At 46.4% G+C, this 128012-nt stretch overlaps 2 protein-coding genes across 3 annotated transcripts; both read left to right on the top strand.

Annotated features, from left to right (window-relative positions):
• Positions 1–8258: 8258 nt before the first annotated feature.
• sptlc1 (serine palmitoyltransferase, long chain base subunit 1) lies at positions 8259–24942 on the top strand. The gene is given in 15 exon segments (XM_064307766.1): positions 8259–8416; positions 10061–10168; positions 11197–11291; positions 11852–11945; positions 12215–12287; positions 12711–12843; positions 13598–13727; positions 15105–15194; positions 16101–16208; positions 16344–16449; positions 17343–17435; positions 18300–18357; positions 22419–22536; positions 22936–23009; positions 23475–24942. Coding segments are annotated over 15 exon segments (1428 nt in total). The 5' UTR covers positions 8259–8362; the 3' UTR covers positions 23569–24942.
• A 1429-nt stretch (positions 24943–26371) lies between these two features.
• ror2 (receptor tyrosine kinase-like orphan receptor 2) lies at positions 26372–127196 on the top strand. 2 transcript variants are annotated; one of them, XM_064308020.1, is made up of 10 exons: positions 26372–26506; positions 26829–26994; positions 90204–90275; positions 102580–102867; positions 105072–105102; positions 115664–115785; positions 119420–119737; positions 121788–122045; positions 123510–123715; positions 124296–127196. In XM_064308020.1, exons 2-10 carry the CDS (start codon positions 26904–26906, stop codon positions 125784–125786), a joined length of 2877 nt encoding a protein of 958 aa, XP_064164090.1. In that variant the 5' UTR covers positions 26372–26506; positions 26829–26903; the 3' UTR covers positions 125787–127196. The 2 variants fall into 2 exon arrangements, with proteins under 2 accessions (XP_064164090.1, XP_064164091.1); XM_064308021.1 differs by lacking the exon at positions 26372–26506 and having other exon boundaries at positions 26538–26994; positions 121800–122045.
• The last annotated feature ends 816 nt before the right edge of the window (positions 127197–128012 follow it).

Here is a 128012-nt window from a genome sequence, read left to right as displayed (position 1 = left end):
TGAAACTGTCCTTGATATGGTTTTTGGACATGTCAAACGATGTCTCTGTAATACGTCCCATAGAACCACGCAGGCAGGGAGATGTAAGATGCACACGGTTTATTTATTTGCTTGCAGCGCTGGCACCCTCGCTGCCGATGCTGTTAATACTGTCCGTAGCCGTGTGCATCCATCCTGACTTCCCCGGTCTCACTGCAGGCAGCACATATAAAGGTTAGAACTAATCACTAAACACAGCTGCGACTCCCGGCCGGCTAAACCTCTCTCCGCCTGCAGCCGGCACCACAACCACGCCACCCCTCACTCTCCGTTGATTATTATTCTTTTTTCTCCATTATGGTCTCAGACCGAAAGTAATTATCCTACCTATGTTGTTGTACAACGTAAGTGTTAACGAAAGTTATTACCGCACCTATTATGTTGTACTAAACTGTTTTTCAATTTGCCATTTGAAGTAAAGCGTAGGCTATCCTTAGGAGCGAGTGGGAGTCAAACAAGCAAAAAAAAGCGTAATCTCCTTTGAAAACGTAATACATTCTCTCTTTTTCCCCCATTCATGTGCGGATACAGCAGCTGAGCACCATCTAGGGTTTAGTAAGAATTAAGGTTTGTGTTTCCAGATGGCACACAATGAGGTCGGGTCCCGCTGCGTCCGCCGCGCCGTGTTTCCTGCCGTTGTTGTCGGCGCTTCGAGGCACGTGGTCCAGGGGAAGCGGAGGGTGTAATCTACTGAATGACCCCCTCTGTGAGTTGAAGATTATGGAGCTCCAGGCCCGGAGTTAGGTAATGTACACATGACACGCTGACCCAGCCGTACGATAGGCTCTGATATTCATTTACGAGCCAACTGCGGACAAGGACGGACATCGCATTCACGGACACACCGGCACTCACGGACAAACCGGCACTCACGAAAAACGGTGGAATGATGATGAAGTTAGGTGTAGCGCAGAGGCTGGATTATGACAAAAATGGACAAAACGGAACCTTTGTGAGTTCGTAATGAGTATACCGTCTGTCGACATGCCCACTAGAGATGTACCGCATGCTCAGTCTCGAGCCAGATTCAGTGGAGAGCTCCAACAATGAATCTTTGTTTACGACCCGCCCTGGTGTTTGTGACAGACATCTGTCAATTACCCTCTGCGGTAAAAGAATGCTACTGTTGCCTGGCAATAGGATGGACAATGCAGCAGGTGTCCTGAGCTGATGGCTGTGCGGTGACTAATGATGAGCTGTCCCTCTCTCACCCTCAACACCCCTCACAACCAAGAAAAAGCACTCCATCTTACACCATTACAGAACCACTATCACAACCCATCATTGTTGGAATACTATTATGATTCCATTTTTATCTTGTTCACAACCTATACATACAGAGGTTGGACAAAATAACAGAAAGTTCTTTACAGTGCATGGTCAATATGTTTGTATTACTCTGCATAAAACGCTATGGGAATTGTGTATGCTCACCCAGCTTGACTGGTGTTCTGATGCTGGACTTTTCAAGGTCATTCAGGCCATTCAAGGTCAATATTTACAAAATACCGTGTGACCTTGGTATTGTCGAACAGCATTACACACAGCATAATTCCACAAACTGTAAGAGACAGTACTGATTGAGTATGCAACAATTTGCAAAGAAAAGAAGACTTCTTGCCAAAAATGAGATTAAGATTTACTTTAATTCCTTTAACGAGGGGCCTCAAACTAATCCTGTAGGGCTGCTGTGTTCGCTGGTTCTTTATGTGCCCCTGCACTTAAGTGCTTGAATTAAGTCAGTGATTGGCTAAAGACTCCTGCACACCTTGCTTCCAAGGCCTCAACTGCCTGCTGATTGAAAGGAACTCACAAAAACTGGCGGACACCACGACCTTCCAGGATTGAGTTTCGAGTTTTTGTTCCTTAATGCAGCAAAAAAAAAAAAAGCGTTTTTGGAATTTCTCAAGGTGCACTCTCCCGCCCCCTGGTGGTATGAAATTGTCAAAGGTGCTACTGGCACAGATTGATATGAAATGTTCTCAGCATAAAATTGTCAAGAATTACAGCAAACTACAAAGAATAGTTTCTAATAATTTCTATAGCATTAAGTGCACAGGAAAAAAGGTAACCAGTGTAAAAGTGTATTAAAATCCACTTTTCCCTTAATTTTATTCTTCACACTTCAGCCAGATTTTAAATAGGGTCACCATTTTTTCTAAAGCCCCTGACTCACAGGAATCTAAACTTGCCCTACAATTGCTGGACACTGGATTTGCACAATCGGCTGACTAATCATACACCTAGCGATTAAATGTGACCCTCATGAACGCAGTTTGTTTTCCTAGCACATGGAGGGGAAGGATAGTAAACATGGACAGTCAGATGTCAAAAAGAAAAAAATCTGAGTGACCAAGTGCAACAGTATTGCATTCAGTATATTCTGTACCATCTCTAATTTGTCCATACTTGCACAAATAAATTTAAATCATTGTTGCAACTGATTTATTAAACTGGATGACTGGGGAGGTGTATCATGGTCATTTTAAAAACACCAAAGTGATCGAAGAAGGCTCTATGGACCACATGCTGAGGGATGACTGTAATGCAGGTTCGAAACCAGCTTGGGGAAAAATGTTGACCCCAACATAAACAAGGAATGCCAACCATCTTAGAACAACAGGCTGCCTGCATTGCGCATGCACACCGCATTTAACCTCTGCAGTTTGTTTAGTCTGACCTGTGTCCTTTTACTGATGGCTTCCCCAAAATGTATAATACATGCTGGCGTTTCCTGTAGTCAGGAAACTCAAGGGGGAGGGTATAAGCTAAATGACTGAAATGGATGAAGCGAGTTCTTCTTGTAATTTATGGCACCGCCTCCGCTGGGCAACACAGTGCCAAGAAATGCTGCTCTGAGTCATCTGCATGCCCTCTTCCTCTGCCAGCCTGCACTTTAATTAACCAGCTCCCATTATTTAACCCCTGGAAGAGTAGGTTTTACGGAATGTTTTTGCTTGTTTTTTTTTTTTTCAAAATTCTAAGTCAGTGTTCTAGAACTCCACTGCTTTCAATTACAAGTAAGGGATTGTTACATCGGCATTAGAATGTTCAGTTAAGAACATTCTAATCACATTTGTCATCTTACACATTAAAGGGTTAATGAGTAAGATGACAAATGTGATAAGAATGTTCTTAACTGAAAATTCTAATGCCGATGTAACAATAATCCCTTACTTGTAATTGAAAGCAATATGATAACACTAAGAATTCTGGTTTGATTTTGGATGGATCCTTCCTTTATGTATAACCTCAATTCTTAGTGTTTTCATTTTTGGAAAATGGTGACAACACTTCTTTGGGACTGGTGTCAACGATAGAAGATGATAATATGTCAGGCCAGTGACTTCCATATGTCAGTCACCTATAGTTACTATTTCACTGTCTGATTTCAAAAGTGTATTCCTCAACTGTCTTTAACATCTGCTGTGGATGTATGCGTGTGTATATTTAATATGTAAGTATGTCAGCTACATTAAGCTGTGGTACATTTATATTTGAAAGAATTAAATGGAATGGAATCACTCAGGTGACCCTGGTCCTGAAGTGCTGGAGATGGTTCTGGTTTTTGCTCCAATCAAAGACCTTTAACTGCACTATTAGATTAATTATTAAGCTTAATGACCACCAGTGACCATGTGCCGGAGGTGTTCAGCTGTCTCACCGGTCAGGCTCTGCATATTCTTCTCAGGCACAAAATAATCGATCAAACTCTTGTTCTTAAGCTTGGGTGGATGGGATGAAACACAGAAACATCACTGGCACTCCAGAATCAGGTTTGCTTGGTCCTGGAATCATTTCCTAACGCGATTTCCTGCCAAAACAAGTCCCCCTGCACCGTCCGATCAACACGAATCCCTCTCTGCTGAGATGTGACCGTGACTGATGTGTTCCGTCTGGAAGAACAGAAGCCGTTTAAGAGGTAAATTAATCAGAAGACGCTGCTCAGCCGTTCCCCAGTGTGCCTAAACGCTGTGCCTCTGGGAAATAAAAACAGTTATTCACGCAGAGAGGATGTTTAATTAGAAAGCTGTATTTTGTGCCTGTTAAATCCGTTTAAGAAGCATAAACTGGAAATCATGGAGGGCCGCTGTGTCTGTTGGTTTTGATGTGTTCTTGCACTTTAAATCATTGATTGGCTAAAAAGTCTGAAAACCTTGTTTCCAAGGTCTAGATTTTGGCCCTCCGGGACTGGAGTTTGACAACCCTGCTGTTAATTTTTTTTTTTTTTTTTTTTCTGCGAAAGGTGATCATTGGTTATAGCTTTTTTTCCGCCAAGCTGTGCGATAGGTCTTGTATATTCCTTTGAAATCTCACATCACTTAAAACTTCCCAGATGCCCGGACATTGAATGTCATCGGTGAGAGAGGAGAGGCGGAATGGAGTTCGTGGGAAGCCACCCACCTTGAATGCCGGCTCCAGAATGATCATTTTGGCTACGGAACTAAAGTCATTAGACTTAAGTGCAGTTCCAGCGAAACACGAACTTACCCGACCTCTATTCAGCGATGACTTTACGACTTTGTCGGAGCGTGACAACACTTGGTAGTATTTTACGGAAACAGGTTGTCCGTTGGCCACGGCTAAGCAGTCGCAGAAAAAAAAACTGACATCCAATCTCTTAGGGAACACTTGGGTCTGATATTCTGATGGCTATCAAAAGGTTTTGGCAGAAGCCTTTACTGCACAGCAGTGCACTTCCTTGGCCATGAGTCATGACCAATCAGGAGCACAAAATTAGCCGTTGTTGAGAAAACGGGTTTCTTAGTTGAACAACATGCGGAAATTATAAATATTGGCAATTTAAAAATGAATTGTCACAGATGTGAGATGCAACACTTCCACCTAGTGGCTAACCTTCTATTATACTCAGGACTGCAATCCAGCAGCAATGGTATTTTTTATTTATTTATTTATTTATTTATTCATGGAAATAGTATTGTTTATTACTCAATTGTAAAATACAATATTTTAACTAGAAAATGAAGAGGATGATGTCATCCTCACACTTCTGTAAAACAGATGAGAACATCCCACCATTAAGTTAACTTCTGAAAGGAATTGTGTGTTGACTTTTTTTGTTTTTACTTTTTGTATCACTGGCATCCTGTCTTTAAGGTAAAAAGAGTAGTTCCCATTCATCATTTAGAAATTAAATAATAATAATAATCACATATTATTATTATTATTATTATTATTATTATTATTATTATTGGTCACAGAAGAAATTACAATAAAATAAAGTTTTCATTATAACACCATAAGTTCATATATAAATGTATTTAAATTAGTTAACCAGCCAAAACAAAGTTGTTTAAATGGATTTGCAATTGTGTGGTTTTTCCTTGCAAAAAGTTAAGCAAACACAACTGTAGAATCGCACTACACAATGTACAACAGAATTCCAAATCCCTGAATACATTTTTAGCCAAGACATCTAATATCAGTGCGGTCAAAAAAGTATTGTGTTTAATGTTTTCAAGGGCCTGAATATAATTCTGCTTGACTATTAAGACTCGAAGTGCAACATGAGCATCTTATTTTTCTCTCTCTCTCTCTTTCCCTTAACTTGGAGGTTCATTGGATTTCAGAGACGATGATTGCCTTTGGCAAACTCAACCCACGTATATTTGGGAATTCTATATCTGCTTTTGTTGTGATTACATTAGATGATTTTGGTACTTGATACTGCTTATGTCTGTTCACAATGAAGCAAATAATCACAGTTTTTAAAACAAAATTACATTTTTGATTTATGAGAGGTAGGACGGATCATGTATTGGTCTCCTGTGAAACTACTACAGCGGGAAACCTTTTACCTAAATTCTGTCGACTCTCCAGTAAAATAACCCCAAACCTTCTGGATTTGTAAGGAAATCAGTCCATTTTTAAAAGTTGTCTACTGGGAAACCTGGATTGACTACAGCTTCTGGCAACAATCTGAAAACTCCACTCTCATGAACCACAGGCCTGACAGTTTAATTATGATTTAAAGGAAAAGGGAAGCTCGCAAATATTTCTTGTCTCTATTTTAATCACGTGACAGAATGTGTGTTAAAAAAAATGTCTTTGGACATCAAACCCCTTTTGAAAACAAAAACCACATTGCTATTCCTAATCAAGACTGCACACATTGTGCACATTAAGACTGAAAGGAATAATAAAGTGGGATAAATTATTATATCAGCGTTTTCCCAAACCAGAGGCACAGAAAAATGACTTAATAACAGCTCCATCAAAGACTTGTTCAAAGTATGAATGTTTTTCTTGGAAAAAAAGGGGGCTAGCATATTTGACCAACTCGGGGGGAAAAAAGAGCCATTTATTCAGAAAGGATTCATTGGTGCAACTGAAATTGCTGTTTTTTTCTTCTTTCAGATGAATCTTACCCCTATATCAAGGTGTCTTCGCATTTTGATGGATGTTTCAGAGGTTTCATCTGCTATTCTCTCAAGGGCTTTATTTTTTTCAATTACAGTGAGTGAATTTTACAGTGAGTGAAGAAAATTTTATTGGCTCAAGGTGCAGCTGATGTCTGTCGGACTACTGCAGCCTGAATGTTCTTCCTGAAAGAATACCGGTCTATCAAATTCTCCTTTACGGCTCAGCTGGACTTTAGTGGGATGAAGTGTGAGAATTTATCCCAACAGGAAAGTGAATCGGCAACAGCTTTTTCCCCTGTAGAAATGCAGCTACATTTCTGTGAGATGCCATGTTTTATATATATGTATATTTATATATATTTATATATATATATATATATATATATATGCACTCACCGCCCACTTCATTACATACACCTGTTGAACTGCAAACTGCATCCGTTAACGCAAATATCTAATCAGCCAATCACGTGGCAGCAACTCAATGCATTTAGGCATGTAGACATGGTCAAGAAAATCTGCTGAAGTTCAAACCAAGCATCAGAATGGGGAAGAAAGGTGATTTAAGTGACTTTGAACGTGGCATGGTTGTTGGTGCCAGATGGGCTGGTTTGAGTATTTCAGAAACTGCTGATCTACTGGGATTTTCACACACAACCATCTCTAGGGTTTACAGAGAATGGTCCAAAAAAGATAAAATATCCAGTGAACGGCAGTTCTCTGGGCGAAAATGCCTTGTTGATGGCAGAGGTCAGAGGAGAATGGCCAGACTGGTTCGAGCTGATAGAAAGGCAACAGTAACGCAAATAACTACTCGTTACAACCGAGGTATGCAGAAGAGCATCTCTGAATGCACACCACATCAAACCTTGAAGCAGATGGGCTACAGCAGCAGAAGACCACACCCGGTGCCACTCCTATCACCTAATGAAGTGGCCGGTGAGTGTGTGTATATATATATATATATATATATATATATATATATATATATATATATATATATATTATATATGTGTGTGTGTGTGTGTGTGTGTGTGTGTGTGTGTGTGTGTCTTTTTAAAGCCATTTTATGATTCTGTTTGGAAATTCTGCCTACCTAAATTCAGCAGCCCACATGGTTTGTGAATATTTTGCTTTATGTTATCATGCCAATAAACTGGTGAACTGAACCCCCTATGATGACTAGAATGTCTTATTTTGAACAATGGGGTGACTAAAATGATTATTACACTTTCACATGGTGAAAATAGTTAACTAATTCAAATGTGCCACAACACTCTTAATATGTAGACTCTTACAGAAAAAGTAGTACTTTAAAGTTTTTTTTTTTTAAGTATACTTAAGTCCATCCATTTTATTTTTAAGTATACAATACTCTATAAAACTAAATTGGGATATCATAAATATAATTAAAGCATTTCTTTGAATTATACTTTAAGTAGGCGTATATCATTTATTAGTTACTTCTAAACTCTATCCTAAATTCATATACTTTAGGGCACCCCCACGACGACAATCGAGCACAAGGTTTGTTGTCCTCAAATTTTCAGGTCACGGATTGTTTCATGAAAACCGAGCACTAAACCGACTTTTTTCGATGCTGCATAACCTTGCAAATTTCGTACAGCCACCTCCTTTCGTTATGATCCCAAATGATTTACATATAATATTCTTTGTTACCAGGTGGCTGTGGGTGCTATAACCGACAGAAAAATATTCTTCATAATTCCCTTCGTCAGTTGATTTCCATACTTCACAATTATATTGAGGGCGCGTGTTCTACGGACCACACATACACAAAACATGCGGGCATTAATGAAAACACTGCTGATATTATGAAGGCAGCTACGCAGCTACAAGCCTACTCATAGAGCATGCGTCGCACTTTTCATTCAGAAGAGATGACGTTACGTGAATGATCAGGTGGTCATGTGATCAAGATGGCGTCCGGGCAACAGTGGGTGTTAGTTGAGATGGTGCAGGCTTTCTACGAGGTAAATATACAATATATTGGTGTTTCTCGCATTATAACATGGGTTTGTTGCGATTGTAACGATAAGTAAAGTACTTTTCTGTTGACTATGCGGATATATTTGAGAAAAAGCAGAGAAAGGACAGCAAAACTCCTAGTTAATTTGCGAAACTCGTGCTATCAATCAGGAAGCCTTGCTGGTATTTCCAGACACAGATTGACACAGAAATAACCAATAGTCTTTCACGTAACGGAATAGACAGACTTAAAAGACCCTATCAAAGAAAAGTACTCTCGCATTCGACCAATAGTGAATCGAGAAATGTGTCCTTTTTAGCACACAGGAAGTTATTTCTCAATAGAAACGTTAACTGTTCAGTATAGAAATCAAGTTTATTTGAACAGACTAGTACCTGAATTTGACACTACACGCATAGAATATAGCATGCAAATGCCTGATTTGTATCGATCGTAAACTAGCTGGGTTTTACTTGTTATTACCATGGTAACGTCGGTACAGTTTGGCGTTTAGTATGCTAAATTACTTTGGTAGCTACTAAAGTTAGAAAAGCTGCCTCGTTTTGAATTGTCCGTTTTACCTGGCGTAACGTTACGGTTGCTGGCTTGCTAGCCAGGTGAATGTAAATTCCGTTAGCCTAGCTACGGCTGACGATTCTGGTTGTTGTCACCCGTTACGTTCGTTTCGCCGTTTGTCTGGCCTGTCAAAGTAGTTCACATAATTTTGTAACTATCCAGGTTTATTGTTAGCTAGCAACTTGAATATTACTAACACATGCTTTCAAAAGGTTATTAATTTTAGTGAGCAGGTAGCTGCGTCATTCTGAATCATAGACAGTGTATTTTTGTGTGGGTGTAGCTAGGTTGATTTGGATTACATTTATACGGATTAATCGTAGTTGGCAAAAAAAAAAAAATTCTTATTGAATTGAATGTACTTACTATTCATTCCCTGGGCATACGTTAAACGAAATTCTAATTCTTTTCCACTATTCTTCCATTCTTACTTATTTCATCAGCTCAATCATATCTTGTGCTGACATTTTTATGAACACCAGCTACAGTCGCAGACTGCAAGTGTATCCTAAAGATTTTACTTAGCTGAAGTACAGGAGTGAATCAGCGTAAGTTTATAGAGCTGTCAGAAAAGTACAACGGACGGAACAATATTTTCAAACTCAGTCCTGGGGTACCGCTGTAGTGTGTATGCTGGTTTTAGTTGTGACCACAATTGCAATCCCAGTGCTTTAACTAGTTAAGTTTTCTTTTACAGTACGTTACATTATAGGCATTTAGCAGACGATCTTGTCCAGAGCAACTTACACAAGTTTTACACTGCATTTAGATTGCATCCATTTATGCAGCTGAATATATACCGAAGCAATGCAGATTATGCACCTTGCTCAAAGGGTACAACGATAGTGTCGTACCCTGGTATCGAACCTCTCACCTTTAGGTTACAAGACCAGCTCCTTACCCATTATACTACACTTTAAAATTTTAAAGTTTGTATGTGTTTTTCATGTTTTGAGGGATTATTTACCCTCTTAAGGCACATTATGTCAGAAATAGCAATGGATGCCATAAAGAATAAAGTCCCATGTCCACATTTTTGTCTGCTTTAATTTTTATATTCACTGTCGCTCAGGCGCCTGCGTACCATTTGATCTTGGAGGGGATCCTGATTCTGTGGATCGTTCGGCTCCTGTTCTCCAAGACCTACAAGCTGCAGGACCGCTCTGACCTGACGGAGAAGGTAAAGGAGTGTGTTTTAAAAAAAGTACCCTAGCAGGGAAAAACCTCAAAAAACATGAATGGGGGCGACATAGCTCAGGAGGTAAGACCGATTGTCTGGCAGTCGGAGGGTTGCCGGTTCAAACCCTGCCCTGGGCGTGTCGAAGTGTCCTTGAGCAAGACACCTAACCCCTAACTGCTCTGGCCAATGAGAGGCATCAATTGTAAAGCGCTTTGGATAAAAGCGCTATATAAATGCAGTCCATTTACCATTACCATGAATGCTTAGTAACACCCAGGGCCAGACAGAAGCAATGCACGCATTAATAGAACATGGTGGCAACTAATGGACAACAGGTCAGAGGGGCGATGTCTAAAGGAAAGTAGCATCGCTCTGTGACACTTTTCATTGAGAAATTGTTGACGCTGACGAAGAAATATCTGACAGTACCATTTACGCAGACTTCACAAGAGAAATGTCAATGTAAAATTTTTTTTATTTTTTATTACAGTCTGTGACCCCAGGGGTCCACGCCCCTTTCTTATAAGTTAAGACTAAATAAACATAAGAAATGTTAATAAGAACAGTTGCTGTGGAAATTCCAGAGCTCAAGGGTGCTGGGTGTCTCATCCCGTTAAGGCCCTGTTCGAATGGGTGGATGGGCCAGTGTGGTCTGGTCTAGAAACCGAACCCAACCAATGCCAACTGTGGCCTGCAGGGATGGGGTGGTTTCAGTTGGCCTGAATGACAGCATCTCACTGCACACCAGCGACCACTGCTGGCTGGGTGGTTTTGTGCAAGTTTGTCATTCAGTGTAAAAAATGTATATTTTTTAAAACATGAAAAACGAAACATGTACTGACCTTCCACCAGCCCCCAAGTGAATATATTGCAAACTGCACATTCAGGAACAGCAGGTGGTAAGAATACTTGGTGAAGCTGTTTCATAAAGTACGAACAGCATTCTCTGTTCAGGGCTTTGAATGTGTTTGTTGGGATATAAAATGGCTCCTGTTATGAGCTCACCCCCTTATTGGTCTCTGTTGCAGGAGAAGGAGGAGCTTATTGAAGAGTGGCAACCAGAGCCCCTTGTCCCTCCTGTGTCGAAGGACCACCCGTCCCTCAATTATGACATCGTCACTGGGTGAGTGCGTGTGACCTTCAGGTTATAAGACCAGTTCCTTTCCCATCGTACTACACTGCTGCCCAGTGCCGGATGTGAATACGGAAGTAGAATGCGCAGATTACGATGTGGGAATATTGACAGAATTTGATTAAAGAACACGGAGAACAGAATGTTTGAATAAAAGGCCTAAGAACTGAGTCCCTGAAAATAATATGTATGGGTCAGAAAATATATGTTGAAAAAAATCAACATATCTTCTAAGATACAGGTTACAGGTTGAATTAATCCATTAATTATGGATATAAAATGACTTCAGTGTAGGCAGTAGGTTCAGATTATTCAAACCGATGTCTTTGCTAGTCACTTTCAAAGATGCAACCATTTAATTTTCGACCTCCTTTCCGTTCCCGAAGCGTTTGCACCACGGAGGTTCTGATGTTTTCGTTCCTTTAGTCCCATTGTAAAATCCGCCCATTTCCCGCTCCGTTACGATCCCCGCTCGTAAACGGAACATAAAATGAGGCGGAGCCTGCGAGCGGGGTTCGGCTTCTCGCTAATTCACCCTCTTGTTTTGGCAGCCCTCCAAGCCACAAGATCACAGTCAATGGGAAGGAGTGCATTAACTTCGCCTCATTTAACTTCCTGGGTCTCCTCGACAACGGGCGAGTGAAGGTTGGTGTTGACGCTTGTGCGTGCGCCGCGAAAGTTTTTTCCAAAGCTAATCTGCCGTAGAGATCGCGGGAGTGTAACTGTAGTGCGGCCCTTTCTTTGCTGTTGGCGTGCGGCGCAAGCTATCCTGCGCTAATGCGCGGTGAACCCGTCACTTCTGAACGCTTTTTTTTTTTTTTTTGCCGTTTAAATCGGAGTGACGGTTTTAGCAGAGAGGACTCTGATTAACTCTTTATCTAACGCTGATTTACCTTTCCCCCCTCCTTTGGCAGAAACAGGCTTTGGCGTCTCTGAAGAAGTACGGCGTGGGCACCTGTGGGCCGAGGGGGTTTTACGGAACCTTCGGTGAGTTCTGAGGCGGTATTTGGAGGGGGTGCGGTGTACTGCATAGTCCGGAGGACGGCTCACTCGAGCCGTATACAAACCGTCCTGCGTGGGCAGGGTTTGACCCCTCCTCTGTGGCACTTTTTGAGGTGCAATCTCTTTTTTTTCTATCTGTTACAATCTCTGCTTTCCCACTGTCTGAATGAAGCAAAAAAAATGCATTTGGTTTGCATTTCAACAAATGTGACAGTGGCTAGTTAATTGTTAATCCGTTATGTTCAGGCAGTTAATAAAAATGCTTAGTTTCGTAAGATTTAAGATCTTCAGATATGGAATGTGCGGCCTGGTTCTGTATATTTACATAACACAAACAGACTTAAGTGTTTGTTTTCCTTTCTGGAAAAATACACGACTCTGACCTCGAAGTGCGTATTCTTCCCCCAGATGTTCACTTGGAGCTGGAAGATCGCTTGGCGAAGTTCATGAGGACGGAAGAAGCCATTATCTATTCCTACGGCTTCGCCACGATAGCCAGCGCCATCCCCGCGTACTCCAAGAGGGGGGATATTGTGTTTGTGTGAGTACCGTGCTTTCCACCGTGTCTTTCAACCAGGGGCCACTGCCAAAGCGTTTTGGGCCCCACGAACAGATCCCATCCCCCCCATACGACACTGCTGCTTTCGCCTTGAACATTTAAACAGCCATCAGGCTGGGCATGGGGTGGGGGTGGGGGTGGGGGTTGCTGGGTGGCGCATCCTGCTAAGGTGGACAGCGGGACATAATTGGCAGTTGCAGCAAAGGGAACGTTCTGTCGGTGCGACATCCCATGTAGCTAGTGCTCTGATTACCTACAGGCTAGATGTTTCTAACACTGTATCGAGCCTGGAATTTACCTTTTGCTAATTTCCATTTATGTCCCCTCGTTCTACTAACAGAACTTAATCTGAAGAATCTCTTGCAGTTCACATTATTAGTTCCCTTTATGGATTTAAATGCCTCAATCAATTTGCCCCTAAATCTCCTGTTGCTAAGCTTGAAGAGATGAAGCATCTTTCCTCATAACTTTTATCTGTCATACCAGGAACCAATTTAGTTGCTCTTCTTTGAACTTTGCATATGCGGACGATTCAAAGATATCCTGTCTCATTACAGATCTGAGACCGAACCCATGTGTTTCGAGCCATGAATTTCACAGATGTTCAAGTCCGCCCTTTATGAATTTATCTGCGCTTCTCTGGCAGGAAATGCAGACGTGGCTAAATAATGTCACGGCGAGGGAAGAGCCTAGTCGAGGTTTCTGAGGAGCGTCTGCGTTTGTTTTTTCTCCTCAGAGACGAGGCGGCGTGCTTCGCCATCCAGAAGGGCCTGCAGGCGTCCCGCAGCTTCGTGAAGTACTTCAAGCACAACGACATGGAGGACCTGGAGAGGCTGCTCCGGGAGCAGGAGCAGGAGGACCTGAAGGTGCGGATAACGCGCCCTGATCCCGTTTCCGAAAGCTCGTCTGACATCCACGTTTAGTTTATCGGCCCAGCAACGCTCCTGATCTCAAAAAAATCATTTTGTGATCCAGGTGGCAGGGTGACCACCACATAATGCCCGTCCCTGTGGAGAGGCAGGGCTCTACAGTGCTGCCGTTTTAGGGGGCAGTTCGCTCCTGAAAAATGTACATGTGCCAACTGGGGAAAATGACTTTGGTGCACATCTACTAATTGGATTACACTAACGAATGCACTAGCGTGCTGCTAAGTGTTTCAGCTTGGGAGCACGTGTGCTTCTTGGGGAAAAAAACGTTAGCGTAGTTAGCCCTGGGAGGAGGCAACTCATTGACTGAAAATGCAAAAAATGCAGCACAACAAGAAAAACAGAGCCGGCCGCTGGCATAAACACTGAGCGGTCATTTAGGGCCACAACCGTCCCTGCACCGCACATTTCCCGTTTGTATTTATTTATGTATGTATTCATTTATTTTTATTTTTTTTGTTGGAGCACCTTGGGCCCACAACAACATTCTTGCTTTAGGCCAGCAAAACCCTAGGGCCAGCTCTGATGGAAAAAATTTTTTGGCGGGGGGGTTGGGTTAGTCTTTAAGTCTAGGGACACTGTTGGTGCTCATTTCAGTCCACACCCCACAGACTGATATGACTGCTCATGCACAGTGTAGTGATAAAGCTTCACAGAGCTCAGCAGAGGCAGCCCGATTGCTGAAAGACTTTTTAGATTTTTTGGTTGCACCTGGAGATGAGTGTGTTTGTTTTTGGATTTTCAGGATTCATTGTGTAGGGCTTCCCCACTAACATTATGTTTCAGTCCATGTCTGTCTCCATGGCTACTCTCCAGTACGTTTTCTGCAGATTAATGACATTTTAAGGCTGTTCTGGTGTCCATGTGTAATGCTCGGCAGCTTAACATTCAAAGCTCTGTCCCAGATGAAAAGTTCCAATAGGATACGTCCTAAGAACATTTAGTTGGGCGGTGACAAACGCCAGAATCTTGATATTCTGTTATTGGGCAAACGCCATATTCAACATTCGCAAGCTGTAATATAGCACCAGAAACTGCTATTTGGCAACCAGGGATGCCTATAATCAGGGCTGTTAAAATAGGGAGGACAGACCGTCATCTCTTCCTGCATCGGTGCCAAACCAGAACTCTCCAGCAGTTCTCCCGGAGCTCTTTGACTGTGTTTCAGGCAATGACGTAGAGAGGTTGGATGGAATGCTGGTGGTGGTGGTGGCGGAGCTGCCGCCGCCCCATCTGGTTACTATGGCGAATCTGCGGCCGTGGCAACCGTGGACAGATCTGGAATGCGGTGATTAACTTGTTCCCCTCGTGTTCCAGAATCCTCGGAAGGCTCGCGTGACCCGCAGGTTCATCGTCGTGGAGGGGCTGTACATCAACACTGGCGACGTGTGCCCTCTCCCAGAACTGGTGAGGCTCCGGATTTTTAACTTCCGTTAAGAGTGGTACATTCTTGGTACTCAGGGCTTTGCCAGATGGAATCATGGGAGGAGTTTATGGGGATTAATGTGTATCCCAGAATTCCATTCATCAAGCGTTGCCCCGGAACGCACGTTGTTTTTATTTTTTAGTTACCAGAAACACACGTTGCTTTAATTTTAGTCTGTAATTTTAGATTTTTCCCCACATGTCAAACAGTTCTCGACATTGGGAGCAGATATCATTTTGAAATAATAAAAATAATTGGGCTATTCATGTGTAACTGTTTAATTTGTTGTTCCTTATGAATTGCAAACCAGATTTTCTAGCAGTTTGCTTCATTCCTTATTTCCTTTCTTAACTGGATTCTATAACTCAACGAGATGCCTTCAGACAAATACATACCCAGTACTGAAAAATTATATATATATATATATATATATATATATATATATATATATATGATGGTTCAGCTTGCCTTCTGTGGTCACCAGTGTTTATCGTAATAAAGTTGTCCAACTGAAGCCTAGGATGACTATTTGCAGAAGCCTATTATGAACAATGTAGATGCATTAGAATTCAGAAAATGTATGGTCATGCCATATAGTTCTTAACACGCGTTTACCATATTAGCGGAATTCAGTACTTTTATACACTATATTTGAAAATGGAATTTTGTGTAAATGTGCCTTTCGTCAGTTGATCAGAGGAGAAAGTAGTAAATTAATTCTGGCTGAGTGTCACCAGTTGAATCACAAAGTCCGATATATTCGTAATGTTTCTTTTAAAAAAATTTTTTTAAAGGCCTCGTTCACATTATTTACATTCTCAGAAAACCGGGATTGGTCGTGTTCCAAAAAAAAATAAAATAAAAACACCTGTCCCATTTCCCCCCAGGTGAAGCTGAAGTACAGGTACAAGGTGCGGATCTTTCTGGAAGAGAGCATGTCCTTCGGCGTTCTCGGAGACCACGGACGGGGCGTCACAGAGCACTTTGGAGTCAACGTGCGTAGCCCACCCCAGCTCCGATATATCCAGCTGTTATGGTGTTCAATGCCAGTGTCAAAGCAGTGGGATAGAGCTCGCAAATGCCTGTAGTTTTAATGTAATGTTTGCTTCTGTGTTTCCCGCGTGTGACAGATCGATGACATCGACCTCATCAGCGCTAACATGGAGAACGCGGTGGCGTCCGTCGGCGGCTTCTGCTGCGGAAGATCCTTCGTTATCGACCATCAGGTATTTCCAAGTCCGGTCTGCACACGGTGTATATTTCTTAAATATTTACTAAATATTATTAAACAGTGTTTACATGTTAACATTAAATAAACACATGTAAATGCATATCCACATGATTAGTGATGGGGAGCGTGTTGTATTTACAGGTAGCTAGGCTGGGATCTTGTTAGGAAGTTCATTTATTTTTTTGTTTCTTCTAGTCAGCTTTCCGAAAGACGCAGTGTAATAGTGACCTGTCTGTAGATGACAGCTGCTAGAAAAATAAACTGCATTCTGAGAAACAAAAATTACATTGCAGGATTACGGACGTTACGTTTACGTCAAAGAATTTAGCTAGTGTGTGTGGATTACAGAGGAACTTAAAGCTATTAAACCGTGAAAAGGGCAATAAGGAAATGATCAGTAAATTCAAAGAGGTGTTGGGGATGGTTCTGGCGGTGTCACAATATGAGAGTGAATGCTAAGAGGGGAGGACCAATCAGAGGAGGGGGAGGCGGCTTCAGGCTGTCCAGCTAGCTCTGTTCGTTATTAATCACATCTGTTACGTGTATTAAAACATATTTTACCGAACATGAGAAGGATTTAATTTTGTTACAGTATGCTGCTATCTTGGAAAACTTGGTGTCCATCTAAAACTCCCTTTTAGGGCAATTAACTTTTTTGTGTTGTTGATAATCTATATATTGTATAATAAGCAGCTTGAAAAGGCCTAAGATTACAATGAACTAAGATTTCTTGGTGGCTGTTGGATGCCGGCTGTATTGATGTGAGTGTTAGTTTTACAAAGTGTGTGAGTGTCACACTGGTCAGGGCTGGATGCAGGGTGTATTGATGTTAGTGTGAGTTTTACAGAGTGTGTGAGTGTACCTGTGCCTTCCCACAGGTGTCCACTGTCGCGGTCAGGGTTTGGTTACTGTCTTCTTGCCTCCCTGCCCCCGATGCTGGCCTCAGCTGCCATAGAGGCCCTCATGATGCGATCATGGTAGGAAGACACACGGTAGCTGCTGTGAGAGGGACAGTTGACACACTCTACATTTTCATTGCCACGCACGATTAGCTACAACACACCACTTGTCTCTGTACAGAGAGCACACGCATCAACACATGATTACAGAGGCACACTCACTTATACTCACACGCACACACACTCACTCTCTCATATTCTCTGCTCCCGCCCCATTGCCTCACTGCATACCTACATCATGAACCGTACTTAGACACATAACACACTCACTCCTGCACCACACCACACCACTCTCTCCGTACACACACAGCACACACACACTCTACTATACTCACAGGCACACACTCTCACTCTCTCTTTCTCTCATATTCTCATACTCTCTCTTACACACACACACCCACACACACACCCGTTGTCTCTCACACATACACACACGCACACACACACACTCCCACTCTCTCTCTGTCATACTCTCATGCTCTCTCTCACACACACACAAGCACAAGCATGCGTGCATACACACATACCCTCTTTCTGCAGCGTACTGTGCAGGATTGGTTTGGACAGAATGGGGTTCGTAGACCTCAGAAGTACTGAAAGTGTTGACGCGGTGTTTCAGCGCAACTGGGCAGTGTGAGGCTGTTTATTCAGACCATACGCACTGATCCCAACCTCCACATTCCCTGTACTCTTTTTTTTTCCTTCTTAAACCTTTATAAATTTCTCAGAGGGATTCCTCTAGAAGTTTCTTGGAAAGATTTGTATCAATTTAAACTTTTAAAAAAATAACGATTTTATTATTTTCATCTTGCGCCAATCTGCACATGGGCTCTTAAAGCACGGGGGGCAGATGGCGGGAAAACGCCTTTTTTTACCGCTCTTCTCTTCTCTCTTTGCAGGGATCTTCGCCATCCTGAGGGAGAAATGCAGACGGGTCCACAGAGCTCTGCAAGGGTGAGTTTTTTTTTAATGGGTTTTTTCCATGGAAGGAGCCGCCATGTTGGCTCTGAGGCCTGTAATTTCCCCCCGCAGTCGCCGGCAGAACCAGCCAATGCGCGCTCAGCATAAAAGCTGCCTTTTCACATGTGCGCTCAATAAAAGGGGGAAAATGGCTCTTATTTCTCAGAGACCGAGGACTTTTGGAAACGCTTTGGCGTTACGGTGTAAATAACGACACCGTACTCTGCGGATAAGCGTTTATGGCGGTAACGCTGATTTGCCTCTGGTTTCCGTGGAGACGCTGTGGAAGCGCTCGGTCGGTTGTAGTCCTCGGCCATTTTCGAATAGTTTGGCAGCTTTGCCCATCAGCAGATTGGCCGCAAAGGGTTCTTGTCAGGACTCAGAAGGGGCCTGGAGTTGTTTTCTGTACGAAAATAAGACTCAGGACGTGTTTACGGGGGGGAATCATCCACTTCATTAAGTGTCTAGTTTGTCCGACTACTTTCATTGGATTTGATTTCCTCACTTTGCAAAAAACAAAAAAACAATGGGAATACCCTGGTGTAGAACATTCTGGGGGATGTAGTTTTGTAGACAAGTCAGTGAGTGGATTCACATGCCAAGCAGAACCTTACATATATAACACGCATTCATTGATGTCTTTTAGGCTGCCCAAGCGTGAGTTAAACAGGTTTTTTTAGATGTATGTACTTTCAATTACTGAAGCAGGCCTAAATACCCTTTAGATCTGGCTTTTAACATTTTTTGACCGTGTTTACTGTTTAGGCTCAGCAGAGCTTGCCATTTTTGTCTTCAGAGCAGATTAATCGGATTTCAGGTTAGACCTTAAACAGAAAATAATTAGAAATCCATCTTACATGGCGCAAAGCAGAAGGCTTTTCTTTGCAAAGACTAATTAGGACGGAGTGTGGCACAGTGGGTAAGGAACTGCGCTTGTAACCGAAAGGTCGTAGGTTCGAATCCCGGGTAAGGACACTGCCGTTGTACCCTTGAGCAAGGTACTTAACCTGCATTGCTTCAGTATATATCCAGCTGTATAAATGGATACAATGTAAAGTGCTAAGTAAAAGTGTGTAAGTCGCTCTGGATAAGAGCGTCTGCTAAATGCCTGTAATGTAATGTAATGTAATTAATAACGTTGGGGGTGGGGGGGGGAATACCCTGGCCCAAAGCACTATGGGAAATGTAGTGCCATTACTTTATCCAGTGAGTGGACTTGCATCCCAAGCAGGAGCTTTCGTACATGTGATGTATTCCTGGTACTCACTGTAACGACATGGATGAATCCCTGGGGGGTCTGGGGAATGTGTGTTATTGGTAGTGAGGCACTATTTTATACTCAATCAGCGTGTTCTCTCGAATGCTTAAGTACTTCTTGTTCCTCTCTTAGGGAAGAAAACTACTGCGGTTGTGTTCGTAGACTCACCTTCTCATGTTACTTCGTCTGTACGCGATGAAGCCTTCTGGAGTATTCGCAGAAACCTCGCTCCAATCCGTCTTATTTTTGCTGGCCGTTTGCGTGCTTGAGCGCAGTTGCCCTGAAATTGCCCTGGAAGAAGAACAAAAAAATGAGTGTTTTATTAATGGATCACAGACACCCAAAGCTTTTAATAACACAAAGGAGTCGGGCTTAGATTACCCACACGTCAGGCCCAATATTCTCCATACTGGAGCCTGACCGACTTAGCAGTGAAAAGTGGCGTAACTCTGCCTAACTTTGGGGACCTGCTTTGTTTGGAAAAATAAAAATAAAAACACCTCTGGAGATTTAATACTTCCGACGAAGCGTAATCTCGTGTGGGCTGGAGTCCTAAGCCAGAAAATTCCGGTGTCGCTCCTAACGTACAGCTAACTCCTCCTAGGGTCAATAAAGACAAAACACGACTCTCTCTGTCTGGTCAGATTTAGAGTCATGTGATTTGTGAAAAGCGTTTGTTCGTGCGATAAATACAACAGCTTCAGGGGGATTTGATTAAACAGACCCGGGGAGAACAGCTGTTCTGCTGGCTTGTGCGATTCCCAGGTAGCGGGCGACTCCGGGCTGGATCTGTCCCGATTCTGGCCTGAAGTCAGCACTGCTGGGCTGGATGCGGGGTGTAGATCCGGCCCAGAGTCGCTTGCTGTCTGAGTCGCTATGGATGGTTATCCACATCCACGTGTCCACTGTCACAACAGTGAGATTTTATTTGTTTTATTTTTTTTGCAACGTACCATTTTTACAGTCGATTCAGTAATTGCAAAAATAATTCCTCGGCTATCTTGATAGCTAGCTTGCAGAAATCGTTATGGTAGCCGTGTGACATGCGTTACTTCAGTGACAATGACAGGAAGGACACAGCAAGACCAGTTTGAAATGTTTTAGCTTTATCCTCATAACTGCTAGCCCTCTCACATCATGTGGAAGTCATTACTGCAAGTAGCCCATTGTAATCGACCGAAACAAAGCTAGGATGACAGAGGAGGAAGTACTGGAGGGGTGGGGGGGGGCATGGGGTGCTCGGGGGGGGGGGGGGGGATAGTTGTTGTGGGCACAGTGGGGTGGAGGGATGTTTGAAATGATAAATCACCCCAGCAAACCAAATCAAGCAGGACTTCTGCAGCCACCAATCAGATCACAGCAAGCCTCTGCCACACAAGCTTGACTCTGTTTTCCAGTAAGTCAGAGCTTCAGTGTCTGGAAATCTACACAAGGTTTTATATAGTCTACGGCATGCAAAACGCATCTCCTGTGTACAAGATAATGTCTTATCTGTACAAATCAGTTTTCAAGACTGTGTTTTACCTGCGTGTGCATAGGAAATAAGCCATGCCCATGAACAGGCTACAAATTGATATTAAAATAATAATGTATTAGGCAAGAGAAAATATAACATGATTAAATAATACATTTTACATTCAGGAAACCATGCTGACGAACTGCACCAGGTTATTAGTGCCTTGTGATATAGGCCACCGTACATGGGCGATGGTCAGTTCTGCATCCTGGGTTAGAAAGCACGGAATTAATCCTGATCAGTCACTCCCTGTTCTGAGGAGAGGTGCTGAAAATATGTTTTGTGTGTATGACACCAAAACCGATCCTTCAGGGACAGAAGAGCGTTATGGGATTGCGTGCCATGGAACAACCCCAAAATGTCCGCCGCGCCGTCAGATTTTCTGTTACAGTTTTGGGCGCCGCTGTGTTTGGGCTTCTTTGTGGTTCTTTGCTGTCAGTTTTAATGCATAACGTTTTGGGGGGGAAGGGGGAAGGGGGAGGGGGGATGGGGGGGATGCTTCGGTTGCAGCTTGGCTCTGTGGAAGATATCCTGCTCACGTCCAGTACTTGCACATTTGCAATTTTCCTTTCAGCACTCTGAAGTGGATTTATATATGAATAATAATTTGTATATGAACGCATGGATTCACTGTGGGATTCATGTTTGTAGTCTTACGCTGCGCTGTTTTGGTCTCATTCCAGTGACTTGCTGGTTTTTCCACCTTCATCAATCAAATTTTTGAGTTGGGTGTGGCTTGATTATTATTTAGGCCTGGCTTGCAGTTGGCTTTCCAACTGATTCCAAAAGTGTTGGATGGGGTTGATGTTCTATGCAGGCCAGTCAAGTTCTTCCACAGCGATCTCAACAAAACCATTAAGATTTGCTTCCAACTAAGGGGCCTAGCCCAAACCACATGTTGTCTACTTCTAAGTCACTCTGGATAAAAGTGTTTCCTAAATGTAAAAAAAATGGCATTTGCTTGAGATTTGAAAAAAAAACGATGAAACTTGCCAAACCATGGCTAAAACTCAGCAAGTATATTAGTCCTGTATTTAGACTTAACATCTTATTCCTATTACTTTTTTTGCTAAATAAGACAGAAATAAGATTTGTGGTAAGAAAATTTAGCTTGTCAGGCAAACAGTAACTGAAGACGAGTTCATACTTCCTACTTGAGAGGGGGGAAAAAAAAGTTTTAAAGTCTCATTACAAGACTAAAACACTTAAGCCAGTCTTGGTTTCAATTGTGTACCTGAATTATGTGTGTTTGAATGTGACTCCCTCGCCCCCCCCCCACAGAATTCCCGGCCTGAAGTTAGTGGGAGAGCCTTTCACCCCGGCTTTCCACCTGCAGCTGGAGAACGGCTCCGGGTCCCGGGACACGGACGTCAAGACACTGCGGAGCATCGTGGATTACGTGAGTCACCCCCCCCCCCCCCTTCGATTGGTTGAATTGGTTTGAACGCAGTTTGAAAACTAAAGTGATTCTCGTCACCTGGCAAAAAAATTTTAAAGTTCAGGGTGGTTATGACGCGATGCAGTACTTCCCTCTTTGAGGCGGTGGAGGGGTGTACATCTTCTGGCTGGAATGTTGTTGTAAATATATTGAGGGATGAGATTTTTTTTTTGGGGGGTGGGGGGGTATTCATGGTAGTAATGTGTCTGGAAGTCCAGCTGCCTGGGGGTTCTTGCTTGAGATCCACCCCAACGTTAGCTGACGCTCTAAAGTTTACAGTTGCCTATCTGCATGCGTCCTGGTGAGAAGTGCTGAAGTTGCATCTTCTCTTTTTTTGTGCTCTTGAATTGCCTCAACCAGTGTTTGGACCGAAAGATCGCACTCACCCAGGCTCGATACTTGGATAAAGAGGAAAGATTTCTCCCACCTCCAACGTAAGTTTGAATAAATGTATTTGATTTTAAACGACTAAAACCATGGAGGCATTTCCTCTGTCCCTTGCAATATTTGAACCAACAGAGTTATACAGTTTGCTATTTCCTATTGGTCTAAATTGTGAGTATACTTCAGTCTAGATGTGCACTCGAGGCATTTAATTTCCTAACATTGTCCCAGCAGTTTTTAAAAACAAAACATAACGTTTGAAAAGCATTGCCTTTATCCACATAACTATTTGCCATGGAACAGTGGTAATAATAGCTGTTTTAGAACGGTCCTTGATAAATGCCGTTCGTGCTTCGGATTCATTTGGTTGGGGATTCAATTCTGATGGTATCACGTGTCTCGCCGAGTGTCTCTGCATAATGTCTAAATGAATCCAGCTGCGTTGGGTTTGGAGTAAACAACGTGCGCTGTGTCTGTCGCTAACGGCCGAATGTCCCTCCCTCCCTCTCCGCTAGAATTCGGGTGGTGGTGACCGTTGAGCAGACCGAGGAGGACATCGAGAAAGCCGCTCTTTTGATCCGAGAAGCAGCGCTCGCCTTGCTGAAGTAGTTTATCGGGGTGCAGTGGAACGGAAGAAGAACCCACGAAAATCCACGGTTATTCACGAAAAGTCCTACGCTCGATATCACAGGTGGACCTGGCCATTCACTAAGGGGGTGGGACCGCGTGCCTCTCTGTAAACTGCCCAGCTCTGCATCGCCCATAAGCAAACGGGGGGGGAAACAAACGTTGTTTGATATTTGGCACAAGACGTCCGGTAGCCTGCTACAGCTAATGTAACAAGGGCAGCATAATTGTTGCAGTTGTTTTCATGTTCGCCCCCCCCCCCCGCCCGTTTGTTTTTTGTGTCTAATAACGGTATAACAATGACGACGAGGGGCTGCTGTTCTCTAATCCACATATAAATAAGCTGGGCTGTGTAAAAATGCGCAGGCTTCACTCACCGTGTGATTACGCGTCCTGACCCACTGCAAGTCGTCTGCTCCGTGTTACGTCCACTTTAAGTCCCCCTCGAATGGTTTGTTACGCGGTCGTATATATCACCTCGAACGTGTTCTAAACCCATAATTACTACTATTTTATATATAGAATTACTTTTATATATATATTGTTGGATCTGACATGCCTTTGCTAAGTTATTATTATTTTTTCTTATTTTGAACAGGAACCAAATTGCTTGTGTAAATTTTCTTTCTCCTCTTTTGACCAAAGTTTGGATTTTGTCTTAAAGTCATTTCAAAACATTCTTGCACTGTTCATGCACACATTGTGCTATTTTTCTAATAAATTACAGTTGTTAAGTCAAGGAGACACACTTTAAAATTATGCATAAAATATTTATGGTAGGATTTGTATTTTTATTCCCCTCTCCTTCACTCTGTACTCTTACTGTATTGTACGTGGAACCATTAAGTTTGAGGGGGGATTTTTCAAACATTACTTTTTCTATCATGGTCATAAATACATACTCAATATATTCCGCACAGCATTTTAACCGAACACTTTAATGCTTTGTAAATGGTGGGTGGCAGAACTATTTAACAGGTTATTTCAACGTGAAGTAGCTGTCCAAATATCGAATGTTACGTGTTTACATACACTTTTAAATCAACGTCAACACTCTAAATGTGATTCTCATTGTATTCTATTACAACTGAATATCGAAACTTTGAGAGAAGGTAGTACATTTGCACTAGCATTTATTACATCCTGCATATCCATCTCAATTGCCCATTGCATATCCTTGTTTTTTTTTTTAAACTTAATTGCAAATTGCTATTGTACAGAATGGTGTTTTCCATTTTTCTTCGACGCTTCTTGATATACAGTTCATGACGTGCCTTTATTTGTTGCTACTGAGTTGACTGTTCTGATTAAACAGCTGCTGTTTTAGATAATATTAATAAAATAAAATGGGGTGAATTTGTGTGTGTTCATGTGCATTCTAAAACACACACATTCATGCTCACACATATTTTACCTTCTTAGAAATGGGGATTGGAAGCAGGACAGTTCCACAGATTGCACACATTAACGTTCTTCCCCACCAAAGTCAGCAAGCCATTTCTTTATGGATTTTTCTTTGTGCAAGGGGACATTGTCATGCTGAAACAGAAAAGGGCCTTGCCCAAACTGTTGCCACAAAGTTGGATGTGCACAGTTCTCTAGAATGTAATTGTATGCTGCAGCATTAAGATTTCCCTTAACTGCAACTAAGGGTGCCTAGCCCAGAGCATGAAAAACAGCCCCAGACCATTATTCCTCAGAGTCCAATGGCGGTGTGCTTTACACCACTCCAGCCGACGCTTGGCATTGTGCATGGTGATCTTAGGCTTCTGTACGGCTGCTCAGCCATGGAAACCCAATAGTTCTTGTGCTGACATCGTAGCGGGTGTTGCAACCGAGGACAGACGATTTTCACGCGCTAGGCTACACGCTTCAGCTCTCTGCGGTCCCGTTCTGTGAGCTTGTGTTGCCTTCCGCTTCGCAGCTGAGCTGTTGTCGCTCCTATACGTTTCCACTTCACAATAACAGCACTTACAGTAAGACTGGGGCAGCTCTAGCGAGGCAGAAATTTGATGAACTTACTTGTTTGAAAGGGGGCATCCTATGACAGAATGCCCAGGCTAAGATGCTGCCTTCACCAAGTTCCACAGATGAGGTGGGTATGCTTGGGATCATGAGCAGTTATTAGGGGCGACATAGCTCAGGAGGTAAGACCGAGTGTCTGGCAGTCGGAGGGTTTCCGGTTCAAACCCCGCCCTGGGCGTGTCGAAGTGTCCTTGAGCAAGACACCTAACCCCTAACTGCTCTGGGAAATGAGAGGCATCAATTGTAAAGCGCTTTGGATAAAAGCGCTATATAAATGCAGTCCATTTACTATTTACCATCTTACTCCACACTTTCCTCTTTCTATCACGTTGGTACAGGTTACAGGTTTCACCCAGTATGGATGTAAATACCTTGAAATTAAAGCTGCCAGTCTGCACTTTAGCCTCATATTCATCGTTTCATTTCAAATACAATCCAATGGAGTACAGAGCCAAACCAACAAAATTTGTGTCATTGTCCAAACACTTGCATACCACATTGTGTGAGTTTGTGTCATTTTCCTAAATTTATCAGGCTGTTTCTCTAATCGTGTGTGTCACACCACAGTCTATCGTTAATCTTCACTATATTAGATGAAGATTGACGATATATAAAATACAAATACCTTTTCAGTTATAAGCTCACGCATCCCTGATCATTTCCTTCCAATCAGAGCTATAAAAGATCAGACCGGTAAATTAAAAAAACAAAAAGAACAGAATTGGGAGATGGATACACGTATCGATTGGCAGGCCTATCCAATGCATTAGCATGTATCGTAATTAATCTGGAGTTCTCGCCGCAGGTTCTCGCCCGTAGATGGCGCGTAAACCACAGTGCAAGTCGGCTTCTACAGCGCGGACCTCCCCCGGGAGAGTTCAGCGCTACGTCACAGGTGGTGGGAGAGTTTCTTGGTTAACTTTTCCTTTTTTTTTTTTTTTTTTGAAGTAGGTTAGATACTGCATGAAACAGTGGAAAGGGGGTACCGACAGCGGCTGGTCTCCCTTTTGATTTAAGGGGATGAAATGCGCCGTTATTTTGCAAACAAATTATCATAAACGGGAGATTCATTTATCGCACACCTGAGATTTAGAAGAAATTTCAATGCTCAATTCTTTATGAGTTGTCGTATAGGTCGTATAGCGTGTAAAGGGATTCCTATTTACAAAACGCTCAGCTAGCAAAGTTGGTGCCTTGAAGTTTTTTTTTTCTAACAGGCTCGGATGCGATTTCCATAGGATCGCTCATATTATATATACAGTCGTACCAAGGGAGTCTTCGGCTGTGGAGCGATGTATAAATCGAGGATAAAGTCTGCTGTTTTAACCAACTTCATAACTTTGATGCTGCTGGTTTCTTCGGATCCGAGTCTGAGATGCGCAGGTAAGTTTGCTTTGTTTGTTTGCGTTTATTGTGGAATCTGTCGTTTTTTTCCAAGCCGGGTAGCGAAAATATTTGTTTCATTTGGCGCCTCGACCCAACGCATTGTTTGGAATTAAATGTGCCACATGATTGATACCTGTATTAGCCTACACGCGTGGAGAAAGTCCGGTTCTTTACAATTTAATATATATCGGAAAATAATTGTTACACCATGACTCGTGTGAATTGTATGGTCATGATGGTGGAATTTTGAGTGCAGTCAAATAGTTTTTCCTGTGTGGGGATTTGCGCCGACGCTGCTTAATCAGTAATGAATATGCGCTTGCTTTAATGTTTATATAAGTGGGCTGTTTCTCGTGTTTGGACTGCACACAACTAAAACAACGTTCGTTCGGTATCCAGGAAACATTAAGATTCGGTTCAACAAGCACTACAGTTGTTCTTAGTGCTAGATAAACTTTGGTTGTTAACATCTGACCCGGGGCCATTTGAAAAAGCATCTCTGAAAAGGGTCCATAGACTCTGGAGGCAAGAGGGCGTTTTCCTGTCTATTATTTATAGCTAAAGGGTTTTGTCCAAAACTGGATGGCTGGATTACCAGGCTTGCACGCGCAATCTCCACGGACAACGCTGCCATTCACGCGCAGTACCATGGGCTATGTGCGCGTGCAATTCTCGCTCAAAATTAACCGACGCAGTGAAAGGCCGTTGTTTGAAAGGCTTTTGCGTGTCCGACCTGGAAGAAAGGAACTCCGTAGGGAAACTTCTGTGGAACGGTGGAGACGAAAACCTGTGGACGTGTTAATCAGATGCATATTTGAAAGTGATCTCTTGCCTTTGTCGGTCTTGGTAATTCATTTATCTCTCTATGGGGGGTGACAGATGTTGAGATTTCCTGTTTTCAACTTGGGGTGCAGGGTTTTGCCATTTGGCAACTGGATTTAGGGGGGTGGGGAAAGGGCAATTTTTAACCTTTCTACCTCACGTTCACTTCGTATTGGACGTATTTCTTCACAGGATAAAAGTTAAAATGAATAATTGTTTTTTTTTAAAGTGTTGACGAATGTAAATTAACGCATCCAGGCCGAATTATTTTGATGACTCCAAGGCATTTCTCTAGGATGTGCAAGATACCACGTGTTTTTTTTTTTGTTTTTTTTTGTAAGCAAGGTTTCATACACGTTTCGAGGTCAAGAAAAAAGTGGAAGGTTTGTTTTCCCTCGTTAAGCTTTTGGCTGCCCCTGGAGGTACATATCTTTAACTCCGCGATAGCCCTCTATCAAGTTGTTTCTGGTGTGGGGGTGGGTAGGCCTATTCAACAGAGCCATTGACATGGTAATTCATTCACTTGCTAATAACAGGCCTTGAAACTATAGTGCTTTGTGGCACAGGGCCAAACAAAGGAGTATTTCTAAGTACGCATTAATTTGAAAATGAAATTGTGCCGTAGAGAAAGCAGAGGTGGACCATTGCATCTGTCGTTGTATTGTACATATACTTTATTTGCGGTAATATTGTTGAAGAAAGTTGACAGTTAGGAGACCTGTTCCACTTGATATTATTGACTTCCATTTCCTTCGTTAAAATGGAGGGTTAGTTTGTGGATCTCTAAAATCTCTAATATATATTAGTTGTCTTTACACACATTCAGCAATATTAAGTTGGGAACTCGCTCACCTTTCACTGAATGGATAAACATGTTAATACACTAAGTGCAAAGGTGTAGAACTGATGTACAATTTTGCCAAATTGGTCTTGTCATCCGGAACTGTAACCCACCAAAATGAAAATAAAATGAGTTAATAAAGATGCTTGGCTTCAGAGCTGTAACATCCTTGCTCGTTTAGAATTGTCTTCTGATTGAAAGATCTTAAGTTGGATCAAGAGCTCAACAGCAGCTCTTGCGTGGATGCTCATGGATCTGACCGCTGCGGTTCACGCACCCATATACCCACAGTTGTGAAAATTCAGTTTGCACACAGTGAGAGGACCCCCGCCTGCTTTCAGCACGCTGTTTCAGCCCTGTCTGCAGGTCGGCCAGGATGATGATGAACTGCGTTAAAAAGAGATTAAGGAAAAAAAATGATCTGCGCATGAGAAGGGCTGTTAAATCCTTCCACCTCGTGCTGCAGAGCCGTTAAATGAAGCGAGCATAGTGTGGGTTGGACACGGTTGAAAAGTTAGCCAGAGTTCAGCCTGCTAATCGGGTGTTAACCTGGGCTGTGGGAATATTTTCGAAAGCCACCGGGTATTCCAGGGTTCAGCCAATCACATTTCTGTTTTTAAAAAAAATCCAACGAAAAGAAACCCTGATCCCACTTTATTATTTTTTTCGAACCCATGCCTTTTTTTACAAGGCTACGTTAAAGTCCTGTGTATTCCGTGCGTTTTGGTTTGGTGGGTTTTAATTCTGCTCAACCCTGCTCGCATCACTCTGGTCACATGTCAATCAAGAGCAAATATGACACGGGGGAAAAACACAGACCTCTCCCGATGGTCTCCCTCCTTGAACTTTTGTGTGTGAAAATGTTTCAATCCAGGCCAACGATAGTTGAGAGAGTTGACCCACTTGAGTTATAACACTGCGTTTCGACTGAAGTTCAGAGAGTAAAAACAGCTTGCCAGCCCTACTCTTTATCCAGCGTCTTTTAAAAAAAAAAGTTACATTAACATGCTGCCACATTTTAGTGTTAGGTATGGTCTTGTGTAGTTCTTTTGGCCTGCTGACACGTCCCTTGGAACTTACAGATGAACTTTGAACTTAACTCTTCAGGTGCTCTGAGGAGTTTGAGAGTGTGTGTGAGATGCAGCAAACATCAGCCAAACTTTTATTCTTCTTCGATTATGGTCGTGATTTTGAGCTGGTGACGATGTAGGCTGTTGCTTGTGAATTCAGTCTGTTGCACATGGAGGGGGGGTGGGGTTAGGGTTAGGGTTAGGGGGTTTGGGGGCTGCAGAAGGCAAGGGTGGGAAAAAAAGCACATGCACACTGCAGATGACTCACGTCTTAATGTGTTTGTTTATTGTTTGCTACACGGCTTTAATTCCGTCCGGGAGTAGCTTTGATCTCTTACGAGGTCCCCAGCGTGAAGCCCGTGGGGAGGGTTGTGGGGGGGGGGGAAAAACAGGTCTCATGTGTACAGGACTGTAATTCTTACACAAAAACACTGCTCTCTCCATGTTTGTCCAGTGCATGAAAAACCAGAACAAGGAAGCCTAAAACTAAGTATCATTTGGCAGATGAGGAAAATGGCTGTACTCCCATGCGCGCATGCGTATGTGTGTGTGTGTGTGTGTGCGTGTGCATGTTCATGTGCTAATGCCTGACTTTTCACCTTAAATCTGTTTTGACCTCCAAAGAATAGGCATTTATTCAGTCAAACAGCACTACACCTCATCCATACCTTTCAAGACCAAATTTAGATTTATTTTCTTATTATGGCATCATAACCAGAAACAAATGGGAAAGGTTGTGAATACTATTGGATGTGTTACTATTGACTTTCACAAAAATCAGAAACTTTTTTTTCCCAAAGAAATAAACAGATTTCTTGTCATTCGGTTTGAAAATAAGCCATTTGCTGTCAAAAATTGTGTTTTCTGTGCATGTCAACAAACTGTTGGAACGGTTTGAGATGGCAGTTGAAGGACGGGGGTCAAAAGGTTGGCGATTAGGAGCAAGTCGGTCGTGATGGAATTCCAGAATTTAAAAATATTTGAAAAAGGACGTAGCCTTGTCAGTCAACGACCACAAACGCCCCGGGTCCCGCCAGGACCTATTAACGCGAGAGTCTGCTTTCTCAGCCCCGCACGGTCTGGGATGAGAGCGAATCGGCCACTTCAGTTTCTTTAGTGTTGTCTGTCAGGACAGCGCTGGATCCAGGGGGGTACAGCTGCTGTTTTCATTGAGATCACCTCCCTCTGGCCTCTTTCACGCTGTGTCTATCTCACAGTGCGAGTTTACACCCCTTTCTGCTCAAGTTCACACACTTTAACTGCTGTTACATTTACAATACAGGCATTCGGCAGACGCTCATATCCTTACATAGCATTTACATTGCATCCGTTTATACAGCTGGATATATACTGAAGCGATGCAGGTTAAGTATCTTGCTCAAGGGTACAACGGTAGTGTACTACCGGGGGAATCGAACCTGCGACCTTTGGGTTACCAGACCAGTTCTTTACCCACTGCTGTCAATCCCACGAGTGGTGCACAGATGGAAACAGTTGATTGCAGGGCTTGGTAGGCTAATGAGCCTCATGTTGTGTGTCTGCGAGACCAGGTGATGCATTTGACTACCAGCAGTGTTGTAGGCCGCTGTGACGGGGGTATGATGTAGTCCTGGCTAGCTCCTGGCCCAAGGATGTTATTTCGTTTGAGGTCTGAGCTTGGAAAACCCAGTAAAAAAGTATCAGTCGCTGAGGTTTATCTGTGCCTGCGATCTTAATGTTGGACTTGAGCACGAAAGCAGACCTGGGACAAGTGATTATTTGGAAAAAACTTGAACCCTTTAGGTGCTTGTAAAACTTTGAAAACTTTAAAGATGGTTCCTGAATTCTTAAGGAAACATGTACGATGAAACAATCACATGAAAGAAGAAATTATGTATGTGCTGAACGTTGGTGAAAGTAGATGTTTCTTTTAAAATGGCCAGTTATCGGCAGGAATTTACTGGGGTCTGAACGTTAAACTGCTGAAGTATTAAAAATAAAGTATTTCACCCTGGTCTGCTCAAAAGAGGCCAGTGAGTTGCTTATTAGAGTCAGTACATTTAGGGGGAAAAGATGGCATGTTTGGTGGTTCAGTGATCCCGTCGTTTCTCATGGTCATTGAATCAAAACTGAGACACATCTCATGCATTGGAGTGACTGTCATCTCATCAACACACACACACACACACACACACACACACACACACACACACACACACACACACACACTTCTCCTGGGTGTCTGAATTGGGAATGAGGTCTTCTGTTCCTCCTCAGACACATAGGACAGGCCTTGTTCTTGTAACCTTGGTGTGTGTGTGTGAGAGAGAGCGAGAGAGAGCGAGAGAGAGCGAGAGAGAGAGAGAGAGTGTGTGTCTGTGTGTGTGTGTACCTGAAAGGTCCCACTGACTCCAGAAATTTTAGGCCCAATCAGAGTTTTAATTTTAAATGTTTTTTTTTTTCTTTTAATGATAAAATCCATTCCGGTGACTCATTTTCCAGGGCGTGGATTCAGATCAAAATGAGGTAATATTGTTTTAGGTGGTATTGGAATATCATTGTTATTCAAGGGCGAGAAAGAAACGCTATACTTACACGTTTTTTTTCCTCAGAAGGCACGCAATTAGACTTGGAAAATGAGCGTATCTGTGAAAATTCCTGCTTCGCTGTGACATGGTCGCGATAAGCGAAGTGTGTGTTCAGAAACGCATTACTCATGACTCTCCACGTTAGGCCCTCCACACTGCGTGCAATCGGTCAGTTTCAGACCGAGTCCCAAATGCTAAAACCATTATTTACTCGTGTCAGTCAGCAAACGTGCATTTCAGTCGGAATAACTTCGTTTGACGGACAGCCTTGGGCCCCGTGTGCCAAACGTGTTCTGAATTTGATGTGTGTGTTTTTTTTTTTTTTTGTTTGTTTGACTGTGTTCCACGCAGCAGTGAATTTCGCTGAGTCTCACGCATGTTCTTCTTTGGGGTTTTTTTTTCCTCGGTGGGACGGTGGCCTTGCTCCGTCTCCACGTCCCAGGAAAACCACTAAAAAAGCGGCGTTTTTCCACAAGCCGCCCGAATTCAGGGTTCAGAAATAGACTCCCTGAAAAGGCTGTGGTCTCTCGAAGCAGCATGCGGCCAAGTATCAGCACAAATGAATAGCAGCCCTGTTTAGTTCCAAAGGCTTTTTATTTCTGTCTTTCTGTCTTTCCCTCTCTCCGAGAGGTTTTCTTGCGACTGGGCGGTCAGATTTACAGCAGTCCTGAAAAACTGCTGTTCGTAAAAGTAAACTTTTACTTTTCTTTTTTTTTTTGGGACTGTGGGGTCCTTGTAGGCCAGCGTTACGCCTGTGCAGTATGACTTTCAGTTTTATTTATTTATGTTTTTTTTAAACCGTACGTTGAGTTGGATCCTGGTAGTTTTGCAGCGAAGAGTCTTTCCAGCATAGAGAGAGGAGACTGACAGAGAGAGAGAGAGAGAGACATGGAGCGAGTGAGAGAGAGAGAGAGACAGAGAGAGAGACATGGAGCGAGTGAGTGAGAGAGAGAGAGAGAGAGAGAGAGAGACATGGAGCGACTGTGAAAGAGAGAGAGATGGAGAGAGTGAGTGAGAGAGAGAGGAGGAGAGCTAGCTTTCCAAGGCTGTCAGTGGAGAGCACTGTCCCTGCCAGCAGTGGGGGGGAGATGTAGGGGCTGGGAGGTGTAGGGGTGAGCTGCTGAGCTGGAGGAACATTAGCAATCTTGTTAGCACTTTGCTGGGTTTGCGTGATGGGGGACTCTGCAGAACTGATGGTTGAGTTTTAAAGCGCTCTCGGAAGAAAGACGGGGGCTGCTCTGTTTGGGAAGCTGCTTTGCGGCCGGTTGTTGCCGTTCTCTCTCTCTCTCTGAGGCTAACGCTAACTGGCGATCTCTCTCTCTCTGAGGCTAACGCTAACTGGCGTTCTCTCTCTCTGAGGCTAACGCTAACTGGCGATCTCTCTCTCTCTGAGGCTAACACTAACTGGCGATCTCTCTCTCTCTGAGGCTAACACTAACTGGCGTTCTCTCTCTCTGAGGCTATCGCTAACTGCTGTTATCGCTCTCTGAGGCTAACGCTAACCGCCGTTCTCTCTCTCTGAGGCTAACACTAACTGGTGATCTCTCTCTCTCTGAGGCTAACGCTAACTGGTGATCTCTCTCTCTCGAGGCTAACGCTAACTGGCGTTCCCTCTCTCTGAGGCTAACGCTAACTGGCGTTCTCTCTATGTGAGTCTAACGCTAACTGGTGTTCTCTGTATGTGAGGCTAAATCTAGCTGGCGTTCTCTCTCTCTGAGGCTAACGCTAACTGTGCCTGAAAGCGTGGAAATTAGCTGTTTCGGCCGCATCAAATGTCTGTGCTTCTCTGCGCCCGTCCCCGTTCCTGAATAGATCCGCTGTGAGATGAAGGCTGGCCCCAGCGATGCCCGTAGCGGACGGTCGAGGAGACAGGGCCCGTTTTCACGCCCAGCGCCCACTCTGTTCCGTGTAGCACCTCAGTCCCAAAAGTGGGCCTCCGTCTCTCCTCTCTGAAGAGGTCTCGGAGGAGACCGTGCGTCAGTCCGGTTTACATGCCCTTTACCGCCTCGATTTTCTCCCTTTTAAAAAAACAAAAAAAAAACACGAGAGCACGGAAACGACTCTCTCTGTCACTCTCGTAAATCCACTGACCCAAGGAGAAAAAACTCAAGCTGGCCAAAGATAACACAAGTCGGCCCACCCGCTCGTCAGCCACAGAGAGGCGCAAATCCACTCGATCGGACCAAGGCACTCTTTCATCTATCCACTGTTGCCACGGTTACACCTGGATCACAAAGTAAAGTAAAGAAATGCGAACGCAGCCAGCGCAGGTAGCATATATTCACAGGTGATGCCTGTGCTGTCACGCCTCTGGAGTCTCCTGTTGGGCTACCAGAAGCACATCTCTTTTCCGGCTGGTCCAGAAAGGGTTAGGGTTAGACACCGAGAAGCTCTGTGCTCCCCGCTTTCCGTTTCTCTCCCGAGAAGGTCGTCCTGTAAGTGGGCTTTTCACCGCTGTGAAAGGGGATACGCGAGTAACGGTCTCAAACCGGTGTTCTGTTTATTTAATTACCATAATATTTTTAAAAATAGTTCTCAGCGTTCAGTGAAATAATGTGTATGAAATGGTGGGTGGGGGTGGGGGGGATAGGGTTGCTTGTTTAAACTGGCATTGGAAGATGGGGACAGTGTGTATTGCGGTTAGACAGTAGTCATTCACACGCACACACACGCGCACACAGACACACTCTCTCACACACACATACACACACACACACACACACACTCTCTGCTCGGGGTTCGTGGAGGATGTGCGCTGATGTAGCGGAAGGAGCTGAAGGCAGATCGGCGCACGAGAGAAGGGAGCAGACGCGGCGTGTGAGGCGCGAGCAGAGAGAGAGGAGAGAGAGAGAGAGGAGGAGAGGAGAGGAGAGAGAGAGAGAGAGAGAGAGAGAGAGAGAGGAGAGGAGAGAGAGAGAGAGAGGAGAGAGGGAGAGAGAGAGAGAGGGAGAGGAGAGAGAGAGAGAGGGAAGGGAGAGAGAGAAGGAGGGGGGAGAGAGAGGAGAGAGAGAGAGCTCTGTTTTTCTGGGGAAAGGAATATTAATGCGGTTGCCTTCAGTTGGAAAGTTGGACCGCGCGCGCGTCGTCCCTGGTGCCGGACTAATGCCGGAGGTAATGCAAAATGTTTTCAGAGCCGCCCCCCTCCTTCCCTGTTCCCCCCCCTTTTTTTATTCCCCCATCCCAAGATTTTGCCCAAGGCGAAGAAAGATAAACAAAAGCAAATTTGAAGCCATTAAGTGTTCTTTCAGATAATAGGCCAGCGGCACACAGTCTCGGGTTCGAATCCGGTCGTGCTGAAGCTCACGCGCGATCTGTGATGTCATCGCCCTGGGGAAAGAGGGCTGTGGCTCGGTTGTGCTTGCCTGCTCTCTAGGGACCCCTAGAGGCTGGCCGGCCGGCCGGCCGGTCGGTCGGTCGGTCGGTCGGTCGGTCGGTCGGTCGGTCGGTCGGTCGGTCGGTCGGTCGGTCGGTCGGTCGGTCGGTCGGTCGGTCGGGTTTCTGGTTTCTGGTTTCTGCCTCCCAGAGCAGCACATCATGAAGTGCCTCTCTCCAGCCCCTGTATGTGTGAACTTGATTTGTGGGCTGCGGTGTGAAAAGAAGCAGCTGGTGACATCGTATGTTTCAGAGGAGAACCGCACGTATATATGTGTACGCTCTCCCACGCTGGAGATCGCCACAGGAATGTAGGTGTAAATAGCTCATTGGGCATGCCAAATTAGGGTGGGAATTTTACACACACACACACACACACATGCATACCCACCCACCCACACACACACACGCATAAGCACAAAATGGTACGACGACTATAGGGTTTCATTTCAGTTGTGGATTGCAAATTGCGTCGGACTGCAAATGGGTGTGTGATTAACTGTGTTTATTTAGTTTCGGCGATTCAGCTGTGTTCAGTTCATTGGTGTTTGGCTCTTGTCTGGAAACCCTTTTTTTTTTTTTTACAGGATTTGTCTAAGAACCTGAGAGAATGCAGCTATTTACTTTTGCTACACAAGCAAACATTTTTTCCAGAAGTCCTCTGTATGCAGCTTTCGTTCAGGACTGACAGTTATTTTTGTCCTTCATTGATGCTCGGTGACTGAATGCGATTATGTAAAAACACGCCTGCTTTTTACAGGATTAAATGATAGTTTCATGAAGGTCAGAAAAAAAGTTCTCGGGTTGAATGCTGTTCTTTGTTATTCTGATTTGAAGTCCCATCCGGAGCTCTAGTCAAACCCAGCCTTGAAAGTTGTGTTTTCTGGACCCAGACTCGGATTGTAATGGTTTTGTACATAAAGATAATTAGTCCTAGCCCTTAAACATCAGGTGCTTTTGTTTTACTTTCTCAGCAGGAGCGCATGTTTACTCCAAGGAAAGAGGAAAGACTAATCATCCCGGCTAACCCCAAAAACGTTCTCACAGCGTTACCGGAATGTTTGGTCAGTGTTACAACATTGGCGCTACGCGGCAGCAACATTGTGAGAACGTTTTGGTGTTCGCTGCGTTGATTGCTCGTAAGTTAACGCCAAGGCCAGCATCCTCGCCTGAAACACAAAGACGTCTCGCTAATTAGCTGTAGCGCTGAACTGAGGGAGACCTGATCCTGCTGGGCAAGCTACACGGAAACCCAGCAGCGCTTCGCAGTAAATAGCCCTGTTGGTGTTTTTGTGGAGGAAATGCCCAATCCGGCAGCTGGCGAGGGTTTGCCGTTTGCACCTCACCTAGTTTTAATGCCGCTCCTTGAGGGTCCAATCAAAATATCAACCGGTCACTTGGGATGATGAACCGAGAAGAAGTTGCTTGGCTGAGTTGTTTTGAAGGGGGGGCGGGCGGGCGAGAGAGGAGAGGGGTACTGGTTCCTGTATTAGTCGCCTCAGTATTCATGCTCGTGAACTTATGGTACCGTCAGCCTGATCATGTTGACACTGACGTCAGTCCGCCTCCAAACCTCCGGGGATGTGCTTTGCTGCTGAGCTAGTGGTTGGTAATGGTCTGGATGGATCCAGGGCCTCCTGTAAGCGCAGCTCAAGTTGGAGCTGGCTATTCAGTCGTTTCTCTGATAGGCCCATGTCGCAAGCTAGCAGCAACCAATTTTTTTAAAAAAAGGTTCAGCATTTACAACAAAGTGTACATAAAATTTAACTAATTAGCAATGTGTGTGTGTGTGTGTGTGTGTGTGTGTGGAACGTTAACCAGCTAGTTAAAAAAAATAATTTCCACAATTTAACAGCCGGCAAGCTATTACTTATCGTCACTCATAAAAAAAGCATAAACAATTTTAGTACATAAAACTAAATTGTGAAATGGAATTATTTTTTTTCCTGGTTATTAGTTATGACATAGTTACAACAAACTGTATATTGTAGGCCAGGCTCTTAGGTGTAACCTGTGCCTGAAGATAAAGGCGGTTCAAAGGGTTCAAAAGAGAGTTTGGCAAGCAACAGGACACAATCTGGTTGAGAGATCTGGTGAATATCTGGAGCTGTAATGGATTTGAAGGAGTAAAGAGAGTCATAGGTTATGAGAGAAACACATTATAAGCTCTTACTCCTCAGCATAAGTTCCTAAAAAAATACTGGCTGTTGACAAGTTGGAACTTCACTGACCGCTGACAAGAACATCTGTTTTAACCCCCAAATTTCAGTGAATCTGTTGGAACTGCTGAAAAGCGTTTAACCCTTTTGAAGGGCTGGGTGGTTTTTGGAATGTTTTGTTTTCCAAAATTCTAAGTCTGTTCTAGAGCTCCATTGCTTTCAATCACTAGTAGTGATCAGCATTAGAATGTTCAGTTAAGAACATTCTAATTGCATATTGGTGATCTTGCACCTTAGGGTTAAAAAAATCCAATAACACTGTCTAGTCACAAGAAGCATTTCTTGTAGAAGGAATTGTAAAGTACAGTGTTTTATCCAAAAATAGGTATAGGATTGATTTTATCTAACAAATATTGACCATTACTTTGAACTGCCAGTAAGCAAGTGCTGGCTACAGCAATGAATCCGTAATAGAAGGTGGGCATAATTTGTATGCGTGCGTTGTATGGGATGCACAAAGTCCTGCAAAGGGTTGATGTTCTTACAAACGTTTCTAAAGCATTACATTGCCATTATCACTGAGCAGTAGCCAGGATGTCAGTGTGAGAGAGCTGACCCGACCTGAGACTGTGGGGGTTTGATCGGAGTCTAATCCGGAACATTCGCCATGTTGAGGAGGTCAAAGGGGAAAGGTCAGTTGAGGTTGAGTGGGGGGGAACAAGGAGAGCAGATAGTCTTGGTCTGCAAGACACTTCCAAGTGTCCAGATGCTTAGAGGCTTCCTTTATAAATCTCCCAGTTCCTACCTAGCTTTACACAGGTAAAGTGTACATCGATTCTGCATGTAGATTGTCTTCCCCAATGTCTTGGAAGTTTAACTGCCTTTTCATGTACATTACATTAAAATACTTGGTTCTCATCCAGAGTGAGGTCTAGTACTGGAGCACAATAATCTTAAACTCAGGAATATGAAAATGTTTTCACCAAGAAAGCCCAGAGGTTAATTTATAATCGCTAAGTGCAATGTCTTCTTAACAAAGAACAATTTGTGTTGTGGCAAAAAAGGAGCAGTTGGACAAGGAACCTATTTTTCACTGCTTCTCTGAAGTGTCCTGTGTTTTTAAAATGAGGAACACTGGTATCATTAGACTGGCTTGTGAAGTGAGGGCTTCAGGGCCAGATGAACAGGTAGTTCGGCCAGGTGAACAGACAGGTAAGGGGGGGCTGCTGGTTTTTGATAAAGTCTGTCACGTACCTGTCGGCACGGCAGCGAGGGCCTCGTTCAGGTGCGCCAGGTGTGCTGCCATGGCGACCGCTGCTAAGGGAGCTCTGTAATAAACTTTGGAAGGGTATTAAAATGCAGGAATGAAATGAAGCAGAGGAGAGCGATAGCAGAAAGATTACATTCTTTCAGTCTTTCAGCTCCTTCGCTTCTGCCCAGGAATTTCCCCAGATGTCTCTGCAAGACCCTGGTGTAAAAAAATGTTTTTTTTTTTTTGTTTTGCCATAGTAAGTTTGACCTGTTGAGCCACTTCAATCCCCGTTGACAGTGTCCGAATTAGGTTTTTTTTTCTTTTTCTTCTTTACAGAAACACAGTAGAGTTCATAGAGCTTTGCAAAGTTTTCTGCACGCAGTGCTCCTGTGGTCACTTGGGGCCAGGTGCACTCACAGGTGAAAGGCCAGTTCCACACCGCTCCTGGCCCCACTCCTGAGCCAGGTAGCCTTGTACTCCGCATCTGTCCGAGAAATTTCGAGAGCCTCTGGGAAATTCCCCAGTCTGAACAGTTTTGGGTTTTTTTCCCCTCTTTTGACTCGTAACTTTTTTTCCCCTTTTTTTTTGTTTGAGTATGTCACAGGAAGTTGTGTACCACACTGCTTGAGTATGGCACAGATTTGTACACACTGCTTGAGTATGTCACAGGAAGTTGTGTACCACACAGTTTGAGTATGTCACAGGAAGTTGTGTACCACACTGCTTGAGTATGTCACAGGAAGTTGTGTACCACACTGCTTGAGTATGTCACAGGAAGTTGTGTACCACACAGTTTGAGTATGTCACAGGAAGTTGTGTACCCAGTTTGAGTATGTCACAGGAAGTTTGTTGCCCACGTGATGTCACAGGAAGTTGTGTACCACACTAGTTTGAGTATGTCACAGGAAGTTGTGTACCACACGCTTTGAGTATGTCACAGGAAGTTGTGTACCACCTTTGAGTATGTCACAGGAAGTTGTGTACCACAGTTTGAGTATGTCACAGGAAGTTGTGTACCACACATGTTTGAGTATGTCACAGGAAGTTGTGTACCACATTGATTCCAGGATGTGTACATTTGAGTATGTCACAGGAAGTTGTTTACCACACAGTTTGAGCATGTCACAGGAAGTTGTGTACCACACAGTTTGAGTATGTCACAGGAAGTTGTGTACCACACTGCTTCAGTATGTCACAGGAAGTTGTGTTCCACACTGCTTGAGTATGGCACAGGAAGTTGTTTACCACACTGCTTGAGTATGGCACAGGAAGTTGTTTACCACGCTGCTTGCTCTTGCCAGTTTGTGGAGTCTGCTTACGTCAGCATGGCTTAAGGCACAGGTCAGGGTGATGCCCGGTTTTTGACCCGAATATCCAGTCGGGTTTGAGGTCACAGCTTGACCCTTTTGATATACATCGATGTGGCCTCAAGTTTTCTCTAGCTTTTTTTTTTTTGCATCTTATTGGTCGGTGTGACAGAAAGCTGAAGACTGGGCGCAAGCATTGTGGGTAAAATGGCGGGAGAGAAAACCGATGAAAGCGGGCTGTGTGAAGTATGTGGCTGATAAATAGATTACTGAGCTTTAAAAGCCGTGGAGTAATCGGTTACGAACAGCATTCGTCAGGCTCATTCCTGACAGATTTCTGCGGATTTCACAGGAAGTAAAACTCGCTCGTTGTCTTCTCTCCCTGCGCTGGTTGTAACACACTGCCTTTCTTACGGTATACGGTTTCAAAATTATTTATACATTTCTGCTTCTCTTGTGAAGTGATGTGTCCTTATCGTTTTTTTTTATTCACGGTATGCACTTGGGGGGGAGTTAGTGAAAATGCCTTTGCTTTGGTTTTGCCGTGGCTGTTTTGGTCTGTAGTAAAACCGTCATAATGGCAGAGCGCTTGAATCTGTTTTTAATCGACCTCCCGAACAGCCACAAGATGTCGATCGCGCATATTTCCACAACTGTGTAACCTTGCCTCAAATAAAGAGCCTGTTTTTAAAAAATGCATTTATTTATATTCTCTCTGCAAGCATTTTTTTTTGTCTTGTTTTGTTTTATTTATTCAAATATTTGGTTTCCTCCTTAATCTAATTAAAGCAAGTGTCCCCCAAACACGTGCTGGTGCTTACGGCTTCCTCTTGATCTCGACTGTGCCTGAAGTGGGGGGGTGGGGATGGTGGGGGTTGGGGGGTGGGGGAGGGGAGGTGGTGAGTGACCCAAAAGGGGGTGGGGGCGGGATGCTTAAACATACTTTCAAGCTAGGGAATTTAGCAGTTTTACCTAGGGGGTGGGGTGGGTGGGGTGGTGACTGACCCAAAAGGAGGCGGGGCGGAGTGGGGGGTGCTTCAGCATACTTTCAAGGCAGGCAACTTTACCTAGAGGGTGAGGGGGGGGGGAGGACTGTTAAAGGCCATCTGCCTTTATGTGTGTTGAATCGGTGAGAAACTCCCGTCACACAGTAGACACTACTGAGGCAGGGGGAAAGGCCGTTCATGCTGACTGGGCCTTTTTTGTGATCGCTTTCCCTGTTGTTCTTTCACAGAAGCGTTTAAATCTGTCCCTGGTGGCGCCCCGGGGAATGACATGCACATAGCGGCAGTTTAACAAGCTGTCCGATAATGCCTGCTCTTCTCCTGCTCTTCTCCCGCACAGATGCTTTGCAAATCATGGACTGGCGGCGCGAGCCAAGAATGTCTAAATTATTCGCAAAAAAAGAAAAGAAAAAAAACCCATACTACTGCCAACATGTCAGAATGTGTACATTTCAAATAGTTGATGACAGTACATTTTGTGGATACTGGAGAGAGAATTTTAAAAAGTGCCCTCCTTTTTAAAGAAAGTAAAAAAAAAAAATCCTCAAACAGTCATTGAAACCCCAGCCTTTTCTCTTTAAGTAAGGACTCCCAGAAGTCAAAAGCCTATACATTTGGGAAGGAAAATAAATATTAATTCAGTGCCAGTTCTTTTATATGACCCAAATAGAACAGATTTTTATTTATTTTTTGCTTTTGCAATTTAAAAATCAGGATTAAAGTTTTTTTTTTAAAGTAAGCAATCCTATGTCATAGAGAGTTCTTAACAGTAGTAAAACGCGTCGAAGTCAAATAATTCTAGAATATTTCGCCGCATGCTGGATCGGGTATTGTGACATCATAAAGGAGCCGCAACAACAAAGCGCAGGCACGTTCGGCGGACGCAGGCGGTGTTTGAGTTTCGCTTTTCACGGCTTGCGATCCTCGCCCCATTAAAACCGCTGTCTTTTAGCTTCCTGGTGGCAGTGGAGTTTTCAAAGGGCAGGGCCTCGTGTTTATGAGACGGGGCTTGTTGTTTTAACCCAGCCGTTCGGATGAAATTACTGCCGGTAAGCTACCTTGAAGGTGAGGGTTAGCCAGCGTTGCCTGAAGGGAGATAAGATCTGAATTAGTTGCGTGGGGGCGGGGGTAGGGCGCGGTATCGTTTTTTTTTTATGCTGGTAGCTGATAAGATCTTATTGCTGCGATGCACCCAGAACGAAGTAAATACCGTATCCACACACTATGTCCATTTAGGGGCAGATTCTTGTAGAGGTAAAAGAGGCTGTTAGAACAGGCAGCGGGTAGCCTCTTGTGTCTGTGACACAGTGACTGTATCGTGTGATTCATTTAGTTAAGACAATGTCACAGGTTTGTCAAAAGAGAAAAGTATGGTCTTATAGGAGATGTCCAAGGTTTTCACAAAATCAGCCTACCTAGCCTACGTGAACTGGCATATTCTCTTGAGATCCAGCAAAAGACTTAAAAGCATATTGCAGTGAAAATATTTTCAAAAATATAATTGATTAGATTTTTTGTTGAATGTCCCTTGCAGTGTACGTTTCAGCATAGCAGAATATATGCTGTTTGAGATTAAGCCCAGAGACTCATACAGGGGACAAAAAATAAATTGCTGGGTCTTAGGAGGATTTACTTTCAAAGGAAACTTGGCTGTTCTCTAACAGATCTGATAAAGATTTGGGCCTATTCACATTTTTTTATTTATTTCAAATTTAACAAAAGCAAGAAAATAACCCCCCAAAAAAGTTCATGGTACTGAAAAAACGTGTCCCCAGTTTTAAATGAGGATTACGTTGTGAAGGTTGCGGCCGACCGTTCACAGATGCCATATGTTGTTCAAAACCGAAACTTTTTTTTTGTCGCTGCATAGATCCTCCTGTAAGTAATTTAGATATAACGGGAACGCCGAAAAAATTCATACCACATTGATAGCAAAAAGCACGGCCTGTCGTCTGTTATCGCGTGCTGACAGTAGCCTCTATTGTGAATTGTGCTCTTGTTTTCAGCTCTACCCAAAAAAAAAAAATCGGCACAGAGGGGGAAAGAAAAGACAGACCCCCCCCCCCCACCCACCCACCCCTCCATTAAGGTGGGGGGAGAAAAATGCCCGCGGGTGGCATCTGCTTTTAATTACTCGCGTCTCTGCGATCACTCCTTCCCCTGGTCAGGGGTGGAAAGACAGGCGGCCTGCACTTCTTTGTTGTCATGACGTTTAACCCTTTTGAAGAGTAGGTTTTGTGTTTTTTTTTTTTTTTTTTTTTAAGAATGTTATTTTCAGAATCTAAAGTCGGCGTTCTAGAACGCCGTTACCTTCAATTATCAGCAGTGATTGTGACATCAGCATTAGAATGTTCAGTAGAGCGAACGTTCTAATCGCGTACTTGTGACCTCACGCCTTAAAAGGGTTAAAGTTTCCCTCCTCTGATTAGAATCAGCACTCACGGTGATGAAAAAAGGAGACAAAAAAAAAGAAAGAAAGAAAAAAAAAAAAACTTTCCATCATTTCCTGCCAAATTCCCACTGACAGCTTACAGACCAGAGATGAGAGACGCTTTCCCAGTTCCGAAGTGTTTGGATAGCCAGCGTCCAAGTTGGCATGTTCCAGCACACATCTGTTGGATTACATTAGAACCACATCGCCATGCCGACGTACCTGAATCCCTCCCCGGTGATTTACGTGACACTGGCAATGTAGCCTTAACTGAAAGGATGTTGCTTTGGAAGGGTGTTAAAAGCGCTCTTTCAAGGGAGCCCAGTAATTCTGCGCGCACCGTGACGGTGGCAAATTGCTGATTCTCTTAGCTCGTTTTTGAACGAAACCGATTGAGTCGGAACACCTCTGGAATTGCTTACACTGCTTACGAGCTAAGCCAGTGTACACGGCGCTCGTGGCCCGGTTTCAGAAATAAGCGCGGTGGTTTATGAGAACCTCGGACGGGGGCACAATGGCCGTTCTGTGGCGGTGAGATCGAGCCACGGCTACATGGACGTCTCCGCGTTGCGGTCGCGTGATCCGATTTCGCTTTTAGGGCCTGTAAAATTAGGAAAGGATCAACCGTGGCTGAGCGTGCTCGCCTGGTGTGGTTGTGTTGTGTGTAAATAAAGGGATTATCTAGAGCCCTGCGGTTCGTGCAAACCTCCTGTGAGGTTGTAAAAATAAATAAATAAATAAATAAATAAATCGGCACGATCCAGCTGCCATGTGATGCTGAAGAATGTGTTAATCTCTGCCACTGCCATCTCTGATTGGATGATTCTTCTGCCACTGCCATCCCTGATTGGATGATTCCTCTGCCACTGCCCTCTCTGATTGGATGATTCTTCTGCCACTGCCATCTCTGATTGGATGATTCCTCTGCCACTACCCTCTCTGATTGGATGATTCCTCTGCCACTATCCTCTCTGATTGGATGATTCCTCTGCCACTACCCTCTCTGATTGGATGATTCCTTTACCACCGCCCGCTCTGATTGGATGATTCCTCCCCTAAAGCAGTCAGCCATAAGGAATGGCATTTCACATGTATATCCCACATTGCAAAGTTGCCCCTCTCTGACTAACTTTGAGCCCCACATTCCCTGGTCCCAGGATTTTAACTGAGAAATGCGCTCGCTCTCGAACAGCATGACTGTACAGACACCTTCTGGAGGCTGATAAGAAGAGGTCTGTCTAGATTGGGGCCGTGGTTTTTATTCCTGGTCCTGGCAGGCCGCAGGCTCTGCTGGTTTCTGTTGTTGCTCGGCACTGAAGTGGTCAATTGAAGCAGTCGTTTGCACAGTTAGCTCACCTCACCTGATTTCTTGGGTCTGGATCGGTTCCTGATATTAAGGCGAAAAAAAAAAACAGAACAAAAGCAAACCAGCAGACCCTTGCGGCCCCGCCAGGACCAGGGGGAGGGTGAAGATCTCTGGCTTTTTTTAAAAGGTTTCGCAGACCAGACGCTCCAATCACGCTAGCTGTCAGTGTAAACACTGCAGGGAAACGAACTCGTGGAAGCCTAACGGTTTTTTAGCACAGTCAGAAGAGGCCAGCGCGAGCGAGCGAGAGAGAGAGAGAGGGGGGAGGAGAGAGAGGAGCGAGAGTGAGAGGAGAGAGAGGAGAGGAGAGTGGAGTGAGAGGAGTGAGAGAGAGCGAGGAGCGGAGAGAGAGAGAGCGGGGAGAGAGAGAGACGGAGAGTGGGAGAAGAGACGAGAGTGAGATTAATTTAGAGGACAGAACGAGATCGACAGAAAAGAAGAAAGCAAGCGATAAAGAGATAGTAGAGTGAGAGAGAGAGAGAGGGAGAGAGAGGGAGAGAGAGAGAGGAGGAGAGAGAGAGCAGAGCGAGAGGAGGAGAGGAGGAGAGAGAGAGTAGAGGAGAGAAGAGGAGGAGAGAGAGAGAGGAGAGAGAGAGAGAGAGAGAGAGCGAGAGAGAGAGTGAGAGAGAGGGGGGGGAAGGAGAGAGAGTGAGTGAGAGTGAGAGAGACAGAGAGAGAGTGAGAGAGAGAGACGCCGTTTAAATGAAACTCAGGCGGCAGATCGGCGTGTCCCTGCTGTCAGGAGGCAGACCAGGGCAGCGCGCTGCTGAGCGTCACGCAGGAGGCCGTCATTCCACCGAGCGCTGCGTTTCATCAGGGCGACGCCACGGCGTCTCTGATTGGCCGAGCGGGCGGTCGTCCTCCGCTGCTCTTTGGCTCTGGGGTCAGGCGGTTCCATCGTATTGCTGGTGTCAGCGTACAGGAAAAAGAAAACTGCTCAGCTGGTCTGATGTTTATGGGAAAAAAGTAATTAATGGATATGTATTTGTATATGTATTTGTTCCTCAATATTTTTTTAATTATATGGAGTTTTTTTGCAACAGAAGAACCAGCTAAAGAAAGCTTGCAAAAAATTTGCACAGTACATGACCTTATGGTTTCCAAATAATGACCTTTTATGAGTGTGCTCACATACGCATGTTTGCACACAGGCACACAGGCACGCACACGCACCCACACCGTACCCTGAGGCCACAGTCTAGCTTTATCTGGCATGTCAGCAAAGCTTGTATTCTTTATTCACCTGTCCAAACTGGAAATTTGCCAAATGCCTCTATTTATTTTGTCAAAGATGGAAAGTAACAAATCTTCGATAGCAATTTGGGCTTATTAAATTAAAGTTATTGCAGGGCATGCTAATCCACTTACAATTAATTGAAGTTATATTTTTAACGAATAGGAAAAACATTCATTTGAATGTAACGGAATCACGAAGGAGAATTATATATATATGTATGTGTGTGGCTGAAATAGTCGAAACCACTAATTAGAAGGGATGTCCACATATTTTTGGAAATGTAGTGTATCTTATTAGGTACTTACAGACCGTGACAGTGATATAATTTTAGCCTACCTTATCTTCTGCTGGCGTGTTGAATCGTATGAACGGTTTTCCAGACCGCATATTTCAGATTTTATAACGACCTCTCTTTTCACAGAGCGGCGAGTTAACCGTTCGTTGCACTTCTCGCGGTGAGTTTAAATGCGCGTACCTTCGGGGAAAAGGAATGGCGCGGTCTCGCGTCGCGCGCGTGCTTGGCACGGCGCAGCGGCGTGGAGACGGTGCCCAAGATGAATCCGTAATCGACCGTATGTTAAATTAGAATTGAGATGATTAGTTATTTTGCGATTTATCTGTGTTTTTTGGATTAAGGAGGCTCACTAACGTTTCTGTCCTCGCGACGGTACTGTGGGGGAGTGTTAATGAGTTTCCCAAAGATGAGCCCTTTGATGTGGCGCAGTGTGTTGAACGGTTAAGCAGACATGTTTTTTTTTTCCCAGAGAAAGCCAAAGTAAATTTCTTCAACACATTACTAATAAAATTCTGTAATGTCTTTTGTTACTGAAAGACATATTATGGGGTTAAGAGTGATATCCAAGGGGAATATAAAAATGTTCAGTATTAGTGTGCAGAAATGATTAACTATTACATTTATAAAAATATGTGTGACCTGTTTGACTGGGTGAGAGCAAATTGTGTTAATTCAACTGCTTTTTAACACTAATACTTCATAAAGGGACTTTTTTATAAGTTATACATCACTAATTAAAACATTCACCCGCCGTGATGAATCCTGTGGAATGGGAACTATAATTACATCCCTGTGGAGTAAAATGAGAATTACTAACATGTTAAAATGTAGAATTACAGCACAGTAGACTGCATGTTGGCAGCTTGGTTTTTTTAAAAAATTGTCTTTAAATTATTTGGCCGTTTTCCCCCAGTTCATTCCATTCTGTTCTGTACAGGCATCGGGCTTTGTGCTAATGTGGAAACAGCCCCCTGGAACCAATTAGCTGATTGACAGGTTTAGTTTACAGAAACTTTCTGTGCTTGTCTCTTGTTAGAAACAAAATGGCCTCCACAGTATTACCGGACTAGTCCTCCAAAACTCTTATTGAAGAAGTCTTGCGATTGATCTGAAGTTGTATTGATTTGGTGGCACCAGCATGTCAACATTTGTTTTTCATTTCGAGAGCTCATAACTTGAACCACGGCAATAAATGAATAAACAAATGTTGGTGAATTCCATGTTAATTATTTCAGCCTGAACAACAACAACAGCAAAATTAATTCAAGAATCTGTTTCCTATAGCCTCACTCACTCGATTGTGTTGCAGTCAGCTCCTCTTTTATTGTGTTAAAAAACAATAATAATAATAATTTGTGGCCACCGACAGGAGTGTGGCAAAGGCCTGTATATCATCTCCTAGACTGCAGCGACCGGTGGACGCATTGATGCCGTTAAGTTGGCACTTGACCTTGGCATCGAGAGGAGCGGGCCGTCTCTGCCAGGGGATACTCCACGGACGTCAGGACCCTCAAAGGGAGCTCTTTGTTCCCCAATCTGGGCGATGGGGCTTTTTTTTGCGGCTGAGGGGCCGGCATTGTCCGCGCGTCTAAATAAATCCCCCCCCCCCCCGTCATCGTCTCCCGTTACCGCCACTGCAACCCAAGATGGCCGCCATTGTTCCCTTCCCAAGTGCCTCTTCCACTCTGACCCCGCTCCGTTCTCCCAGCTCTGCGCTTTCAGTTTCTTTTCTGACTTATTCAGTTACTTTTAACAACAGAACAAAAAAACAAAAAAACCAGGCACTTTGGAGAGGGTCCCTTGCCGGGGTGTGTTGTGGAGTTCTCTTATCGCCGGGCCTGTTGATTGCGGAAGCTATTTTTGCCCACGGCTCCCGAGTGACCGCTTCTCATCTCCTCAGCTTTTTTGTTGACAAAAACAACTCCCAAATGTAGGTTTTCTTTTCTTTTTAAAAAACAGCTTTCATTATTATCTGGAAGTTTAAAAAAAATATATTTAAAAAATGTATTTTTTATTAACTTTATTTATACTGGGTAGGTTGACTGAGCCACACATGCTCTTTTTTATCTGGGAATATGCAGTGATTTGTGTCTGTGATGAAGCATTTGTGTGTAGTCTTTGCCTTATAATGGAGTTAAGCTAAAAATACTGAAGTAGGACATGAAAAAGCTAAAGGTCTTAATTTTAGTATTTGGTTATTTCCACCTGAATTTCATTAGGCCAGGATGTCAAATCTTGGGGTACGTGGTCCTACTCTTGTGTGTATTTATAATGCCATCCAGCTGCAATTAGGCTGTCTTATCTCAGTCCATCTCGGGCCCTGACAGACTGACTGACAGGAGCGTTGCCGCTCTCGCCCCTGTGTGTGATGTGACCCGAACGGGCACTGCAGGCCGTCCTGCTGGGGGGGGGTCAAACACACCCCCGTCAGAAAGACAGCCGGAGCGGTCTTGTCCCGGCATCCTTTCCCCACGATGTTGAAAGGAAAACTCCATCCTGGTTTTTTTTGGAAGGGGCAGGAGGTGATGGAGGGGTGCGGGGCGGGGGGGGGGGTGAGGTCAGAGAGATCGGGTTTCACGCTTAGTGTGCCGAATTGTCGCAGGATCGTTTCTGGGGAAAAAATGAGAATCGCTTTATATTTAGATTTTGAAGGAAAGATTCTGGTTTAAAAAAAAAAATTTTTGGTCTTGTGTTCACCGTCTCTCCGGGAGTGTGATATTTAACTGAGTTCTGATCTGAGTATGCTCTGGCGACGATGCCGTAACCGTGGATGGAGCGAGGGAGAGGAAATGGTTTTATCCCACACTGCAGACTGAGGTTTATCCTCGCTCGACATCGTCTCTATTTCCGTCCCGGACCTCGAGTCGAGCCGCACTGAAGTCAGACTTCCTGTCTGAGAACATGACATCATCTTCCACAAATGACCGTTTCCTGCTGTGCCCCCCAGTGTCGCTGATTGATGTTATGAAATGGAAATAACATCAGCAAAGAAAACTTTTGCGCCCGCCCTCCTCCCCTTTCCTCCCCCCACCCCAGCAGTCAGTGGTGGGGTTCTGAATGGGGGCGGTTGCCTGCGAGAGGGTGGCGAAGGTTTTGGGGTCAGAGGAAGCTGTAATTCTGTGTGGCACGCGAACAGAAGGGAGGAACTGGACGCCCCTCTGTGGAAGCTGGCACATCGAGGCCTCGGTTGGCCATGTGGGCAGGTCCCATGTCGCCGGGGGGTTGCCGGGGGGGGGGGGTTGCCGGGGTAACTGGCAGTCACAGCCCAGCGAGATCAGACCAGTTCTGCCACCGTGTCTCATTCGTCCCCTGCTGGTGTTATTTGGGCTGTGAGACTGTGGGCTCGTTCCAACAGAGCTGGGACCGCTCCTGTTCTCTGGGCATGCCTGCTGGGTCATGTCCTCTGGGTATGCCCGCTGGGTCATGTCCTGTGGGCATGCCCAAAGGGTGCTCTGGGCCTGCCCGCTGGGTCATGTCCTCTGGGCATGCGTGCTGGGTCATGTCCTGTGGGCATGCCCAAAGTGTGCTCTGTGTCCAGGTTATTTGTTTAAAAGTATTAAAAATCACAATATGACCCAGGTCTGGTGGTGCTGGTGTATTTTTTCCTGAAATAGCCTTGGTCTACTGGTAGACTGTATACCAAGTTGCAGAAATGAAGAATTGGTAACCTGTCATTTTCCTACAGTGGAAAATTCACTCTTTTTTTTATTTTGAAAGTCACTCCAGTTCCGACAAAGGTGTTTGTTGTTCGTTTGATTATTCACTTCTCGGTCAAAAGCAAACCAAAAAAAAAAAATTAGATGAAAACTTTTCCTACATACCATCATGCAACATGTTTCATTCGGTTCATAAGGACTTGGGGTTTTCTAGATCAATAATTTTGATAGTTAATCATTTAGATTATTAATCAGTGTCTCGTGTCCCTGACTCGCAGTGAGGGACGGTTGCCAGATGGAGAGAGCGGTTATGCCTCGCCATATTCATTCCAAACTTTTAACCTACGCGGAATGTTGGATGTTGGAACGCTGCTTCAAAACCTCGTAAAAAAAAAAAAAAAAAAAAAAGTCTTTCAAATTATGCCAAACGCATTTGGCCGTGGCCCAGCGTTATAAAATGATCAAACAGTCCTTTTTAAACCGAGGCTTCTCTCATACACAGGATGGGTAGATTCAAAAGTGAGATATGCCATACTGGGGTCAGGGAGTCAGAGTTGATAGATGAATAATAAATCTCTAGAATCTAAGGTGTTTATTCAGAGTATTTTTTGCTAAACACAGGAAGGGGCCTAATGAATGAAGTCCAAATATAAATTTTGAAAGAGCTTGTTCGTCAAAAAAATCAAAGGCACAATCGGAAACGTTTTTTTTTTTAATCATTATGTTAACGTCTCCTAAAAAGAAAACAGCCATAAAGTATTTATGAATAAAAAGTCAAGAATAAAGTGAGCGGTAATTGGTGTATAAAGGCCCAAACATTTTCTAAGGTGCAGTTGTGGTGGGAGCTGTTTTGAAGCAAGACAATTGAGAATAGAACTGTGTGATAACTTAAATCTATAATTATAATTCTTGTATCTGAAAAACTTGGTGATTACATACTCTGTGTATTTTTAAAGACTGCTGAAGATGGCAGCCATGCTGGAGTTCAGGTTACAGTGAACAGAATATCTGAATACCGTGTTTACAGATCTTAGACGTTTCGATCAAACCACTTAAAAAAGAAACGCATATAACACATTTTAAACATTCTGTGTGTCTGCGCAAACGTATGGATCTGTTATTGTACGCAGTAAAAACTGCGCACTTAAACTTTATAGGTGAGGCTAATGTTTTATGTTTTAGCTTTAAGGGTCATGCTTTTCGCATTAAGGACCTGTACAGCTCCACAGCCTTACTGTACCTGTCAGTTCTGCTGTGCGTCCAAGTTTTAATATTCCCAGGATGTTAATGTTGGACGGATAACCAGCACCCTGGATATGTACATCATAACTTCTCGTAAATCTTATGAAATTAATAAAACACTCCGTGAAACCCCTTGCATTCCTGGGTAGAATGGTGGGGGGGGGGGGGGGGGGGGGGGCTCTGGTGCTCTGGATTCAAAAGGTTTAAGGTTGAATCATTTTACAGAGTTCTGTGCTGTCTCTGTGCTTTTTAAATATCTGCAAAGTGTTTGCAGTGCAGAGGTCCAGAAAAAAAAAAGAGGGACTATGGATTTATCGGTCCCTAGTCCCTGTCTGGATTCAAAATGATGTTACAGCACATCACTTTTCACCTATTAATACCAATAAGTTAGTGTATTGAGTTACACGTGTGTTGTAATTTATGATGGAACAGTGTTTGCTTTAGATTTTACAGTTTATCTGTATATATTATTTGTGGATTACTTAACGGAATTAGACCTTAGCACTTCATTTTTATATAAATGGACTGCATTTATATCAGATGGTAGGATTATTCTTACATCTGTCTGGATATTGGTGACAGTCTTGGAGCAATCCAGTATTTGCCTCGAGAAGGCCAGGTTGGTTGAAATGCATTGCTGCATATCAAGCTGACTGTAAGCAGCCATGGTTGATAGTTTATTGTTTTACTGTGCGAAGCGCTGTTCGTGCATTGTATCTGTAGGCCAGAAAAAAATGCCAATCTTCCCTTTGGACCGAGTGTAAAACCCAATGCACCCCAGCACTGCGAAGGGGAGGGGACACTGTGTCGCGGGAGGTGCCATCCTTCAGATAAGGCGTTAAACCCGTGGTCCTGACTCGGTGTGGTCACAGTCAAGTCACAAAAGATAAGCGATGTTATCCGCACCGTCTGGGCCAGATTCCAAAGATCGGATCCAAAGATAGTCATTACTTAAAATGTGGCTTTGTTCTTAGATGACATTCTTTTCCCACATATCCTGACACATGTACATACTTATATACAGTATCAGCATGCATATACCATATATAAACACACACACACACCCACACACATATACACACACACACACACCCACACACATATACACGCACACACACACGCGCACACACACACTTACTGTTGCCATGGAAAATATTCAGTAACAGGCTTTAGGCCATCAAACCCACAAATTAGCAAATAGCTGAACAAGAATCTGGGTTTATATCGCAAGCATTCGGTCACGGACGAGACATGATTACAAATCCATTTTCAGTCCAAGCCTGACCCCCCCCCCCCCCACTCCCTAAATACCCAGATCATGTTTTTAATGATTTGTAAATTCCCCTTAGTTTCTGTGATCACGCCCCTGTGCCCGGGATTAAGGGGTAACTTATCCGAAAGACGGACAATTACGGATTCTCCAGGGACAGCTCTGCGGTACGCCAGTTGTTCCCGGCTATGCGCAGGTCAAAGTTCATAGGAGGGTCAGGACGATCATGTTTTGACCAGATTTCCTTCAAGGCAACAAGGTCGTTCTGACCCGCTTCCAAGATGAATGTGGCCCTTGGCCATGGAACAGGTCACATTCAAAAAACCGTGACTACTTTACCGGCTGCAGCGTTTTATAGAAGCTCAGCCTGGCCAGTGCTGCATGAACTATGACCTCTGATGTCATCGTCTCCTACATCAAAAGCAGCGGTGACGTCCTGCCTGCAGCCTCGGTGATAGCCATGGCAACCAGGTGTGTGTTGTAAATGTAATGGCGGTGGAGGGTTGGAATGTTGTAACGAATGTGCCAAGTGGTGGAATCAGCAAAATCTGCAAGCAGACGTATTGAGATTTATCCTTGTACAGTGGAAGTAAGTTGTGCTTTTTTGCAAGCCAAGGCTTGTTATCTTGGCTTTCTTTTGAGTATTGCCTACAGTACATTTCCTCAGTGTCTCTGTAGGCCTGAGAGACAGAGGCATCTCCCTTGGCTGAGAGGGGGATTAAAAAAAAAGAAAAAAGTTCAATCAATTAAATTTTAACACCTTATAACATATTTCACCACATCAGTTACCATGCCCACCCCTAAAATACAGCCCCCTCTTCACCATCCTGCCCCGAGTAACCACTTTACACATCAGTCCAACCCACCACTAACTCCACAGGCCCCTACCCCCCACCCCCCCACCCCCTGCAGAACCCACAACCTCCCCTGACCTCAGTGGAAACGAAAACAACCAGCGACCCGTTCAAATTAAACTCAGCCCGAGAGGGGGGAAAATGGAAGCCCTGCCAAGGCCTGTGAGTGGGCTGCAAGTGCTGCACCGTTCACAGATGTGATGTGTGGACGCCATACTAAGACGTATTTAGAAATATTTATGTATGTTATATATAATTTTTTTTTTTTAGCACCAATACATGGAGGGCTGGTCAGGAGACTTTGTTGGCTCCCCCCCCAAAAAAAAAAACATTTGGGACATTTGGCTCATAGTCATACAGGAGGAGTCCCATCCACTCTCCCCTCACCAGCTCTGCACCCATTCCTCTGCCCTTCTGAAATCTTCTGTCCCATACATGTCAAGTTGTGTTTTGAGAAGGGGGGGGGGCATTGATTCCTTGCTTTTCTCGTCCAGCAGCTGTGCGTCTATGAAAGAAAAAGTGTGTCTTACGCCGACCGCACCACCCAACTTTTTTTTCGGAGACGTTCCAGTAGCAGGTGGACAGACACGAAACTGTCCCTGGGTATTTTTGGGAATCTTTGCCAGTTTTTTGGGCTGGGCTTCCAGATCCTCCAGTGGTGGATCCTGGCCATCCGATTGGGTGGAAGGACAGGGGTGAGAGCCAGGTCACCGTTTTGTGGTGAAGTGGCGCAAGCGGCTGATTTGATTGGACAATGTGACGGTAACAGAAAGCAGCTGCGCTCGCGGCCTGAACCCCCCACCTCAGTCCAACCACCCCCCCCCCTCGGCCCCCGTGCAGACGCTGGGCAAATATGACCTGGAGCTGCCCCCTCGGCTAGTCTGCGCAGGGGCTAAATCGCCCCCGAGCTTTTGGGCTAAGCCCTACAGGAAGCGGGAGCTTAAAGCGGGGGGCGCGCGGGAGACCGTTTGTGACCCCGCTTTCCGAGGTGGGTGTTTTAACAAAAAAAAACAAAAAAAAACTCGCCTTTTTCATTATTAGCCACGCAGAAAACATGCGGATTTGCGCCGTATCGGGTTACCACTCTTTCATCGTAATTAAAGAGCAGCCTTCGGGGGGGTGGGGGGGGTCATGCACGCGACCAAACAGACGTGTAGACACGCTACACGCCCCCTTCCTGTCCGCAGAGAAACACCGGTACCCGCTCACGCTAACCGCACCTGCGTCGGCCTCGTTCGGCTGGATGATACGTTACCTTAATCCTTCCCTCCCTCCCTCCCTCCCTCCCTCCTTCCCTCCCTCCCTCCCTCCTTCCCTCTCAGCTAATCGCCTTAGACCCATGGGGGTGTCTCTGAGTTTAGAGACAGGTCAGCCCTATCAGTGTTTCCAAAATGGCAGCCTCACCCCCTCTTCACCACCCATAGGCTCCACCTTGGTGACACATTTTGCTTATAGGATCTTCACTGAGTCCCCCCCCCCCCCCAGTTAAACTGTACCAGTCGCCAGATTTGAGCGAGTGTTTCAGAAGGAAGCAACAATTCCGTCCTGTTACGATGAACTGTTCGTCACATAAACACCCGTTAAGTTTGTGCACTCACCTCTGCGGGGGCAAATCTGATTAATGCAGCAATTAAAAAAACCGTTTTCCAAAGGTGGAAATGACGACCACATGGGTCTAATGAAGAGAACTGGGGACAAATTAGTAGTTTCAGAGTCGACCTGTAAGCCCCTGTCCCTGGAATAACTCTCAGACCCTGATTACCCCGTGAATGGAATGGCACAGATCTGGTCCTCCCGGGTAAATAAGGCCCCATCATTTCACCCCGTAGCTGTTTTACTTACGCAAGGCCACCCTCCCTCCGCAAGTTCAGCACAGCTGAAGTTTGTTCCCTTGTCAAACATCCTCTCTCTCTCACGGGAATGAACAGACACTAACGTTTCTGAAGAAAGAGACACTTGGTGGACATGTGTTGCACGCTGATGAATATTTCCGCTTTAGAATTGAGCCATGGCTCTCTTCAGCTTAGCAGAAACAACGGCTTTTTGAGTTACCGCCTGCCAAATCGCATCTTGGTAATAAATGGCGGGGGTGTTATGAACCTTTGATTTCCACTCCAGGCCCGCACGATGGCCCTAACTGTTGACAGCCTTTTATCTTTTCGCCGTTTGCGAAAAAAATAAATATTACTTTAATTTTTGTTTTTTTTTTGTTTGATCTTGGCGTCAGTGCTCTCGCCGGACCTTTCCTGACAGGTGCCATGGTGCTTTCGTGCACTTTTGTCTCTCTAAAGAGCTGATTTGTTTACTGGCTCCAGGCCATAAAAGAAAATCAAAATGTTTTATTTTGTCCTGCAGGCTCAGTTGAAAATGAAGACGTGTTGCGCAGCACGACGTGTACCCGGATCCCCGCGCAAAGCCGGCCCGAGGGGAGTTTCAGTTATACCGAGGGCCTCACTAGAATCTTATTGTGTACCTCTTATGATGCGGTTTGGCAGTGCGTGTTAAGCATGAGCGTGATCAAAGGGCCCACATTATCGTATTTTGCCACTTTTCCAGTTAACGGGGAGGAAACCCGACTCCTCGCGCACTCAGCCGCCGGTGTCGGTTACAAAGCTCGCCGTTTGTCGAATTCGGCCGAATTCAAGCGCTGACATTCGGGGCTGTCACGAGAGCGAGAAGCTGCGGCGGCTGTCGCGTGCGCGCGAGGCGCGGCGGCGCGTCGGAGAACTCCGCTTTCCCGCTGCAGGTGCGGACAGGTCGGCAGGTTAATACCCCACGTCGCTCGGACCGATCCTTTCCTGGGTCGCGTGACGCTGAACGCGAGAACTCGAACGTCCTGGCCGGTTTGAACGAGAGACTGTAAACGTGGCGTGAGACGCTGACGGACGCGCGAGTCTAGCCGCCACGGATCTGCGAAGCATGCGTTGAAACATAAAAAATATCGCATCCCGAACTCTGTTTGGAAAAGCACGACGAGCCAAAAAAAAAAAAGAAGAAGAAAAAAAGCATTTGTTTAGCAGTATTTATTGTGGCATATCCGTGATTTACCATGTGGTAATGATGCCTTCCTTTATGGAAAAACAGGATTATTCATTTTGCAGGAGTGGTGTGTGTGGTCTGCGTGTCAATATGATGTAAATTGCATTGGACTGAAGCAAGTTGTCCAATGTAATATTTCACATTTATGAAATGCAAATGCAGTTGAACATCTGGGGTTGCATAGTTTTTTGGTTTTTTTAAACAGAGCCATCGAGTGTACAATTTGAAATCCCGCAGCCAAACAATCTTACAGGAAAAGTTGAGAGAAAACTGTTAAAACAGAAATTGAGTCTGGCAACAACACTGTACAATGACACTCTTTAAAAAGAAAAAATCTGTTTGAAAATTCCAAAGAGAGTCCATTTTAATAAATTTCTTTTGTTTAGTTTAGTAGGCATTGTTATAACAGTATTGTCCCAGCTGTTATTCTGTTATAACAGAATTAGTTTTAGTGCTGAATTGGTCCATTTATTCCGCAGATTAGACGGGAATAAGCCAACACGTTTGAATGTATGAGCAATATTTTTAATGACTGACATCTGGGTTTGTTTTTATGATTAACAACATCAAAGCCAAATTCTTACTCCTTTTTTTTTTTTAAGAAAGAAAGGATCCCAAATGACTACAGTCCAATTTTTAACTGTTTAGTGTTCAATGTCCATATAAGGTAATCTTGTGACATTTGTTTTGTGGTGGGCTAATACAAGAGCCACTGTCTTTGGATGTATTTATTTGTTCAGTAATATTTTTCGATTTCATTAAAATAACCTTCCTGAACATGTGCACATGCACGCGGACACACAGCAGGTCAGACGCGTGCGTACTTTCCGTGCCGTTGAGCAGAACTGACCAGTTTTGGTGTGGAGTCAGTTTAAACCCTAATAACCCCGGTGTCCTCAGTGCTGAATCATGGCACCTCAGTCTTATTGGTAGAAGGCCTCCCTTTTTTTTGGAGATCTAATTGGGCATCACTCTGCAAGCACAAATTGCAACCAAAAAAAAAAAAAAGTAAGAGTAAGGTGCCAATGGGCGAGTGAGACGTTTCTGAGACCAATAGAGTCTGCAGCTGAGCGGAGGGCCGGTACTGGGGTGGGGGTCTGGGTCTGGGGCTGGGGGCTGGGGGGTGGGGGGGGTGCTTTTCCCTCCCCTGAAAGGGCTCTTTCATTGCCGGGGCGACGGGCGAGTGGAATGCGGTCGGAGCAGATACTCTGCCGCTGAGGAGAAAGACGTGCGTTTGAGGGGGGCAGACGTCCCCCCCCTTTCAGGGGGGGGGGGGAATAGCGGACCGAAAGAAGCGCCAAATATTTGCCATTCCTTCACCTGTGTGCAGCGTCGACCCCACGTCAAATAACGTTAGCCCCCCACGTCCAGTAACGTTAGCCCCATGTCAAATAACGCAGCTGCTTTTAGGGGGTGTTCACTTATTAGGTCTTTGTAGTGTTGGGCGAAAGCTTTTCAGCAGAATGTAAGAAAGTAAATAATAGCTGTTTTGTGATTGGTAAATAACGCATGTGTGCGCGTATATATACTCTTTGCTTGTATGAATGCTTTTCCCCCTCGAGGGGCTATTTTGGTTAGTTGCAGGAAAGAGAAACAATCAGTTGCTGGGAGTCCTTTGGTCCTTTTAAGTTTAATTGCAGTTGTTCACAGACAGTAAAGACTTCCTCTCCTGACTTCTGAACCCATAAATGCTTTTCGGTAATTCGCTCTCCTCTGGTTTGTGACACGTTTGTAAGTACGCTGTCTGACAAACGGGGAGAGAAGACACAAAAAAATTCAGCTGTTTGGGAGTCGTCCTGAGCTGGGATAAGATCGGAGGACACGGTGTCAGTCCGGTCTGAAATACTGAAGTGGACTTGTAGAGAGAACACAGACCAATTACAAGAGAAACTTCTTTTCTCTTGTTGTTTAGATCAACACTCTCCTGGACACTGGACTCTAGACTGGGACTGGGGATGAAAATTAGCCGTGGCTAAATCTGGAACCAAACGTTAAATGTAGAAAATAGATTTAAAATATGTGTTATCTTTAACAAATATGTGAACTAGTATGAAGGTGTTGAAGGTTCTGGCTGATGTCCTTTTGACGGTTTTAGAGAAGTTGTGCTGTTATGAATAGTTGGTTAAACTGGCATGTAAAATTTGTCAGCAGTCAAAATACAACTTGAATTTGAATCGACGTCAGTGTTTTTTTGGATTAGGAGTGTGAGGAAATGGGTATATATAGACAAAAAAAGTACTGCAATTAAATTCACTACCTTGCATTTGGTGACGCAGTGTTGCTTTGTGTGTTTTTCTGCTTATGAACTGAGGAGACCATGGACTGTCCTACTTATTTAGCTTAGCATCACTTAAGTGTCCACAATGTTAGGCCACCGCACATATTTTATGTAAAATGAATATGAGTGTCTTGTAAGTCAATCGGTAATGTTTGAGGGGGGCGGTGCCAGTAATTATTGGGGGGGGGGGGCGGGGAGAGGGGTTAAAACCAGCATTTTGTTTAAAATGCGTGATGTGCTGTGTTTCAGCATAAAAGTTAATCGCTCAGTGGATCTTCAAATCCGCGTTTTAATAAAGAACGTTTACGAGGTCACCGTCGGAATCCTTCTTGGCAGAGACTGCAGGGCAGGATGAGGAGATTGAGTACAAAGGAAAAGCATGTGCTTGGTTAACTCCGCCCCCCTCCCTTACCAGCCCCCCCCCACCCCAAAACCCAACATCTGCCGAGCATATGCTCCTGCCGCAGGAGAAAATAATCTGCACTGAAGTCTCGGCTGATAAAAGCACCAGTACGGTTTGTGCGGCCCTGCTGCTCGTTACAAACAAGTGGCAAAGATTAGGCCTGATATTCGGTATTCGCCATTCCTCCTGACGGCGAGGGCTCTGGAGATTAATGGCTCCTGGAGATGAATCTGAGGGCTCGTCTGTGTGCTGCGTGTTTCACACCGCCTGCCCTCGGGGGCCTTCGGCGAATATGGTCCCCGCTTTTTCTTTTGGAAAAAAACTAAAAATGTATTTGCCAACTTTTTTTTTTTTTAGTTAGGAAAGGACAGTCATGCTCATGCTGGAGGAGCATTCGCCTCTAAGATTTTGGTGGCCCTATGTAAGAAGTAACTGGGGGGCACGTGATCGTGGACTGGGGGGGGGGGGTGGGGCCCTGCTTTTCACACCGCAGTTTGCCTTGTGTCGGTCGCTCTGTGTGTTCCACTCACCAGGCAAACCGTAGACGCCCGGTCAACTAGCGGGAGTTGGTTGGTGCATGATGGGATGCTGTCATCCCTGGCGACTTAAAAAAAAAAAAAACCCTCCCAGCCCTGGATGGCGTTATGGCTATAAACGTTCCTGGACCTCTGAGACTGCTGGATGCAGTCAGCACTGGCTCGGTCCGATTTCGGTACCAGACCGCGGGGATCATCCGTGCACCTGAACGGTGCCTTAACAGGGTGAGCCCCCCAGCATCTTCTTTTCCTGTTTTTCTTATCTGCTAACGGTCAAGCTCAGCCGCCCTCTTATTCTAGATACATTTTGACTACATTTTGTTAAAATGGCTGGTGGATTTGGCAGGTAAATGAAGACTACAAATAAGTTTACGCTGTTTCCTTATCAGGGATTGATAAAAACAGATGCCAGGAAACCCCACCCCCCCCCCCCCCAACATGGACCAACATGGACCATGCCTCCCAGCTTCAAAAAAAAGGCCTGGACTAAAAAGCTTGCTTTGGCCTACAATGTTAAGGGGACCTTAAGGGAACCCTGAAAGACTGCATAGGCACAGGGCCCCAAAATGTCATGTTACAGCCCTGCCGTCTTGTACCTTAGACACAAGAGGCAGGAAGTTGGGGGGAGCGCAAGGTTTCCAGGAGGCCATGTTAAAAATGAAAAGGCGGCCATTTTGCAGGCCGGCCCACCCGTGTCCTGCGATGGGCTCGGCGTCTCCGCGCGCAGTTCTTACCCGATTTAAGCAGCTCGCCTGTCCTCTGCGAGACGGCGGACTCGTCCTAAACCGAAACAGGCCGCCCCCAAACAGAAGCCTTCTGTCGAAATCTTTGATCAGGTCCTCTTCCCTCCGAAAATCCCAGGTTCCCCGTTTGATGTCTCGTTGTTTGGAATGTTTCCCATCAGCGACTGGGGGGACGGGGGGCGGGGGGGGGGGCCTCAAAGCGAGAAACCTGCACATGTGCAGCGTTCCGTGGAAAAATGACACGAAATGGATCCAATTTAACGGAGTGTGGCATTAATATGAGCTAATGCACTCCTGCAATTTATTATTATTTTTTTTTTTTACTGCTTTCTTGATTTATTTCGAGTCCCGGACTCTGTACTTGGGATTTATAATGCTTGTCAGCAAACCGAAGAGCACTTTGGTGCGAGCGTAACACGAAAAGCAACTGTTGTCCTTCATGGTTTCGTTGGTCATTAATGTGCGGTGTATTTTGTGTCGGGAATTTTTTCAGTTGACGGTCGGACGTCGGTTCTAATGCGGTTCCAGGTTTTCGTTTTTCCTCCACCCTTCATTCAGGGCCTTGGCTGTGAATCAGTGGATTCCATTTCAGTCGCAGGTGATCCGTCTCCTCAGATCTCGCCAGCGGATCGTGTGTGTCGTTCCCAGATTAGGCTTGGAAACGTTTCTTAAGTAAACCTATTGCGACTGTGTTTGCGTTGCAGAGCAGTTTCGTGGAATGCAACCCTGGAAGGAATAACTCTTTGTCGGTTCTCATTTTTAAAAGCAGGGGTTGTTGCGGGACTTTGAGGGGTTACCAAGAGCTCAGATTTCATACAGAGAAATTTTGTGTCCTCAACAGTCATCCTTTTTTGGAAAAAGGATGACTGTTGGGTCCTAGAGTTTAAAAAAATGGAACCAGGTTGGCCTTAATATTGCTTCACTGGCACGGTTGTCATTTCCTCTTAACACCAGGCAATACATTTTTGCCCCCCCGCATGGGTTCTGGTTCTGGTTTTCTGGTTTTGGTTTTCTCCCTTTACAGTCAAAACACTTTAGTATCAAGAGTCAATTAAATTTTATTTGTATTTGGCTTTATACAAAGGGCATTGTCACAAAGCTGCTTTACAGAGATCCAGGCCCCCCCCCCACCCCCCCCACCCCCCTTCCCAGAGCTGGCCTTGGGCGGCTGTGGGGGAGAAAAACTCCCTGGCTGGTAACAGGAAGAAACTTGGAGCAGAACCCTGACTCGGGTGGGTGGGGGGGATGGGGGGGGGGGGGGGGGGGGGCGGGTCATCTGTTGCTGGCTGGCACCGGCTAATTGGAGAAAGGGCTGATTACTGAAAACATGTATAATAAACAGAAAAATGACAGAACATGAATGCCAATGACAGTATGTAATTGAAGCCGGGCATGGCATCACATGATGACTAGCGCTGCATAAATTTGATACATTTTCATTGTTTTTGACCTTGTTGGTTTTTTTTTTTTTTTTGGGGGGGGGGGGGGGGGGGGACAGGGAGGGGTGGGTTGTTCTTATTCTTTTCTTGGCAAAGTTGCTTAGCATTGATGACAGCTTTTTTTGTGTGCTTTTTTTTCCCATTCCATTTAAAAATAAAATCTTGCCTTGGGGTCTACTTTTTGTACCTCTATTCTGGCCATACACTAATTGTAATTGCATAGCAAGATTTGTTTGTGGGCAAAGTATTGGTTTATGAGAGAGAGAGAGCTTGGAGTCAATTCAAAATGTATGTAATGCACATGTAAACTTCAGGAAAGTGTCAGGAAAGTCATTACCTACCTTTTTACCACAAGCCTTTTGTTTAACTCTTTAAGGCTTAGGAACAACGAATGTGTGATTAGAACGTTCTTGACTGAACATTCTAATGCTGGTGTCACAATCACTGCTGGTAACTGAAAGGAATGGAGTTCTAGAACACTGACTTGGAATCTTTGGGGGGGGCGGGGGGGAGATTCCAATAAAAACCAAAAAAAAAACCCAAAACTTAGTCTTCAAAGGGCTAGAATGTGCACTTCCAGGCTGAACCAGGCACACTGGTGAGTCAGCTGAAAATCGGTCTCTCATGGTAACCACGGAAGGGGGGGGGGGGGGTTCGGGGTCACATGGCTCGCATGCGGCGGGCCGTACGCCAAACTGAGCGAACCACGAGCAAGAACTCCCAGTGCTCTCGGCATCACAACCCAGCACAAGCGACCTGAAAACAACTGGATCCGGTGCGAAAGACGGCACTCACCATACGTCTGTGGACTTTTCATGTGGTTCTGAAGGTCAACCGCTGGGGAGATTCAGGGGGTGGCAGGCTGGATTTGGGTAGTTTTTAACTGTCCCCTTTTTTCTAAATGTGTCACTGGCATACCCTGTGTAAAATGGTCGCTGTGCAGCGAGGCTACTTTAAACAGAAGACCCGTGATTCGTCCTTGTGTTTTCCTGCAAATGTTAAAGCGAATACTGCACGGTAGCCAAGGCGATTTGTATTTAGTGCGTCCCCAGTCCTCAAATCTAGATCCTGGGCGACTGGGTGTTTTTTTTGGGGTTTTTTTGGAAGCCCTGTCCGTCACCTGTCAGCTTCCTTCCTTCCTTGTCATGTCTCTGGTGTGCGTTTCCCACAGTGCCAGGAAGAAAACGCTTAAAGCCTGACGTATACTTTGACAAAAAATGAGAAAGTGTCGTGCACCATTTTGCATTTGTACTTCGGCAAAGGGCTGTGGAGAGGGTTCTGCTGTCTCTATGGTAACGAGATGCCAAACTGCTGATGTTTACGTCTGTGAAAACACTGCGGCACCTGGTGAAATTACTGAGAAATAGGGGAGGAATAAATAAAACCGAAAATAATGACGTAACCATGACAATGAATTCCGGTGCTCCGTTTGGCTGTCCAATCAACACTGTGCAACAAGTATTAAGCTCTGGGTCACAACAAAATTCTAGAGGTGCTCGGCACTGGACAAAAAAAGTGTCCTGTGACATACTTTTTTCTGTTGAAAATACGTCATTTTTGACACTTGTCGAAAGGGTTGTGCGACAAAGTATGAATCAGGCTTAACATCCACAACTGAAAAGATTTGGAAGGTTTGCTTTCAATTAGTTGAGTTTTATTGTGTTATTAGGTCAAATTAATCTGCATACAGAGCTTGGGCTGCCTGTATTTAGGCTAAGTTATACTATGCAGTTAATTTCAGATGCCTTCAGATCTTTACTTTTTAAATCCTGAAAACAAGGTTGTCAGAGATGTTTTTTTTCCAGCCGCGAATTATCTTGCATAAAAGATTTGTTAAATAAGCAGTAGGATTACAGAAAGTGTCGTTCAGGAATTTTCCATCGAACCGCACGTTAATTCTGGGATGCCAGCAATGTGCATAAATCCAAGAGGCCTGACATTCACAACCCCGCCCCACCCCCCGCCCCCCACACCCACCCCACCCCAAAGACTCAAGAATCTGCTGTCTGTGCAACTCCAGAAAGCACTCCACACCCCATCCCTAGTTTAAAAAGCCCACCCCCCCCCCAGTTTTAGTTCTGAATGACCTTTTCGGGGGGGGGGGGGGACTTGGTCTCTGGTTAAGAAATCGCAAAGCAACACCGAGTCATTATAAAAAAACCTGAAGAGCCATTTCTGTCATTTCCACGGGCGTTTGCCAAATCTTCGAGTGTGAAGAGTACCCTGTTACCCTGTTAGAAGAGAAAGCCCCCTGGAGGGGCAGCGTTGGCACACGGGCACGGCTGACCTGTGGTTGCCCCGCACTACGGACTCGGGCTCGGGGTAGGGGGGGGGGGGGGGGGGGAATTAGGGAGGTGGGGGGGGGGGTTTCAGAAACGAGCTCTCGAGGTGTAGACGGGGCAGGGACACCCACCTGGTTGCTTGGTTGCTGGTTTATGGAAGCTGTACGCTAGCCTTCCTGTTAACGTATACAACCGGGGGCCTACCCCTCATTTCCTACGCCGATCGAGCGGTCCGGGCCCCCCTTGGTCAACGAAGTACACGGTGGAGCCCCTTGGAGAGTCTGAAGGTTTGTTTTAGTCCCTATTTCATTTTCCAGTGACCTCGTAGTCTTTTTTTAGGAGCCCCTGGGCGATACACAGCCCCCCCCAGAGAGCGTGAGGTCCTTAAGTCAGCACCACTGTTTGGCCTGTGAGGGGAAAAAAAAAATCCTCTCACCGCTTTCTCTGTACATGAGTCGTTCCGCAGTCTTCAGTCACGGTATCAAAACGTAAACCTCGTGGACGTTTTATTAACACTGCAATCGCTCTTTTCTTTTTTTTAAAACACTCCCCACCTTAGAATCTTTTTAATTTCTCTCGTCCAGTCAAGCGGGTGCACAGAGGGCCAGAGTTATCGCAGCTGAAAAGTATTACTCTGTTTTGGCTTATTTCTTGCCACCTAAGCTTGTGCTGGGGTAGGAAATAGAAAATAAAAAGAACACTTCAAAAGTTTTTTTTTTTTCTTTCCCAAAACTGCTCAAGAAATGGGACTCCACAAAGATTGTACCCTTTTAAAGTCTTGAGTAAAAGCCAATTAATCATGAAACTAGTTTAGTTTAAATTCCTTATCAGCAACCGGGGGGGGGGGGGAGGGGGCATGTGGACCCATTTCGTTTCGTGGTCTTCCATGAAGTTTTATGCTTGGCTTTGCGTGGCCTGAGCCAAAAAAAAAAGAAGCTGCCTGCTACGCTTTCTGGCACACGAGGAAGTGGGTGCCCTCCGGATCGTAAAAAGCCTGGTGATTTAGTTAATGTTTAGACAGGCCTCCGACAGTGACTCAGGAGACTGTTATGAATGGCGGTTGTGATGCACGGTTCCTCCATTGTGACCGTATTTTAAATGCGTCGATTGTTTTCAGAAACAAGCCACAAATTGGTCCATAAATGCATTTTTTAATACTCTTTCTGCAGCGCAACGGCCTGGCATGCCTGGTTATAGAATGCACGGGCCTACCTCACGCTGCCACTTAATCTTGCGAAAGCTTTTTTATGTCTGGGGACCAGATTTATATCGCAAAGTTAAGGCCTTGCTTGTGTAATGCACATTGCATTTGTCAAGTTTCCATGACTGAGTCGAAACAATTAATGTCCCCTTGGTCCGTTCCTTAATGTCGGCCAAACTAGTGATTTCCTTCTTCCTCCATCACCAGAGATCGTGATTAACAGATGAAATGCTTTACAGTTCGTAATTACCCCCCCCCCCCCCCCCCCCCCCCACTGCTGAAAAGCCAAACGAGTGTTTGCCAGCTGATTTCAGCGCGGTGATCAAGTGAAACCACAAGCATCATCACGGCCTACAAGGCCTTTCACGCTGCGCTCTTCGGCTCGCTCTGCCCGCAGCGTTGGAAGCCATAAATCTTCATTCTTTTAGAGTGAATGCCGCCCCCCCCCACCCCCCCCAATCCCCCCCCCCCCTTCCTTACAACTCCTGAAACACCCTTGTTAATTCTGGCAAAAGGACTGAACTAAAACGGTTCAGTAAGAAAAGCGTCATTAATGTGTCTCCCGCAGAAGATTATCCCCTTTTCAGCAACCATGAAAGACCATAGAAATGTGTATATATAATGTGTGTGTATATATGCGTAGATATATATATATATATATATATATATATATGAGAGAGAGAGGGGGGAGAAGAGAGAGGGCTGGGGGTGAGAGAAAGAGAGAAATGGCCTTTTTGTCCAAATGCCAGAATGTGTGTGCTTCTCATGAAGGAGGAGGTACGGTGGAGGTTAGGGTAGGGGTGCACGTTTGGAGACGTATGGACGCCCCCCCCCCCCCCGGCCGTGCAGACCGCGTCTCGCGCAGCTGTACACTGCAGCGGTTCTCGTCTGGCGGCCCTAAAAGCTTGGAAGCCCCCTGGAGGCTCGGTCGACGCTGTCTGAGCCAAATGACCTCGCCGCTTCCTGTGTGTGACACAACCACCCCCCATTAGCTTTTAGTGCTCCTACCCCCCACCCCCCCTCCCCCGCAAAGAATGCTAAATGAGGAAAGCCCTTTAAAAAAGGAAAACAGAGTTATAGCCTACATGTTGTCTTCTAATTTACAGACTAGAAATTATTTATTTATTTTTTGCACCGAGGTGACCTGGGTAGCCCCCCCTGAGCCACCAGTGAGGACTTTGGCTAATTAATTTCTAAATTACTTTTTGTGATTACTGTGATGGTTAAGTACACCAAGTATTTGGGTGTAAAGCTTTTAAAACCTGCATTCTGGGTTGAGAGTAATTTTTTTAATTTTTTGCTCACTCCTTTCCAACACAGGGCATTAACTCTCTTTAAGCTCTTTTCCCGCCTTGTAAATATGTCACCGCTTCCGTTGTTGAGCACAGTTCGCATGTTAAGTAATGCGAAGATTAAGACCTTAGTTCACAACTAATAACGACACATTCCACGTCATTAAAAGACATTTTCTGGAGCCCAATATTATTAGCCAGTGATAACTGCTAAATCACTTTATCCCATATTGGAGTCGAGGGAACCAAGGACCTTTTTTCCGGATTCCTATAAAGGTATTTACTTTCTAAAATATTGGCTAAATCGTAAAATAAATCGTCTGCCTGTATTGGGGAGGTGGGCTAGCCTACGTCGCCGACGATGTTATTTACACAGACGGCCGCGGTGAGAGGCATATTCAACTAAGTGTGTGAGGGGCGTGCGGTACCTGAGATTTAAACATTTAAAAAAAAAAAGGAAAACGGGTTTGGTGTTCTCCCTCCATATCCATTTTTCAGCGTGACGTGCCCCTGAACACATTGTGATTTACAGAGCGGCCGATTGCACGGGAACAGACGGAGAAGGATTCCCTTGGGGGGCGCGAGCTCAGTCCATAAAGGAAACACGGAAGAGTTATTACCCACTCACTGCTGTGGAGCCGGTGGGTCTTCCCGAGAGGCGTTTCAGAGCATGGCACGAGCCGCGCCTTTTCCGTTTGTTTTATTAATAACAGAATAAAGCGAGGGTGCCGTGTATGACGGTCTTTTGAATTACACTCGCGCAAGTCACATAAGTTTTACGTTTCTCCAAGCTGTCTTTATGTCGGCTATTCCGGGGCAATTTAGGCGGACGTTCGCAAATGCGGAATGGCTCGCGATGTTCTCCCGCGTGTTTACTGCGGAGATGGCCGTCTCTAATCAAGCTGCACATCACTCGAAAATAATATTTGGCGTCAATTTCTCTTCTCGAGATTAAGGAACCAGGGAGTGTTTACACTCCAGATGGAATAAAACATTTTTTTTAAAATGAAACGAGAAAGAATGTGTATACAGTCTCACAAGGCTGGGAAGCCCGTGGCCAGGCTCTAGGGTGCGACTCTCTCGCGCTTCGCACGGTGTGAGGCTCATCTGGCTGTCATTTGCGCATTTCAGTGGAAATAAGCCCGAAGATCAGAAGTTAAACACTGAGAGTATCGAAAGCAGATCCACTGGCCCAGTGAGGAGCTTTGGTTTATATAGACCTTCTGGTTCATAAACGTGAAGTATCCCAGACCTCCTTGGTTGTGTACATGGTGTATCTTTCTCTGGTATTACTCATTTATGTATTTATTTATTTTTTGCGTTCCTGGGGTCAGATTGCAGAAGCAGGCACAGGTTTTTTCTGTATGGCACGGGCTGTTTGAGCTTAGAGCACCAGCACAGAGCCGGGTGGCTCTTCCGTCCCCAACAGGGGAGCTGCACACATCGCGTGGACCTACCAGATAGTCAGCTCTCTGGTTTTGACCAGGAAAGGTGCGTCTCCATCCCGTTGAAGCCAAAACATTTATTTTTTATGCATCCTCTGAAAGTTCATTGTGATGTGAGGTCACAAGTTTGTGATTAGAGTGTTCCTAACTGAGCATTCTAATGCCGATATAACAATCCGCTACTGGTGATTCGAAGCAGTGGAGTTCTAGAACGCTGATTTAGAACTTGTCGGCTGTAGTTAAAGAGCAGGGCAGGCTGAGGGACTGAAGGAACACAAGAGTTTAGTATCTGGTTTATCTAAGTGATTGTGGCAACAGACCGAGGATGCAAATTCTAGCCAGTTTCTTCCCATTGGGAAGTTTTTTTCATTCCACCGTTTGACTGTATTTCAAACTGCTGGGGAGTTGTTATTTTTTTAACCTCAACTGCTGAGTTTTTTGGGGGGTTCAGGCCTGGTTTTTTCCCCCCCATTTTCTTTTCCGTTTCCTCTGTAAAGCATCTTTGTGACAGTGTTTCTGTAAAGCGTGAAATGCACATTTCGTAAGAACTGATGCCGTGCCGTGAGAGCCGTGCGATGAGAAGTCCTGTTTGCAGCACGCTGACAGGCCCAGACCCAGAGGGCAATACTTTACCTTCAACACCGCGGGCCTGATGAAGGTGAGGCAGCAGCACTTACAGACCCAGCTGCGAGGCCAGACTGGCAGGAGCGAGTGACGTCCTGCTGGGGTAGAGTCTTCGCCGTGTGTACCCGTCCCACGCTTGTCCTGGGCGGGGGCGCTTGATCAGCTGACTGGCGGATCTTTCAAGCGATGAATGATGTCTTCTTTTTTTTTTTAAAGAAACCTAAAACAACAAAAACACTGCGAGCACCTGCACTTTCCAGCTTCCTCCTGATGAGTGAGCTGCTGGGCCAGATATCATGTGAGACACGTGTAGCCAGACCACCTCAGGCCGGGCAGGGCAGGGCAGGGGAGGGCAGGGCAGGGGAGGGGAGGGGGGTGTTCTGCCTGGATGATTCAGATACTGTGAGCGCTTACCGCTGTGCACGTGTCACAGGTGACAGACGAAGGGCGGAAACACTCTCTGCGGCGCGTCGATGTAAAACGTCCCGTCCGCTGACCTCCTGTGCCCTCTGGATATCCCACCCCTGGGACGAGCCCAAAACAGGGCTTACCCACCCAGGCACTACCTTTCCTTGTCCTGCCCCTAGGACTAGCCCAAAACAGGGCTTACCCACCCAGGCACTGCCTTTCCTTGTCCTGCCCCCAGGACTAGCCGAAAACAGGGCTTACCCACGCAGGCACTGCCTCTCCATGCCCAAACCTCGGGACGAGCCCAAAACAGGGCTTACCCACCCAGGCACTGCTGCTCAGCCACAGGCTGAACACATCAGGTTTCCCTGTCTGCTCTGAGAGTGGAGTGGAAGCGGACGGCTAAAGGCCGCTCTCCTGGGTGGAAAGTTTGGTTTGTGCGCGTGTCAGCAGCTGTAATTCATCGCAGTTTGCAGGAGCCCAGAAGATCGCGCTGGGGTGCCACAGGGCCCTCGTCCGCTAAATTCGCTGCCAAAATGTGTGTTTTGTCATCCGTCCAGCAGCAGCGGCGGCAGCGCTGTTAGAAATCCACGGGACAGATTTTTTCGGAGGAACGTGCTTCGCCCTCTCTGACCCGCGTGAATAAAAAAAACATGGAGGAAGAGGAGGCGCACACACGCGTGCATTCGTGCCACTTTCCCAAATTCGTGCTGTCCCATTTTCTCCGAAAAGGAAGAATTCTTTGGACAGTGCCCCCCCCCCCCCCTCACAGAACTATCCAAGGATAATTTAGCCGTCAATGTCGGAGCGAAAGAGAGAAGTAATTCTTTGAAACGGCAGGGTTCACGAGGACGGTTATTAGGGTTTTAAAATATCACATTAAATGTTCCCACATTGTTTCTATGGCGACGGGAGTTGCAAGTCTGTAATTTATTTATTTTTTCTCCTCCCCCCGTCCCAACGCTTGCGTTTTTAAGATGTACCTTACAGTTGCGTGCTTCTGCTTTGGCTACTGGGTTGGCAATCGTCGAACTGGAACGCTGAACACGGAGTGTGATTATTATTATTATTATTATTTCTTAAAGTCTGCCGCCTCTCTTCCTCTGTCGACACGCGTGAATCGTTGCTCGGTTGGGTCGCCATGCCTGACCCGTCTGTCTGGCTCGGGGAAAGCAGAAAAGTAAACTGGAAAGGGGTAAAGAAGTGGGATCGTTTTTTTTAGTCCTGCTCAGGTCTGACCCACGCCAGAGGCCTCATCAGTCTGGTTTTGGTCTGAGCTTTCAAAGGGTGCCACGTTTTGTAGAGTTCCATGGCAACTAATTTTTACTGTGTGTTTTTTTTTTTTTTTTTTTGTTTAAAGACACATTCCTCTGCTGCCATAAATAAAAGGGTTGCAGGCAAACCTTAGTTTGGGAGCGGCGTTTGTGTTGGCCCGCTGGGGACTAATCGAACAAAGAATTGAGCAATGCAGATTACGAAACGTATCACAGAGTTTTTTCGGACAATAATTGCCGTTGTTATCTCTCCACTATGAACACCAACACTTCACTATGAAAACCAACGCTCCACTATGAACACCAGCACTCCACTATGAACACCAACGCACCACTATGAACACCAACTCTCCACTATGAACACCAATACTCCACTATGAACACCAGCACTCCACTATGAACACCAACGCACCACTATGAACACCAACGCACCACTATAAACACCAACGCTCCACTATAAACAACAACACTCCACTATGAACACCAATGCTCAACTATGAACACCAACTCTCCACTATGAACACCAACTCTCCACTATGAACACCAACACTCCACTATGAATACCAACACCCCACTATGAACACCAACGTTCCACTATGAACACCAACTCTCCACTATGAATACCAACATCCCACTATGAACACCAACGCTCCACTATGAACACCAACACTCCACTATGAACACCAACGTACCACTATGAACACCAACACTCCACTATGAACACCAACGTACCACTATGAACACCAACGCTCCACTATGAACACCAACTCTCCACTATGAACACCAACGCTCCACTATGAACACCAGCGCTCCACTATAAACACCAACGCTCCACTATGAACACCAGCGCTCATAAACACCAACGCTCCACTATGAACACCAACGTACCACTATGAACACCAACACTCCACTATGAACACCAACTCTCCACTATGAACGTTAATACTTCCAATATTTGCAATGCCTGACCTGAGTTTATTATTAAGTGTCATAGTACATAAGACTGAACTGGTATGTCAATGTCACCCACTCCCAACCGAACGTCTGTTAGAGGAAAGTGTCCATTTATTTAGGCATGAAAAGGGTACTGAATTGGTCTGTGAGAACCCGTTATTCCTCATTGAACAGTTGTTTTCCAGGCCAGTGAACCAATCAAAAGACTGTTTCTCTCTTTCCACATTTCTCTCTCTTCTCTTTTTAAAAGTATCGTGGTATTCTTGTAATGAGATATTATGTCAGTGGAGAGGCAAAAAAAAAAAAACCTTTCAGACTTCAACTCGAAACATAAACAAACAGAGAAGGTTTGTGTAAACTTTCTCACACCCGGCTAGGCTTCCAGCGAACCCATACGGTCTTTCATATATCCTCATCCCTGCTTGTGAAAATGGGTAACAGACCCCTTCTCGTGCAAAAAAACAAAGTACCAGGGCTTTACCACGCAATTAGCCAGTTAGCATGCTCAGTTACGAAGGCGGTTGAAGTTGCAACATTGGGGAAATTACGAAGTTACAACATTTGCTTAAAATTTATTTTTTAAATCAACTGCGTGGAGTTGGTGGATTAGGAAAGTATATTTCTATGGGCTTTTACAATGAAACAGAACCTCTGTGAGTGCCTTCTAACAGGAAAGCGTGAGTTTACATCTCCCATTATTCGCTTGGGAAAACGGACGATTTCACGTTTCATGACCTGGCAAGGCCAGCGCTGTCTGGGTTTGAGCACATCGCGTTGTCATGCATAGATGCCCCTTGTTTTTACTGCAGTGTAATTTCTGCAGCCTGTAATCATTCCGGTCCTGGGGGCTGTTTGAGCTGGCTAACTAACATTTTTAAACATTTGTCTGGAGGTAAACTGCCAACCGATTACCAGCCACAGAAAAATGAATCTGGCCACAGAGGTGGTTGAGGCCTGGTTTTCTGCAGACACACTGGAGGGCTGTAAATAGTTTAAATGCCAGTCTGTGTTTTTTTCCCCTCTAACCATTCACAAGGAGGAAATATGGTGTTTTTTTTTTTTTTAGAGGCTTGACTTCTGCCAGAGCTATGAAAACCACGGAAACTTAAATGGAATCAGATAATCATAAAATGCTTACCTGTATTTCACAGTGTGGGGTTTTAAAGAGGGCACGTGTATTTTATTAATGTAATATGTGTATGGGTGAACACATATTTGGTTTTTGGTTCTTGAAGTTTAATTGCGTAGCCTGTTGCACACAGATTTTTTTGCACGGCAACACCTAGGTGCAGAAATACATTTTTTAAAAAAGGTGAACTAGTCTGGATAGAAAATGGGTGAGTGGGGGTTAGAGGGCCGATCAATTTGAAGGTGCTGCAGGGAATTAAGAAAGAGTTTCCTGTCCCGTGAGTGGACTTTGTGACGACGTGTCGTGGAAACATCACGGGCACCCCTCTGTCCTTTTCGGTTATTTGTCTGCGTTTACAGTCACGTCCCGCAAACACTCGGCCCTCACCACCGCAGTCGCTTTGCGAAGGGGGGGCCTCTCTAAGGGACGAACATTAATTTTGGAGATTAGGGGCAGACCTCATTTGTCTGGGTAATAACCTAGCAGCAGCAGCGGTGCTATAGGCCTGGACCGGGCTGAACTCCTGACGTGAGATAAGTCTGCCCAAATTCCAGATAAGCGCTTTGCAGATAAAAACCGCTGGGGCTGTTACTTCTGAGAAAAAAATCATGATCTTTTGGCTCAGTAGGGCTCCGACTGCAGGCAGCAAATCAAAACAACACGACCTCTGACCTCCAGCGCAAGAACTTGCTTGAACCTGTCAGGCTGCAGGAAACCAATCTCGCAAACTGTACATTCCCTTTCCGTGTGCCCTGGAGGGAAAAGGAGTCTGCGGACCGTAATGGCTTTGGCTCGGCTAGTTTGTCTGGTGAAACCTAGGCCGTGAACTCGCAACCCCAGTGCTGTTGAATTGCTGCTTTACCACGGCATCTCCTCCAAGTTTTGGTGGTGTGAAACGCAAAACCCAGCGGTTCTCTATTTGGAACCTATTTGGACAGATCGGAGTTTTTTTTTTTTAAATAGTGAAATGCTTATAGGAAAGGTGAGGAGGTTCATGACATCACCCCGTGTTTATAAAGAGTGATTTATGATATCACAAGGGGGGGGGGGGGTAACATGGGTGCCTTAGGAAGGCCGAACCTTTTCAGACGAGAGTTTGAAACAAAAAGGGAAGGAGTGGTTGTCATGGAATTTGGGTTCTCCGTGACTCCGTAGCTACTGAAGGGAAAGGTGGGCATCCAGTTTCTGCCCCCCCCCGCAACACCCCCACCCCCCTGCAACACCCCCACCCCCCGCAGCCCGTACCTCAGGTCTCGCAGATCGGTCTGCTAAACTGACAGCCCCTGTAAACGTGTGTCTAACATGGTACAGGGCCTCGCTGCCTGCTCCAGAATGTTCCGGAACAGGGTCACCGCGGGGGGAACAGAGTTATTTTTCTAATGCTGTCGTTACTGAACCGTGGAAGGGAAGGGGCTCTGAAAGTCTCTTGCACAAATAAAATGTCAAGGAGGTGGGTGGGGGGGTTGGGTTAGAGGGGGTGGGGGGGGGGTGGTAATACTGGGAAATGGCCTCGTCTGTGACTCTGGGAGAAGACACCCGCTTTATCGCCATTCCCTGATTTCTCTCCTGTCCATAAACAGTTTCCAGAATGAGCAGTTCACCTCGCTGGAGCCTCAGCCGTTTTTTTTTCTCTTCCCCTGTCCCACATGTTTATTTATCCCCAGATTTCCAACCAAAAAGGCTAACGCCGATTTATTTATTTTTTTCTCCATGGTCCCCCAAGAAAAGGTTTGGTTCCAAAAACAGCCTTTCTCCTTTTCTCCCACCCCGCCCCTCTCGTTAGCCCTTGACAGTCTTGCGGCAAATTGTCGCACTGCTTTTTGGACCGTGCCCGCGTGAGGTCTCCTGTGGATCCCAGTTTTTTGTTGTACTTTCCCGCCCGTTCTTCACCTGTGACTCTCGTAGCTGTTGTTTGTTGAAATGCGCGTTGGCCATGCGTTTTTGGTAATTAGTCGATTTGAGTTCCTGGCGGCGTTCGCGCCGGGCCGTGCAGATGTTCATGAGCCAGGCACTGTAAATTCCTCAGTGCTGAAGTGCAGAACACAGGCCCCAGCTAAGCTAACCTGTCCTCTTCCTATTGGCTGCCAGGAGTCTCGATACTCACCTGCACTTCATCCCATTGGCCTACGGTCATCATCGTTCCCCCAGGAGTCTAGTCTAATGCAACAGCAACAACCAGGTTCGTTGCCTTCGTAACCTCAATTAAAAGGACATTACTGGGGGGAAGAAAAAAAAAAGTGCGAGAGTATGCATTCTGTCCACAAGCACTCCATTACAGCTCCCTTCCCTCTGGTGCTTGGAATTGTGGGAGTACTTTTTTTTTTTTTGTTTTTTTTGGTGGCCACCCAATATGACCTTATATGGGCACATAGAGGAGGGGAGGCATAGTCGTAGAACTTGACAGTCTGTTGGAATGTCGTTAGCTTTTTAGGCTGGTGACATGGTTGTCCCTTACAGTCACAAATCACCAGTAACGGTAATTTTAGCCACCTGTTGCGAGCCACATGATGCATTTTTTTCTTTACTCATATTACGCATGTCCGCACGCACCCAATAGTGTCAGCAAGTTGTGGTCGTTAGATTTTGTAGCATCCTGTAGCTATTTTAGACGGAAACCCCAGCACCTCCTTGTTCACGGAAACACTCCTCTTGTGTTTAAAAAAAAAAAAAAAAAAAAAAAACTCGAATTTTATGTCGAGGAAGACACAGAATTTACGGTCGAAGTGATTATTTTTAGATGGTTTGGAATGAGCCACTGAAGATCCGATGTCTTATGTGTGTCAAGATTTGTGGCGTGACAGCTAGCCCTAACCACCCCCCACCGAACGGTGACAGATGTCCCCCATTTCTCACGCTCCAAATCCCTCTTTAAAACATACAGAAGTTCTCAGTGTGCAAACATTTCAGCCCTTGCGTTTGATGAAGTGGGATGAGAAGGTCTTGCACAGAGTGTCCTCGGGCTCCGTTAGCTCTCTCGTTAGCGGGCTATGGGCTAGCAGCGACCCCTCCTGCTCTGCACTAGCCTTCTCGTTAGCAGCTTTCAGTTAGCGGCGTAGAGTAGCGACCCCTCCTGCTCTGCACCAGCTCTCTCGTTAGCGTGCTGTGGGCTAGCGGCGTAGAGTAGCGACCCATCCCGCTCTGCACCTGCTCTTTTGTTAGCGGCTGTGAGCTAGCGGCGTAGAGTAGCGACCCCTCCTGCTCTGCACTGGCCTTCTCGTTAGCAGCTTTCAGTTAGCGGCATAGAGTAGCGACCCCTCCTGCTCTGCACTAGCCTTCTCATTAGCGGCTTTCAGTTAGCGGCGTAGAGTAGCGACCCCTCCTGCTCTGCACTAGCCTTCTCGTTAGCAGCTGTGGGCTAGCAGCATGGAGCAGCGACCCATCCTGCTCTGCACCAGCTCTCTCTCCTTAGCGGCTGTGGGCTAGCAGCATGGAGCAGCGACCCCTCCTGCTCTGCACCAGCTCTCTTGTTAGCAGCTTTCAGTTAGCAGCTTTCAGTTAGCGGCATAGAGCAGCAACCCATCTCGCTCTGCGCCAGCTCTCTCTTGTTAGCGGGCTGTGGGCTAGCGGCATAGAGTAGCGACCCATCCTGCTCTGCACTAGCCTTCTCGTTAGCGGCTGTGGGCTAGTGGCGTAGAGTAGCGACCCATCTCGCTCTGCACCAGCTCTCTCGTTAGCAGCTTTTGTTAGCGGCTGTGGGCTAGCGGCGTGGAGCAGCGACCCATCCCGCTCTGCACCAGCTCTCTCTCGTTAGCGTGCTGTGTGAGCTAACCAGTGTAAAGCGGGTTTTATTGGAGTTGCGGGCTGTGGTCCAGCAGTGGATCCGTATCATCCAAAGTGGCATTAGTGCTCTCCGTGTCTTGGCCCTCACAGATGCCCCCCCACCCCCACCCCCCACCCCTCTGTGCCCCCCAGGGAAGGCTCCAGCAAAACTCCCAGGGCAGTGGTGGGCTTTGATCTGAGCACGCCCGGAGAGATAACTCATGTCCTTAATGTTTTCCCTGGCAACGGCTGCCCGTTTCCCCCTTTTTTCTTTTCCCTTTCCACTCTGAGAACTTCAAGAGATTAAATTATGTTGAATTATGAACTGACGTCGAACCTAATTGTTGGGGGAAAAAACTCCAAACTGCCGAGCCCACGATAACCACAGCTGAACGTTTCTGTGCTGTAGAATTTGGTTTGTTTACCCTGTTCTTTTGTGTTTGTTTCACCTTCGTAACCCCGATGGGCACAGGGTTGGGGAAAACAAATGTCTGATCTGAAATTTGGCCACGTTAACTTTCATCTCGACGAACTGTGGCCGACGTCCGTTTTTCTACGATGTCGTCGATGCTGAAGTTTTGAGTTTTTTACTTGGACGTTCAGCCGGGGATCGCCACGGCAAAGCGGTTTTGCTCAACAAACAGCACGCAGCCACAGAGAACGTGCAAAAACTCTTGCTTGTGTAGAATTAGCTCTTAAACTCTATTCGGTCATGGACACGTTATTTAAGGGGGTTTCATGAATTTATGGTTACATTTTGCCAGTAAGAGGAACATTATCAGTTTGAACATTAGCCGGATCTGGAAGCTGGTTGGACGGGGGGGTGGGGGGGCATTGCCGGGACAGCATCCAGACTTGGGGGGGTGGTGGGGGGGTTTAAGTCGAAACCGTCACCACCAACTCGCACTCTGAATGATGATGATGATGCTGTAATGAGATAGCATTACAAGGCACGGTGTTGTTGCCTGTCAACAATAAACAGACACATTGTTCACTATAGGAAAAAGATTTTTATGGCAAAAAGTGACTAATTATAATTAAAGAAATGTTTTTTTATTAAAGTTGATGTTTGTGCCAAAAGAAAATGCACATCCAGACCCCAGGAAGTTGGCTTGTTCATGTTACAGAACCCTTGCTGGCTCTTGAGTGGCTTGAACCTTAATTTTCTAACTGCAGAATGAAAAAAAAAGCCTTTTCTGTATAATTCTGTTCCAGGACATCTTAACAGCACCAGTGGTCAGGGGGGTGGGGGTAAGGGGGGGGGGATTGGATTGCATGGATTCCTTGTCTGGTGGTGGCAGAATACTGAGTTATGTGATGATAATCGCGTTGCCCTATTCCGAAGAAACCTGGCACTTTCTCGCTTGGGAAAACCACAACAGAACTGGAGTCTTGCTCGCAAACGAACAGTTTTCACTGAGGTTGCTTCCTCTGGCACAGTGGACCCGTTTGCCTTGCTGTGTGTGTAAAGGGTCTGGCTATATGGCAATGGCTTTTGTCGGAAAGGTCTTGTCCTTTACAAAGGCGGGTGGGGGGGTGGGGGGGGGGTGGGGGCTGGAGAATCTGCTGTAAGCACATGATGCTCGGCACTTTAATACACTCGTGGAGAATGGTGGGTGTAAACCTCGGATTGGATCAGATTAGAAGAACTTTTATTGTCTGTGACTGTGGAAATCTGCATTTGGCTTCCCCCATAAAAAAAAAACATTAAATACACAAACGGTACAGCATCACATGTACTGTGAGTATGTGTACACAGCTCAGAATCACGTGAAACGCGCACACACACACACACATGCATACACACACACACACGCATACACATGTACACACACACACACACACACATAAATTCAGACTCATTCATGTAATGCAATAGTTGCATCGCAAGCAGGACATAAATAAATCGGAAGCAGTTGTGTTGCACACAGGGGCAAAGGTCTTTATAGATATGATTATTTTTTGCCAATCTTTCATACCAGTTTCTTCTGACGGAGCGTTTCAGTGGGTCTTTTCCATTTGTCTTGCACATCTGGCAGCTGATTTTGATTGGGACGTATAAGAATGTTTTTGGTTCTCTTTGGTTGTTGTTGAGCCTGCCCAGAGAACTTAACACGTCGGCCCAGCGAACCAGCGCACACACGGTCACCCTAATTATGAGTGAGTGAGGGGGTACATAGGGGTGAAAGAATGCACCCAACCACGGTGTTAACACTTTTTTTTTTTTTTTTTTTTTTAAAGCTTTTTTTTTTCCCTCCATGTTACCCATTTGTCTAAATGACCCGTTGCTCTTTTAAATATAGCGGCGTTGTTATGACTACCGGGATTCCATGGCGGTAAACACGGGACCTCAGGAGCCCCGCGGCGGCGGCGGCGGCGGCCGAGTTTCGCATCCGCGCGCGGGGCAGCGGGGTTTTTTTTTTACCGGTCCTGTAATTTCATGCGGGGGATCTGAGAGGTTCCATCTCGGCCGCTGTCCGCGCGTGGGAGCAGCGTAATTACAGCGTGTCCCGGGCCAGCGGTGCTCGCGCCCCCCAGGAGAGAACTCCGCGCGGGCGGGCGGGCGGCGCTGACGTTTTCCCGCTATATTTATAGCACGGCGGCGGTGTGCCGTGTTACACGAAGGAGGGAGGCTCTGGGGTCGAGGCCGAGCACGTTTCCGGGGGGGTCTGCGGAGGCGTGGCACCGCTAGGAGTCGCGTGGGTTCACCGACTCTACGGACCCCCCCCCCCAGGGGCTCTGTTTCTTAAAACTGAGAGCGTTACCTGCCATCTGAAGCCAGAAAATACACTTTTCATCCACCATTTTGAAATTTCTTTAACAGGGGGGCGTGCGGGCGGGCAAGTACAGCAGTGTGACAAACTGCAGTGGCTTTTATCTTTCGTCCTGGGGTGGGGGGGGTGGGTAAGTTTAGATAAGTCATGTCAAGAGTCTGTCCAGACCCACTGACCAAGCCTGTAGATAAGTATGTCTGGCTTATTGTTTATGTGGGATGAAGTGAAGGCTATACCCACAGCAATCAATACTGTTGGGTGGGTGGTATAAGGTACTTTAACCCTTTAAGGTGTAAGATCAGTAATATGTGATTAGAATGTTGTTAACGGAACATTCTGTTGCTGACGTAACAATCACTACTGACTATTGAATGTGATGCAGTTCTAGAACACTGACTTAGAGTTTTGAAAAAAACATTCCAAAAACCTACTCTTCAAAGGATTAATTGAATTCCTCTTGTAAACATTATATCTCATAGGCTTTATTATCCTCCTAAAATATGGCATAAAACGTTTTTTTTTGTTGACATAATACAACTGTCTTGGATGACGAAAACATGCTGCAGTGAAAACATTTTCAAAAATATTATTTATTTTTTGTCGAATGTCCTCTGTAGACATCAGACACCGGAGACTCCCAAAAATGAATTTCCTCCTCCTCGAAAGAGGTGTCAGGCATTGCAAATTCATAATGTCATGACCCCGAGCGCTAAAGGCTAAAGGCATTCCCAGCTGTAGCTGAAGGCCATCTCTGCTGACCCTCCCGCCGCCCCACCCGCCCCCAACACTACTCACAGCACGTTTTTTCTTTTTTTCTCTCTCTCTCTGTCTCCGGCACGCAGGCCAAGGTGGTTGGGGAGCAGGCTTGGTGGTTGGGGGGGGAGCAGGCTCTTCGGTGGGTGGGGGCGGTTTCGGTGGTGGTGGGGGGGGAGCAGGCTCTTCGGTGGTGGTTGGGGGGGGAGCAGGCTCTTCGGTGGTGGTTGGGGGGGGGGAGCAGGCTCTTCGGTGGTGGTTGGGGGGGGGGGGGAGCAGGCCCTTCGGTGGTGGTTGGGGGGGGGGGCAGGCTCTTCGGGTGGTGGTGGGGGGGGGGAGAGGCTTTCGGTGGTGGTTGGGGGGGGCAGGCTCTTCGGTGGTGGTTGGGGGGGGGGAGCAGGCTCTTCGGTGGTGGTTGGGGGGGGGAGCAGGCTCTTCGGTGGTGGTTGGGGGGGGGGGAGCAGGCTCTTGGTGGTGGTTGGGGGGGGCAGGCTCTTGGGGGTGGTTGGGGGGGGCAGGCTCTTCGGTGGTGGTTGGGGGGGAGCAGGCTCTTCGGTGGTGGTTGGGGAGGGAGCAGGCTCTTCGGTGGTGGTTGGGGGGGGAGCAGGTTTGGTGGGGGTGGGGGGGGGCAGGCTCTTCGGTGGTGGTTGGGGGGGGAGCAGGCTCTTCGGGTGGTGGGGGGGGAGCTCGTGGTGGTTGGGGGGGGAGCAGGCCTTCGTGGTGGTTGGGGGGGGGAGCAGGCCTTCGGTGGTGGTTGGGGGGGAGCAGGCTCTGGTGGTGTGGGGGCAGCTTGGTGGTGGTTGGGGGGGGGAGCAGGCCTTTGGGGTGGTGGGGGGAGGCTCTCGGTGGTGGTTGGGGGGGGGGCAGGCCTTGGGGTGGTTGGGGGGGGAGCAGCTCTTTGGTGGTGGTTGGGGGGGGGAGCAGGCTCTTCGGTGGTGGTTGGGGGGGGGAGCAGGCTTGTGGTGTTGGGGGGGGCAGGCCTTCGTGGTGGTTGGAGTTGTGGGTGGGGGGGCAGGCTCTTCGTGGTGGTTGGGGGGGGGCAGGCCTTGGTGTGGTTGGGGGGGGCAGGCTTTGTGGTGTTGGGGGGGCGGTCGGTGGGGTGGGGGGGAGCAGGCCTTCGGGTGGTGGTCAGTCGTGGCAGTCTCTGCCGCATTTGCGATGGTGGAATAAACTGATTTACGTGCGCGTTTTATTTTTTTTCCCAGAGATCCGGTCGTTGCCCACACGCTGTGATTGGTCTAACCCCGGGAGACCTCTTTGCCCGCGCGTTGCGGCGGTTCTACGGTTGGCTGACGGAATATTATTTTTCATAGCACACTCACATTAATCACCGTTCCATAATTGCTCCTCCTTCCTGACCGGCTTAACTGTTTATGATTATGCAAACTATTTTCCCACAGCAGTTTTGGTCCACTAATGCTGATAAATGTACTGGACAATTTACAGCCTTGCATTTTACAGGGTGGAAATTTAAACGCACACACAGTTACTGTGGGATTTTTTTTATTTTTTATTTTTTTATAAACTCCATTAAAGAGCAAATATGTATTCTTGCGAGGCGAGCCAATGCACTGACTTAAATAATTTATTTTCTTAACGGTTAGTTCCTTCGCTTGCACAACAGCTTATGAGAATTTATGTCACGGCTGCTTGCTCAAAGGGACCATTTGGTCTGTTTTGTTTAGACAATAGCCAGCATTTACCATTACATTATTTTTTTTTTTTTACATCACTGGTTCATAGACCCAAATGAGAAATTTAGCAGCTTTCAGGGACCCTGGATACTACACACATACTAGCACAGCCTAGTGGACTAGTGCCCATTCCGGGACCCGCCTCATACACTCCCAAAAACCTATTTTGGGTCCCGGCCCATAGATTAAGAAGCACTTGGTGTGCTGAATTCATTATCCTGCATTGATCACAGGGATATTTTGATAACGGAAGAGATTGCTCTCAGAGCCAGGCCTGTTGTGACAGGCGAGCGCTATGGAGAGGTGATGTGAGAGTTCTATCGTTTGAATTGAACAGCGCCAGTCCGATATAATACTGTCCTGAGAGCTGGTGAAGAAGAAGAAGAAAAAGAGGAGAGAAAAGGGGATGTGAAAAGAGGGAGGGAGAGAAACCAAAAAGGAGAGGAAGAGAGAGGTGGAGAAAATTAAAGGGAGATGGGGAGGGTGAGGGAAGGTTTTATGATGGAAAGAGGAGGGCAAGAGAGATATAATGGTGGACAGGAGAGAAGAGGAAGAGAAAGGAAAGAGTGAGAGAGAAAATGAAATGGAGAGGGAGAGTGAGAAAGGAATACGATAGAAAGAGGAGGAGAGAGTGAGCTATCGTTTGTTGTGGACAGAGAGAGAGAGAAAGAGGGAGAGAGAGAAAGCGAGGGAAGGACTGAAAGAAGGAGAAAAGGGAGAGTTTGTGCTGAGGTCTGGCCCTTTCTGTTAGTTGAGATTGGGCAGATGTCTGCTGCAGCGCTGGCCTCATAGCTGGGGAGATGGGGAGGGATTAGGGAGTGATAACAGGTCCTGTTGGCGGGACCCTCGAGGGAGGTGGGGCCCCGGGAGAGAGGCAGGCCCCACGTGCCGACAGGCCGCCTGGAAACCTACCTGCACACACAGTCATCACTCCCCTCCCATTGGTCCTCCGCACGCCCCATGTGATGTGCCTGGGCCAATCACTGATGCCTGTGTGTTCTGCATCTTTTTGTCTGTCTGTCAGCCTGCCAACCCCAGGGGATTCTGGGTAGAGTGATGCTGGGCCAACAGGACCTCATTCTCTGTAATCTTTCCACAAGCTTCAGGAATGGGCTCTTAATAACTATAATAATAGTAATTATTATTGATATTAATTGCATATTTTTCATATATGCAATTAATATCATGTGTGTATATTCTTAACTATATATATTATTCCTTCACAGACATCATTATCCAAAAAAAAAACTTTTTCCATATTCAGACAGCTATGAACTGAAGAACGTGTAGTTAGGGGACAGCGCTGTACTCCAAGAGTCAAACCTGCAGCTCTCTGTTACAGAGCCAGAAACACACACACACACACATACTCCCACACACACACACACACACACACACACACACACACACACACTCCACTGCACAGCCACCCCTTTTTCATCTGGCCTTCAGCTCTTTTTATCTTCGAGCATCTCCGTAAAAATCAATTGTCCTGGACTGACAGTACGATGCGACTTGACACCACTGGGTGCTTTCGCCAAAGGGGGGGGGGTGAGTTGTGCCCTTGTGATTTAGAGAGGGGTCTGGTGGCCCCACACACAGGAGTCTGAGTACAGACCAGCTGGTCTGCAGCACCAGGAAGTGCTCTTTTCTTTTTCTTTTTTTGTGTAGAATGGGTTCATTCCAATCGCTCATTATGTCCAACCTCGTCACTTCAAACCAACGCTCGACTGAGCCAGGAAGTTCCATTTGGCGAATACGTGTCGCCTCGATTCCTCCGTCCTCTTATCTCATCCTTTGAATCTCTTCCTCACGTCCTCCGTTGGGTGGAGCTAAGCAGCGAGAAAGAGACGCAAGGAGAGAAAATAAGTGATCGTAATGATCCCCGTGTGTGTGTGTGTGAGAGTGAGTGTGTGCGTGTGTGTGAGTGCGTGTGTGCGAGTGTGTGTGTGTGTGTGCATGTGTGCGTGTTTGTGTGTGAGTGCATGTGTGCTAGGGAGAGACTCCCAATATGTTTCCCTTAGAGCCCTTCCTGGCATTGCAGTACCAGAACAAGCCTGTTGGCGGTGCGCTAACCTGGTTCTGCTAAAAACCTGCTGTCACTGGCACTGTCAAGGCCGTGAATTCTTTGCCGTCGTACGTAATCCGCTCTCATAACTCTCTCGCTATTAAACGATGGATACTGACACTGCAGTCGACAGCATAGCCAAGGAAAGCACTGCTGAACACCTGATCCTCTGTCGTGCTGTTGGCAGGTTGCCATACCGACCTGGTGACAGACAGGTGTTTAACACCGTGCCTTGGAATGTTCGGAATTATCGCGTTCCTAGTTGTCCGTGGCCATTTTTGTTTGCCTGGAGTTATGTTTTTTTCTTAGCAGGCGGCCTTTTCCCAACGTGTTGATGCAGTGAAAGGCCCCTTTCATCCAGAAAATAAAATGAAAAGAGTTGAAATGTTTCTAAATGATAAAACCGCGCTTATCGAAATGTCTCGTCGTCCCGCTGGCCTGAGCCGTCACCTGCTCTGCTCTCCAGCACACCTGGACGAGAGGTACTCCTCTACCCCTGTAGTGGAGGTGAGAATGCCCCGCAGCCAATAAAAACCCAGAATCCCTTCCAGGTGCTGACTTCATGTTTATCTGCCCATGGAATGCGGCGAATTAATTCCAAGAATGAATTAGTCTTTAATTTACGTGGTTTTCCTTTCAATCCCTGATTCACACAAAATGGCTGAACAAGATGGCTGGGCCCTCTTTAACTTTTCCTGTAACTTTCTCCGGCACCGTCTCTGGGTAAAAGCATCTGGGAGTTCCCGTCATGTCTTTGTTTTTTACCCTTGTTTTAAGCACATTTATGGACTTTGAGAAGTTTTGCCTGAGTGATGTCATTTTTTCTTGAACGTGTGAACTTTATTTATAAAAGCACCTTCCATACATGAAAATGCAGCTTAGACTGCTGCACAATATACTGAAGCACTGAAGAACTACAATAATAAAAGGCAAAAGTAAATAAAATGGAAAAACGATAATCAAAATAATGGAAACATATGCTGTACTGGCACTAGTGCACCCAACTGAGGAAAACTCCTGAGCATCGGTGCTGTAACAGAGGGCTCTTTCCATAAAAACCAGCGTCTTGCATACACGCCTGCAACCTACAGCAAACTCCAAAAAACTGACACCTTTAGAACTATTTACAAGCCTCAACCACAGCTGAAAATGATTAAATTGTGATGGCAGGTGGAAGTTGGGGTCTTCAGTATTAGTCACATGGTTCCTGCAGGTAAAACCCCTTTTTTGACAGTAATGGTTGTGCAGGCACCGTGTGGAGTAGAAACCGTTTGGGGAGTACTACCCCGGGTTACGTAAATGTCACCCGTGATGGGTGTCCCAGAGTTTCTGTTCATGACACGGCATAACCGGGGGTTTCCATATTCCCAGTAATTCCAAAATTCGACATTTTTTTATTTCCAAATTAGCCTCATTTTTTGTATTTTTACTGCCTTGGCACTCAGCCCTGTATTAAACGGCTCTCTGGAGGAGCGGGGGTAGGGGAGGGTGGGGTGGGTACGGGGTGTTAACAAGCACCTACATTGGGACAGGCCAAGGCGGTCTCCCCCCTCCCCCCCCCCATTCTGGGGCCCCGGCCTCCGTCTGAGGGGGATCGGGGGTTAGGGGCGGGGGGCAGTGTGTTTGGGGTTCAGCAGGCGGGGAGGCACAGACTACTCTGTTTGCCTTCCCCCCCAAACCGCCCCCCCCCCCCCCCCCCGGGTTACGAGCGTGCGGGGCGTCCCCCTTGGCCCCGCGGCCGGCGGCGGCGGATGTTTAAAATGGAGGCCGGGTCGCTGAAAGGGGGCGATTGAGAGGGCCCGGGGGCGACCGGGCCGGCGGGGGCCAGAGTAACTGGATCAGCGGCCCGGCCCGAGCCCCTCCACACTGGCCCTTTTGTTGGGCCCAAACCCTCCCGCCCGTCAACTAGCTCCCCGCACAGACTGCCATGCCCCCTTTTTTTGGGGGGGGGAGGGAAGGAGGGATTGTTGCAGAGATAATATCTAAGTGCGGTGTTCAGAAAAGAAAAGAAACATATGCGTCTTCAAGGTGGGGTCCTAACATAGTTGCGTTGAGCTTGATTAATGGGGAACAACCGCTGGAAGAAGGCAGCGGCCTTTGAGCTGCATGTTTTCGATGTAAAGATAGCACCTCAGAGTGCTGCAGTGAAACTGGGAGGTGGAATGTGACGGGACGCTCAGTTATGAAACGTCATGAGGGTTTTTTTTTGGTTTTTTTTTTTTTGGTTCAGCATGATTACACGTTAGGTTCTTTGTTCGGTCCCTTTCAAGTTTCTTACATCTTTATAATCAACCGGAGCTCGGAATAAAATGCCAATTTGTGGAGTGAATGTCGTAAAAAGTCATAGGACTTACGTGTTTGCAAACGTCGGTTAGAAGGCCATGCGGTTGAAGCAATTGCGCTGGTTCGTGTTTTAAAAAAAAATTTTTAGCAGTGGCAAATTGAACCTAATTAAGGAAGATGTTGTGGTGCATTTTTGTTAACATTGAACCCAATTATCACATTTTTTTGCCCTTCATGTTTAGGATGGAGGTTCAGGGTGTTACTTTAACTGCTGGCCACTAAGCAGAGAGGCTCATTTGTCTTTCCCGCCCACCCAGGGAAGCCGAAATCCGTTAAATCTGCGCCCGGCCTCATCTCAGCTCCTCTTTGAGCATTTCTGGCTCGACCGCAACAGTTTGCCCGGCAAACGCGAATGTCTGTGACTGAGTGATGAAGTTACACCTGGTCGGCCGAGTTATGAAGTTACGCCATTGGTCGGCCCGATCACGTGTGTTAGGTCCAGCCATATACTAGGTTTTAACCTGGTCTTGTTCGGCGTCTGCAACACCAGACGCAAAAAAACTGGTAAGCTCCTTCTTATACCTTCGGACTGCTAGCAAGAGGCCTCGCTGAGGATCCCTTTCCCCTGTATCTGCCTCGGATGATAATTGCTGGATGCGGTATCCTTTTCCCATTCAATTAACTTTGCGTCTGCTAATCACGCAAGGAATTCTCTGGCACCTCGTTCCTGTTCTTCACTGTCGCGCAGTATCCCACCTGTACGATTGGGCTCGTCGGGCTGAAAGGAGACCGAGCTCCGTACACACTGTTAAACAAACCTCCCCCCACCGCCGTGGTATATTATATATTGCGGGATTCTGGACTGAATTGTCGTCCAATTTGCTGATAAGAGGAAATGGAGAAAAGCTGTGCCTCTGGACCAGTGGTTCGTGGCTGAAATATCAGTCGTCTGTCTTTTTTTTTTTTTTTTTTTTTTTAAAGAATTGTAGTAGGTTATCCAGTTCTCAAGCGCCAAAGAACAATTCAAGTACCAAGCATTTCTGCTGTGATTAGCGTTGCGATATCGAAATGGTCAACGCTATTAATGAACAGGATCGGACCTTTCTGTGACCCCTGGTCCCTCCCTTTGAAACCCACTCAAAAATGTCAAAAAAAAAAAAATATATTGTGATTGACGTAATTAAACCGAGGGTCAATTTCATTAAAGCGTTGCTGTGTGTTTGTTGGGCTTTGTAATGCAATAAGGAGGCTTTTATTAGGCTAATGGGCCGTAATCACCCTGGGACTGCATCTGAGGTGGTTTGCGCTCGACATTGGCAGAGAAATACTCGGTTACCCAAAAAAGCTGTGGAATTGCTGTTTGGACGATGATGTGAGCAGGTTCCTGTTCCCAAGTATGAGTTAACAGCTTGGGTTCAACCGTGTGTGTGTGAGCCATACCACCCTCTTAGAAAAGCCATCCCATGGGAGCCCAGGCGGGAAGTATTAGAGGTGTAACCGTCTCACGATAAATTCGCGAAGGCTGCGGTAACCAGCGGCGATGGTGTTTTTAGGCGCGCATGATGAATTTTTAGCGAATTAAATATACGCGTCATTTAGTTTTAAATAGCGGGGGGGTTTTTTCTTAGCTCCGCCCCCTCCATCAGGGGGGCGTGTCCTGTGTCAGGTCTGGGAACGGTTTATTAGATGGAGGGGACGGGGGTGGGGGTGGGGTGAAGAGCGTCTCCATGGCAACGCTCTCATTCTTGCGCTGATTGGCCGCTCGGCGCTGTGAGGCGGGTTCCGCTGTAATTACACGGGTGACCTCAGCCAGTCCGGCTGGCAGCGGAACACAGAACAGGGTTCGCTTACAGATGGGACTCCGAGGCGTATTAAATGAGGAATTGTATCGCCTCCTAAAATGTCGTGGGGTGGGGGGGTGGGGGGGGGCGGGAGTACATTACGTATTTCCGACCGCAGTGTCGATATTTTCGAGTGTCCTTCGCGTTTGTTTTCAAAGAATTGAAACTGCGCGTGGCTTCTGCAACTGAAAAATCACTTTAGGTTTGAGGAAACTGATCTATGCTTGGAAGTTAACTGTTATTGCTCTTTTTTTAATTGTTTTTGAACGAAATACCTTGCTATTCTGTTTTATAAAGAGGAAGACACAATTTCTCACCTGGCACATCTGTAATATTTTCGTATGTGCTCTTTAATGAGGAGAGGAAGTAATTTTGGTGTTAAGTAAGTATGTAATTAGGCTGTGATTACATCTGGTATGCCTCTCGAACCTCAGCTGAGCATCCGTTTAACGGTGTAATTATCCGTGGATGTGTGTTAAAGCTCAAGCTTTAAGCTGCATTTTAATCCAGGTCTTCATACAGACCCGCAGATTTAGCCCCTGGGCTTCACTTTTGAAAGTCAAACAAAATGGCTGCGTTTTGGCCTACTCCTGCAGAACTTCTTTTCAGTCATTTTTTTTTTTTTTTTGAATCAAAGCCCAATAGTCTTCTTTTTTTCTGGTCCAATTTGTCAGCACTACAGTACTTTCGTGATAGAGATCTTGTCCAACCCAGGAAAACGATGTCTTCTTCTTTTCTTTTCTCTTTTTCTTTTTCTTTTAGCAAAGTACTGAAGAAACTATTACTGTGTTTGTGTAGCACCCTGTAAGGATGAATTACCTTTTGTTAGTTCAGGTCTTCATGTGCTGTTGGCAAGAGCTGTTTCTCAGAGAACGTCTGATCCCCGCAGACTCCTCCTGCAGTTTATCCCCAGAGCAGCTGCAGCATATTAAGTCTTCATTTCGAATCGACCTCATCCAGTTTTCTTCTTCTTCTTCTTCTTGTGTTCTGGACGTCTCTCTTCCCTCCGCGCGCGGCATCTAGCGACCTGCCAGCTGCTGAGTTTCTATGGTTAACCGCCGATCTCGGTCAGCAAAATAACTTAATCCGCAATCAGGCGAATAACGTTCGGAAAATGGCGCTCTACCCCGGATGAACTGAGAATGGAGGGGGTTCCGTCCAGCGAAGAAATGCTTCAGAAGTTGTTTTCCATTTAGAATCAAATGGAATTTGCTGTGAGTATTAAGGAACAGTGAAACAATATGCGCGGGGCACGAGTTCAGTCGAAAACTCCAACCCCCCACCCGCTATTCACTAATAGCAAACCTGGGCTGACCTTAACAGGCAATAGTTTTTTTTTCGGTGGGCTTTGCAGTATCGCTTATGGGATGTGGCGTCCATCGCCAAGCATTAGATGGAACATTCGTAGAGCCTCTGCCAAATCTAATTTGGCTTATTTTGACTGAAGGAACCTAATTTTCTTCCTGAAACAAAAGGTGGATTGCTCCATGCTGTGTGTAATGCAACTGACCTCCTTGTGCCGGTGCACGCTACGTGAAATGATATTCGAAGCTAAACTTTGGAAAAATATGCGTCACAGACACAATATTCAATTGTTGCGTGGGTCAATAGAAGCTCTGAAAGTTTGAGACCGCCTTTTAAGGCATTACAGCGAATCAAGAGGTTGCTGGGTTTGGTTTAGGCGCCTTGCTTGTGGAGTGTGGACGAGCCCCACAGTCCGGAATCAAATCTGGGCCCAGCCAGTGCTGACTGTAGCCAGTAGCTCCAGAGGTGGCGATGCGGAATTGGCGGATTGCATCGCCCAGGGTTTGGGGGGTCAGGGGTCAGTTAGGGGTCCACGTTTCATCTCTTTTCTAGTGACCCCCCCCCCGGTTGGTCTTCCTCCTACTCCACTCTGTGTGAGCTCGGCTGTAGTCTGCGGTGTGAGAAGAAGCAGCTGGCGACACCGCGTGTTTCAGAGCACAACCGTGCGTGTCGTCTACACTCTTTCCAAATTGACTTTGGGGGGGGGTTCGAGCATGAACAGCAGGAACAGCAGCTGCTGCTGCAGATGTTCGGACATTCCGAATGAGGGTGGGAGTTGGACATGTGCGGCCCCGCGCTGGGCGGCGAATTTATCTCACGTCAAATCAATTTTAATTTGTATATTTTTTTCGAATGAAGCGTAAGCCTGTATGGCAGCCGTTGTCATGGCGACGAGGTTTCGGCGCTCAAGTCTCTGCTCTGTCTCCCCTCTCCCCAGCGGACGTGGACCTCCCCCAGCCCGGAGAGATGGAGGGCCTGGCGGAAGCACAGAGGCTGCCCACGTCCCAAGGTAACTCCGCCCTCCTCCTCCGCCGCCGCCGTCGTCGCCGCGGCAACCAGGCCTGAGGCCCGCCCCTCGTGGGTGTTTCTGAGTGATGGATACGCTCTCTTATGGGCCCCTGAAGGATGACAAGTTTGTGTTGCATCTGGGGCCTGCGGCTCCCGCTGGGGGGGCTGGGGGTGGGGTGGGGTCGGTGAGGTTTCAGCTTGAGGTTCCAGGGCCATGGGAGGAAACCACCCCCCCCCCCCCCTCCAGCATGCTGTGCCCTCCCATCGTCCGGCCCTCCCCGTACAGAAAGTCCCGGATCTGTAGCTGCCCTTTCAGTGCAGGATGGATTAGGTTACGTCCTCCTTACAGGAGAGCCTGCAATTAAAGGCTGCGAAGGGGAGAAGGGCCCACTCAACTTGACCTTCCCCCCCCCTTTGGGTTGCAACCTGCCTCCCCCCGGCCCCCCCCTCCCAACTTCACTTGGCTTCAGAGATTGGCGACCAAGGAAGCAATAATGACAGAATGAAACATTTGTTCTGGTTTTTATTTTAAATTTCAACCCCCGCCTCCCCCCTCCTCCCTCCACCTTCCACCTTCAGTTTGTAACCCAGCTTGTGTGGTGGAGCCCCTGCGCGCCCCCCTCCCCAGTTCCCCAAACCGCCAAGTTGGATTGAAACCGTGACGACGACTGGGGCGGCAAACCACACACAGAGCTCCGTATTAGCCTAATTAATGACCCCGCGAACGTTTACGGCATTCTGGGTAATTACACGGGACGTCAAACTGTATATAAACGCTCAGCTCGAAGATCCCGAAGTAGCTCCGGAGTGTGATTTACTTTATTTTATTCATTTATTTTTTTTAACTTTATTATTTTTTTCCGTTATGGTGTGTGGCGTGTTTTCGCGCTTGCATGTACGCGGTGCGCATTAATCACGCCGTAATTTCGGGAGGACCCGCCACTTGGCCTTGGCAGGCGCGCCTCGCACCCTGGAGGGAGGGAGCGGAACGCCGCGCGGAGGGAACTGTTTGTGTTGGCCGCCGAGCGCTCGGGGGGCCCAGAGTGAGCAGCAGCGGCTTTTTTACTGAGAACCGCGGAGGCCTGCAGACACCGGCGTTCCAGCGCCGCTCGCTTAATACTAACGAGCGCTCCGTGTGAAAGGAGAAACAAATTTCCCCCTGCTCTCCTGTGGGGTCGCCGAGCCTGGACCCGGGTGGGATCTTTTAGGAGCAGACCCCCCCTGTCCATAGTGGTCTGCACGTCCCAAATCTTTATTTTTTATTTTTTTTAAATGTTACTTTTCGCAGTCCAAACGTTTACTTCATATTACTCGTAAGACAACGTATGAGTACAATATATGTGTGCAGTCTCTGGGTGTCTAGTCTTATCCAGAAATGGGCTGATGTGGGTTTTTGTTTCATACCCGCCCTATGACACCTTCAGTTATTCTTTAAAAAAAAAATTAAATAAACAGAAAGATTCCCAATTTTTTTTCTCCCCCAGCTTGTAACGGCCGTGCTGTAACTGACACCCTGCGGTAGCCCGTCCCGCTGTGTCAACATCGCCTGTCAATCACGGCAGGGTGCGCACCTGTGTGCCAGAACGTGGCGTGGCTCCAGGAGAGAGGAGAGATCTCCCCTCTTTACCGAAGAGGCGCTCTCTCTCTCTCTCTCTCTCTCTCTCTCTCTCCCTCTCTCTCTCATCCTCACCCTATTCCGCTCTCCCTCTCAAATCCTCCTGGGCTGACTCCTGCACAGTATGGCCTTTTTTCCCATTCAGTGCTCTCTGTCCGGTGGGGGGTGCCGTGGGCGTGTGGCCCATGAGTGGTTTTGGCGGGGGGCGCGAGGGGGTTGGGAGGGGGCGATGTGGCATTTGCCGCAGACACATAAATAACAATACCGTGCGATTAAAGTGTCTTGCGAACTTGAATTCCGTGGCCTCTGGGATGGCTCTGGCCCTAAACGACTGCATGGGTCAGCAGCTGGCTCTGGATGAACCTACGAACGAGAGAGAGAGAGAAGAGAGAGAGAGAGAGAGAGAGAGTTTCTAGCGCTGCAGTAAGACCTGGAGGTCTTCCAAAAAAGCAGACTGGGCAAACAGACTGTCGTTCAAACTCAACAGGATGGTTTAGAGGTCCCTGCTCCCACCTAGCACTTAAGTGCTTTTGAATGCCGAACGGCTGTTCCGTTGACGGCGATGAGGTGGCACGCACAGCGTCCCTATGTTTGTGGCTCGTGTCCTCAGGCTGATCAGTTTAGGTACATTACATTAAATCACATTACGTTACATTGCTGGCATTTAGCAGACACGCTCATCCAGAGCGACTTTCGCAACTTTTGCATCCGTTTATACAGCTGGATATATACTGAAGCGATACAGGTGAAGTACCCAGGAATCGAACCTGTGACCTTTAGGTTACAAGACCAGTTCCTAACCCATTGTACTACACTGCCGCCTGCAGTACTTTGATCTAGGTACTAGATACCTGGATCAATGCAAAAAAATAAATAAATAAATAAATACGTAAACACGCACGCAGTGAATGATGTCGTGAAGATGCCTGCTCTCCTGTTAGCCATGCCAAGTTTTGCAGTGTGCTGCTAGCTTGCTGCTTCTGGCATTTTGGGTCTGGCCTGTGGAAGCGAAAGGAATGACGTCTGCCCCAGACGGGTGGAACGGGGGACTGGAAATCGCTCCAGACTCTCCTGGGCCCACGTTCGTTATGCAGAGGATTTTTTTTTTTGGCGCGTGATTACCGGGGAAACAGACGAGGAGCAAACGACGAGGTGACGGCGGTGAGAAGTTCTCCCTCAGCTCAGAGGTGATGATGACCGCTCGGTGCTGAAGATTAGGGGCTTAACGCTCCGTGTAGGATCAGAAATGCGTAAGTAGGGTGTTCTTTCACCGAGCGTTCTAATGCTGATGTCACAATCGCCGCCGGTGACTGTGAAAGCAGTGGAGTTCTAGAACCCTGGCTTCCAGAAGAAAGGGAGGGAACGTTAATGCCGTGTACGTTCCGAGGCGGGTTTGGTATGTTCCTCTGGGATGTCTGGGGAGTCACAGCAAAAGATAGAAGTCTCCCCCAGAATCCGGCACCACAGCCCCTCAAATCTGGCCTTCTCAACCCTGGATCTTTGGTGTTGAGATGACAGTAAGCTGGATTCTTTCAGATGGGACGGTGAAGGGGTACTTTCTGAGGGAAAATGTGCCAACTTAGAGGGAGTTCCCCCCACCCGTAATGTGGTGAATTGTGGTTGGCAGCTTGTTCGATGTAGCACACACACACACACACTAAAATGTGGAGCCCTGTTTTTCTCCCAGTGTCATGGCTAACGTCCCTCACAGGGATATAACGCAGGCGTGTGTGAAGGCCGTGTTTTCCTTTGCCAACGTATTGTTTTGGTTAGCCCGAATGGAAAATCCGAAACGCCGCACGTGGTTTGACCTGAGGCACGTCGGTACGATTTGGGATGGCTTGTCGTGATGCATTATTTAATTATATCTTGTCATGGTTCGGCTTCCTTCACAGGTCAACCTTTTTGGGAAATGCGCTGAAGGATTTTTTACTTTTGGGTTTGACTGCACAAAATGAAAATCACATGGCTGGTGTCAGAGATTGATTTCTGCTCTGGTTGAGTCGTCGTAGTGAACATTATTTCTATTGTTTGGCTTTGCTGGATCCTAGAGTGACTGAGATTATTATTATTATTGCATTTATGTAGAACAGGGGTCCTCAAGTTTTATCCAGAATGGGCCAGTTTGGTTCTATGTTTTTGTTTCAACCGAGCAGTTACAACACCTGATTCTACTAATCAAGGCCCTTTAGCGAGAGACTCTAGTGTTTGATTAGTAGAATCAGCTGTTGACTGCTTGGTTGAAAGAACAGCCTGCACCCACACCGGCCCATTCTGTACAAGGTTTTGAGGACCCCGTAATGTAGGCTTGCACCTTTCATCTTGGCATCTCGAAACACTTTGTAGTTCAGGAGATGTGGGGGGGTGAGGCTTGTTGCTTACCTAACCCTGACCCCCCCTCCTGGTGCAGCTATGCATTTTAGCCTCCCCTCAGTCTTTACCAAATTATCAAACCATCATCAGACATCAGCCAAGCCATCGCAACTACAGTTCCAGTTCGCTTTAGCATTTCGTTTTTTTCTTCAGTTGAGCAGTGCATTCTGTTCAAGCATTTACAAAAATCTGTGCAACGTTACATGCTTTGGCGTTCAAATATTTTCTAACATTTCAAATATTGCCTTAAAGTCTCTGCAGTTCATCATGTATATTAGTTCCCCCCCCCCGCTCCGCCACGCCCCCCCTCCCCCCCCCCCCCCCCCCCAAGTATTTATGTCTCAGTTTAGTTTTCGGTTAGCCTCGGCTCAGGGCACGTAGCGTACCGCCGGCTCCAGACGGGGCCTGCTGCTGCTGCCGCTGCCTTTGTGTCTCGCTAACGGGAAAGCGCTGCACGCCGTCTGAGAGCGACGCCAACGGCGCCGCCGCTCCCGCGGTTCCCCCCCCCCCCCCCCCGCCGAGGAGACTGCGCTCGCGCTTCTTATTGTTCCGCCAGGCGAGCCCGCTAGCGCCAACCGCGGAAAAACTCTTCGAAACGGCCGTCCGTGCGCTGGATTTCCGCTCTCTTTCTCTCTCTCTTTCTTTCTTTCTCACTCTCTCTTTCTCTCTCTCTTTCTCTCTCTCTCTGGGGAACTGAATCGTCCTCTCCTCAACTCTCTTTTCTCTCTCTCTCTCTCCTTTTTCTGGGGAACTGAATCTCTCTCTCTCTCTCTCTTTCTCCTCTCTCTCTGGGGAACTGAATCTCTCTCTCCCTGTCTCTGGGGAACTGAATCTCTCTCTCCTCTTTCTCTCTCTCTCTGGGGAACTGAATCGCTCTCTCACTCTCTCTTTCTCTGGCGTCTTTCATCTCTTCTTCTGGGACTGAATGTTCCTCTCTTTCTCCTTTTGGGAACTGAATCGCTCTCTCACTCTCTCTTCTCTCTTCTGTCTGGGAACTGAATCTCCTCTCTTTCTGGTCTTGGAACTGAATCTCTCTCTCTCTCGGAACTGAATCTCCTCTCTCTATCTCTCTTTCTGCTTGGGAACTGAATCTCTCTCTGTCTGGGACGAATCTCTTGGTGAGTGAATCTCTCTCTATCACTCCCTCTCTCCGATGATTTGGGGAGGGGGGGGGTGGAGGTGGTTGGGGGGGGGGGGGGTAATATTGATATTTAATACGGCCTCAGCCTGCTCCTGCAGCAGTTTGGCTGTCGGCCATTATTGATGAATACTCTCCGGGCTTCGCGAAATCAGGCACGGTTTCAAGCCTTCAGTCTGCATCGTCTGGAAATATGGCTCTTTCCTCAGCCCCCGGGGTGGTTTCGAAGAACAAATAAATTAATGTTCCTCTGCGTGTCGTCTTCATTCATGTAATGCGTTTCTCATCTCGCTTTCTCGAGGGGGGGGGGGCGGTAGGGGCGGGGGGGGGGGGGGGTGCAGTGGAAAGGCTGAAACGAGTGTTAACGGAAAGAAGATTAAAATAAGTGTTGACCAATATATTACCTCAGACCGCAACTGTCATAAACACGCATGTCCCTCGTTTATCTCTTCCCTTGCTTTGTTCTGCAGTCGGTTGTTCTCGGCTGGACTCTGGTTGACATCCCTGCTGAAAGTTCCAGTTTCAACCGGTCTAAACTGATCAGGCTGGTTTAAGCCGTTTTAAGTTTTTAAGTTTTAGCTTAAGTTTTAGATGGTCGACCAGCCGTTCACCAGCTGACTAGCCTATAGTCAGCATAACCAGCTTTGACCAGCTAAAACCAGCTTGGAGTCCCAGCTAGTCTTAGCTGGAATTTTTAGCAGGGATGAGAAAGGGAAAATATTTCATATATATTTATATGTATTCAAGTAATTTTGGAAGTCCCTCGTCTCATGTCATGAATTCTGGATTTGCTGATCGCACTAGAGACTGCTGTCTCCTGAAAAACAAGAAAGAAAACAAAAAAACAACGGACGTTTTGTTGTTTCTGTGAGCCAGCTGCCTTTGCTTCAAACATGGCCGCTTTTCAGATGCGGAGGGAGGGATATATCTTATTAGAGAATGACATCATCTCTTAGCATTCTGCTTATGATTGCCCCCCCCCCACCCCCACCCCCACCCCCCACGTTTGTTTCCATTGCATGTCATAAAGCTGTGCTCAAGCCAGTCAGCAAGCGCATTTCTGACGGATTAGGTTGTGGAAACCATTATTTATTTATTTATTTATTTTTTTTAGATGAGGCATTTGTTGTCGGCCTGGTAATTGGTAATTGCATCGTTTGAGGTGAGTCGTTTTTATGACGTGAGCGATTTAAGTTGTGAGTAGGTTGATCAATGTGGGATTTGTGCCTGAAAAAAAAAAAATCCTACTTTTATGCTGGTCTGAGATCAGTGATGGGAGTGTCTTCCACACGACTAGGAGATTGCTCCCACTGGCTGCCCTGCACATCAGATTGGTGCCATGGTAACATTCAATCATCTGTCGATCAACCAGTAATTTAGAAATATAAAAAATTTGCAAGCCACCATAGAAGTTGTAATAAAAGTTGTGAAGGCCTTGACAGTGAAAGTGTAGGCAAGGCTCAGCTTGTTTCTGCCCCCATTGTCACAGTTTTATTATCAATGGTAGATATCGCAGACTTCCATTGATAGTAAAACTGTGTCGATGTGATGTCTAAGCATTTTCAATGCAAAGCGCTCAGAGTTGTGCTTGGACGGAGTGCCATAGCGTATCGTAACGTTGAATGAAATGGCAAAGACAGCGGCTACTTCATCTGCTTCTCAGTGTGATGGCGCGCCGCCTGAGGGAAATAAGGATATTGCCAGACAATTGCTGCACTTCAGGTTTAAAGGCAGAGGCCGAAGGGCAAAGGGCAAAGGTCAAAGTTCAGCTGCACAAGCCAATCGCAGGAAGGTCACGTTGGTTGCTTCAGGCCATCTCCACGGCTCACGGATTGGCACGGACCTGTGGATCTTCTCACGTCTGTGCGCTACCTTGTGCGTGATGCGGGATTAAGGGAATTTATCTGTGCATTAACTAATGGTTTTACAAACCTCTTCAGTTACTTTTGAACTCCAGGCCAGCAATCTGTGATTTGGGTATTCCACGCAGGGCAGAGCCTCCCAATCATCTTCTTACCTCCTTCAAAGGAAGTTTTTTTTTTTTTTTTTTTTTTTTTAATCTTTCAGCCAGGAACCTCATTAAATAAGAAGTGGGGGGGGGGGGATACCACAGCGATTCAATTATCGTCAATTTGGCGGTTTCAGGGGCATGCTAATTTTGCGTGCTTGTTCTGGTTAAAGCAATGCGTTTCCCATTTCAATTATGGTTTGGCTGCTTTGCTTAAAGGACGTGGTTCTCTTTTTTTTGAGGTTTTTGATGTTATTTCAGTTTTAATGTATGTTTTCTGATTGGCCCAGAAGGTTTTTTTTTTTTATGTGCGATGATGGGTATTTTACATACTTGCAGAAGTTTCTGACAAACAGCCAACTTTCCATTGGCTGGTATAGAGGGATTCTGGGGTTTGTAGTCTCAAGCAAGAACATACAGTACATTTCAAGTCGTTTCAAAGCGGCTTGTACAGTGATGTCTTGTTTCCAAGAAGGTGTACAAACTGATTAATTTTCCTTTCGTTTTTTTTCACAATTATGAACATAAATGTCAGATTTTTTTTACGTCTTTCCTTGAATGCTGCTGCCTCTGGTTACATGTGTCAGGTTCCATGGGAAACTGTTCCAAACGAATGTGAGATTAAGCACAATTTCTCTAGGAATAATCGGGTAATGGAGACGTGTGCAGCGACATCATGCCTCCAGAGCCTGTACGAGCTGCTTTGGCGTTTCTTGGAAGCGTATTTTCTTGCTTTAGACCGCAAAAGCGCCTCGCAGCAATTTTTTAAAAAGCTGGCAGGTCAACCGTGACTCCTGTGAGCGTCTGAAATACCCTTCGCCGCGCATTAAAACCCTGTCTCCGGGCCAACCGAGAACATGCGCTGAAAGCTACAGCCAAAATAATAATCAAATAAACCCCCTGAAAGTGAGCTATCCTTTTTGACATCGACCCCTCTTTGGTGAAATGCGAGTCCCTGAGCTGGGAGTCATAAGACTGCATGTCATTATCAGATCCATAGATGCCTTGCCCTAAATGGTTTGCTCGGTGCGTTTTGTTGGCCCTTGGCATACAAACATTAAATTTTATTTAGCACCTTTAAGGAGAACTGTAGACGAGCGATGTGACAGCTCATCGTTCTCCTCAGTCACTCTGCGGAATACTCTTGAGTATGTCGCCATGCCAACAGTCTTTTTGCTTTTGTCGATGATGTCACAGTCGGTCATCATACGTGTCACCGCAGCGACGGAGGTGCCAACATGAGGAACATTTAAAGGAAGTCCTGAAAAATAGTGTACACACACACACACACACACACACACAATGTTATGCTTGGACAGTGTTTTGTGGGGCCTTCTGTTTTGTGTGTGTGTGTGTGTGTGTGTGTGTACTTGGTCCACCCAGCTTTCCTCTTTCCCTTATGGGTTTATCTTGTAACACTCTTGGATTTTACCAGAAAACCGAACATTAATCACAAGTTCACGTCATCAGGAGAGGGCCGCTAATGCGTTTCCAGGAAAGAGACATTTTTTTGTTTTAGACGATGCAGGAATGTTTTAAGATGTTATGTTGACTGGCTTCTGCTTTGTTGTTCCTTACTGGGGGGAGGGGCAGGGGAGGGTGTGGAATAGGGGCATGGTGGAGAAGGATGGATGGGGTGGGGAGGGGGGTCTGGAGTTGGCATTGAGTGGCTGATGTGTCCTCCTAAGAACCAACAGTTCATTTTTGTTTTGACATCTCTAGTCTTAATCTCAAGAACCATATGTTCTGCTGTGCTGAAACCCACACTACAGGGGACATTCACTACAAATCAAATGAATAATATTCTTGGAAAAAAAATTCTTGGATTTTTTTTTTACTGCAGTATTTTTTTGTCATCCGAGACACCTGTGTTATTATGTACTTACTTTCCTTTCTGCTCAGGAGGATGTAGGGAAGGGTGGGCAGCATGGGGAGAGGGGGCTGGCGTAGGGAGGTTGGGGGGGGGGGTTTGGAGGGGGTGGCTCGGTGCCAGTGGAGTGCGCCCGTAGGTGCGGGCGAGAGCTCGGTCACGCTGCACCTCAGCTCGGAGGAGCGTGTGTCAGCCTGCCCTCAGAAACAAAATAAAGGCTCCCCCCCCCCCCTTTGACGCACCCACCCCCCCACCCCACCCCAACTCGACCCGCACCTCCCTGGTCCTCCCAGATCACTATCGACCATCGCTCTGGGCTGAAGTGATGCGTTTCCTGTTGTCGTCCCTCCGATAAGGACAGCTCTCCCTGGGAACAGTTGTTTCTACCCCAGTGACTGAGAACAGTATTACTTTCCACGCTAGCTAGGGTACGGCACGCTGCAATCTGTGCTGGCGGATTTCTGCCGCTATGACTGAGAACAGTGTAGCTTTCCGTGCTAGGCTACGCTACGCTACACAATGCGGCGGGATTCGCCGTCTGTGACTGAGAACAGTGTAGCTTTCCGCGCTAGGCTACGCTACGCTACACAATGCGGCGGGATTCGCCGTCTGTGACTGAGAACAGTGTAGCTTTCCGCGCTAGGCTAGGCTACGCGGCGCAGCGGGATTCGCCGTCTGGTGGTTGTTCACGGGCTGTGCAGAGACATGATCTGCGTCTGCGTCCCCGGGGGTTCTGCTCGGTAACGAGAGCATCTGTCAATGTGTCCAGACACGCATTAAAAATGTGTGTTTCTATCGCGCACGGCAAAATCAGCTCATTTGCATTATATCATTTTCCGTGTAATGCCTCTTTTTTTTCTTCTTCTGCAAATATCATCTTCTAAGAATTGTTGGCGTACTTGAGGAACAAAAACGTCACCGTACACTGTAACGTCAATGTGGGGTGCAGTGTAGTATAGTGGGTAAGGAGCTGGTCTTGTAACCTACAGGTCACAGGTTCGATTCCCAGGTAGAACACTGCCATAATACCCTTGAGTAAGGTACTTAACTTGCATTGCTTCAGTATATATCCAGCTATATGAATTGGATATGATGTAAATGCTATGTAAAAAGTTGTGTAAGTCACTCTGGATTAAGAGTTTCTGCTGAATGTACAGGTGACCTTAAGATTAGGTTGCTCAGTTTTGGATTTACACCTGGTGCTTTTGTAGTTTTGTTATTGCTTAGTATTTTCTTCCCGCCCACAGCTGTACCTGTGTGTGCGATTACCTCACAGACTGTGTACGGGGATTGTTGGTACCTTACGGTGAAATTAGGCCTCATTTTCAGACGTCTGTCAAAACATTGCAGACAGCCACACGAGAAGCCGCACAGGTTGTCCGGGGCAACGTTCCGTTGACAGAAGTGAGTCACGTGACTAGCGGAAGGGAGGCACGGATTGGAGGAAAAAATACTGTGTTCAAGGCTCTAAATGTCCTTCTTGAACCTATGGTGACTGAATTCATGAGTAAATACATTTTCTGTGACCCTTCTCTCATTATAATGCCAGATTAATTTATCTGAATATGAGCTGCAGTTTTTTTTTGTTTTTTTTTTGCTGCCTGCACCAGAACAACTACACTGTATCTGGTCCAGTGCAAGTGTCGTGTATAATTTGACTTATCTTTCATACCTGTTCTCGTGACCAACCGTTTTCTTGACTCACAACTTGGAAACCCACAGTTTTAAGGGTTTAATTTGTGTTTGAAAAGCCCGGCTCCGTGTTTTAGGGGATTTGTGTTTGAAACCCGGGCTCTGTGTCACACCTCCACTCGTCAGTTTGTGACAGTTTGGCCGTGAAGGGTCACATGACTCCTCTTTGTGTGACGTGTCACCCCTGACCCCTGTCCCTTTGTAGTCGGTGTGAAATGGGGGTTAGGCGGGGGTGGGCGGGGTAGGAGTGTTGGGCTTCCTCACCTCTCTGGCTTATTGCCTTCGTGGCCGGTCACACACCTCTGCGGACGATTTGGGCAGAGGGGGGGATGGGGGGGTGTTAACAGCACCCCGAAATCACACGAGCTGAAGATCAGACACAAAACGCCAGATCCTCAATCCGCGAACTAAAGGTCTCTCCCAGTAGATCGTTTTTTGATTTTTGATTTTTGCTGCCGTTTGCTCCTTGTCTTTGTTACTGTGTCAGAGTCTCGTGGTGCCGGAGGGTTCTGGGACGACCCCGCTGGCTTGTCTGTGAGATGTGCGCATGTGTTCCTGTGTCAGTAGGGCTGAAATTAGCAGGTGACTGGACTGAATGGCCAGGCCGTTGTGCAGGATGTAGATTTTGGGTGCCCCATCGCGGGGAATCGCACGCAGGATGTCACAGCTTACCATAATGGAATCCGAATGAATTATTTTCTGATGTAACCCAGTAAGAATGGACTGCTCGTGTGGCTAGCTTGTTAGCTAAGGTCTCGTGAGTTATTTAAAGTATGTGTGGAAATAAAAGTACTGAATTTCATTACGCTCGTTATTTTAAGTCCCCCCTCCCCCAACCATCATAAGAGGATGTGGTTTAATGGATAGAATTGTTTTCTTTTTCCTCTCCTTTTTTTGTGTGTAATTGAGAAAAGGCCCCACGTTTTTAACAGGCCGTGTATTTTAAAGAGGGTCGAGCCCTCGGGTTTCGACACCGCAGAACGCTCCTCTTGGCGGGTGGGACAGATCGCTGAGTTACGGGAGCCGCTCGTCCCGTTTGCGAAACTCGAGCGCTTTCTCTCTCTCCGGCTGCCGAGAGGCGTTTGTCTCGGCGAGTAAGCCGCTCGGTCCAGACATCACCGCTCGCTCTGTCCAGAGTTCAGCGGTTCGGGGCGGGATTTGAGCCAATGAAACACAAGGTCACCGGGGGGCCGCGGTCCGAGCCGCTGACCAGTCCGGCCCTGTTTATGTTCCCTTCTCGGCACAAAGAGGCATCTGGATTTCAGAGCGCCGTGTCACCCTACCCCCCTGTCTCAGTGTGAACAGGAAGTGGATTCGTTCCTCTGACTCAGGACAAAAAGGCCGTTTCCACGTCAACAACGTCTGGGGTGGTTGGGTGGGGGAGGGTGAGAGGGTCATTAAACGCTTGCCATTCGTGTTTCGGCTCGGCGACCTCTGACCCCTGACCTCTGACCTCTGACCCCTTATGCAGGTTACTACCTGGAGTTTGTGGGGCCGGTGAACAACATGGCGGTGGTGCAGGGCCAGATGGCCACGCTGCATTGCCAAGCTCGCCATTCGTGTTCCGACTCGGCGACCTCTGACCTCTGACCTCTGACCCCTTATGCAGGTTACTACCTGGAGTTTGTGGAGCCGGTGAACAACATGACGGTGGTGCAGGGCCAGACGGCCACGCTGCACTGCAAGGTGATGGGGAACCCGCGGCCCACGGTGCGCTGGCTGAAGAACGACGCCCCCGTGGTGCAGGAGCACGGGCGCATCTCCATCCGCAAGACGGAGGCCGGCTCCAAGCTGCGCATCCAGGACCTGGACACCACCGACACCGGCTACTACCAGTGCGTGGCCTCCAACTCCGTCAAGGTCATCACCGCCACCGGCGTGCTCTACGTCCGGCTCGGTAAGGGACTGCGGGCGCTCTCTCTCTCTCTCTCTCTGTCTGTCTCTCTCTCTCTCTCTATCTCCCTCTCTCTCTTTCGCTGTCTCTCTCTCTCTCTCTCTCTCTCTTTCTGTTTCTCTCTCTCTCTCTCTCTTTTTCTGTCTCTCTCTCTTCTGTGCTCTCTGTCTCTCTTTCTCCCTCTCTCTCCCCTCTGTGTTGTCTCTACCTCTCTCTTTCTCTCCTCCTCCCTCTTACTCTCTCTCGATCTGTCTCTCCCTTCCTCTCCTCTGTGCTTGCTCTCTCTCCCCCTCCCCCTCTTTCCCTCTCTCCCCTCTTTGCTCCCTCTCTCTCACTTTTACTTTCTCATCTATGCTCCCTTTCTTCCTCATTCTGTGTTCCCTCCCTCTCTCTCTCTCTCTCTCGTGGTCTACTTTTCTCCATTCTTGTTCTTTCTTCTCCTCTTTCACCATTCAGTAAAGAATAAAAATGCAAGAAGTGAGAAAAGTATAAATATAATTTAAATTTTTTCATCAAATGTGCCTCACCTTTCTGTCACATGAACTGAACTGAATATGGAACATTGTCTGTGTAAAGAGATTAAATCAAATTTACATCAGTAGAGAACAAGAAATAGTGAGTTATCTTTATGACAAGATTTGTCACTATTGTGTATTAAGTGTGATTCTGCCTCTCAGGACTTTAGAATCGTGTTCCCCCGCACACAGAAGGTTATTGTGTCTCCTCCCACACGACGACAGGAAACAAGGGTCTTATTGAAATGTAAACCATTAGCCGTGTCATAACCAGGTTTCTCACCTGATGCTGACATACCCCCCCCCCCCCAGGGGATCTGCAGAAGAATCCACACATTCATCAAGGCGCGTGACCCAGCTGTTTTCATACGACCGGTCTTTATTCCGTTATAGCGCTTATTATATTTTCTTTCCTGCCTGGCTATTTAGCAGTTATTATTTAGGAAAGGTCCGTGCCTGAGGAGTCCCAGGACAGAACCGTTTCAGTGGTTATTATTTGGGAAAGGTCCGTGTCTGAGGGGTCCTGGTTGTTATTTAGGAGTCTGAGGAGTCCCAGGACAGAACCGTTTCAGTGTTTTAAACGCGACCCATCTGTGCATCATCTCACTCTGTCTGTGCTATTGATTCATACGGAGCGCCCCGCTATAAATCTCCCCTTTATGGAGGAACAATATGCCGTTTTGCTCTGTGCTGAAACGGACTTGGAAGGTTTTCATTTTAGATTTTATACGCGACAGTTGAAGCATTATTGTCTTCAGACGGCGAAGTTTCCACAGTCATCTCGATTGCAAATCTTATACCGACTTCCTGGTTTTACAAGAAGTTAAGGAAAACTAAAACTGACCTCTCCACAAAGTCATCTTTGTACAATGTCAGACGGGCTGGGGTTTTTTTTTTTTTTTTTTTTTTTTTTTTTTGGTAAAATTTCGCAAAAGTAACTCCGCTGCTGAAACAGAGTGGGACAGACGGGGTCTTTCAGCGGAAAATGGGCCGGTGTAAACAATGTCAGGGAGGAAATATGGGCCGCTGTTTTTTAAAGGGCGAAGTGGAAAAGTCTGCTGTTCAGGGCTTGTTTTTGACGAGCCGGTGTTTTACAGGGCCCACACGAGAGAGAGAGAGTGAGAGAGCGAGAGAGACGAGAGAGAGAGAGAGAGAGAGAGAGACGAGAGAGAGAGAGAGAGAGAGAGAGAGAGAGGCACAGCGCAGTTTGAGAACCATGGTCACATGCTAATTGTGCACTCGTCCCAGATACCACCTTCATCCTCTTCCTCAGCTGCAGGGTACCATGGCCCTGAATTTACTGCCTGATCCTGCAGCCCTACTGCTGATCATGCGGCTTGGTAGCATACTGATAACATAATGATATTGAAAGACAACATCTTCTCTGAACACAGTGCTGTCCGCTCCAACTGTACACCAACTAAAAGTTTAAAACTGTAGTTGTGCTATTTGCATATGCAGGATGTGAGAAGGGTGTTGCTAAGAGAGGTGCTTATGTCATGGATAGTGTCAGCACTGGGCACTGTGATTACATGCTAGAGAAGGGAGTGTGAGCTGCTGTTGGTGGAGGAAGTGACTGGACGGAGTATAATGTGCATGCACACACACACATACAAACACACACACTCCTCACACACACACACACTCGTCCTGCCTCCACCTTCACACTCCTCTCTTCTTTTGTTTCCACAGGGCAGTCCCCAACCCATGGACCCGATGACCCGTGAGTACTTGTTCCCTGTGTGTGAGTGTAACAGTGTGTGTACGTGCGTGTCTGTGTGTGCTTGTGTGTGTGTGTGTGTGAGTGTACTTGCGTGTCTGTATGTGTGCGTGCATGTGCGCGCGCGTGTGTGTATGTGTGCGTGCGTGTCTGTGTGTGCGCATGTGTGTGTGTGTGTATGTGTGTGCGTGCGTGTCTGTGTGTGTGTGTGTATGTGTGCGTGTGTATAATGGTGTGTTGGTAGTTCTGAATCGGTTGCAGACAAACAGGCTGTGAGTATCACATGCTCATTACCACAGACTACATCCACGCTGGTCTGACATTAATGACCCGGTCAGAACAGGAGGGGGAGGAGTCCTGATTCACCTCAGTGCTCTGTCTGTTAACATGTGAAAGTTACAGACGTCTGTGGTTGAGGTCCTCTGTGCTTTTATGGCCCTGCATGTTAAGTGTCTTTCTCCACCCAGGAGCTGATCATGAGATGATGTCTCACTGTCTCATTGTTTACTGTAGGGCCAACTACACACTGACTGAGAGTTACGTACTGTGGTTCTGCTGTTTGCAATTGCTAGGCATGAGAAGGATGCCGGTAAGAAGAGGGGCTGAATACCAGTTAAAATGTATATTTCCTGGCCAGACAAACCACCAGTTCATAGGCTTCAACCTATCTGAGTGTGCATTACTTGCACCTAACTAGTGAGGCAGCTTGGCTCTGTATGAGTGTTGTGTCTGCCTAGTGGTTCTCTGGTCTTATATTTGCTTCCGGCAGAGCCAGACATAGTCGGGCCTAGAGTCAGATCTGGAACAGACCAGAAGGCCGAGAGGCAGGTTAATGGCTCTCCCCGAGTTCCCAAGATCCTTTGCGGTTCAGTGGTGCCCAGTCCCCTTGACTCCCTGTGGAAAGCAGGAGCCGTACAATCCCCTGAACCACCAGGTGTCCCCTGGCCAGGTTTGGGAGGGGGGAGGCGGGAGGGGAAGGTTGGGGGGAGGAGGTGATGGATGAGGGACGAGGGGAAGGCTTGGGGACCCCGTGAAGGTGTAGCAGGGGGCTGTCCCAGGACCCCTTCGGTGGGAACAAAAGGCCCATTCTACCACGGGCCTGGCTCTGTCTAATTTATCTGAGGGCAGAGAAAGCTGGCAAAGAAAGTCACTCTGTTCGGGAAAGAAAACGTGAGGCCCAGTCTTAATTGTTCCTTCATAAGTCAGAATAGGCAGCACAGAGCGCTGTGTGTGTGTGTGTGTGTGCGCCTGTGTGTGTGTGTGTGCATGCATGTGTGAGTGTTTGAGTGTGTGTGTGTGTGTGTGTGTATATGTGTGTGTGTATGTGAGCATGTGCATGTGTGTGTGTGTGCCTGTGTGCATGTGTGTGTGCATGCATGTGTGAGTGTTTGAGTGTGTGTGTCTGTGTGCATGTGTATGTGTGTGTGTGTGTGTGCATGTGGGCATATGCATGTGTGTGTGCATACGTGCGTGTGTGCATGTGTGTGTGTGAGTGAGTGCGTTGTGTGTGTGTGTGTGTGTGTATACGTGCGTGTGTGCATGCGTGTGTGTGTGCATGTGTGTGTGTGTGTGTGGGCATATGCATGTGTGTGTGCATACGTGCGTGTGTGCATGTGTGTGTGATCGTGTGTGTGTGTATGCGTGTGTGTGTGTGTGTGTGTGTGTGTGTAAGTGGGCATATGCATGTGTGTGTGCATACGTGCGTGTGTGCATGTGTGTGTGTGTGTGTGAGTGAGTGCGTTGTGTGTGTTTTGGGGGTTGGGGGGTGAATGAAAAGGGTTTTCACAGCCTCCAATACACCGTGTGTAAATCAGGAAATGTTAGGAGAACAGGAACCGCTTCAGAAAGGGAACATTTTACCATGCCCTGACTCTCTATGTGCGGTATTTTATAAGTTTAATTATATTCCACTGCTGAGAATATAAAGAACTCTATAAAGAGGTAAAGTAACAAGACTGCTGGCAGAAGCGTGTTGGACCACTTAACTGTCCTCACAGCCTCATTTAACTTGGTTAGGATTCATCATCTTCAATGTTTTGTTTCTTTGTGCTCACTGCTGGTTGCTGCTAAACAGTGTTTTTCAACAAAGAAGATCCTGTGTTTCCCAATCGCACATTGATCTGTTAAAGACTATTGAGAAAAACCGGTGTCATCGTTTGCCGGGTTGCTATGGTGATTGTGAGGGTTGTGACGAGATGTACAAAATAATCAGATACAATTAAATAACGTGTAACGGAGTTATTTCAAGACAGTTTCGCGGTTTGTGACTGGTTTTTATATATTTTGATTCTTGCCTCGGTAAAGTCATCAAAGGGTTTATAGCCACGTGATCCTCGCCTTCCTGCTCAGCCAAGCGCGAGGTGGCCAGTCCGAGTCCAGCTGAGGACACTCCCCGCAGGATGCTCTAGTGATATATGGGGGTGCTAACGCTGTCTTCAGATGCTGGTCACAGGCGGATTAGGCCGCACTGTCATAAATTCCAGACTGCAGGAATGCTTTTGTATCTCTGAATCGGAGCCCTCCGGGCAGCGCTAGTGGTTTGGCCCCGCTCCCTGCAGCCGCGAGAGCGCGACCGGGAGGCGCACGCTTTCCATGAAAGGAGAGAGACGAGTGCAGCGTGTCCTTTCCCTGCGCCGCCCGGGGAAGCTGCGTCGGCGTATGTTTAAATAAACGGTGGTTAAAGATGTCACGCGCTCTTTTGTCTGCCTTCTGCTTTAACGGGCAGCTCTCAATTCTGTTTAGAATTCCCAACGCTCGGTCATTCTGTGTGTGTGGCGAACAATAACGTCCGTTGATTTTAACCCTCGCGCCCGAGTTTAGGAAGGCTGCGATAGTTTTTTTGTGAGTCTATAATGACAGGGCTTTACTGCCCAAATTGCGAGTTTAGTGTCGCCACCTTGTGGTGAAATGTATTTTCCATCAGCTTGTTGGAGCGCATCTTTCAGCAAATGCAAGCCAATCGCTGAAATGCTAACCGCAGGGCAAAAACTCTCTACGACTCGGCAAATAACTGTACACGTCTTGTTTCATTACAAAATGAAAAGAGACTTTTCCAAATGTTAATGTTATTAGCTGACTTAACGAAGATTTTTTACCTGAAAAAAGTTCACACTGAATGCCCGGTTTTTTAATTTAACTGGTTCCAGCACCAAACTGTTCTCAGTGAAAACAATCAAACGTTGGTTTGTTGTTGCCATTTTATTTTTAATGTAAATGTGCATTTCCATGTACACTTTCTGTTGGGATTTATTGGAAAGGTGCATTCTGGGAAGTTGAAATCAGACAGCCTTTTTCGTGAGTTCATGTTGAGGTCCCTGTTGTGCTCACTGTTTTTATTTTTCCTTGTCAGGAAGTGCAGCTTTTATAGTGCTTCCCACCAATTAGTGCGCTTGTTTGTGGAAGGTTTAATTGGCCTTTTCCACTCATTTGTACCTGCGTGAATCTTTTTTTTCTTTCTTTTTAAACCTTTAATTAGAAATTATTTGAAACGTGCCTGTTTGACCTGGGCGAACACATTTCTTAATTATGACTTTCATTCACTTACTTGTTCTGGCTCACAGATGAGTTCTGAGTTTGTTTGGGGTTTTTTTTTTTACATAAAAATATACATATTTGTACAGACATACATTGAAGAAAAGCAGTATCTCCCATAGAAATTATAATGATAATTAAAGTAATGATAATTCTTTAAAAAGAGATGTTCACGATAGTTTTTCTTTGGTGAAACTGACTGTATGGTCTTGGTTTGGAGGACAGATTGATCCAACTTGTTTGAACCTGACCAATAAAGCTTTAATGACTGGGGTATATTTGATGACTAGGTTATTTTTAATAACTGTGGTATTTTTAATAACCAGGGGTATATTTAATGACTGGGGTATATTTTGTGACTGGGGTATATTTTTTAATGGAGTATTTTAATGACTGGGGTATATTTGATGACTGGGGGTATTATTAATGACAGGGATATATGTAGTGACTGGGGTATATTTGATGACTGGGGTATATTTAATGACTGGGGTATATTTGATGACTGGGGTATATTTAATTTAATGACTGGGGTATATTTGATGTCTGGGGTATATGTATATTTGATGACTGGGGTATATTTGATGACTGTGGTATATTTAATTTAATGACTGGGGTATATTTGATGACTGGGGTATATTTAATTTAATGACTGGGGGGTATATTTGGAGCGGGACCATGTGGAGAATGTCAGAGACGCAGCAGCTGTAGACTCAGAGAGGGAACTGTGTTCCAGCAGGGCTTCCTCAATCTGCGCATGCATATTTTGCTCGGCTATAATTTTATTTTATTTATTAGAAAGAAGAAAAAAAAAACTCTTCCAACATCCTGTTTCCAAACGGACATCTTTTATCAGTAATCCAGTTATCCGCTCTGTCTCTGTGGGACTCCCCTTAGCCAAAGTAAGCAGCTATAAAACATATAAAACATTAAAACATGGGGAGAGTTCCTCTTCTGTAAAAACAAAAGAAAACAGGGCTTCGCAATACTAGCTTTTCTTTGTGGTGAGTGTTTTTAAGCCTGGTTCCGACACGAAGCGATTATTCAGACTTGAATTTTCGGCAGGTGAGGCGTTCCCGAATCGGGTTCCTTCGTTCCCCCAGGCCTCCTCTGAGCGTCCCGCGTGCGTTCCCCCTCCGGAGTCGCACAAACGCTCCTCTGTTCAGCCTCTTTTCTGCTAGCTAGCAGTTCGAACCCCCCTCCCCCCCCCCCGAAATCTCAGAGTGGCGTTAGAGGGTGTTGGATTTCAAGCGAGGGCATTTCATATTCGCGAGCCGCCTGCTATCCCTCGCGTGCAGAAATGAGGACACACCGAACGCCCCGTCCTCTGCGCTGCACAGAGAGGATATTTCACGGCAAAAGGAGCCAGCATGTTTTCACATTACATTACATTTATTTGGCAGACGCTTTTATCCGAAGCGACGTACAAAAGTGCATTTCATGCTCATGTTTTCTCGGCACGCCGTTATTTGACCTGTCGTCTTCCAGTGGCTTTTTATTTTGGAAATATGAATCAAACGATTAAGCATTACCAGTAGCGTCAGGTAATGTATCAGTTTACCAGGCATCCAGGTAATCAGTTCTGTCTTAGGCGGCCATTTTTAAAATCCATTATTTATTCAGAGAGTCACACCGTGATCAATGATCTATTTCACAGGTGAGTCTTGAGCACAGAGAAAGAAAACATGTTTGGATGTTACAGATAAATGGTTCCTCTTGTTTTTCCTTTTGTGGATTTTGTAAAACCCCATTTAGACATTGGTCATATTGGTCAAGTTTTATAGCCCAGGACCTACCTCTTTACATAAATATAGTGTGCAGGGCGTTTGTTTTGACCTGTTTTGTGCAATGGGATGAATGATCCCATGGTTGGTTTAAAATGAGGAGGAAGGGGTGGCTTTGAAGGGCCCATGAGCTATAAGTTAATGAGCAGAGAGGACAACAGAAATTCAATACCACCAAAAATAAGCTAGCTTTGGCACAATGCAGAATGCTTGTCTCCAGCTGCCGTTTCTAATGTATTATTCAGAAGGGCAGCGTTTCAGTGTTTAAACTCTGATCACACGATGCATGAGAGCGATGGGCTACACTGTGCGCGTGAGCAATTTCCAAACAGATCTGAGAACGAATCCGAGATATTCGAATTAACTGTCTGTGTCCTGGAGTAACTTAATGAGTTAGCATTTCTGCACACCTGTGAAAACACAGAAAACATGACGCACTGTTGATCCCTTGAACCATATTTTCTACGAATAACCTACTTACAATTAGATGTGAGTCACGTGAGGTCTTTACCCATAACCCCCTGCTTTACCTGTCATTGGTCTCTGAGATTGTCGCCCCCTGACTACCCTGTGAGCTCTGAGTAACTTGGCTGTCTCAAACCAGGGCAGCAATGCAAGCTCTTGTTCCCAGTCTCTAGTGTTTCTTTATGACCCTTATTTATTTAGATATTTATTTGTTCTACCTTCCCCCTCATACTTTAGCCTACTGGGAAGTAAATCTAATTCTTGTTAAGCCCCCTTTCTTCAAACATGAGGGGGGGGGGGGGGGGGGGGGGGGCAAAAACAGTCCCCTGCAGTCAGTCCAAACTACACCGAAATTGTAACCATATGTGCTATTGACTCCGTACTACGAGATGGAGGTTTAGTCAATGACAGCTCCTTTGGCAAACCGGCCCGGGCCGCTTGAAGAAAATCGAAACCGAAAACGCTGAAGGACTCTAGCTCCTGCAGGGCCTCCGCTTTGCCAAGCCCCCGGGCGCTGATGTTACCGGATGATCCCCGGTAACGAGTCCTCCCGCGGCCAGCGGTCGAAAATACGGGGGACGGGCTCAGAGCCCGGAACGCGGTCCCGGGACTGGGCTTCACTAATTTATTTGGTTTTCGTTCTGTCCGGTTACGCTTTTTTTCGGAAGAGGCGGGACGGCGACGGCCTGCCCCGCGGGGGCCGATTGGGCGACGTGCTCGAGGTTGCAGGAACCGTGTTGCGCTCTGACCCGCGGGCCGAAGCACTAACACACAGAGGGGGGTCTGGACCTGATCTGTCTATTATTGTTTACTGCATGGGTGGTCAAAGCTGGGACCTGGAACTTGGGGGGGGGGGGGGGGGGGAGGGGGGGGGGATTTTTACAAAGAAAGCACTTGCTCGGCTTGCCAGATGATTATGTCTTCACTCTATCATTGTCACCCGTTCCAACATTTCCCTCTTCGGGTAAAAGAAGCAGCTTTCCATTACGTCCTTCGTTTAGTTAAAATTAGGTGCTTGAGGTTGCTTCGTGATTTATTTAATTATTTTATTTTTCTGGCCGCTTTCAAGCTCTTGAGCGCTTCTATCTGTCGCTGCTGAACCGCAAAAATATAGGCCTACGGAATGTTCGCAACGCGAGGCGCGTTCCGTCCGTGCGCGTTTGCGCCGCTCGTCGGATGAAAGAAAAACACGGTTTGGCTCCTCGTCTGTAGCTTCTGGGCCTTGAGTCATGTGCCCTTTGATGTTTGCCAGTCGTGAGTGCGGCCTGCTGGGCCTTCCCTTGTAATTTGTGACTGTGCCCTCGAGCTATAGCCACAGAGAAGAGGATTTGTTGATGGCCGTGGTGATGACGGTGATAATGATGATGGTGATGATAATGATGTTCCTGTTAGACAGGGACAGAAACAGCCTCGGAGGGTATTATATATAAAATGCAAATTGCCTATTTAAACACACTGTCACTGTAGGCCCAAGCCCATCTCAGAGTAGTCTGAGAGGATTTGGATTTGCTTTGAAAATATTCATCGCTCTCCTCCTCTCTCATTATCTTGGAGTCAGTGGATGGTATCATGATTCCCTAGATTGTCATTTTTTGAATTTCTTCCCTTTTTCTTCACGATGGTATCTACACTGTGTTTTAACCTCTCACAGTGGTTTTGTTTGAATTTGCTATTTTTGCAAATTCCTCGCTTTTCTACTTCCTTTTGTCAGTTTCTAGTCACGTTCGTACCCTCACATAGAATGCTTTTGAACATTCCCAAATCCGTGTTTGACTCACCTGTAGTTAACTGCAGTACAAATATGGACAAGTTAGAATGGTTTCAGGACCTTCAAATAACTTTCTACATCAGCGTGTGGATCTACACCTTGAAGGGTACACTAGTACCGCCCCAATTATAAACAATTTTTAAATCGTGAGACGCTGAATCTTTGGGACTTTGCAGGCTGTCTACCATACTGTCTTTAGCATGTAGGGCTCTACAGACCGACTTCACCCAACCTTTCATAGCACTCCTGACTCATTTTCAGGGTTTCAGAAGCATAGTTGAAAACTGTCAGGTACAGAGCGTGTCTTTTAGAATCTTGGACCTTTGGTGCCGTTTGCTACCCTGGCCGCGCTCGTACTACGAACGCCTTGAACACGCTGACCCGTCTGACGTAAGATAAAATGGCTGCCACTGTTTGAGCAGCGGTAGAGAGACAGGGAGCCGGCGGTTAAAGTTTGGACGGGGCCCCCTTGCTGGTGGGAAGCCAGCCCTCTCAGTGGCCGGATCATACGGAGGGCACATGATCCATTCCCCGCGGCGGTGGTGTGTAATAGCACTTTCACCAGAACAGTCGGTCAAGCTGCCTGTGTTTATTCTCAGTATCCCAACACCAGTGACCTCTGTCATTACCCAGATCTCACTCCCACCCCCACCCCCCACCCCCCCAGCATTCATACCCCCCCCTCAGCATAAATACCCTGCCCTCTGTAGGAAAATCCCACCCTATATATGAACACCCCCCCCCCCCCCACCAGTTAGAACTCCATTTAAATGTTTTAAATTTAGGGGAAAAAAAACTTGGCCCAATGGCGGTGTCCCACTAAGAAGTCAATCCCACAATCCTCTGCTCTCGAGTCCCGTCTCCGTCGTCACCATGCCTTCTGTGTTCCTTACAATGCGCACATGTGCAAACCTGTCTACCACGCAATGTATACATTCATCGGGCTGCTGCTTGTACACAGAGACCAGTGTGGGTCACGGAGTCCAGTGTGGGTCACGGAGTCCAGTGTGGGTCATGGAGTCCAGTGTGGGTCACAGAGTCCAGTGTGGGTCACAGAGACCAGTGTGGGTCACAGAGTCCAGTGTGGGTCACAGAGACCAGTGTGGGTCACAGTGTCCAGTGTGGGTCATGGAGTCCAGTGTGGGTCACAGAGTCCAGTGTGGGTCACAGAGACCAGTGTGGGTCATGGAGTCCAGTGTGGGTCACAGAGTCCAGTATGGGTCACAGAGTCCAGTGTGGGTCACAGAGTCCAGTGTGGGTCACAGAGACCAGTGTGGGTCAGATTCTTTTGAGTCGGAACTCTGTGTTTTATATTGATCAGATGGGATGGGTTAGTGCAGTGGGTTGGTCAGACCCCACTTTGGTAATAAGGAATTCCCCCCCACCCTCCCCCCTGCCCCCCACACACATTTTGTGCCTTTTTCCTTCTACCCTCACTGTGCCCCCCCCCCAACTGTGGGAGGCATGGTTTAGTGAATGAATGTGTTCTTCCTTCTGTCCGTTTGCACATGGAGCAGGGTACACTCTGGCCCTGGGGGTAGCGGCACAGATGCTTTGAACGCACCGGCCAAATGTTGTGTGTTGTGTGTGTGTGGGGGAGTGCAGGAGTTTAAAGTCATCGCTGATTAGTCTTTGAGCCGCCCCCCCCCCCCCCGTTTAGTATTTCTGAGCTGAATTGGCGAAAAGACCAACAAGGCGAAGTCGCCTCATAGACTTTCTTTTTAAAGGGAATTAGACATCCCGTCTGCTGAGGGGATTTCTCCTGAGGGTGTGATTAATGCACTCGTGGCAGCTAGGAGGCGTATCCTCGTAAATGTCGTTTAATGGGATTAGGAGAGGAGCTCCTCTTCCGGGACCAGATGGTCCCGTTCCTGTCCAGATTGACACGGCACCGGCTCAGATAATTTCTGCTGATACGAGCAGCGTAGATCAGATTTCCTGGCTTCAGAAAAAAAAATGCTTTTTAAAAAAGATTTTAAAAAAAGAATCTGATGTCAAGCTGATTTCCCCCTGCCGTGTGGACAGAAGTGCGAATTGTTTGACAAACGCTGACACGGACACCGTGAGCTCTCCAGAGCCCCTAATTTTCAGCTTAGAGGCATGATTTTTTTTTTAAGGCTGTCGTGTAGATATGGTGCACAGTAGATCCCGGAGAACTTGATTCCTCTGTCTCTACAGCAAGCAGCACACTCGGAATTCAATCAGTCAGCCAAGTCATTTATGTTTACAAGTTGTCATACCCTGCTTCCGTCAGCCTGCCCCAGTGAATACAGTAGTCCACATGTCATAGTCTAAGAGCAACCTGACTGACAGAAAGTATAGGTTTGAATCACGGGTAACAACTGTTGAATGAGAGGATAAAAATGTCACTTGAGTCTTTGTTTATAGATAAAAACGGTTTCTATGTCTTGTTTTTTTTTTTTTTTTTTGCACAAAGCTTTTAGAATTCTGAAACTGAAGATGTTCCTGAAAGCTCGGCCACCTGTTTGTTGTTTTTACGCTTTGAAATTTCAGCTCTGTGTAGTACGACAAATCTGTCGTACTAGCTCTTCTGATCTTCCTCTTAACACTCCTGCAACTGTCAACCCTACCAGAGGCGCTAATCGGTTAAAATCTTTTCCCCAGATAAGCGGCATCTGTCCACTCCCGCACTGGTGCCATTGCTCACCAGAAGTCTTTTCCCCTGTCAGGCGATTTGGGATTCTGTTCAGATCCTCCAGAAGACACTGGTTCAAATGCTAAAGCATATGACTCATAATAATACCATCTGCATTTTCAGTCATATGTATATCTTAAATGATTTTGGGATATGTGCCTCAAGAGAGGCTATCCTCTTCCCAGTCCAGTTTCAACTAACGGTTTTTTTTTACCACCGAATTTACGATTACAAGCCTTTTTCTGTTGCCGTCCTGAGGTTTAGGATATTTTCCGACATTTTCTCACGGACGTTTGTTCGGTTTATTTCGGGTTTGGCAAACGCTGCTGCCGTCTCACGGAACCGTCTGTGTGTCCCGCGCAGGTCCCACGAGAAGGGCTTCTGCCAGCCGTACCGCGGCATCGCGTGCGCGCGCTTCATCGGCAACCGCAGCATCTACGTGGAGTCGCTGCAGATGCAGGGGGAGAGCGAGAACCGCATCACAGGTGAGTGACGTCACAATGCCCCCGCGCCCATTCATTAAACATTCCAGTTAGCCAGATCCCGCCTTCTTTCGGTGATCTCTAATATTCACGGGAAGTTTTGGTTGTTAGAAGTTATTTGTGAATATATATCCTAATGAGACCCAACCGAAAAAAGTTTACTTTATTTTATTTTTTTGACATAATGCGAGTGTCTTGGATAACAAAACCATGTTGAAGTGAAAATATTTTCAAAAATATTATTTATTTTATTTTTCACTGAATGTCCCTCATAGTGTAGGTTTCAGCACACTGCAGTATATGGTTCTTGAGCTTAAGTCTAAGGACTCAATGAATCGCCAGGTCTTGGATAATAGACACTATATAATACCACTCAACTTAAGGAAGGTTACTTATTTATACATACTATGGTTATTCTAATTTATCTTATTGTGATACAGTATTTAAACAGGAAACAACATCAACAATTACGCCCATTACATTCAGTTGCACACTGAAAATAATGTACAAAAAAACTGATGAAATGACATAACTGTCACTTTTTAAACACGTATAATTTGCTTTGTATTGAAAGTTTTATTCAGTATACATTTCTGTAACTTGCACAACACGGCCCCAGTAATCTTCAGCAAATCTGTAAGCATACACCAATATGGTAGTAGTATTACGTACCGCTGCAGGTGCAGCTAATGGTGGCTAAGCATAAAATGTCCTTTGGCCAATCAGCCTGTTCTATCAGAGGTACTCAAATATGGAATTCACTACCATCAGAAGTCTTTACACACATCAAAGGACACCTGCATTCGATGTGTGCAATGATACAACTAAGTGCTAGCCAAAGAAAAAACAAAAAATTCACTTACTTGGACAAAAAATACTTTAACATATTTTATCCAGTTTATCAACTTTATTCTGTTAACAAAACAAAACAAATCATGTTGCTGAACAACTGCCGATTTTATGTTTGGTACTATTGTTATTTATCGTGAAAGCCAAAGTGGGACCGGGCTTGGAAATTAGCCTCGGGCTTAAACCTTAGATGCAGCACATCTGTTTCTTGTTTTTAAACTTGTAACGACGTTAAATTACATTGTCCTCAACACACACAAACTAATAATTAAATAAAAAAATATCGGAGTGCAGAGCTTCCATTGCCACAGCATTGCGCATAGTCCACGCCCCGTAATGAATTCTCATATGATGCAATACATCGGAATGTTTTGGCGTAAAAAATAGGTGGATAAAATGTGCACCGTTAGCATCCCTGATTCATACCCACGTCTCGATGCAGCCTGGAGCTCCAGATGCATCACCCTGACCCTCTAACCTGCACACTATACTCCCCTTCATTTTGGAGTTCTGCTATTCCAGCTAGTTTATCGCCTCGACTGTAACCTGCTCAACCCATTGTATTTGTTGTGATCAATCCCTTATTACATTTCTGCTACATTCCATTCTACCGCTACCTTACACCAGGCCGGCCAGTGGAGGATGGGCTCCCCCTCTATAGCCGGGTTCCTCCTGAGATTTCTTCCAAATAGAGAGTTTTATCTCACCACCGTTTGAGAGTTTTTCTCCCCTCTGGGAAGTTGTTGTTTTTTTTTTTTACCTCGAGTGATTGATATTTCGGGGGTTCAGGCCTGGTTTTTTAGGCTCAAGTTTGCTCAATTTGGTTGCTCATAAATGAAGGTCAGGAGTCTTTGCACTTTGATTGAATTGATTAAGGCTTTTTGTCACTTTATCAGTGTGAACACCTGGATCAGAACTCAGCTCAGGGATGCCGAACATTTACTTCAGTAGAATGACTCAGGGCTGACGGACTTTGTGGCAGCATTATGTATTCTACTAAGAATTCTGTGAGCTTTGCACACGCTTTGTGATACAAGACAACATCGCTTAAATTCTCAGCTTCATTATCAGGTCTTTGTTGAATGCGATTCCCAGTCTTGCTCTATCCCCGTGTCTTCCTCCTGCTGGGGAAACTACCATAATTCCTTGCTTCGGGCATAATGACCCAAACATTCGCTTGGTTCTTCATCAAAGGCCCACCTGAGTGTGTCAAAACAAAGGCCCTCATTGGCCACCTTCCAGGAAAAACGAGATGCGAACTCGATCGAGCGAGCCGGCTATGACATCTGCACGCACTTGGTCAGGTGACCTGCGCGACCGTTGGATTCGAACGGCCTCGCTCTGCTTTCTGAAAAAAAAAAACCTGCCTCTTACCGTAGCATAGCTAACGTTCCCCGGCTTCTTCATCTGTGAAATGGCGAAAAGTAGCGGTGAAGATTTACAGATACAGGCATAAAGATACCATTCTTTTCTGAGTGAAAACATATGGGAATCGATTTGCAGCGCCGCTAAATCAGTCTGGTGGAAATTGTTCTGGTACATATTTTTATTTATATAATTTTAGTTTTTTTTTGTTTATCAGATCTGTAAAATTACGACCGTTTCAAACCGTTGGCCCGGAGCTTTGGAATACAGTGAGCTGTGCAAAAACTGCAACAGATGCCAAGTTCATTTAGGATTACTGTGAATAACAAATCCAGCAAAGACGTAATGAAGCTGGGATTTTAGACGTTGTCCTGTGTCGCAAAGTGTGCGCATAATTCACAGAATTCATATTAGAACGCATAATGTTGCCACACAGACTGTCGGCCCTAAGTCATACCGCTGAAGTAATGTTTGGCTTCCTCGGTCTCAGGAAATTGGGTTTATTTAATTTCATTACTTTTATTCACATGTAATCTTTCGACAGAGAACAGATTGTCTTTATCTCCGTTGGAAACTGTATAAACAGAAATGTTCTGTTTCTGGAAATGGTTCCATTCCACCTCCCAGTAATCTACCCCATTTTAAATTCGGCAGATGCTCCCGATAGCTTAATGTGTGCACGCGCCCTTATCGCGCGGACATTAATATTTATGTTTGGACATTTACATTTCGGTTAGGGGCTGTGGCGTATTGCAAATTTTAAAGCAAAATGAAATCCAGTGTTTAAATTAACAGTAATCTGTGTGTAATACCTAAAGACTCCAGATGTGCTTTCGTTAGAGGACACCGCCAGTGTTTTCACTGTGTCCCACCAGTCTGACTGGTGGTTAAGACTGCAATACCACTGAAATTTCCCTTCAATTACCTGTGTGTCCAGCCTTTTAACTGGGTAGTTTCACACATTCTCAGAAGAATCACTTTGCCAAGTGCCTTATGAGAGCCGAAAGACCAAATCAGTTGAGATTGACCTAGACCAAACCAGAAGGAAATGATCTTTGGTTAATTCATAAATGGATTCAAATGACTCTGCAATGTCATATGATTGAATAAAGTTACAATGTAATAAATAGACTGAATACATTTCTGAAAAATAATGGCTGTGTCAGAAATGTAATGTCCTAATGACACACCTACATATGTGTGTGTATATGTATATATACAGTGTGTATGTGCGTGTGTGTATATACGCAGTGTGTGTGTGTGCGTGTGTATGTATATATATACAGTGTGTGTGCGCGTGTGTGTGTATATTTTCAGTGTGTGCGCGTGTGTATGTGTATATACAGTGTGTATGGTGTGTGAGATCATGTATGCGTGAGCGTTATTTTGTCCAGGCTCCTGATTAGCCCCTCCCCTCCCACAGCCGCCCTCACCATGATCGGCACGTCCACGCACCTGTCGGATCAGTGCTCGCAGTTCGCCATCCCGTCCTTCTGCCACTACGTGTTCCCGCTGTGCGAGGAGGGGTCGCGGGGCCCGCCCCGGCGGCGGCAGCTGTGCCGGGACGAGTGCGAGGCGCTGGAGAACGACCTGTGCCACGCGGAGTACGCCATCGCCCGCTCGAACCCGCTCATCCTCATGCAGCTGGAGCTGCCCAACTGCAGGCTCCTCCCCCACCCGGGCTCCCCCGACGCCGCCACCTGCATGCGCATCGGCGTCCCCGTCGACAAGCTGGAGAAATGTAGGCTCCGCCCCCCTCCCCGACAGGCTCCGCCTCCACAACAGGCTCCGCCCACAGCAGCCATCACATGACCCCCGCCCGTATGCTCCTTTAAAGCACCAGTTCTCTAAACGTTTTAACATCGGGACACAAATAAGGAATTATTATTACCGTTCAGGGACCCATCAAATACGCATACTGGCTGTGTCCGAAATCGCATACTATGTACTAAATATTATACTATTGCACTGTTGTTTTTATGCATGCATGAAATGATATAATGCCAAAAAAAAAAAAACCAGGGATGTCATGGGACATTCGGTGAAATATCGTAGTATTTAAACACTGTACTCTACGCTGGCATGAGTGTCCCACAGTGCATTGCAAACGATCCAAGCAAACAGACATCAACCAATGATGGCCATAGGGGGGTGTCATGCGAAATATTCCACGCAAAATGAATGCCTTTCATGCCTCACACTGTCATCAGCGTATAAACTGCCCTAACTGCCTTAAGTAGTGATTTTCTATGAGGACGTAGTATGTCCGAAAAGCCGTTGCACTTTTTACTCGCATACTAAATGCGCTGAATGATAGTATAGTATGTAGTATGTAGTATGCGATTTCAGAGGCAGCCTAGTGGACTGCAAATTCATTCCAGGACCCACCTCATACATTTCCCATGACCCATTTTGGGTCCCGACCCATAGTCTGAGATAAACTGCTTTAAAGGGAAACTGCACCCTGATTCACTATCATTCCATTCTAGCGATTCCTCCATTTGACTGTTAAGAAAAGCACATTTCTCTGCTGTGGTTTTCTTGCTGTCTGAATGCAAACGCTGGCAGTGTAAAGTGGGTGTGGCTTCCCTGACATCACACAAGCGCATCACCCGTACAGATTTTTCCAGGAAGGGAGATGAGTATGCAACGGCTTGTTATGTTTTACTTGGCATCCGTTTTTTAACCACATTATCTGTGGACAGATCAATTTACCGTCAAAAACGGATTTTAGGGTGAAAGTTGCACCTTTAACCTCAGAATAGCTAACACAGCTCATTTTTTTATTTATTTTCTTAACATGCAATGCGTTTAAATTTCAATGCAAATATAGGACGCAGATCGAGTGAGTGGAACTTGCTGATTGGTCAGTGTGGGTCATCAGGTTTTTCCAGTGCCTTCACCGTGAAGCTAATTTACGTAGCCCCAGCTTCTCCATGCTTGTGCTTTGCTTGTCCTCCATCTTACTCAAAGGGACAAGGTGCCACTGCAACTCAGTACTTTCTGTGTGAAAGACACTTCACACAACCCCCCCCCCCCGCCCACAACTCTAGGAGGAGGGACAGAGTGTAGGGAAAGAGGGGTGGAGGAGGGGTAGGTTCAGTCTAACAGCAGGGGGGTTTGGCCTTTGAATAGTGCATTTAAAGCACTTACAGTCACTGTTTTGTGAAAATGCAAATGTCTCTGGGATTTCACCAAATTCGTCCCCTGGGAGCTTGTGTGTGTTTTTAATTTCTTGCAAAAAAAAGAAGGGGCGGGGGGGGGGGACCATGAGATCTGAGATGTAGTGAACAGCAGTGAATTCTGTCCCTTTTGAGTAAATTAAAAAAGAGTAACATTTGCATGTTTGCTTGTTTCTAAAGGTGGAAGACAAGTGGGCTGCATTAGTTAGCTTTAGCCTCTGTTTCTAATGTAGTGTTTCCTGCTAGGGAAGATTCCTCTGTTTTTAATTGTATACTTCGGTTCAGGTTGCTTTTTCTGTACAGAACTAAATTTCCTTCGCCGCTGGCTGTTAGCCCGTCTCCTTTATTCGGAGCGCCCTCTAGTGGAACTTCTTGTGACATGTCGTTCAGTAGCATCTCATTATTTTAGTGCACAGTGACTTTTTTCATCAATGTTTTACACATTTTCACAAGGCAAGTTATCTGTGGAAGAGAGTGATGGCGGTTAATGTTGGCGTCTTTTTTTTTAAGGTTTTAAGCCCACTCCAGGAAAGTGGGAAGTGGACAAACAGCGGAACCGGTTTAACCCTCCTCTCCCCCCGCGAGGCTAATTTTTCGTCCTTGTGAAAGATTCTCCCCCAGATCACAGATGCTACAACGGCAGCGGCGCTGACTACCGGGGCACGGAGAGGACCACCAAGGCGGGGCAGCAGTGCCAGCCGTGGAGCGCGCAGTACCCGCACAGCCACCACCTGACGCCGGCCGAGCACCCCGAGCTGAGGGGGGGGCACAACTTCTGCCGGAACCCCGGGGGACAGATGGAGGCGCCCTGGTGCTTCACCATGGACGCGCGGCAGAGGGTGGACCTGTGCGACATCAGGCCCTGCAGTGAGTCGCCCCGGCAACGCGGTTTAAAACCCCCCCCCCCCGCCTCCCTGAGCTGGGCCCGAGGGGTGGGGCTCACGTAGCAACGCATTATGTAATAACGCGGCATTATGTAATAGCTCGACAAAATGTAATACATTTTCGCTTCATTATGTAATAACCACCCGCATTTTGTGACAATCTGCCGCATTTTGCAATAACTCGACAAAATGTAATACATTGTCACATCATTATGTAATAACACCCGCATTTTGTGATAAACAGCCTTATGTAATAACCAACCAAAAAATAGATGTCTTCATTCATAAAAATCGTTATAACATTATAACAACAATGTTTATTTTATGCATTATAGCATGAATCATACTGACTCAAAATTCATTTTTAAAAAATACTATTAGTTCAGTAGATTAGCAGTATCTTTCATTGGTCAAAACTACATCAAGTGTCACTGTATTCCTTAGCCTGATAGAAACTGTACTTGAGGGTTCATAGAGACATAGAAACTGCACAACACTGAGTGTTATCCTGACACAAACATCTAAGTACTGGTACACACAAATGGTATTGGAGCAGTGAGAGTAGAGAGCACAGCTTATTGTTTAATAAACAATTGAACTGAACATTTTTTGCCTGCCAGTCTGTTTCATTGATCACTGAGATAGCATTGACCTGGAATGAAGTTGGTTCAATGCGGTGATGTCATACAGGATCGCTATTCGGTCAATTACCAGTTCAGTCAAGAGCCAATTAAGCAGTTAGAAAGCAAGCCGGTGCACACTTCACACAAGCACGCTCCCAATGCTGCTGTTTTCATTCACTCACAGCACAGAGCACTGTACTTAAAACATTTAACGCAGAACAGAGCGTACTCACTGCTCTTCAGAGCACTTTAAACAAGTTGCGCTGCTGACACCCAAATTATATGGAGATGTATTAACTCTACTGCCGCCCACAAAAGCTCTCTGTGCAGACGAAACTGGAGTGTTATTCACAGTTATGTTCACCGAATCCAGCATGGAAACATTAACAGATGCGGCAAGTCATTCGCAACATGTGTTAATGTTTTTTTCATCTTGTTTTTGTATGTAACATGCAAGCTATTTAAAAACAATATAAAACTTGGAGTGGGATGAAAAGGAAGGGGCTAGAATAAATTAAGTGTGATGCCTTGGCCCCAATGAACACTGCAAAATAACATTAATAATGCAATGAATAATTAAATAAGAACTCAAGGCGCTAAGGTCTGAGGTCACAAATATGTGATTAGAATGTTGAACATTCTAATGCTGATGTCACAGTCACTACTGGCAGCTGACAGCAGTGGAGTTCTAGAACACTGATTTAGAATTTTGACAAAACATTTTTTTAAATTTAAACCCCACTCTTCAAAGGGTGAGACTCCCGCACAGTGTTGTCGTGCAGATTTAATGGTGAATGTTGAGAGAATGCGGTTTGTGCCCACAGAGCCCCCCGAGAACCTGAAGAAGGAGATCCTGTACATCCTCATTCCCAGCATCGCCATCCCGCTGGTCATCGCCTGCCTCTTCTTCCTGGTCTGCATGTGCCGCAACAAGCAGAAGGAGTCCTCGGACACGCCCCCCCGGCGCCAGCTCACCGCCTCCCCCAGCCAGGACGTGGAGCTGCCGCTGCTCAACCAGCACAAGCACCAGGTACACCCCCCATACCCAAATCACAACCCCAATCTCAATAGTGCACTCTGACAACCCCCACCCCCCCCAATCGCAGCAGTGCACCCTGGCCCCCCCCCCCAAAAGTAACAGCGCACTTTCACCCAGTTGAGACCACATCTCAGCTCAGCACAATCCCACATACGGGCAGTAATGCGCACTTCTGATCTCAATGCAACGGTGAGCATACAGCGCCCCCTACCAGTTAAAAATGGAAATAGCCACAAACACACACATTACCTCCATCATACCTGATGCTCCACACAGGCCCACACCGGAACACAGTTGCAGTTTTTTATGCATCTGTGTAATACTGTAATACTTTTTACTCTCAATGATCACAGTGAACAGTATGTTTATGAAGGGCAGCATTTGACCTCTGGACCGACAGCTGAATAGCCCAGGTCTACAAACTCATGCGCCCGTACGCTAACCTGCACCACGCCCTAACTTTGTCCAGTTTAAGTGTAGCTAAATGTTAGTGTATTTGGTGTGTTTAAAACATCATAAGGGTGAACTGAGTGTCGTGTCTGTCCCGCCCCCCCCACCCCCACCCCCCCAGGCGAAGCTGAGGGAGATCAACCTGTCGGCCGTGCGCTTCATGGAGGAGCTGGGCGAGGACCGCTTCGGGAAGGTGTACAAGGGCCACCTGTACGGCACGGCCCCCGGGGAGCAGACGCAGGTGGTGGCCATCAAGACGGTGAAGGACAAGGACGAGGGCACCCTGCGGGAGGAGTTCCGCCACGAGGCCATGCTCCGGTCGCGCCTGCAGCACCCCAACATCGTCTGCCTGCTGGGCGTGGTCACCAAGGAGCAGCCCATGAGCATGGTGTTCGGCTACTCGGGCCTGGGCGACCTGCACGAGTTCCTGGTCATGCGCTCGCCCCACTCGGACGTGGGCGGCTCGGACGACGGCAAGACGGTGCGCTCGGCGCTGGAGCAGTCCGACTTCCTGCACGTGGTCACGCAGGTGGCGGCGGGCATGGAGTACCTGTCCAGCCACCACGTGGTGCACAAGGACCTGGCGGCGCGCAACATCCTGGTCTGCGACAAGCTCAACGTCAAGGTGCTGGACCTGGGGCTCTTCCGCGACGTCTACTCGGCCGACTACTACAAGCTGGCGGGCGGCAGCCCCTTCCCCGTGCGCTGGATGCCGCCGGAGGCCATCGCCTACGGCAAGTTCTCAACGGACTCTGACGTCTGGTCCTACGGCGTGGTGCTGTGGGAGATCTTCAGCTACGGGCTGCAGCCGTACTGCGGCTACTCCAACCAGGACGTGGTGGAGTTGGTGCGCGGCCGGCAGGTGCTGCCCTGCCCGGACGACTGCCCCGGCTGGATCTACGCGCTGATGCTGGAGTGCTGGAGCGAGTTCCCGGCGCGGCGGCCGCGGTTCAAGGAGATCCACGGGCGCCTGCGGGCCTGGGAGAGCCTGTCCAACTACAACAGCTCGGCGCAGGCCTCGGGCGCCAGCACCGCCACGCAGACCAGCTCGCTCAGCACCAGCCCCGTCAGCAACGTGAGCGGCGCCGCGCGCTACGCCGGCCCCAAGCCCAAGGCCTCGCCCTTCCCCCAGCCCCAGTTCCTGCCCATGAAGGGCCAGCTGCGCCCGATGGTGCCCCCGCCGCAGCTCTACATCCCCGTCAACGGGTACCAGCCCATGCCCGCCTACCCGTACCACCTGCAGAACTTCTACCCCATGCAGATCCCCATGCAGATGGCGCCGCCCGGCTCCGGCGCCGCCGCCGCCGCGGGGGCGCACCCGTCCTCGGCCGCGCCCAAGGCCGGCTCGCACCACAGCGGGAGCGGCTCCACCAGCACGGGCTACGTCACCACCGCCCCGTCCAACGGCTCGGGCACGGAGCGCGCCGCGCTGCTGCTGGAGGACAGCAAGGGGGCGGGGCCGGGGCCCGCGGCCGAGGAGGCGGGGGGCGTGGCCGACCGGGCGTCCCAGGCCGGTCTCCACGGAGACGACGCCCCCGTCCCCGAGACTGAGCTGCTGGGGGACAACGACACCCAGTCCACAGAGGACCCCGATGTTCACTCGGAGGCGTAGGATGGGAGGGGGGTGAGGCGCCCTATTTGGGGGCGAAAGGGGGAGTAGGGGGGGTGGCAAACCCAGACCAAAATTTTTTTTTTTAAAAGAGCTAAGCCTGCCTTTTGAAATGAGATGTGTTTGGTTTTTTTATTTTTTATTTTCTTTTAATGAACAGTACAACAGCTTTTTATCTTGTTTCAAAGTGAAGGGAATGCATTTGAGAGAAAAAAAAAATGTATAAAGAGACCAATAAATGATTGTTATTTATAGGTTGCTTTTGAGGTCACTGGCGTGGAGGTGCACCGGCAGAGTTTGAGGTTGGAACCTGTACCCTCCCGGCTTTGGAATTTGGAACTGTGAAAGCTGCTTGTCACTGACTTACTGTCCAATGAAGAATCGTGTTTATTTCACCCCCCCCCCCCCCAAACCCCAGTTCTGAGGGAGCGCTAGCACCACTAGCGCTGGACAGTGTTTTACTATGAGAAGTGTTGCAAAGCCTTTCAGAAGAATTCGTTTTCTTACTGTTGCTGTGCAACATGACACGAGACTTTGCTCCCAGGATTCCTGAAGTTGGATTCTATTGATGTTCATAACTTTTTACATTTCCTGGTACATGCAAAAAAAAAAAGAAGAAAACAAGATCATACTGTGGTTTTTAAAGTGCGAGTTAAAGTTTTAAAAACTATTTTTGTTGCGTTTTGTTTGTACACGTGGTCGCATTTACAAAGAAATTACCCCAGTTATTTAACCTCGGGGTATAAGCTGACCCTCCTGCGCTGGACCGTTCAGATTTGCTGAGCCCTGCCTCAATCAATGGACAATGAGAATGACTCGAGAACGGAGGGACGGCCATTTTGGACACGCCGCAAACAATATTTTTTGCGATGAGAACTCTTCCGCAGATTCAATTTCGTGCTAGACTTTCGTTCCAAACACGTACATGCGACTAATCTGCGTGAAGCTTACAATGTGGGAAAACGATATCCGAATGACGCAAAGAAATGTGTTGACGTATCATTATGTTCCATACAACATCCCTTGGAGGTAACCGGTCATTGCTATTACTGGGTTTTATTAATTTTTTTAACCCCCGTTGTAAAGAATTTGTAATTTATGTTAATGTTTTTTTTTTTTGTTGTTGTTTTTCTTTTGTAAATTCAGTCTGAAGAACAAACTTTTAAAACACAGCTCCGTGTAATTTGTCTCACCTTCCTGTCCTTGGCGGGAATTGTTTAGCCAGCGGTATGACGTCTCTTTGTGTCCTAGCAACCAGGTACCCGCTATTATTTTTTTTCTGAGCGTGGTTTTTTGTAAAGCTCACAAAAGTGATTGTCTTCTTTTATAACTATAGCAAACGTTACCCATATATTGTGTACATCCAGCCACGTGGAGTGTCCAATAAAACGATACATTATTGAAAAAAAGGTGTATTTGAGTATTCATAACCAGTTTTTTGATGTCATCTTCTGTTAAAGACAGTTGCTAATGCGGCATTTAAATACAACATAATATTCTCAGGAGGCATTACATTTTTTTAACTGTGATAGGCTACGTTCTGCATGATATATATTTATGGATGTGCTATATGGCATGTTGGAAATAAATGACTGTCCTCCAATTATTAAACTAAATGAAAAATATAAGTCAAATATTAACAGATTCAGCATTATGTTGGAATTGTTGGATACTCTGGATAACTTAAGCACAGCATCTTTGCTTTTTGTATTTGTGTGACTATAAGTTAAGTATTGCTGACCAGTAAATGAAAATTCTTTTTATTTTTTTATTTTTTTATTTACTCTGAGTTGTCAAGATCTAGGTCTCTTCCAAGAGCCCAATTACGGATGTTGAAATAACAGCTAAAATACTGAATAGTAAACAGAAATGAAAAAGACAGTTAAATTGAATTTAAGAGTCAAACTGACAAATACGTTGACTAAATATGTCTTTCAAATGTTACAGAAATGTAGATAAGTATTTTTACTGAAACACTGGATACAAGTTATAAATAACCATAAACAATTATAAAATTATAAGGACAAATGCTATAGCCTAATTAGAAGCTCAATATCTGTTTCCTGGTGGAACAAGGGAAGAAAATCTTTAATTCAAGATGTGCACGACCAAATTCAACTGAATTGAATGTACTGCTGATGAATCACTACTCATTTCAGTTCAGTGAGAGTCTATTGTAGAAACAGGCCAGATTTGTAGGTTCAGTCTCGCCAGCTGGTGTTCACTGGA

Source organism: Anguilla rostrata, chromosome 14, assembly GCF_018555375.3.
Source record: "Anguilla rostrata isolate EN2019 chromosome 14, ASM1855537v3, whole genome shotgun sequence".
In the NCBI taxonomy this organism is placed as follows: Eukaryota; Metazoa; Chordata; class Actinopteri; order Anguilliformes; family Anguillidae; genus Anguilla; species Anguilla rostrata.
This window is presented reverse-complemented; position numbering and strand designations above follow the sequence as displayed.

Coding starts and splice junctions, on each gene's coding strand:
- ror2 (XM_064308020.1), top strand. CDS start 26,904: ATGTATAAATCGAGGATAAAGTCTGCTGTTTTAACCAACTTCATAACT. Junction 102,868..105,071: donor CGTGCTCTACGTCCGGCTCG/GTAAGGGACTGC, acceptor TTGTTTCCACAG/GGCAGTCCCCAACCCATGGA. Junction 123,716..124,295: donor TCAACCAGCACAAGCACCAG/GTACACCCCCCA, acceptor CCACCCCCCCAG/GCGAAGCTGAGGGAGATCAA.